The 139,640-nt window shown below is 39.8% G+C and overlaps 4 protein-coding genes across 6 annotated transcripts; 3 read left to right on the forward strand and 1 right to left on the reverse strand.

Annotated features, from left to right (window-relative positions):
• The first annotated feature begins 14,696 nt into the window (after positions 1-14,696).
• impg1b (interphotoreceptor matrix proteoglycan 1b) lies at positions 14,697-41,622 on the forward strand. Its single transcript, XM_084915650.1, has 18 exons — positions 14,697-15,662; positions 20,409-20,624; positions 22,849-23,015; positions 23,131-23,153; positions 23,439-23,473; positions 23,697-23,743; positions 23,840-23,992; positions 25,340-25,398; positions 25,914-26,104; positions 26,187-26,609; positions 28,916-29,562; positions 30,078-30,167; positions 36,024-36,243; positions 37,262-37,472; positions 39,106-39,291; positions 39,405-39,588; positions 40,249-40,332; positions 40,789-41,622. Exons 1-18 carry the CDS (start codon positions 15,596-15,598, stop codon positions 40,870-40,872), a joined length of 3,087 nt encoding a protein of 1,028 aa, XP_084771776.1. The 5' UTR covers positions 14,697-15,595; the 3' UTR covers positions 40,873-41,622.
• Positions 41,623-42,122: 500 nt separating this feature from the next.
• Positions 42,123-86,234, reverse strand: myo6b (myosin VIb). 2 transcript variants are annotated; one of them, XM_084914718.1, is made up of 33 exons: positions 86,046-86,234; positions 82,652-82,800; positions 80,366-80,435; positions 80,211-80,284; positions 79,665-79,794; positions 79,307-79,412; positions 78,865-78,920; positions 78,675-78,772; positions 78,402-78,566; positions 77,691-77,771; positions 75,789-75,969; positions 71,590-71,734; positions 70,201-70,358; positions 69,969-70,060; positions 69,376-69,448; positions 67,893-68,020; positions 66,486-66,581; positions 64,964-65,134; positions 63,774-63,812; positions 63,512-63,605; positions 62,548-62,678; positions 62,233-62,310; positions 61,990-62,119; positions 59,154-59,244; positions 58,321-58,471; positions 56,555-56,763; positions 55,911-55,989; positions 50,106-50,266; positions 49,929-49,979; positions 47,523-47,626; positions 46,320-46,454; positions 44,997-45,215; positions 42,123-43,881 (listed from the first exon to the last, which is right to left on the reverse strand). In XM_084914718.1, the coding sequence occupies exons 2-33, from the start codon at positions 82,766-82,768 to the stop codon at positions 43,682-43,684; spliced, it is 3,813 nt and encodes a 1,270-aa protein (XP_084770844.1). In that variant the 5' UTR covers positions 82,769-82,800; positions 86,046-86,234; the 3' UTR covers positions 42,123-43,681. The 2 variants fall into 2 exon arrangements, with proteins under 2 accessions (XP_084770844.1, XP_084770845.1); XM_084914719.1 differs by lacking the exon at positions 49,929-49,979.
• Positions 86,235-88,409: 2,175 nt separating this feature from the next.
• On the forward strand, positions 88,410-90,917 carry colec11 (collectin sub-family member 11). 2 transcript variants are annotated; one of them, XM_084915126.1, is made up of 7 exons: positions 88,410-88,525; positions 88,801-88,966; positions 89,071-89,142; positions 89,670-89,741; positions 89,849-89,902; positions 90,022-90,117; positions 90,267-90,917. In XM_084915126.1, exons 2-7 carry the CDS (start codon positions 88,831-88,833, stop codon positions 90,674-90,676), a joined length of 840 nt encoding a protein of 279 aa, XP_084771252.1. In that variant the 5' UTR covers positions 88,410-88,525; positions 88,801-88,830; the 3' UTR covers positions 90,677-90,917. The 2 variants fall into 2 exon arrangements, with proteins under 2 accessions (XP_084771252.1, XP_084771253.1); XM_084915127.1 differs by having other exon boundaries at positions 90,285-90,917.
• A 2,868-nt stretch (positions 90,918-93,785) lies between these two features.
• dcdc2c (doublecortin domain containing 2C) lies at positions 93,786-107,969 on the forward strand. The gene is made up of 12 exons (XM_084915471.1): positions 93,786-94,212; positions 94,571-94,619; positions 94,830-94,906; positions 95,044-95,175; positions 95,478-95,633; positions 95,758-95,806; positions 99,395-99,518; positions 101,071-101,171; positions 101,744-101,872; positions 104,696-104,765; positions 106,740-106,798; positions 107,859-107,969. Exons 1-11 carry the CDS (start codon positions 93,929-93,931, stop codon positions 106,763-106,765), a joined length of 1,197 nt encoding a protein of 398 aa, XP_084771597.1. The 5' UTR covers positions 93,786-93,928; the 3' UTR covers positions 106,766-106,798; positions 107,859-107,969.
• Positions 107,970-139,640: the final 31,671 nt, after the last annotated feature.

Genomic DNA, 139,640 nt, shown 5'->3' on the forward strand with positions numbered 1-139,640 from the left:
ACAGGTTTTCGCTTGGGCAGCGCTTGTCCTTCTCTCCTGGATCGGCTGGAGCTTTCTTTAGGTGTTTTTCCCGCTTTGACAAAAGTCCAGCTGGGATAACCACATTTACTCAGGGCCTTCTTGATGTGCTGTTCTTCTGCTTCTCTGGCCACTGTGTCAGTGGGGATGGTGTTTGCTCTGTGTTGTAGCGTCCTGATGACACTCAGTTTGTGCTCCAGTGGATGATGAGAGTCAAACCTTAGATACTGATCCGTATGTGTAGGTTTACGGTACACGTCAGCTTTTAGATGTCCCCCATTCCTGATGGAAATCTCACAGTCTAAGAAGGCTAACCTGCCACTTTTCATATCCTCCCTGGTGAATTTGATGTGTCGGTCCACCGAGTTAATGTGATCCGTGAAATGTGGTACGTCCTGAGATTTGATTTTCACCCAGGTGTCATCCACATATCTGAACCAATGGCTTGGTGGTGTTCCAGGGTAGGATGGCAAAGCCCTCTTTTCCACTTCTTCCATGTACAAATTGGCCACGATGGGTGAAACTGGGGAGCACATGGCACACCCATGTTTCTGCCTGCAGAACTGACCCTTGTATGTGAAGTAGGTGGAATGAAGACACAGTTCCAAAAGCAAACACACTTGGTCGATGCTGAGAGTGGTCCTGTTGCTGAGGTTGGTGTCATCCTGTATCTCTTACGGACTACCTCTAACGCTTCTGTGACTGGGATGCAAGTGAAGAGAGATGTAACGTCGTACGAGACCATGGTTTCATCTGCCTCCATAATGACATCTCTCACCTTCTCAACAAAATCCAGGGTGTTCTGGATGTGGTGTTCAGAGCTGCCCACCAGCGGGTTGAGGATCGAAGCCAGAAACTTGGAGATGTTATAGGAGACAGAGTTGATCATGCAGACAATCGGTCTTAAAGGTGCACCCTGTTTATGTATTTCTGGTAAACCATACAGACTTGGTGTAGATTCCCCTGGGTATAGCCTGTGGTATGAGGTCCGGTCAATAGCCTCGTCTTGTTCTAACTGCTTCAGACAGTCTATCACCCTCTTCCTGTAGCCACTTCCTGGGTCTCGTTTCAGGGGCTCATAAGTATTTTCATCACTGAGTAGTGACAAAATTTTCTCATGATAGTCTTTCTGGTTTAGCAATACTGTGCACCTACCCTTGTCTGCCGGAAGGATGATAATGTTGTTGTCATCACTAAGTGATGTGAGTGCCTTCCTCTCCTCCATGGTGATGTTGGATGCTGGGGGCTTTGCATTGCTGAGACAGGCCAAAACTTTCGTCCGTAGTTGCTCTGCTTCCACTTTTTTTCTAAACACCAGGTCTCGGTGGCTTTTAAACCCCAAAACACGCTGCGCCACGCTGCGCCACGCTGCGTTCATTTAAAATGGTTACTTTCCCGGCATAGGCCTGGCTTTGAATCATAATCCATAAATTTTCAATAAGGTTGAGGTTGGGGTGTTGGGAAGGCTGTTTTGGAAGTTCGATGTCAGCCTTCTTTAACAAAACCAGTTTTAATGTTCGCAAACCGGCCACAGAGCATGATGCTACTAACACCATGCATACAGTTGCTATAGCGTTCTTAGCTCTGAAAAGCTCATCTTTACAGCTCCAAACATACAGTCCATGGTGATGTCAAATTAGCTCCACTATGGCATTCCAGCAGTTTCCATTTTCTGGTAGGATTGAGTCTTGGTGGTTCCTGGGTTGATCTTGAACATCCTAAACAATTACCTCTCATCTGAGGGTCACAGGTTGGGTCTTCTTCTAGACCTCGGCTAAGTGTGACACATCTGAATAACTTACATACAATTTTTTGAACTGGTGATCTTGGAATCTTCAGTTGTTTAGAAAGGCTCCAAGATATTTTCTCAACTTAAAATCTACAATTTTTCTGCTTATATCTCCAGGTTCAAGGTTCGATCCCTCCAGTCTGCATGCCAAAAATATCCTTGGGCTAGATACCAACCTGAAATTGTTCTCTGATGTATCCATTGGAGCGTGAATGTGTGTTAATGCTAGATAGGAAGCAATTACATAGAAAGAGCATAGAAAAAGTCCTTGGGTGAATACAGCAAGTTGAGTGCTCGGATAGAAAAGTAAAAAAAACATGTCCACTTATCATTTACCAAAAAATAAATAAATAAATAAAAATCTGCAAACTACCAGTTATAGTCAGTCATAATCATAAAGTTAATATGAGTTGGTTAAACAACATTATAGAACCTTCAGCACCATAAAATATTTAAGTGATTGCATGCATATATTTTAGCCTCTCTATTATTTTGACCCTGTGTGTATTAGACAAAATCTGAAATAAATTTGAATTTGCACCACATTAGCTCAGTGGGTGAGCAAAGGACCACATACCAGATCTTCAGCATCAAACTATCCAATAAAGACGAAACATTATGGATGCTGCACAATCATTCCACTGTTGTGGGCAGTTCAAATAAATCCTTAAAATCTCAAAAATACCATGGCCTCGATGCCCATGATGAGTGTATGCAAACGTCTGACCACACTGACCTTTTGGTTTCTTTCTTCATTTCACTGACAGGGCAGAACGGGACAGCAGTTCTGTTGCGTAGCTGCGACACACATCCTTGTATATAAGAAGAACTAGGACTTTATTTTTCTTTTTAATACTCAGGAGATAAAAAGAAGCTGACCTTTTCAAACCAATCTTTTGCGATCATCCTAAGGATTAAAATATACTTACTGAGCCAAATCGGGTTTCTCAGCTATGCCCATAAAAAGCAAAAAACACACTTAATCTCAACTTGGCAGATCTCTTCTCTGAATCATCAGCTTGTGCACCTCTGGATGACTTCCAGCTGTGTTTCTTCCTTGAAACTCCATTCTGCTCACCGGCATGTTCACATTTATTAATCAACCTTATATGTACAACCGATGCTTCTGCCTGACCCAACTTTCCACCAGCTTCAGACCAAATAAGAGTATTCAGCCGAAGCATCCGCATGTCCAAGCTCACAGCAGCACGGGTCAACGTGGTGTTCTACTCCATCATCCCAAGGCCTCTGATGTAAAATGACCAGATCTATGGTGTGTCCTATCATAAGCATTAATTCATTTCCTCCTCGAAATGAGCCAGACAGCTCATTTCGAGGAGGAAGACACAAATCCCTTGAGGATTGTGTGAGAAAATCTGCCAAATCTCACATGCATACCAGTGTTGTGACTTTTTATGTATAAGGTGGCAGTCAAAAGTACTTTTTAATCATCGTTGGAGTGGTAGACTTAGAAATGTATCACTTCTCACTTATTTTACCGATTACTTCTAAATTGTTGTGGTTATCATATTATCTCAACAAATTAATCATGTCCTCCAATTTGAGATATTCGAAGCAAAAAGATAAAATAGAAGGAATGATCTTGTTTTTCATCAGGAGCTACATTTTTTTGTAGAGTTTTAGTAGGTTCCAGTTTTTTTATTTCTGCTAACTGATGAATTTTGTCTATCAGGTTTAAATGAAGTCAAACCTGTGGAGACTGACCCACACCCACTTGAAACATGTGTAACATAAAGTACTACACCTTGAAATGTTATAGCTGTAAATCATGCTCCAGTGTAGGATGTGGGTGCAGTGTGTTTTAGTTACAGAGTTTCCATTCGTAGCTGCTTTTTTCAGATTTGACGATGGCCTTCCACCGTGGAGGGAAAAAAAGATTTCACCCTAATTTCAAGTGGTTTGCGTCCAGAGGGGCAGGAAGTGGCGACATCGCCATTAGAAAATCTGATTGGAACCCCGCCGCTTCTCCTTAACACATCTCATGACTGTGATGGGTGAGTAGATAATTGATTTGAAATGTCTTAAAGAGGAGAAAGATGTGGGCCAACAGAAAAATCAAATCAAATGAAAGTAATGCTGTATTTCTTTGAAGAGCCTGAGGTTATATCTAGTACTCCCTCTTCGCTTCCTTACTGAATAATTCAGGTTATTATTCAAATCTCAGGTTGTTACATAGATTAACCAGTAAAGTCACAGCTTTGACAACCAAAAAGACACATGGCTGGGATCTAAAGATCAATGTCATCAAAGGGTTATTTTAAAAAGGTCTTTTTTTGTTACAGCACGTTGAAAAAAAAAAACCCTCACATGCTATGATAAACTGTTCATGCTCAGTTAGCAGTTAACATTTTGGTCAGCCCTATTTTAAGTGTGTATTCTTACTTACGTTAAAGAGTTTGTTTCGCTACTAAGATTTCAAAGGCACTGAGAAAGATGCAGAGGATCTCCAGACAAAGCAAGAGCTCTCTAGTAAAGCTCCCCTGACAAGATTAAAAATGTCTGATCCACTTAATCTCGGCGGAGACACGAAAACATACATAAATGAGCAGATGCGCACGGGAACAAGAGCGCGCATCACCTGTGCGGCAGTCTCGGATGAGCTGCGTACTTCTGCACGTCTGCTTCGATGGCCGTGAAATTCATCAGTCGCATCGGTCGCTGTATTTGATTCATGTTTTCGTCACTTTTTATGCTTAACTCTGCTGTAATCAATCCTGTCATAATAGCGCTACAGATATATGTTTTGGCCTGTGGCTGATGCAGCTTTATATTGCACGTTTATATTCTGAGGTTGATTTAGTCATGGTTTCCGTGCTGCCCGTGTCATCCTGCTGTGGGCTCTAAGTTGGTGTGGATAAATATGGTGGGACAGAGATTTACCCTGATGGGCTGTTACTTGACCTGACCTCCTTCTCCTTTTTTATTTTCTCTTTGGCCTTTATTGTTCTTTTGAACTTTTCCATGTAAATCTGTTTTTCCCCTTCTCTATATTTTCTGCTCACTGGGAACACAGTAAACCGGATACCAGGAGCCACAGTTCCATTCTGCTTCTCAGAACACGGGGGTGTAGGCTTTCCACTTCTCTCCAACTAAGAGAGCATGAGGAAAACCTTATGGGAATCTAAACTGGCACCTCTTATGAGAAAAAAGACATGAAGAATTAATCTCTAGACTTCCACCTGTCAACAAACTCCCCCAAGAAGCCACAAGCCTTTTTGAGCTCCAATTACACGGATATTGAAAGGGTCATTGATGATGTTCATTTTGTCACATATCACAGATAACTTAATGATTGCTAATTTGAGAGAGTGCTCCCTGGTGTATGAGCTGATTTTGTCATTGTCTCCAGTGATGGAAGTAATCAGTGTTTGAAATCATTGTCTTCTCGAATAAATTATCCTTCTGCATCATTATCATATTCTGATTGATTGGATTTGAGGTGCATTGTGATTGGATTAGCAGTAGGTGAGACAAACCCAACCCAATGTAAAATCTATTCAATAAAAACTGCATCTGACCCAGCTCGTACAATGAAACTCATTTGATTTATTCATTAGTTTTCCTCATCAAAACTTTTTATTCTCCATCATTTCGATTTTGTCCATCCATCCAACCATTTTCATCCGCTTTATCCGGGGCCGGGTTGCAGGGGCAGCAGCATAAGCAGAGAAGCCCAGACTTCCCTCTCCCCAGCCACCTCCTCCAGCTTATCCGGGGGAACACCAAGGCGTTCCCAGGCCAGCCGAGAGATATAATCTCCAGTCCTGGGTCCAGTCCAGTGGGACATGCCCGGAACACCTCACCCAGGAGGCGCCCAGGAGGCATCCTTGTCAGATGCCTGAACCACCTCAGCTGGCTCCATTCGATGTGGAGGAGCAGCGGCTCTACTCTGAGCCCCTCCCGGATGGCCGAACTTCTCACCCTATCTCTAAGGGAGAGGCCAGCCACCCTTCGGAGGAAGCTCATTTCCGCCGCTTGTATCCGCGATCTCGTTCTTTCGGTCACTACCCACAGCTCGTGGCCATAGGTGAGGGTAGGGACGTAGATCGACCGGTAAATTGAGAGCTTCGCTTTTACACTCAGCTCCCTCTTCACCACGACGGACTGGTGCAGCGTCCGCATCACTGCAGCCGCCGCACCAATCCGTCTGTCGATCTCTGGCTCCCTTCTCCCATCACTCGCGAACAAGACCCTGAGATACTTGAACTCCTCCACTTGGGGCAGGAACTCATCCCCAAGCCGGAGTGGGCACTCCACCCTTTTCCGGCTGAGAACCATGGCCTCAGATTTGGAGGTGCTGATCCTCATTCCTGCTGCTTCACACTTGGCTGCGAACCGTTCCAGTGCGAGCTGGAGGCCCTCACCTGATGAAGCCAACAGAACCACATCATCCGCGAAAAGCAGAGATGAGATTCTGAGGCCACCGAAGTGAAAGCCCTCCGCCACTTGGCTGCACCTAGAAATCTTGTCCATAAAAATTATGAACAGAATCAGTGACAAAGGGCAGCCCTGGCCGAGCCCATCACCCACCGGGAACGAGTACGACTTATTGCCGGCAATGTGAACCAAGCTCTTGCAACGGTTGTATAGGGATCGAATGGCCCCATTTCGATTTTGTTTTTAGTGTTATTGAGCAGTAAGCATACAGCGCAGCACGTCATGATGCTAAGAAGAACATAAACTAAATGTGTGTTTTCCATTTCATGGCATTAGCTGTTTTGATGTTTTAAATGTGAACCATAAATATCATTTAGGACCATGAATTCCTTCTTATTTCAGAGCAGCTGGCATAAGTGATGGATGGAGGGAATTTTACTATTCTGCTACTATCTTAAATCTTAAATAAAGCAGGAGGAAGGTTTCCCAGGATCACTCTCCAGTATCAAAAAACCCATATGTTTCTTTTTCCTCTTCAATCTAACCTTTTTAAAAATGTTACACTTCAGTGGTGGATCTAATTCACGAGACCTACATGAAAAAACAGGAGTACATGTTGGAGTAAAGAAAGATGCACGTTTTCTAGTCAATCTTCTATTGTAGTTATAAGGCAAAGAGCCTCCATCATATTGTTAAGGAGCCCGGGGTAAGTGCTGTCAGATCCTCTGCTCACCTTATCAAGTTCTTATTAATTCTTCACACATTTCCTTGAATTCATGAGGTTTTCCAGTGAGGTCAAGGAGAAGAAGAGATTTCCTCATGTATTCTTTGTTTTTCCAGTTATTCACTGTGTATTATTTTTTTCTTGTCCAATTCTTTTTTTTTTTTTTACCTGAATCGTGCTGGATTTCTTTTCCTTTCCCTTTTTGCCTCTCTGTGTGTGACCTGTGTCTGTCTGGATTAAGTATTTGGAGTTTTGACTGCCTAATGGTGCAATGCATTTTGGCCCTCCTAGGAACTGTTGCTAACATGATCAGACTGAATGAGTAAATTCCTTTGAGCCCATGAGGCCGTCAGAACAGAAGCATATTTGGTAGTCCTGGCAACCTTGCAGCTTTAACCCTGTAACACTAAGTGTGCCATATTTGATACATGAGGGGTTTTTTTTGAGTCTTTGAGACTTCTACATCATCATTGTGATACCTTTCCCTTCAAAAACCCAAATAAATTGCACAATACATTTATTAAAAAAAAATGTAGTAAATATTATACAAATTAAAAATCCTATATGCAAATTAATCTCTGATTTTATCTGTATTTTGTCAGGAGGTCAGAAGGTTGCTAGAAATGTTAATGTTTTAGCAATTATTTCATTAATAATTTAGGCTTTACAGGGTTAAGGGACTTTCCATGTCCCAGCCACATGTTTACAACCTCTCGCCTCATATTCTGTTATCTTGCAATTGCATATATTGCATGCATGCATGCATGCATACAAAGGGGTATACATACAGTAATCTTGCAAACTGTCTGTATACCTGTATACTGTAGAAAGAAATGCTTAAATGCATTGCTGCAGGTTCCTAATCATTTTAGTATCTTCTTTCAGCATGTTTGTCCAATCTTCAAATAAAACTTCTTTCTTTCTTTCTTTCTTTCTTTCTTTCTTTCTTTCTTTCTTTCTTTCTTTCTTTGGGAGTATATGTCTGTGATTTTTCCACATTGTTTTCTAAAATATTTCCTACTTTAAGTGCTTATAGAGTGGGTCATGCGTTTTTGGTAAAAGTAGCTTGGAAAATAAGAGGTTTATTTCTGAATGAATTATTTTTGCATCCGCAGAGCCTGAACACTTTTTCTTTTCATTGGCTTTAAATAGTTCAGGTTTTGAATCCTGACTGGATTGCTTAGCATAACGCCCTCTGTTGGCGGTTCAGCAATTTTGGCCACGATGGTGCACAATAACAGGAAGGGAAGAAAACTGTAGGGTACAGATTGCTTCTTTTAGTAGATATTACTGCAGACATGTATCAAAGCCCCAAAACCACAAAATATTTATTATATTAATAGATACAAGTTTATTTATATTCGTCTTTTTCTATTCTCATTTTTATACTTGACATGATTATCAATCAATCTATCTATCTATCTATCTATCTATCTATCTATCTATCTATCTATCTATCTATCTATCTATCTATCTATCTATCTATCTATCTATCTATCAACAATTAAATAAATAAAACATGCACTATATAGTAAATTTGACTGCTAGATCAGTTGTCTGAGTATTAATTTGTCTTACTTATTTAACTAATTAGTGTATAATTTAGTTTGTGTAATTAATCAGTTCCCTCAAGGCTGGCAAAGCCCCCACGATTCTCAGAGAAGGCGGGATTGCCTCCACATGAGGAATTAAGTACACAATTAATGTGTCAAAAAACACTTTCATATTAAAGTGTCCATTAAAGTTTCCTCTGCTTAATCTCGACCTTAGAGAGCAGAGTACAACTTTGTAGACAAACATTACTTTAATTCCCATAATTCTACTGTAAAATACAATATAGTAAAAAGTGTCTCAAATATGTAACAACCTGTGCTGCTACTGAATACTGTGGTGGTTATCCATGAACACAACCTGACCTTTACCATTCACAGCTCTTAATATGTGTCTACATGTGTTAACAGCCTCGAAAGAAATTCACAAGTTCAGTAGAAACTACACTTACAAACCTATCTTCATAAAAGATTATTAAAGAACGTCCTTGCTTATGAACTCCAGTAGCGATTCACAGAGCTGATGATGGCACTAGCTACGATGGCACGTTCACCGCTGCCGGTCTACTAGAATGGATCACACTGATAATCAGCCCAGAGTGGATTTTCTCAAAGAGGAGTGTTGGGTACGACAAACATGACTCTAATATTAGACTGCCAGCCCCGAGGCACTCATCTTCTCTGCTCTCCAAGGGAAGGTTAAAAGCTGGAACCTCAGTTGAAGTAGATCACACAAGTTTTTAGATGATGTGTTGTAATCTTTTGGTTACTCTTGTGCAGAGAATTGTAACTGCAAACAGTTAAATCGGATAAAAATCTCTTAGATGTTTTTTCGTTTTATGTCTGTTTAGGGTCATTACTGGCAGTGAATGCAAGACCTAAATGTATAAAAGTACTGCATTAGGGAATTGTACTTTACTGAGGGGGAAATTTTCATTTTCAAAAATGAAAAAGGACACAAATTAATTACAGTACAGAATAGGTTAGATATTTGTAGCTCCATACTGTTGAGGTTAACATCTTGTGTCAGGAGAGCAGCCGAAGGTACTTTTTTATTTAGTTTAGAGATTTAAAAACAGTAAAGTGTCTTTACTTTCATAGCCTTCCCCTGCCATCCAAGATTTTATGTAATACATGGAGCATCATGGAGTTGCAACAGATTTGTCAGCTGCACATCCATGATGTAAATCTTGGGAATGTTATTGGGATCTGTTGACCATGGAGGTCATATGACTTCAGTAATTTGCTTTTATGTTGAAGAAATCACTACCATCACCAGTCTGAACTGTTGTTACAAGCAGAACAGATCCCTGGTTTCATGTTGATTATGTCAAATTCCAACAGGGTTGACTGAATCTAACAAAAAAATTAGCCTTTATTATAGCCAATGAAACATATTTAAATAAATGATAACCTGCAACTCCTTGATGCTGTTCTGGACTACGAAAATCAATAACATCCACCAGCAACTCAGATCAAATGTTGTGTCTACGCCCTCTCCAGAACCTTTTCTCCTTTTTGAGCCGTTTTCCACTTTTCATCTTCCTGATTTATCTGATATTTCCGAGTTAATATGTAAATCAAAGCCTGCCACATGTCATCTTGACCCCATGCCCACGGGGCTTGTGAAATCCTGCCTCTCTTCTTTACTCCCACTCATTTCTGCTATCATTCACTCTTCTCTCACCACCGGTATCGTTCCCTCCTTATTGAAGACTGCTCTAGTCACTCCTATACTGAAAAAACCTTCTTTAGATCCTAACAACTTTAACAACCTCCGTCCAATTTCCAATCTACCCTTCATTTCTAAGATACTTGAAAAAGTGGTTGCAGCTCAACTTCATTTACACCTGGTTAATAATAACATCTACGAGAGATTTCAATCTGGTTTTCGCTCATGTCACAGTACAGAAACTGCTCTACTTAAAGTCACTAACGATCTTCTAATCGGAGCTGACTCTGGTCTTCTCACCATCCTCGTCCTTTTAGATCTGAGCTCAGCCTTTGACACCATTTCTCACTCTGTCCTTCTAAGCAGACTTTCCTCTCTCGGCATCTCTGACATACCCCTCGCCTGGTTTCAATCATATCTCCTCGACCGCTCCCAGTTTATTCAACTAAGATCATTCCGCTCTCGTCTATTCCCCGTCACCTCTGGTGTACCCCAAGGCTCAGTTTTAGGCCCTCTTCTCTTTATAATATACATCCTCCCTCTAGGTACCATCTTCCGCAAATTTGATCTTCAGTTTCACTGTTTTGCTGATGACACCCAGTTATATCTCTCTTGCAAACCTGATTCCTCCTTCCCACCTTCTTCCCTTACAGAATGTCTATCCGAGTTAAAATCCTGGTTTACCTCTAATTTTCTAAAGCTCAATGAGGATAAAACTGAGATCCTCCTTATTGGCACCAAATCCAACCTTTTGAAGGCAAACCATTTCTCACTCACCATCGATAACTCCACAGTTTTCCCTTCTCCTCAGGTTAAGAGCCTTGGTGTCATCCTAGACAGTTCACTTTCCTATAAATCTCACATCAATAATCTCACCCGTTCTGCCTACTTCCATCTACGTAACATTAACAGATTGCTTCCTTCTCTTTCCACCCAGTCTACGTCCATTCTTGTACATAGTCTTGTTACCTCCCGTATTGACTACTGCAATTCTCTTCTGCATGGTCTCCCCCAAAAATCCCTTCATAAGCTTCAACTGGTTCAGAACTCTGCTGCTCGCATTATCACCAGAACCCCCTCCTACCAGCACATCACCCCTGTTCTTCAGGAACTTCACTGGCTCCCTGTGAAATTCCGGATAATTTTCAAACTTCTTCTGCTCACCTTCAAGGCCATTCATAACCTCGCTCCTTCTTACCTTTCTGACCTGTTAACCACCACTTGTTCTGCCCGTTCACTTCGTTCTTCTTCTTCTATCCAGCTTACTGTACCTTCCTTCCGCCTCACCACCATGGGAAGCAGAGCTTTCAGCTGCTCTGCTCCCAGGCTGTGGAACTCTCTGCCCCCTGAAATAAGAAATATTGGTTCTCTCCCCCAGTTTAAATCCCAACTCAAAACTCATCTGTTCAAATCTGCATATTCACTGTGAATCCACTGTTTGTTCATTTTATCTTGTGCTTTTATTTTATTGTTCTTATTCTGCCATTGTTTTACTAAGTGTTTTATCCTATTGTAAAGTGTCCTTGGGTGACTTGAAAGGCGCTCATAAATAAAATTTATTATTATTATTATAAAGTGAACAAGAACTAACAAAACGAAAACTGGGAAAAACTAAAACATGAAACCTGAAAATCCTGACACCATGAACCATGGACACGTGAGGAGGTAAACAGAAAGCTCGACAATGGCTAATAATGGAAGTGAAAACACAGCTGACACGATACCAGAGGGGAAGCAAAACTAAACACACTAAACACGGAACACAAGACTGTCAAAATAAAACAGGAATCATACTGAGACGTAGACTGTGAAAACACACGCTTGACAATAGGACATGGAACACATGACAGATTAGGGAGCTGGAATGGAACACAAGGAGGGGAACACGGGGACAGGTAAGGGGACGAGGCACGGGCATACACAGAGGACAAGACAGACTTACACAGGAAACAGAAAAAGACACATAAACAAGGAAGCATGGATGATAGCATTAATTAGACTGAAACCTAGCTAAAATATACTAACAGTAAGCACTAGAACTAAAAATGTCCCCAATACATCAAAAGAAATCAGAAATACAAAATAAACTCAAAATGCTAGGTCACTGACCCAGCACCCTGACAGCTGTAGCCCATCTGCTTCAATGTTTGATGTGTTATCCATTTAGAGATAATTTGAGTTGCTCTTGTCTTCTTATGATCTTGAAACAGTTTGTCCATTGTCTTCACCTCTGAGATCAAGAAGGCACTCAGGCCTAGAAAAAGGATAAACCCTAGTAAACCCTGGAGATGATTGTGCAAGAAAATCCCAGCAAATCAGCAGTATCTATGTCTAATTTTATGTTGTAATGGCTAATTTATCATCAAGATTTATTTGTGAAATACCTCTTTGGCTGTTTATCCAATCAGTGTGTGGAGGATAACAACAGCAAAAGCAAAAGTAGTGTCGATGTAGTGCCAGTGTAGCAAAGCATGTGCACAGAGTCTAAGACACGTAGTTGCTTTAAGGTGTAAGGAGCACTTCTGCCATTTACAATAATCAAGGAACAGCTACAAACACATGCAAATAGCCCCTCCATTGCAGATTTTCTGGCATTTTGTCTCTCGACAGAGAACAAACTCTATATCTTAGCCAGCAAGTATAGACTAATCATTTTGTGTCTCCAACCCTGTGAGTTTTTCAGTGTGCACCCATAGCCTAAGCACACTTTCTTTTTTTTCTTTTTTTTTTTTTGTGTGTCCCGTTTGGATCTTTAGCCATCAGAATTGTTGTCTTAAGGCCAAGAAAGATGCCAAGCGGATTTATTTTACCAAGTGGATCATCATGGCCTTGCCATATTGGTCCATTTGATTGACCTTTATTATAATTATGTATTTATTTTATTTTCGGTTGCTACAAACGGGACAGACGTGACTGGGGGATAGGACAGGGAGAAAGAATGAAAGAAAGAGAGGGAGAGAAAGAAAACCAAAGGGGAGAAGAGACGGTGAGAAGGGGGGGAAGAAAGGAAAAAACAAACAAACAAACAAACAAAACGCCTGGATCACCTGTATGGAGAAAAAAAACAGAAGAGAAAGCAAACAACAAAGAGCAACATAATAAAAACAGCACCATCACAATAAACTAGCTAGCAGTAGATAACAGTAGATACTAAATAATAAACGATATTGTGCAGCACGCAAGTTAGACAGCGCACAATGTGCTTTGAGGCAGCAGCCAAGAAAGGTGCCTAAGCACACTTTCAAGCTCGGTACTCCGGCTGCTAGTCAGTCTGGGTATCTCTCCTCCCACATCAGTGCAGTTGTCTAGTACCCATTAACAAATAGTGACCAAGGATGGAGTCAAATTCTCATCCTGAAATCTTCTTTCAGTCTCCCTCTGGACAAATGATGAATTTAACGGCAGGTGTCTTTTCTGCTGTGCCAGACTGTGGCAGTCAGCAATACCCAGGCTCTGTCCCTAATGAAATAACCCCTTCTGACAGATGGCAAGTACCACTTTCCCTCTGCTGCATAATTTAAACTGACCTCTCTAATTGGACAATGATTCAAGTCATCAGCCAGTGGGAGAAGGTCAAGCCTGTCTGAATCAAATCTTAGTTGAGATCGACAAAGCTTTGTTTATCTTGGGAACAATATCAAAGTAACTCGTGAAAACAGAGCTGAAATACATTATTAATGTGCAAGTCTCAGCTCCAAGATTAGCTGTTTTTATGCATAAACAATGCTTCAGTTTGACAGTGTTTTGCTTTATTTTCAGTTTATTCTAATCTCATCTCAGATGTTAAAAACAATTCTTCTTAATCGTCACCTTGAACCTTGAATCTCTGACTTTACCTTTTGTGTTATCATGAAGGATTCAGGTCAGCGTCACAAACTGGAGAGACATCCTGGAACAGTCAGATTTAACAACACAATTTCTCTTTTATTTACCTTTTTGAAATAGAGTCTTACAGAAAAAGAAGATCAAGACATTTGATCTTCTACCTTCTATTGCATGCACATTGACGCCCTGCCTGTTAGTAGCTCTGCAAAGCCCGTGACTGCTCTCTCACCAAGCTGTTATTGGTGGTTGGTTGGACCGCAATCATTTCACAGATAGCCATGTGTAGTGACAGTAGCTGGGAAAAAATGATGGGGAAGAAGTCGGGCTACAAACTGGATTCTTGTTCGACAGGTTTTTGGAAACATCTCTATCACATCTGATGGATGTGAAATTGTTTTTAGACACAAGGGTCTAGGTTCTATTTTTGCCTAGAACAAGCAAAAATAAATGATTACTTTTGTTTTGAAAGGTTCAGAAAAAATCATTGTTCAGATTAGTATGTACAAAAAGTGCCTGGATGGATTATGAATATAATGAACAGGCTTATTTATTGCAAAAGAAAGAAGGAAAGAAAAAAAATTCTAACAGCCAACAACAGCAGTTAATCCTATTCACTAAAATATGTGGGTGGGGGTGGAGACTAACAACACAGAGCCTTTCCACCCTGGCACACCAAACCAGGAAAGCCTACTCACTTCAGTGCAGTCATCACATGTCAAGGATGCTGCTTATTTCATAGCTGTTAGTGTCACAGCATCATGGGATTGGACGCAAGAAGAACTAGTCACAGATAACAATCAAAGAACAAAAACACACCATAGGAAAATGCTCTCAAGTAAATTACCGAACTGGTAATGGGAAGGAAGGTCAGTAATGTTCTTCTTCAGGACCTAGAGGAAAGAGTCTTAGAGGCTCAACATGCCTGTGCAGCGAGAACAACAACAAAGCATGTTGTTTGTCTGGTAGCTTGGTGTGTAGGACAGAAACAAACTGCTGACCTCTCTTGACATCTATAGGACGAAGAAGAGTTGGGCAGCTTTACAGTTGCACATAGAGGCAGACAAAAACACAAAGAGGCTGGTCGTGAGTGATCAAGCCCTAGCAATTGCGGGCAGTAGTTATCTGGTCTCAGCTGGTTGGCAGATCCCCACTTTTGTTCAGCTGACAGACGAGGGTCCAGAAGGTGACTAACAGGATGAGGCCAGGGAGCCACGTGGCCCCCTCGAGGATTACAAGCAGCAAGAAGAAGGTAAAGAGATTACGCTCAAAGCAGAGCCTGCTTTTTTAACCTTGTAACTGTTGTTACACTGACAGCATGGAAGGAAACTCCTGAGCCAAAATATCATCTATTCCCAGATTCTCTTCCTTTGCCTCTCCTTCCTCCCTTGCTCCCACTGCTCGTCCATTCATGCAATCACCTCTGCAGTGTACTGGGATCCTACAGCATCCAGGAACTAACGATTGCAGAAGCTGAGTTTTGGTGCCTGCCAAGAACTCCTATGCACTGATGAGGAGACTTTTATACATTCTGCTAAAGGACTCGAGATAAGGAGATTCTGGATTTTATTGCTTTTTGCCACAGTCACTTTACAAATGATAACTTTACACTTTAGCCCATCATGCTTTTGAAGTCGGGACTATTCTTAACTTTGTGTCTGTTTACCCTCCAAGCAAGTCAAATCAAAGGTAAGAATCATATTGTAGAATGAAGAAACTTTCTTTAAGATGCATCTGATTGATAGCTTACTAAAATTTAGAAAATAAAAGTGACTGTTCGCATTCCTTTAAGTTTGGCCAGTGACAAATTATCCTTTAATGCAAAGATCTACCTGCAAGTTTGGTTTTTTTTTTAGCAAATTTAGTGGTGAAATTTAGAGGAGCAACAGGGTATTTCTGTTTTATGTGCATGAGACTCTGTTACCTAAATTACTCTCCCGGCAGGCTACAAAATGCCAGTTCACCCTCGGAAAGATCTTTGATTTTTAGATGTCAAGCAAATGTCAAGCAGATAGCGAACCACTCTTAAGGTCATGAATATTCAGTGTGAATTAAACTGGTCGTGACATCTAATAGGTGTTCACTGAGAAAGATAGCGAAATTTCAACAGGGATAACATTTTCATCGGCACTGGTTGTCTTGTTCAGTGTGATGTGCCCGGGTGAGCTCATTATCCTGAAGGAAACAAAAGCCATTCTGTTCCCAGTGTCGCAGGACGCTAATCTTTTCTGGCTTGTAATTCTGCTGTGGGGCCTTTTTGCGGATGCACTGGGCATTAAGGCCCGTGCCAACACTCCCTCCTTTTGCCTAGGCCCTCGTGTCTGTGCATGTGCAAATGAGGCTTCAAGCAAAACCAATTCAAATGTTATGCTATGAATCTTAGGAAAAAAACGATTTGGCAGCTTAACTTGCTGAAATGTTTGGAAACTATTTTGTTCAATCAGTCTGCCTGACAGTCTCTAAACTGGAGGCTACGTTCCTCATAAAGCTACAGGTTACAATGCTAAGCATTCATTGCATTTTCTTGGTCTTATGCTACATTTGGATTAAAGAGTACTGCTCATTTCAAAGGGTTTTATTTATGTAGTGGAGTTACACATGCAACATATTGACAAATGCAAAGTAATGAACATCTGTCTAAATAAGGCTTCTTTATAACTTCCAAGTTTTTACATAGAAATAACATCAAGCATAATGAGGTTTCTCATGTGATGTCATGTGCACAGTGCTCAAGCGCTGTTTAGCATATTGCACGTGATACAACCACTTCTTACTGGGGAAATGTGTTCTTGGAGGTTTCTGACACTCACCAGGAGAAATGGGTTCCAAAGAAGGTGCAGCATCAAAACACTCATAGTGGTTGCTTTAGTTGCTAGAAGACTGGTACGGTTTTGTGTAGTTGCTCTTTCATGCTCTGTAACAACTAGCCTTCAAAGTAAAAATGGCACCCTTTGAAACATGTTGGCTACAGCAGCGGTCCCCAACCCCTGGGCCTCAGACCGGTACCCGTCCGTGAGTCGTTTGGTACCGAGCCGCGAGAGTTGAGGCTCAGGTGTGAAATGTATGGTTTTCAGGGTTTTTATCGCTTTTCAGCATTAGTTTGTTATCGTTTTTATCGTTAACTCGGTTTTCCTGGGTCTTTTCACGTGTGTTATGAATAAATCTTCTTTTTTTCGGTACCGGTACTAGTTTTATTTTGTTGTATTTATCTGCGACACCTTAAAGGCCGGTCCGTGAAAATATTGTCGGGCATAAACCGGTCCGTGGAGCAAAAAAGGTTGGGGACCGCTGGGCTATAGCACTAAGCCACAACTTTTACTTTGAAGGCTAGTTGTTAGCAAGAATTTGCAGACGAAGATACAGTCATTTGTGGCAATATACAAGAAACCAAAGCATCACCTTTTCTGGTTTGTGTTGCACTTCTTACTGCAGCCCAAAGACCACCCAGACAGTGTTTGCAATGTCTGTCGCTTACACTCAAACTGCGGCCGCAGCAATAAGCTAGTGACCAGTCACAAGGAGGTTTATATCAGCTGGTTTTGGAAATTTTTCCCTAGTGACAGATTGTTGCCAGGCAGTCACCGATTGGTCTCTACATCTGTGTGACTGGAACAGTGACCGTCCAGCAACCAGTCAGTGATTAATCATTTTCCCCTCATGACTGATGGTTGTGGACTGGTCCCTAGGCCTGTGTGTGGTGCACCTTATTCACTCGATCCTACAGTGATTGTCACGTGTCCCAACCGGTGGTCAAGTTAATGTCACCCGATTAGCGGTCACATGTGTGCAAAACCTAAATAGGAGACCCTATGGAAACAATCGCCACCAACCTACTGTATGACTTCCAAAAAGGTTATGAGACTGAAACTAGGACTCAGTCTGGGACTATGTTATAAAAGATGGACACAGCCACAGTGATGTCACCTGGATTTCCACCTTCAACTGAAGCATTGGCCTGTCACTGTCTGAGTTATTTCAAAGAAGACATGACAAGTGAGGAATTGATGAGACAGTAGAAACGTATTTTTATAAGGTGGCAGAACTAAGATGCAGATAGTGACACTGCATCCATCTTTTTTGTACAGTCCAAGGTATTAATTAAATGAAGTTAACATAAATTAATACGGTGGACAAAGATAGAGTGTACACAAGCATTGCCAGCTGCTTGATTGCAACACATATTCTATCAATGTAACAGCTTTGCAATAAAAATCATTTATAATATTGCACAATAACAGTAATTCAAGTACACTGTCCACTCACTGCAAATGTTTAAAATCACTTCTTGAAACTGTCACGTATGACAATGTTTGTGATTCACAATGCACTGGTGCAACATGCAAAACAGCTCTGTTTGCTTTTATAGATATGCAAAATTTAAGTACTGAGATAGCCCACTCTCTGTATCTCCCCAGAAATGTACCAGCTTCAGCTAAAAGCTCTGAGTCGAATACAATTGCACCAGTAATTACACACTCCCTATTTCTATTTGTCCGTATTCTTCATTCTCTATCCTAATCCTGAAAAGGCACAGTTTTCTGTTTGGGTTCAATGACCTCCAGACTCTGTTTTGGGGCTCATAATTCCCAGCTTATTCTCTTAAGAAGTCCTCAAAGGTTTGCTACCTGGCACGACAATGATTGCTTTCTTCTAAAATAGCTTTATTCAATGGGGTAACTGTGTTGGAGAGACTGACTGGCACACTAGCTTTTGAAATGGCGCACAATTACCTTCCTGTAATTCACCAGTGTCACTGAAGCTCGTAAAGATTATTTAATTAAACTGATCAGAAAATTAGAGCAGCTCTCATCCTCTGTGCAGCATCTCAGCGGTATAATTCATGGAAACAGGGGAATCTGTGTCATTTCTTCAATGCCTTCATTTGCAGAATTGTTCTTTTCTAACCACTGTAGCTAAATTTAATCTCTTTAAGGTTTGCTATACATGCACACCCTTATTCGACAGTAATCCACACGCACGCATTTCTGCTCATTCATACTTGGATGTGGCCCAGCACGATCTCATTGCTTACTCTTTTAGCCACTCACCAGTCTCAGTGACGTAACGTGGGTTAAGCTGCACAAGGTCAATTCAACTTAGAAAGACTTTCTCCATATGTCTCTGCATTTTTCCAGTCACAAACAAGCACCTCTAAGATTTAGTCTCTGGATGTCTTCATATTGAAGTAAACTTACAAGCTTGAATCAGTCTTTGCGCCTTTAAAAAATAATTAAATCACACACAGAGGCTGTCTTTGGATTAGACAGTCCTAAAATACATGTACTCTATGTGTGATTTCCTTTTCACTACAAATGCTCTTTAAAAGCAGCGGTAAAGCAAGCAGCAGTTAACATACCAGATGGCACCTTGCTGGATAAAATACCTGTCAAATTAAATTCTCTCTGGTGATAGTGACAAGATTAATAAGGGTTATTTGAAAGGGCATGAGAGCATTTCAGGATTGCGTTTCCTTAAATCTGGATGGATTTTTTTGTGAGCCACCTTTTAAAATGTGGAATTCTTCATGTGAAATATATTTTGGCTGTCTCGGTCTTATTTTTAATTTTTTAAACCTGGATGAGACGATATTTGGAATGAGATTATATAAAGCTGGAGCATTATCAACATAGACGGTATAAAAAAATCCCATGAAGTCCCATCATGAAGCCTCAGCGTTTTTGCCATTGCTGCTGCGACTGTGAAGCTGCATACTCATTGGCTACTGACATGTGATGGACAAGCTGTTAGTCACTAAACATATCCTGAATAATCCACTTATCTGACTCTTGATCACATGATGATGATAATTGAATAAAACTGATAATTGATAAATGATCATAATTTACAAGATGAGCCCAATGTTCAATTCAATATGACCTCAGCACTGAGGTCATGACTTCTATGGAACCAGAAGTCTTTTGAAGGCATTTGTGCTTTGACTTCACTTTTTAGAAGCAGAAAATATTTAGATTTTATCCTGTAACACTAGTGAAGACTGACAAACCTGTTTAGCAAGGTCTGTAATTCATTGTGATATTAAACAGGAAATTGATGGCTAATTCAAAAAACAAATATACACTTATCCCAGATTAGTTGGATTCCCATCAGCAAGAAATAATGAACCTGTTAAAAATGCAAATAACAAAGAAACACGTTGCTGTTTAATGCAAACCATTCAGCCTAATTTACGCACAATATGTGACTCACTTTGGAGCATTTAGTACATGGAGTGCAATTTTACCTTTGTTTTGTCACCCATCAGTTGTTAATTATCCCAGCCATCCACACAAACACTTGTACTGCTGCGGGAGAAATCTCACACCAACCTGACAGTCAATAGAATTACATCCACTTATCATAAAGTGTTCGATTATTCATGTTGCGAGTAAAAACGTTCTGCCTGACTTAATAACTTCTTCGTTGTGACTCTTGCAGACCTTCACGACCACAGTTTTTCTGGACTCAGGGATGTAAAGTACCGACACTTTCTGGAAGCTTCCAGGCCAATCCCACATGCAACCAATGTCAGAGCAGAGCAGGGTGGACATCGGGGAAAGAGGTCAACGATCTTCACTACGGGTGTCAAAGTGTGTCCCCAGGAGAGTGTGAAAGCAGTCATCGGCAGCCACCGGGCCTATTACAAACTCAGAGGTGAGATGAAATGAGCAATGTTAGACTTTAGTGTAAGCTTATACTGTACATGGAGTCTTTAAACATTTACTTTGTGCCTAATCACAGCAGAGTGTATTAGTATAACAAGCCTGTCCTGAAATATTTAGTCTATTAGAATAAGGGGCAAACAGAGATGTCCTAGCAGTTGAATGAACAGCTACCAAATTGGATGTTTTATCCAATCAAAACATTTTGTAAAGACAAGGTTTAGTCAGCTAGGTCCATAGGATTTTAAACCAGTGGATTTTAGAGCAATCGATATGTGACTGACATGTAATTCAGGAGTTTTAACAAAAGCAAATTACCTCAATTTTTAAACATAGTCCCACACATTCACCTGATACTTCTAGGATTCACATCATCAATAAATGTTAGTGACCCGGTTCCACTGGAAGCTGTAGATGCCTGTGCCACCATCTCTGACAGATAGTCGATGAAGTATATTTATATTTAGTCTGTCTAAAGAGTTTTTTTTCCAGGACTATGAAAGGCTAATCTGGCTTTCCTGTTCTTGAGTGTAACCAGTGGTTTGCACCTTGTTATAAATCCTCTGTATTCATGAAGGAGTCTCTTGACTGTTGATATGACAGTCTTGTTGAGAGTTTCTTGACTTAGTTAGATGTTGTGAAATAGTTTTTCTTAACCAAGAGAAGACTTTGGGGATCATCTACTTTAGCTATCTTCTGTGTCCAGAGCAGGCCAGCGAATTCAGTCTTTTTAAGAATGTAGCAGAGTTTTTTAGCCATCAGAATTGTTGTCTGAAGGCCAAGAAAGATGCCAAGCAGATTGACTTTACCAAGTGGATCATCATGGCCTTGCCATATTGGTCCATTTGATTGACCTTTATTATAATTATGTATTTATTTGATTTGATTTTCGGTTGTTACAGATGGGACAGACATGACTGGGGGATAGGACAGGGAGAAAGAATGAAAGAAAGAGAGGAAGAGAAAGAAAAATAGATGGGAGAAGAGATGGTGAGACAGGGGGAAGACAAAAAAAGAAAAACAACAATGTAACAGATTGTTGATTGAACCACTGGTAAAGTTTTTGCAATCTCTCTGAAGAGTTTATTTTGTTTTCTCGTTGTAATGAGGGCCCCTTCACTTGCATCAACACTCTTTGGACCTCATATTTAGAGTTCCAGTGAACATCTAACAAATACAAGTTCAATACTTGAAATAAACTAATGATTTTTCAGTGTCTATTTGTTATAGAACAACAAGAAGACAGGCCGTATCAGGCCAATTTACCTTGGAGCCTCCCCCCTTATTTTAAAGCTGAAAGTCTGCACTTCAATCACATCAAATTGTTTTTTTTATTTGCAAAAGAGTTTGTTCTAAGTTCCGTCATTGCTTTGGTCGCAGACCACATTGCCACAATAGATTTAATGGTGCTATGTCTCTAAATCTTAATGAATCTCACTGAATACTCCCTCATCCATGGTATGATTTTGATATTTAAAAAAAAAATCTTTAGAGTCTAGCTACACTGCAAAAATCCCTTGTCTAAGAAAGATGGGTTATCAGTGATTTAATAAGCTAAAATTGCCACCTTTGTCGTTGCAATTGGTTATTTAAGTGTCCCAAAACAGCTGCAGTGGCGTATGATTTTAAAATGAGGCAGATTAATTTGGTGTATGGGAGATGCTCAAATCATTACAGAAATGATTTTATAAGAGAACAAATTTCCCATAGGCATCAAGTTATTGAACAATATGGTGCTTGTTTCAGCCGCAGATGCAGATAAAAAATAATGTCGCTTCGGGACAGCTTTCTGTTTATAATTTTAATTTTCGCAGAAATGTCACAGGCACAGAATGACTTTTGAATATACACTTTGACATTTATGAAACAACAGCTATAATACTGTTTGTTGCGGTCTCTATTATTTCACATTAAATCTGTTTTGTGATTGAATACATTTATAAGGTACTGTTGTATGTGTGCTCATATGTAAAGCTCCATTGAAATTCCTCCCCAAAGGTCATAATAAGCCAACTGTAACCTGTAAATCATGACTAGCTCTGTATACTAACCGATGGCAGGACTAATATCAACAAGCCTCTTTAGCCTGAATATTGTAATTGTTTTCTAGCAGGACTTCACCTCCTGTCTATTTATTTTTTCTGTCATTTTGATTTAAATCAGATTACATGGTGTCTTTTTTGGTAGTACTTTAAAAAATTGTGATTTATGTTCAGTTTGTCAGGAAGCAATTTGGGAAGCTTTTCGGATCTTCTTGGACAGAGTGCCAAACTCAGAAGAGTACAGGGCCTGGGTTTACACCTGCCAGCATGAAAACCTCTGCATGGACGACTTGGCTCACAATTTCAGCAGCTCTCAGGAGCACCTGGACATGGTCGCCAGAGTGAGTGTGGAAGTCCACTTTCCATAACAGTACATTTGTACTCTGTGCTTGCTTGGTGTAATAGTAATGTAATAGCTGATATCATTTCGTGTGTGTGTTTGTTTTTAATTTCCAGAGAGTAGCTGAGGAAAATGAAGGGTAGGTAAACTTCCCTCTGAAATGTGAAAGTGTTTTCTGTGCGTAGAGTCATTTTTAAAGAATCAGCTACACTCCAGAAAGGAAAGGCTTTTCTTTTCTGTAACTGTGTAAAGTGCCTAGTAATTGCCAAAAGACTGACAGTTTTTTAATATATGTTGTTTTTGCAACAGCAAATATTTTTACACTCAATTACAAACAGAAGAATGTTGCAGATTTTTTTTTAAAAAAATGGTGAAGGTGAAGATCCCTGAAGTTTTTTAAATAGTATTTTTCTTCCATTTTCAGAATTGAATCTGGGACTGCAGAGCCAGGAAGTGAATGTGAGTTTGACAGATAAACACCATTAAGGTTGAAGCAAAACAGACTTGACTTAAGCCACAACCACACGCCGAGAGATTGGTTGGCAATCCGTTGGCAACCAACAGTCGCTAGGGAATAATATGCATTTCCCGACTGGTTGGCGAGTAGTTGTGTCGTTTTGGGCGTCATAAAACATTCATAAAGATATCATGATTTAACTTATATGTTGCTTTATTGCGTCAGGCACCTGGACTCCGCCTGTGATTTTCCTTCCAACTGAGGCTGATGTGGTAGGTCAACTATAACAGTTAGAACATTAACTCATTGTCAAGTTTCAGTTTTTTAATTAGTAGTAAAAAAATGCCATGTGGATTTTGGTTTGCTAGGTTAAAGAGATAAACCCCAGCATGATGAAAGAAAACAATGAAGAGTATATTGTTAAGTTCAGGATCACCATCGTGGATCCGACATACAGCGAACTGCTCAGTAACCCCGAGACTGCACAGTACAATGACATCGCCCGAGACCTCAAACAAAGGGTGAGTTTAAGCATCAAGTCCCCCTCTGTATCTTACTCCTGTGATCGTCTTATTCTGTCATTAAAAACAAAAGCCCTTCTTAATGGTGGTGTTATGTAACAAGGTATTCGTGATTGCCAGCTTGTGTTAGGTCTAACACACACCCTGATTGATTTAACAGCTTTAAGGGTAACTGCAGGACTTAAGACTTCTAAATGAGCGTGAGCCTGGAATAGTAAGTTCTAATTATCTCTGACTAAGAAGGCCGGGACAGATTCTCACCACAGTTCAAACAGCCACTAACGCAGAATTTCGTTAAAGAAATAAGTGTAACAGTCAGCGAAAAAATAATGTTTTATTTGGGCAGGTCTGTGAAAAACGAAAGACACTCTTACGGCTTCTACAGGAATTACGAGTGTAAGTAGCAGCTAACAGATTGCACATCTGAAACATTCAGGTGTGTGTTAACAAAGCAAAAAACACCAAAAGCTTCATCTCCATGAGATATGTGGAGATATATTTATCACAATCTGCAGCATCACGTTCGATGAGAAACAAACATATTCTAATGTTAAATGTGAGGTTATCTCTCCAAAAGCTAAAGCTTGGCTAAAATTGGGTCATGCAACAGGAGAGTGATTCTAAGCACAGTAGCAAAACATCAACAGAATGACTGAAAAAGAAAAGAATCAAGGTGTTGTAATGGCCTCATCGAAGTCCAGATCTCAATACAATTTAAGAGAGCTGAGGATCTACGAATGCCCACAAACATCAATGAACTGAAGCAATACTGTAAAGAAGAGTGAGTCAAAATTCCTAAATAACGATATGAGAGACTGATAAAGTCATTTAAGAGAATGATTACTTCAAGTCATTACTGCTAAAGGTGGTTATTGCAGCTATTGAGTCATGAGGTGATCCTGTAGCAACAGTTTGAAGCTGTATGAGTGTATGAAAGTCCCATTCCATTAAATAAAAATGCTGCAGATGTGTTTTGCATCATTCTAAATATGCATTTTTCTGCATGGGGCTGCAAAGAGTGTGGACAGATTTTCCAGTAAGTGTAGTGTCAGGGAGCTGTTTACCTAGTTCGTGTAGCTTTCAGGGCCTAAGATCTTGGAATAATGTTAAATCTGGTGAATTGAGAAAATTGCATTAATGCTGACTTAAGTTCACTGTGGGCATTACAAAACTTCCATATATGCCTCATGATTGCAATAGTTATGCACTCCATAATGTCCAAGCTGGATTCAAAAACCCCAAGTTAAAAATTGCTCTAGTTTTTTTTTAACAGTAACAACAGAAAATTCTAGGATTTCTTTCACATTTGTTTTAATTATTTTAATGCTCTTTTCATTTTTTCTGCAGATGCTTCATGTGTTTGAAAAAGTTCCAGGATTCAAAGAGATACGTGTTCTGGGATTTCGGTGAGTTAAAAGAGGATTAATTCGGTTTATCGTAAAAAAAGAAAAAAAAAAGAACATAGAAATGGAAACATTGATTACGGTAAAAACACATCCTTCTTTAGTTTTCCCTTAAAATAGATTTTATTGAAACATTTCATTGCATATGTCTCGAGAGAAGCGATTCCTTCTCTGTTTCATCTTATCTTTTGGCTTATGACTCTGAAATTTCTGCCTTAGTGAACAACTATTACCACTGTCAAAGGAGCATGCAAAGAAAAGCATCTGGACTTCTTTAAGTTGCTTGAAGACGTTTCACCTCTCATCCGAGAAGCTTCTTCAGTTCAGTTTCAGAACTGAAGAAGCTTCTCGGATGAGAGGTGAAACGTCTTCAAGCAACTTAAAGAAGTCCAAACGCTTTTCTTTGCATGCTCCTTTGACTACGATGACCTGGATGACTGAGAACCTTCACAGACAACTATTACCACTGGAGTCTGTGTGTTGTGAGGCTTTCTGACATGATTTGTCTTGTTGCGCAGACTGGAGGATGTGTCTGTACGGTATGCTGTGGTCTTTAATGGAGAAACAGAGCTGAATGAGGAACCTGAGGGTTATGTCACAAACACAGGGGAAGACGTAAATGCTCCTAAACTAAAGCACATCATTGTAAAAGCGTTAAAGCAGGAGACATCACTACCACTGGACATACAGACACTAAGCTTTGAGGCTGGTAAGCAAAATATCACACGTTTACCTGAATTAGATATTAAGTTTGTGTTCAACATTGAAGTATTTTAACACTTCCTTCTCAGTAACCACAGTTTATCCAGTTGCTGAGCTCAACTTGAATCCTGTTGAGACTGTAATATCCGAGGATGACACCACAGAGGCACCAACAGAGGACAACGCTCTCACCCAAAGTTTCTTCCCCACCTTGGGAGTGACTGAAACCGTATTAGAAGCTTCTACTGTCAAACCAGAAACACACACGTTTGTGCCTTTCATCCCCAACATCCTCCCAGAAGTCACTTCTGCCTTCACAATGGAGAATCCTTTATCAGCAGCTGTAGAAGAGGAGTCCACAAACGATGCTGCAGAGGATGCCGTTACACAAGGAGCAAAAGTGGAGACTCTCACAGAGCAGGTGGAGGAAGCGGAGACAGAGGTGGAGGAAATACCATCAGCTGAACATGAAGAAGGAGGTGAGGGTGAATCAGAGGAGGAGGTAACAAAAGGTAAGGCTTCCTCAGGTTAAATGTTTATAAAGCGGGATGTTTCAAGAAGTGAAAGCTCTGTTGATTAACCCACCAGTCTGCGTAGTGGGGATTCCATTAAGAGGTATTGACAGATAACAGGAAGAACCTCAGAACAACTCAACAACATGGCCATCATTATTGGTTTTCTATATCTTGTTTCTCTTAATGGTGGTAAAGCTGTTGAAGGATGACCTGCTGTTAAGGGCTGGGCAGCTCAGATACATAAACAACATTAGTGAGGATCGAAAAACAAAAGACACCCAGGCAAGAAAAGTAGGGAAAAGGAGCTTACAGTAAATTTTCAAAATTAACAGAAAAAGGCAGGGAAACAAGAATACAGATAGTAATATATGACAAAGTTGTTCCCGGTTGTTTGTACAGAACATTCATACTTCAGAGGAAATAGGAATGTCAGTACAATTAGATGTGGTGGTTCAGTTGTGCACATGGAGATTTTTCATGCTGAGAGGATACATTATATTAGAACCCATTACTAAGTAACAACCTGCCGGTGGTCAAGTCATTACATTCTCATGCTGTGCAGGCCAACTTAAACCAGCAACAACTTGATTTTTAAATTCCAGACGAGTTTCCAAAGAGACTCAATATATCATGTCCTCGGGCATTGAGAGAAATGTGTATATAAAATGATGCACGACACATGTGCTGTATTATTATTTAGAGGAATGAGTAGGAAAACTTACAATGCCACTTAAGTTCACTGATGTTTAAAACCCTGCCACAGCAATGCAGTCAGGTTAAGTTGTGGACCTTGAGCCACTGTAAAATTTGTATTCTTTTCATTGAAGACATTGTGTTGTAGATTTGCTGCTGTGCTTCAGAACATTTTCCTGTTGCATGACACAGTTTCAGCCAAACTCTGGATGTCAGACAGATGGCCTCAGATTTGATTCCAGATTATTTTGGTAAATAAAATCATAGTTGATATTATTTCACAATAATGTGATTTGTTCACATGCATCTTTCCAAAGCTCTTCATAACCCTTCCTAAGGATCCGTATCTGTTCAGTCTTTTTCTAATTGCGCTTTCATGTATTTTAACATTTAACATGCTAATTGAGGCCTGTGGAGTCTGAAAGACAGTTTTTAGGGGTTGTTTTGTAATTTCACTGAGCATTGCATGCTCTGACTTTGGGATTAATTTGCCAGCAGCTCTTTTGAATATTTTTTACTCGGGAATAATCTTTTTCGCTTTAGAATAGTGAATTTCAAATTGTTTGAAGATTACCTTACGACACTTCCCATATTAATGGGCAGCAACTTTTGCTTCTCTAAGATCATTGTTAATGTCTTTCCTCCTTGGCATTATCTGAAAACACACCTGAATGCACCAGACCAGCAAACATCTGGTCTACAGAGGTTGTGAAAGTTGCTGATGAACAACTAACAAAGTGCATTTGATTATCAGCACCTGGCTGCTACTTACAGCCTAATTCCTATGGAAGATGTAAGAGTGTAAGAGTGATGTGCAAACTTTCTTTTTCACATGAGTGGAGAAATTTGGTGAGATTTTGGCATTATAGTTTGTCTTTTTAGTCTCTCTACTTACAGTTAGGCTAAGCAAGGATAACAGTTTCTTTACTCTTGTTCTAAAAGATGAAATAAATATAATAATTATACGAAGAAACAACAATAAAAGAAAAGAGAGAGTTGTAAGTAACTATGGTTTAATGAAATGGAACATGGAGTGATATTAAAATGACTGAAGTGACTTGGCTAACAGCAACAGCAGCAGATCAGGGTATTAAATAAATGTGACTGGCATGGCCTCAGACATACAGTCAAATGATCAAAGCAGGGAGATAACAAGATCTGGCTCAAACAGCATCCTATGATTCATAAGTCGCCTGCAAGTGGTGCAGCTAGACAGCTAGTTATTTTTGTCTTCCGTGCAACAAATTTATGTGGAAGTACACCACAAAAAATTATACATAATATGCTTTTTGGGGTAAACTTCAGATACTCAAAATAAAAAAAAAATATAAGCACTGTTGCTAAAGTGTTTTTTGTATAAGATATTTAAGATGATAAGATATCCACATGGGAATAACTGCTGTAGATGAATGGTTCCACATAAAAGCTCTCCTAGAAAATTATAGTTACTAATGTAACTCAAATTCTATGATTGCTCATGCTGATCACTCCTTGTATCATCCTGGCTCTGCCTGTATTGCAGTTATGGTCATACATAACAATAAGTGTACAAGTACATTTAAATGCAAAATATCTTCTTCCTCTTTTTCCTGCTGTGTTTTACGTTCAAGAACCCAGACAAGCTGATGGGGGGGATGAGCATCCAGATCAAAAGGATGAGGACCTTTCTGTAACAACTCCAAACCTCCAGCCTAAAGAAGTTATGACCGATGCTGAGGTTTTGACTGACCTATCACTGCCTACTTACCCTATCCCAATTTTGGAGATGTCTATCACAGAAACAGCAGCACCAGTTTCCACACCATCATCACTTGAGGGCAAAGTCCAAGGCATTGAACCAGAAACAGATGTGAAGTCTTTGCCATCCCCTGTGGACAGCAGCAAAGCCCCTGAGGATGCCAATGAGTCAAGTGGAGGGCACAGTGGAGTAGCCCCGGTCTCAGTGGACCTTATTGCTGAGAGTTCAAACAGTCAAAAGAAAGGAGGACAGAGTCAGAATGGTACAGAGTTGGTGTCCAAGCCCCATGAAGTGGAAAGTGGTAGTGGAGTCGCCTCAGAGTCTGAAGAACGCCCGTATGAGTCCACTGCTGCCCCAATCATTAGACAAGCCAGCACACCTCTGATGACAGCAGTGGATAAGAGCAAAGAGTTAGTGGTTTTCTTTAGCTTGAGGGTCACTAACATGATGTTTTCTGATGACCTGTTCAACAAGAGCTCTCCTGAGTATAAGACACTGGAGAATACGTTTCTTGAACTGGTAGGTACACAAGCATTTGTGCTTGATATCGTGCTTCTCCATGTTTCATTCTCATACTTGCTTTTGTAGCCCAGAGATGAAAACTCTTAGTTTCAGAAAGTGCAACCATGTTTCCAAAAACACTGAAAGTCACTTTGTGTTAATAAAAGCACAACTGAATAATTTGCCAAACGATTAAACCCTACACGAAGAGAAATATCCAATGTTTAAATCAGGATTTGTTTTTAAAAAATGTGTTTACTTTTTATATAAAACACCTTAAAAGGGTTATTGTTCCAACTTTTTGGGAATGGGGTTTGGGAATTTCTTACTCTCTGTTTTGTTGCTCTATATTAGTGAGGAAGCACAGTGCAATAAGCCTTATCCTCACACCAGCTTTTAATCCCAAAAAGTTATTGTAATGAATTATAAAAAGTTATATTTTTCATTATTAAATGTTGTTTTCATTATTTTTGTAAAGTGAGGTAAAGCTTTAAACAATCGCCAAGGTGGTAAAATGATTCTGTTTCACTCAGACACAACACTCTGGGTCCAGAAATTCGCCAAACCCTGGAGCTTCCAGTAAATCTGGGCCTAGGAGACAGACGACTTTAGCCTCCATACCGGTATTTTTTTCCATATTGGAACTGCAATATATTTCTAATGCCTCAGAGAAAGTTAACTAACCTTTTCCAAATGCAGTAACTAAAAAAATCACGACATCTCTTAACATTTCTAACAGTTCTCAATTATTCAGCTTTAAACTTAAGCTTTACTTTCAACCTTGTAGTAAATTATAGACTCTCCTGCTAGCCTGCTACAATGCATAGTTTTTATCTGTAAGTCTGATTCTGTTTAGGGGGTTTGACTTTGTGTGTTTCGCCTTAATGTTTGACTGCAGTTTTGCTTTTACAGCAAGATGTACTATGAAGAAAATTTGTTTTGCTAGTGCTTTGCTTAATGAATCATCAAATCCCAAATTTTAAATGTAGAATATGTAAAATTCAAAACCAGGCATGAGAAATTTTGTGCCGCCATGCAGACGGCTCAACAGGTTTTCTCTAAGTTGAGAATTGATACCAGTCATGGGGCATATCATGTTAAAAAGAAATAACCTTCTCATGTCTAGGTTATGTGTTCAGCATAGTTGACCATGGTGATGTTGCCAAGCTAAAAGAGAGTCACCATTGTGACACAAAAAACTCCTGTTGCATGGCCTCAGCTTACTTATCTTACCTATTAATCTTGCTTCCTGGTACAACTCTGAAGTCTAGACTCTCTTTGACTCAGTGTCAGCATACTCCTGGTTTCTGCAAACAGAGGGGTGGCCATGGGTTTCTCAAAAGTTTCTCTATAAAAAACAGTAATGATTTTCTTTATTGCTCAATCTGTGTCAGGCTATCTTAGCACAACATATCCCATTTGCCACTTGAGGTCACTGACCCCAACCAAGTAACAGAGCATCGCATCACCGCTCATAAAATCAGTCTAGCTAGCTGTTTCTCCACATTTCAGCTCTTAAAGGTTGCCTGCAAACCTTAAGGATCCTACATTTTTGTGCTAATTTAGCTAAATCAGATCATCATATAAATCTGTGCACCTACTTCTTTAAAGTACAACACTGAAAGCAAAACATCTATGTAGTTATCCGTGCTTACAAGCTTTGTGGGAAGTACAGCAAATGTGCTACTAGCTGACATTGCTTTGTTATTATTTGTGAGCCTGTGAGTTTAAATTTACGTGTAAAGTGTATACTTCTTCAGGTTTTATCTTTTAAACTGGGAAATGCAGTATGCAGTGAAAGTGTCCTGCAGTTAGCTATTCACCGCAATCTCTGACATTTATTTTTGCATTGTCATTTATTTATTGGTATGTGTGATTTTTGCTTGTTTGGGGCCTTAAAGATTAACCCAGAGAGTGGCTGAGTAAATAGTAAATAAGTGGGCCAAGAAAATATAGTAGAGATGTCACATAGCTTTGTGAATTTTGTATATGTTAGAAAGCAACCTAGCTCAGGGCAGTGTGAGTCATGGGACCTTGGTCTGCCTTAGTCATTGGTTGTGACCCGAGGTAAGAAGCTTTAGGTAATTCTAGTCAGTTCCAGAACCACACACATTATGCTATTAGTGGTTTCCATCTGCTTAGTGTGATGGCAGTAAAGTTTATATGGACATCTGCATGCATTTTGCATCAGTTATACTGAATGGGTACCTGTCAAAATAGGCACACTGTATGTATGTACTACTATTGGCCAAGAGGAAATGAAATAAAGCCAATCACAAACTGGACAATGTTATGTTATTTTATTTGGATATTTGAGTGTATGACCTGCATATATTTTATTTCCCCCCCAAAAAAGAAGTGTACATTAGCTGCTGGCATGTATGTACATGAGGACGATGTCTCTTTAAACCTGCATCTGCTACAAGCATCAAAGAAAAAAGCATCACTTGACATCTCTGTTTAGTTTTGATGCTTGCCCCTAGGTATTTTTAGGCTCACTCAGAAGAGCCCTGCGTTCTGTGTTATGTAAAGACCTTCAAATTGAGAAGCAGCAATACAAACTGGATTGTATGCATGCAGTCATGCCAGTGGGCATAGGGAATGTGAACATGTGTATTTAAAAAAATATATAAATATATATATTAAAAAAATATGTATAAAAATCCTAAAACAATAACACAAACAGCACTCCATCTCCAATCTTTAATGGTTGCCCAAACCCCAGTTTCTGCAATTGTCCTTGTTAATTAATGTATTTAGTCGTTTTCAGATGATTGCACTGGTAAGTATTTACTATACTTAATATATTATTTTGTCAGCACCCATTAGGATTTTTCAGTCTTCCTTTAAATGGGCTTTTTAAATAAAGACAGGCCCCAGTGTATCCAGGCGGGGTTATAAATCACTGAAACAATAACGAAGAAATGTCAAATAATGCATATGATGCAGCCCATTTAAATGGATGCAGTGTTTTCTTTGTTTTGTTCAAATATACATGAACAATTAGCCTACAGTGCCTTCATACCTTTTGCCACACTCCCCCATTACTCCTGTACCTACTGGTTTGTGAAGCAACCAATAAAACTGGATATGGAGGTTGGAGGGACTTAGTTTGATACAGCAAATCAAAAAAATTAAAAACTTATGGAAGCAAAATACTTCTTGGGACTTTTGACACAGATGCAGGGATATTTCATTTGGGTTTTCCAAAGCAAGAACCAGTAGATACATGTGTAACCTCAGAGAAGCAAATGTGATTGTGTCAGACTGATGAAATTATAGTTTGTGCCATGCATCCTGCAAAGGTTTAGTGTATATATATAACATGGCAATTTAAAGTATCTTTAGCGTCTCAGTACAGACTCTAGTGAGAATTCTTGTAAAGAAACAAGCTTTGACCTTGCATGAAAGTCAATATAGCTGGGTTGGTCATCTAAAGTGGGCGATTAGAACTCAACAATTTTCTGCATTGAGACAAATGGATGACCAAACAACAGTGTGAATGTGTATTTATATTGCAAGCTGTGGCCCATTTGTTCTGGATGGTGGACCCTCCAGTAGCTACACCTTCCTTAGCTAAGACTGTTAGCTATAGGGAGCTAGCTGAGAGTAAACTGCTTGTCAATGATAAGTGAAATAACCAGATCAGAGCAGAGCTCCTTAAGGCCTCTTATCTCCCTCTCAACAGCCAGGCCTGCTAAAGCATCGTAATCTCTCTCCCGCACACTGTGGTGGTTTGATGTTTGCCTCATCTGTAGTGAACATGGAGTGGCTTGAAGGAGAGTGGTTCAGATCGATGGACATTGATGTAGGCCCATTACTTGAGCTGGTTGACTTCCTTCCTGCCTAAACAGCTCTGCAATCATTGGTTCGAAGTCCCAAAAGATTGGCTTCTCACTTATCTGGACTGCAAAGTCTGACTATGCGGGGATATTTTAAACATGTCTGCATGGGAAGTTAACTTTAACTTAAAGCTAAGACATGGCTGTGTAAATATAGAGTTCCAGACAGGTGCTGTGTTGTGTACTGCCTTTTAAAAGAAGAAGGCAGCACAGACGCAGTGAAGCCAATGTGTTTGTGCTTGTTGAGTTTTGTTGGCTATTTGGACCAATGAGTTACCTTATTGCATTTATTTGTAAATTAACACTTTTACCATCAACTTAACAAGTTTAACTGATATAAATCCCCCTAGTGTCAGGTGGCAAAGGAATAGCAGTTATCTGTGCTCCCAGAATCCTTTGTTCTCAGGGTCTGTATGTTCAATATTCTGGTGTTTGGGTCAGCATTATCATTTTACATGTGCTATACACTATAAGCAACTATAGATTATGCTTTTATGGTTCTCATGCGTTGTCCAAATACTGACATATAGCAAGATCCTTGGAACACTGGACCCTTTCCCATTACATGCCATACAATATAAGCCCGGGGAGCACGGGACCCCGTGGAGCATATGCGGGTGGCTGTAGCTCAAGACTTCTAATTAAAGTGTAAAGCACTTTGAATTGTTGATAATACCAAAATTGAAGTAAATAAACTCATCACATTTATGTAGAACTCAAGAGATCGTGACCCTTTTTTATATTTCTCATACTTCTTTGTCATGTTTCCATTATGTATCAGAATCAGAATCAGAATCAGAATACTTTATTGATCCCTGGGGGAAATTATTTTTTTTGTTACAGTGCTCCATTATAAACCAACATAAACCAACATTAAGACAAGACAGACAATACGCTAACTAAGAATAGTACAATATATACATATATATATATATATATATATATATATACATAAGTCACTCATAAATAAATAGCTGGAAAAGAAACGTGTAGTTGTAGCAGTAACCAGTGTGTTAAGTGGATGCGTTGTACAGGGAGATGGCAACAGGCAGGAAAGATTTCCTGTGTCGTTCAGTGGTGCTTTTCGGTAATCTCAGTCTCACTGAACGTGCTCCTGTGACTGACCAGCATGTCATGGAGTGGGTGGGAGGTGTTATCCAACATTGTCTTTATCTTGGACAGCATCCGCCTCTCCGACACCACCTTGAGGGAGTCCGATATCATGAGGGAGATGGTCGATATCATGTAAATGTGGAGAACAACCTAACAACATAGCGTTGTTCTTGCATCACTATAATGTTTTTCTGAGACAATCAATCCAGCTGTTGAGATTTTAGAGCTTTTTAATTAGAGAAAATATTACTCAGTGTAGAAGTTTGTCATCGGGTTTTTTTTTTGGTTACCATTGTGAAATATTCTATTTGAACCCAAACCATTATTTTCCCCCTTAACCTTAAAGTAACCACTGCAATGAAACCATGAAGGAGAAAACCAAACAGAAATAAAATCAACAACTGCAGACCTACATGGACTTTATTTTTTTGATAGGATTTCTAATTGAGTTGCTGCTTGGGTTCCTCACCTCCTTTTCCTTAATTACCTTAATTAATGACAGCTCAACAACATGGTTGGTCAGTTAGGTAATGTAACATCTTAGGAAGAGAACCAGCATAGGAATGACCCTGCAGTTACTGCTAAATATGCTAAGCAGGCCTTCTGTATGTAGTTTTTTCTTTCCTTTTTGTGTCATTGTAATTCGTTTCTAATTATATTCTATGGCATTAAAAAAAAAAGCTAAAAGGAAAAAGTTGTAAAAAACAAGTAGGAATAGCAGCGAGGCCTCTTCCCAGCTAGCATGTAACAGATTATTAAAAAAATGGATATGATACGTCTCAAATCAGTCTTGACTATGCTTCTCCTGTGCTTTATGTTTGTGGGGCAGTGTTACCACAGTAAGGCTGTAGTGATGCACAGATACTGGATCCAATAAACATTTACTGTCTGCCTTTGTGTTACTTTAAGGCACTTTAGATAAAAGCTTTCACTAAACAGTACAGTATATATTATAGATAGACTTGAGTTAGCTTTGTTGTAAGTGTATCATTTTTTGTCCCTGTGTTTTCTGGCTGTTTTGCGACTAGAGTTAGCATGATTTGTGTTCTTATACTAATGCCTATAAACATAACCCTAATTTTATTCTGGATCTAATTACACAGCCTGAGCAGTGATGCCAGGATTTCATGCTTGCATCAAAATTTAATTATGAACTATTCATAGCATTAACACTGTAAAAAGTGACCTGAATAGCAAATTAAAAAAGAAGAAGAAGAAAAAGCTGTTGTATCATAGTGGCAGAATTAAATACTTCTCCTGCCCCGGGACTTAATCTCAGGAGGGAACAGCTCTTTGTTGACATAGGGTGGCACGTGTCTGGCATAATTTAATTACACCCAAAAATCAAAGTGAAGAAGTCCCCTTCTCTTCTTGGATCAAGAAATACATTTGTGGGATTTTTTTCCCACAGATTACTAACTTTACTAATGCCTTTTAAATAAACATCGAAAGAGAATTGCTAAATCAAATACTGAAATAGGAGCTTCTCAGAAATGAATATGCTTTTCCTCTCATTCTCCACAGCTTTTGCCATATTTGCAGTCCAACTTGACGGGATTTAAGCAGCTGGAAATCCTTAACTTCAGGAATGGAAGTGTTGTGGTAAACAGCAGGATGAAACTGGACAAGCCCGTACCTTATAATGTCACAGAAGCAGTGCACTGCGTGCTTGAAGACTTCTGTAATGCAGCTTCCAAAAGGCTTGATATTGAAATTGACAGTCGCTCCTTGGAAATAGAACCAGGTGAGATGTTCTTGCTTGTCCACTGCTCTGATTTGGTTCTTCTTTCTATTTAATAGAAAATAAATAATAAGTATACACTGATTAGTGTGTAATTATGTGTTCTGACAAACTGATGTATTCCCATGACCTTGACCATGACAGAGGTCAAATTATATATGACCATTTAACATCTCTACATGTGTATTTCCATCCTCTTTCTCATTATGTGTTACTCCTCCACCACTGTTGCTCAAACTCTTTTCTCATTTCCACACCGTCCCCTTCCCACCCTCAAGTCTCACCTCCTGAACTTAAGTCAGAACTAAAACACATGAAAAATGCATAAACTTGTTTATTTATCTCTGACATTCTTGCAATTACCTTTTGTAATACAACCTTCCTGTCTCCAGACATCTGACATAAAGCTAGCTAAACAACAAGAGCTGGTTATAAGCTAACGTTACGCTAGCTAATGTCAGGCTCAACTGTCCTAATAAAAATCACACTTTCCCAGTTTGATTACCTCTTATATCATATGAGAGTTTATTCACTAAATGTTTGAGTCCAACAATGTGACAACTGAGGTAAACAGCTAACTGACAGTCCAGAGTTGTTTGTCCTAGAGGGCCACAGAATTCAGCTGATTTCAATGTGAAATCTAATGATATCTAGTGGCAAGATGAACACAGTTCATTCCCATGTTGTGTGAATAAAATATGCAGGCAAGGCATAGGGAACAAAAATCCTTAATCTGCACATGCAGTGAATTATGCTTGTCAATATCATAAGGTTCGTGTTGACAGCTTATCTGCTGTCTGTTCACAGACTGTAACAGTCTGTATTGTGAGTTCATGATCGCATGGAGCCATATTAAAAGCACACGAAACAGAAAGCAGACACCTCTTGTCATATCAGTCAGCATGCCTTCTTATTTCCCCTCTGAATCTGCAAACATGGAACGACTGCATTAATGCTAGTGAACACTCACCCCTCTGTCTATATTTCTTTCACCTCTCTCTCCTGTTTCCGTTGGTTTTAGCTGACCAGGCAGACCCCTGCAAGTTCCTGGCCTGCAATGAGTTTTCACGCTGTGTGATAAACAGTTGGACCAACGAGGCAGAGTGTCTGTGTGATCCAGGCTACAGCACAGTGGACGGGTTGCCTTGTCAGAGCACTTGCACCCTGCAGCCAAACTACTGCCTGAACGGAGGCCTGTGTGAAATAATCCCAGGCCATGGAGCAACCTGCAGGTACACACAAGCTGATAAATGAAAGGAAGCACAAACAAAATGACCTTAAAGTTTATACTAGGTCCTTATTTTTTTATTTTTAGCTGTGTTTGGATTTGATCCCTGATTTTATTTTTCATTTGTTTTTCTTTTCTTTTTATCTTTATCCTGAATCGTAAGGCTGATGTAAACGTGTTGCTTTGTGGTGTACTCAAGGACATCCATCTCCTGAGAGCTGCTTGCTGAAAAATGTTGAATTCTACAACTGTGTTTAACACAATTTAAAGAGATGCAGTGCAGTAAGGATGAAAATGTGTATTTATTAATAACAATTATCATTATAGTTAGACATCCAACTCGTAAAGGCTTTTTTAATTGTTCACAAATTTATCTTCAAGGATCATTCAGTCATTTATCAAGAACGCTACATATCTTTTTAATAGAAAGCTTAGAATTTTTAATGTTTATGCAAATTTATACATATGCCATGAGGTATGTATTGAGACACAGGAACCTGAAAGCAATAGTGAGCTCTTTTGAACACGTCTCAGGAAAAAGAAAGCAAATTTTTCATTTTCTACTATGAAAAATGTCATTACCTTCAAAGGGTGCTTCTTTCTAACTTCCAGTTAGGTCTGCAAATCTGGACAGCGACACAATTTTCATAATATGAGCTCTGTATTTCACAGTAATAGATTTGAAATTAAACGGCACATTTAAGTACAGAATTTCTTTGACCCCAGGGTTTGAAAAAATATACAGTTTTAAAGTTTTTGCAACTTTATAGACTGTATTGCAGACAATTACTGTCAGAATTCACAGCGCAGGTCACTGTAATGTCAAGTACCATGCAATGAACTATGTTGCATTTGGCATAATCAGTAAAAAACAGCTTTTTTTTAGGTTCTCCTGTCGCTTCGTCACTAAACACTCAGTGACTAAGTCCCACTGGAACGCATGGCCATGCATGTTCCACAGGTGCTGAACCTCATTAACCATTCTGGTCTGCTTCCGTGCTTTTTTCTTTGCATCATTCTGTTACACGTTGATCTGAATTCCATCTGTCCTCTGGCTTTTTTCGAGGTTTTTGAAAGGCCATTCACTATGCAAAAATAGCCTTTCTATTCTTGAGGCTGATGAATGGTTTTCACTATGTGGTGAAGCTCTCATAAAGTCGTGCCTTTGTGGAAGATTGTTTAATGACATGCCCATCTGCTGGAGAGTGTTTTTGACTTGGGGTGAGGTTGTTAAGGGGTTTTCTTTACCAAGTGATCATCCAACACAGTTATCTTGCATGGCCTTCCAGGCCTTTTTAATTGGCCAAGCTCAACAGTGTGCCCTTTTTGTTCTCAGAACGTACCAAAGCATTGATTTGGACATTTTTATATTCCTGCCCACTCTCTTGTTTCTTGTACTTGTTTTGTTTTTTGCAACCTATGTAAGGCATGTATCACTTGAATCGAAAGCTCTTTTAATCCCAATTTTGGGTTCGCAGTAACAGCTTCCAAGTGAAACGTCACAGATTTTGTTTTTTGCTCAACTGATGATGAAATAAGAAAGGCCATATTTGGCCATAACTGTACCCAGTTATTATATATTAAGATTTTATTAAAATATTGTGCATAACTACATGCATTTTTCTCATCTCTTTTAGATGCCCCGTGGGTAAATATTGGCACTACCATGGGGAACGCTGCAATGAGCTGGTGTCAGTGCCGGTAGACCCGTCACTAATTGTAACCTGCCTTGTGGGAAGTCTCTGCCTTGTTTGCGCCGTCCTTGGCGTTTTAATATTCATCAACAAGAAATGCATAAAAACCAGAAAGGCTGTAACTTTGGTGTAAGTATGAGCCCCATTTTCTGTAGTTTGTTTTTGTATACGTGACTATTTAGTAATTTTGTCTGGTATAGCCTACTGTTTCAAAAGCATTCATAATCTCCTTTACATTGTAGGCAGACTCTTGCCCCTTATGCCTTTGAGAATACTCTGAGGGAGAACCCAGTATTTGAGAATGACGATGGTGTCTTAACTCATGTGTCCACATTACCATGCCCGTCAACTTCTGCTTCCTCCCAGTCCCAACACTCTGAGCAAGAGCATTTTGCCTCCATTGAAAATATACATCTGAGTATCGAGGTACACTGTGCTGCGTCGCACAGAAGACTAAACTACTAACCTCAGCTCTTCGGCTACTGATAACTAAAATACTCCAACCAATTCTGTTCTAACAAATACGTTAGTATTTTTTAACTTAGAGCAAACTTTGGGTTGATCTCCGTCCTTCCACGCATTTAATCTAGGCTGACTTTTCATTTGTATTTAAAATTGCTTCTTCAAAATATCTACATAGACTGACAATCTGCTCAGGGTGCAGCCACCATGTCAATCCATGACAGCTGGGATAGGCTCAGTGACCCTCAATTGGGTGAGCAAAAGAAAATGGAGTGATTGGTGGACGAATTACATTACAATGTCAAAAATATACTGCAGATTAAATCATTCACTGGGACTGAACATCCTCTGGTATGTTCAGTAGACACTCGAAGGCTTTTATCGACAAAATGAAAGCGTTAACCGCATGATCCATAACAAAAACCCAACCACTGTGTGTAGTTTTAACAGTGAACTGTGTGCTGATTGCTGTAGGTACAGTCACCTGGAGTAGACCCTTGAATAGTTAAGTGTTTGCTTTCATTTGCCTTTTATATGTTTATCCTGTTCAAATGCCTTTGTTTTAATAATACATTATTGAAGCGCACTGTAAATATGGAGCTTTTCTACTGCCTGCCTACACAGATCCCCAGACAACTCTACACAACAAGATCAGAAAGATTAGTCTCAGAAATGGTGGATTTTCATCACTGTATACCACACAATGAGGTAAGGAATATAAATGCACAATGTAAAATTGAGCTGTTATAAGATGTAGAATACATTTAAAGTTATATGCACTGATGTTACAATTTAGGTGTTCAATAAAATTTAAAAAATAAGAAAATGTAATAACTTTAAACTGTAAATATTTTACAGCTATATGATGTTTGCAAAAGGTAAACCATCCGAGCAAGCAACTGTTTGAATGATTTTTCTTTTTGCTCACAAACCAAATCACTGTTGACATTTGTGCAATTATCGCATTAATGCCTTCAAAATAAATTCTAGACCTCTGAGTAGTTTCTAAATAAAATTGTGCCAATCAGCACTTCAGCAGCGTGCCTTTTATCATGTACCTTATGATTTAAGCAGTGCAAGCAAGTTGTAGATGCAGTTTCATTTTCTCATGTATAATTCCACCTGAAATGAGTCCGTTTTTATTCTTGCTCTTGTCTGTTGCAGACGTGGCGACTGTCAAATGAATACAGAACGTGTCATGTTTTAAGGGCATCAGATAATGAATGTTTCGAAGTTTCAGTTCTCTGATGACTCCTTGTTCGTTTGAAGATCCGTCAACGCACTAACACGGTGCGAAACAGGAGGGAGGAAAAAAATAACTAATGTTGCTGTCTAACTGTATATGGGTGCAGATATCGTAAAGCAGTGATCAAGTTTAATTGTTCATAGTGATGAAAGTCTCTTGTTAGACAGAGAGCTATGGATACTGCTGTGCACTTAGGTTGTGTTCAAGTGGAACCTAATATTTATTTTATATAATGAATGGTAGGAACATTTCCTGTATACCCTTGATAAAGGTTTTTCTTTCCTCACAATGAGGTATTTATTATTTACATAAATACAAGGTGTTTACCACCACCTTGCTTACAAAAGGTGGTATCTTTTGTTTAGACTTTATGATATTGTTTACGGCAATGCCATCTTTAACATTACTGTGTTCCAAAAAGAGACTGAATGCATAAAGTATTTGGTCATACTGCATTATTCTTAAAAATACTGGCGTCTGTACCATTTACAATTTTTAACCACTAACCATGTGTCCATTAATACCAGGACATTTGTTTTTGCACATTCTATTTAAAACAAAAGAATAAAAAGTTTTTGAATTAACAAAAACATTTTTCTTTGTTTTGGCAGCTCAGAGTGTGTTAGGTCTGTGTAATTTGATCATATGTAAAGAACGAATAAAGAATGAGTTTAAAGCCTGACGTCAACGAACTTGGTTTTTGAAATAAAATCAAGACAATTGTGTTTATGAGTCCTAAATCACCATACAGTATACTCCTCTTACAGTCAGTTCACATGTACTACTGTGTAAAAGTCTTTACGCAGTCTTGTAATTTTTCTTTTTTAGTAGTTTTCAGCAATTGTTCTCCAGCCTCTTTGTGCGTTGGCTGAACCCTTGTTGTGTCTACACATAACAGAAAACGTTTTTAAAACATTAAAAAAAAAAAAAAAAAAGGACAGATTGCTAATAGCAACCTGTTGCAAAAACACATTTTTTTCCAGTTTCTTTAGTTGAATCTATGAAAACGCCAAAGATAACACAGTTTGACAAGCAAAAAATATAATTTTCCAAGCAGGACTATCACTCAAAAACTAGGCATACAAAATTCCAGGAAACTGGACATGGTCATGGTCATGTTCTTGAGAAGTTCTGGCTTGTGATAAAGGATAAAGGTAGTCATACCTAATATTCACTTTCAAGCTCATTAGAATTGTACAAATGTTGCTTTTGCCTTGTAAACTGTATTTCTATATATGTTTGCACATGCTTTAATAAATCAGTGCACCTATTTCATATTTTTATAGCAAAATACAAAGAAATAAGGGGTGAGCCAAGGCTTCTGCAAAGTCTGTACATTGAAACAGCCTAAGATCCTTGAGTTTTAATCCTGTTGATCACGTAATTGGACTCACGAGCATCAGCTCGGTGACATCTGCAGTGTGTTAGCGTTTGTTGTTAAATTAACCTACATGCTAATCCTATTATCAGGAATTATCATCAGAATGTCAGCTCCATTTACTGAGCACTGACCATTAACAGCTTGTTTGTGAATATTTGTGAATTAATTTGTGATTTTTCAGCTGTGTAAAATAACTTCAAAAGAAAAAACAAATCCAGGAATATATTTATTTTCTACAATCTTCCAGTTTCAAGGCCAACATACAAGAGAAAACCAAAGAAAAAACACATAAGAGTGATTCAATAGTTACATTACTCTTGACTACTACATTTTAAACAAAGATTGACCCTTGAATAAGATGACTGAAACATTCCTGGCATAACCACTGAGGAGTCAAGTAATCAACTTAAGAAAATACTACATAAACACAGCACACACACACGCACGCACACAAATGACTGTCTGTAAAACAACCCCAAACCCAGAAAACTGCAAACATGAAAACAATTCCCTCTCAGATAACAAATGAGCAACAGTACAAAATAAGTTTTTTCATGAAATTCCGTTGAGTTGTCAGAGCTCATTAATGAATAATTAAATCAACTTATTATTATTCTGCCAGAAAAATGTATCCTACTTCATTAGGCTGTGTTGTGAGCAGTTGTGAGTATGACTTATAACATTACAGTCTTCTATATTTGACCTGTGATATTTCACATTATTACATTAGATGCATATAATCTATACAAAGTGAATTTAATTTGACTCTTGGTTGTATGGCCTTGTATTCATGATTGTCACCTTTAAGTACTTTAATCTGACAAATAAATGTGGTGTTTTTCATTACTGTCATCTCATACGAGCCGCTAGTGCATGGGCAATTATTCATAGCCACATCGCAGCTATTTATAGACACTAAATGGCAATTATTGTTGTAATATTCAGAAAACTCATAAAGAATTAGAAGACAGTTATAACCCTTAAAAGCACGTCTGCTGAGGTTTTCATGATTTTGTCTAATATATTGTTGCTTTTGCAGACCATTAAGGTTTCGGGTTTATAGCTAAAAAGGTTTATTGCACCAATTAAGGCTTCTGTGATGTAATGTTATTGCAATATAAGGCCTCACGGTCGGATATTCTACAAACATCGATTGAGAAAACCCCCCACAAGTCGTTATGCTACTTCACTGAGATGTTCTACCGCAAGCTGTAAAGAAATGTTGAAAATCTAAAAATAATGAAAATAAAGTAAATCATAAATTGTCTACAGAAAGAGTGTGTTTAGGGCATCTTTGTCTGTGGTTACTGTGGGTGCAGTGTTCTGCAACCTGACTGTGCATCTTTTATATTTGTCTGTGTATAGCGTTGTGTTGTGTCTCAGGACGTAGACCAAGCTTTTGACTTTTCCCTTATCTTGTGTGTTGCGGTTCACTTGAGGAGGTTCTGAAGCATGGCGGTAGCGTATGTTGGGCGGGCCTGCTTGTTCTCAATGGCTTTCTTCAAGTACTGAATTCCATCACAGCGTTCCCAGATTTCTTCAAACTGCCTGGGCAGGATCTCCGCCCCTCTCTTCCGGGTCAAACCGGTCTCCTCCAGGCTCAGCTCACACATCTCCATGTCGTCTTTGCCTGAGCAGCCAAAGGGGAAGGTTAAAGATTTACTAGCAGTGCATTCACTTGGACACTTGACATCACACAGTTTTAGCCAGAGTCATCTATTTATTAAACTACCACATGCCCATGCCCATGCTTGGCGTGTTTGCGCTGCTGGCAGTGAACTGAAAATGATACAGTGCTTTTATAAGGTGTTAAAGGTGCATAAAGAAAAGGAATGGGCCGTTTTAGCTCATTGTTAGGTGGTTGCTTGGCAACGTGACGACGTTATATCATATCATGTATAATTTAACTTTTGTGGAGATAAATGAGATGCTACTGTCGTGAAATAAAAGAATAGGATGCTTTCATATGGGGTTATAGGTGCATAAAGGCAAAAACAAGTAAATATAGCCTGATGGTAGATGGTTGCCATGCGAGCTAGCTTACAGTGTTATAATATATTATGTGTAACTGCTGTTCTTTGGCTATAAATTTGATGACACTGTGGTGACATAAAACAGATATGATGCTTTCATAAGGCGCCGTAGGTTCATAAATGCAAAAAACAGCTGGCTGCAAATCATTTCGTAGGCAAGATGACAATGTCTGACAGATAATGTCATAATATGTGATTATCAGGGACCTAACGTATATACTTGCCATATTTGGTTGCTAAACTCCTAATCATACATTAGTTGGCAGCCAAAGAAACAAACAAATAAAAACACAAACAGAGAGTTCATGACTTCCAGGAAGATCATGTAGAGCTAAAATAGCGAATAAATGTGAACTGAAGATTTTACTTTGGAGAAACTGCATTTTTTCATTCCTTCATGGCAACTCGTAGACTAAACCAGTGCCAGAAGATCCAGAAGATCAGGAATCCTCACAAGATTATAAAAGGGATATAACAGAGAAATCTGCTGCACAAAATGCCCAAAACAAACACATTTCTTGAAAGTATTTTATTAATCATGTACATCACAATGATCAGTGGCACTGAACTTAAGAGTCTCTGAGTTAAATTACACATTTTTTTACTAAAATAAATCAATCAACAAAAAAAAAAAAAAAAATTTATATATATATATATATATATATATATATATATATATACACACACACAACAAATGTAACTGTTGACTCACCTGCGACCAGCACGATGGGTTGTTTGTCTGGATGAAGCTCCATTTGTCTGGCTATCCAGGGCCCATCAAAGTGGGCATACCACCAGCCCTTCTTTTTATTCTGGGGATCCTTGTACTGGTCAGCGGGTCGGATAAAAGGAATGCGGAAATAACGCTGCTGCCGGTTCATGGCTACCTCTTGATGCTGGGTCGTCATCGGAGGAGCTGGGTTCTGTTCAGCTGTAGTGACACAGTGCAATCATTAGAAAAATTAGTAGTAGTAGAGGAGATGGTTTTGTACTTTCACGGCAACAGCTTTAAGTATTCACAACAAAGAACCTGTTATTTTGGCTTATATTAATGTAGCTTTGTACTAGCTTTGGTAAAAGACGAGAACATGCTGAGTGGGACAGGAAACAAAGAATACAGCTTTTAAAACATACAAGATCAAAAAGGAACAGGGATGCCCCATGTAAACACTACAGGGAAAGGCTGGGAAAGCAGCTTTTAGCCTTTTATGAAGTGGTCTTAAATAAGACCCCTGCTACATCAGTACAGGCCAAAATCAGGATCCAAATATAAGGAAACAAAGTAAAGCTTTTAAGAGCCATCATATCAAAAGAGAAAGGCAAGAAAATATAGTAAAATTAGAAGCAACATCTAATGTTCCCATTGTCCACAATCGAATATGTGTTTTTGAAATGAACAGGAAGACAAATGTAGTACGACTGTGAGCTTTCAAGGAGCCGAGTAACACTTGTTTGTGTTTTGTGGCACAGAGTATGCTTGGTTGAATTGAGAAGGAAAGCAAGCTGTCATACTAGCAACATGGCTGGCAGTTATTTGCTAATTAGAACAACCATTTTTGACAGAGTCGGACAGAAGGTGGCTGAATGTTTAGGCCTTGGCATTTCATCTGTTAACTGAGTGTTGGAAAACATAGGCAGGTTATCTGTGTGCAGGTCACACAGGCGGGTCTCTGCCAATAAAAGTGAAGGGCTGAGGTGGAGAAAATAACCTGCAGTAAGATTTGCATTAGTGACTGTTTATTACAGTACTCATATACAGCGTATGGGAGGGTGCAAATTTATGCTCATGTTTAAAGCAACTTTCAGCTGCTCCCTTATTGTCGAGGGGTCGCCACAGCAGGTAGATCTGCATATTTGATTTGACAGATTTTTATGCTAGATGTCCTTCTTGATGCACTCCAAACAGATTTGTGTCTCCTCTTGGGAACAAAATGGGAACCTTGTTACTCAAATGTGTAAACCACTACACTATGGAGCCACGTACAGCACACTTAGTGGAATTATGAAGCAACAGAACACAATATCCTTTACTAACCATAGTCAGTGACACATTTAGGAGCCCTCAGATCGCTCCCGTCATCATTTTGTTTCTTGTTCTTGGATTTCCATGCATGATAGACCTTCAAACGACGGTGAAACTCCTCTCTGCAGGCTGCCAGCAGGTCAATGTCTGTCCCCACAACATAGCATCAGTAAGCATGCATGAAATCAAAACAATCACAAATTGGCAGAAGAATGAAAGAGAGAAGAATGAGCGCCTATTTTTATTTAACACAGGCTGGTTTAATCTACATCTATCTTCTGTTTTTCAACAGAAAATCCAAATCTGGAACAGATAAGTCACAAATTACCATTTTATATAGTTTAAGAACCAGTAAAGACATCCAGCAACTAGTTGGCTGCCAACAGTTTCATAATGCCAGGACTGAAAAATTGAACTGCTATTTCCAGAAAACATTGTGTGTGCATGTCTGTGTTTTAGGGTGCAGCATGCCATCTCAGTGAAGAAAACATTCAAAACCGACAGCGCCTTTAGTGAGCATCGGGCTATAATCAGTCAGTTTTAAAGCAGAGTTTTTTGTTGGTAACACCACCGATCCCATCAAAGCAAATGGGTTCCACAAATTAGCCAGATGTCCTTGGAATCCCATCGGGGATAACAGAGTGCCTAACACTGATCAGAGTACTGTATACAGTGGCAGTTATAAAGATGTTGGCATAAAGGCATCTGCTTTTCATGCTGACTGAGAAGAAGGTTGGCTGGGAATGACTAGAAAGAGTAAAAGTCAGCCATCCTCCATAATGATGATAATTTCCTCTCTCTCTAACAGTAAAAAACAAGTCGATGAGCCATAGCAGCTGTGGGAACATCCTCACATTGGTTTTTTTTATGTTGCAGGGAAGACATCTTGTGTTCTCACTCTCTACAGCTGCAGTTTTAGCTTTTTAACAGCCACTTTGGCAACTCGAGGAATGACTGAGAGTGCAGATGAAAAGCGTGTGCAGAGAGAGATGGTACCCCATGGTTTTGTGTACCAGAATGGCCAAAACATGAGCTGATGCAGAATTATTTAATGTGGGGGCTGAAAACTGTAAATAATTTTGTGATGAAACCTCCACTGAAAAAAGCGACCTTCAATCAGGGCTTTAATAACTAAATGTGCATTTGACGGTTGAGTCAATGTGCAGACACTGTTTTTTGAGTGAGGTGAAACTGGGTGGGTTGAGGATTTCTCACCACAGGATGTGTTGATGACATCTCGCAACTCAGCATACTTCCACTTGCTAAGGTCGTACTTTTTCACACCAGCAGCAGCTTTGGTTGCCTGCACCTGAGGACCCCTATGGCAAGGAACAGATGAGCGGGGGCGAGAGGGAGCAAAAAAGAAAAAGAAGGTGAGTGTGAAGACAGGTAAGTGTGACAAGGTGGGACTATCAAGGGATTGGGAGTTGTTACTTTCAAATATGATTCAGGTTTAACATTTTAGGGATGTGTCAAAACAGAAAAAGCTACTTTTAACAATAAATCAGAAAATAATGAAAAAAATTACATATGTACTTTAAAAAAAATATATAAAAAATTACTAAGATCTAATGTTTAAATTGCAGAAAGAATGGCTGAACATTTGCAACCAGCAGATTTATTAAGGATACCAACCTTAGTGAAAAAATGAAACAATCACTTCACTTCTTATAAACCTTCCTCATTGTCTCAGCTGTTAAAATTCACATTAGGAGCCAGACAGCAGGGGAGCTAAAGAGCAGAGTTCCACTCCGTTGTGGAAGAGCTTTTGTACCAAATATTTCTTGTGGAACTTTGAGTGTATTTAAATTTATGTAAAAAAAAAAGAGACATGAATGAAAAACAAAGTGTAACTGTGCACTGCTTTAATAAACAACTACTAAGTCAACTAATGGCAATTGATGGTGTTTTAGCTACTTAACAGACTATTGCAGAGCTCTTATCTCATGTCTCCAGCTTCCCTGCTGAGTATAGGCGGCTAATTCAATAATACAAAGGATTTGTCTCCTCTATTTACAGTTGGCACAACTGTTACTGTCTCTGGGTAGAGGATTGCTGATCTATGAATCATTTACTAAATTACCATTACCATTTAAGATTCACACAGACTGCAAAAATTAAACTGATTTGAGATGATGATCAGTGCTGGCTGAGACGCGTGCCAGTGTGTAATGGTGATAAACCAGAGGAAAAAAGGTTTTACTTCTGTTGCGGAGAGAAAAAAAAGCTGTGGAAAGGATGTGATGCCCGGGGCTTTGCTTCTGGCAGAATGTAAATGTGAAATGAATCCCATTCCCCATTCAGGAAAAGGAAGACAGAAGGAGGCTGTGATCTTTCCAATATTCTTTAGCTACTAAGGTGGCCATGCCAGCCAATGTGCTTACCTCTACTGCACAAAATCGGCCTAATCTCTGTGCTAGGCACATGCAAAACATGTGTCTCTCTTCCTCTAGTTGGTTGCCAGAGGTCACCTGACTTACAGGAATAGTTAGAGTCTACAACATGGGCTCTGGAGCCAGCGCTGACATAAGAAGCTTTTCGATCCAATGTAATTTGTGCTCACTGAAAACTACAGGTAAAAGCGCACATAGGCTATTGAATGCTTTCTCCTAACATTAAACACAATGTAGCTGCAGAAATACAGTGATGCATATTATATCTGAAACACCCGAGCTTTATTTAGGACAAGGTTTAGAGGTATAAGGAGAGCAGAGATAGAACTGTTAAACTTTCAGCAGTTTATGTAAATGGATCTGTTTTTCACTTCCCTTTTAGCTGCACAGTGCTGTATATTTACATGGGATGTGCAGTTGTTCCCGCAAATAACCTCAAAATGCAGTTTCCTGCTCTGTAGCTACACAAAGATACTAAGTGTCCTCATATAGAAAGAGTGAAAAGTGAATGAGAACGTGATTTTGAATACAGCTTGTTTGAGTACTAAACATTTTATATTAGTATTAAACATTTTGGGAAAGATAAATCATATTTAGGTTAAACTTCTCTAACTGAAAACACTCTCAAAACTAGAGAATTAATACAGTCCAATTTTTTTTACCATTGAAAACTTTGTTTGTTAAGAGCCGCTGACACCACCAGTTAGAATACAGAGCGACAGTGGAGTAAGTCATTCTGCCACAAAATTATAAACTACTGTACGCATGCAAATCAGAACCCATCGCTTAGGACAGTATGTTCAGTCTGTGTGGTACACCAGCACTATGAAGGCTGCAGTCATGGTTTAACCCCTGCAGAAACAAAAAGATCCGATACTGCGCTCATCTGACACTGATGATTTAGTGTGCCATATTAATTTATGGGTAATTATGATTACATATAATGAATTATCTTCTGATTCGTGTTAAAATTTGCTTTTGTAAAAGAAAAAGCAATCATGCAGATCATCAAAAAATTAGACTGGAGCGCTTTTTTCAGAATGAGGATTACAGATTTGTGTGTTGTTTTTGCATCATTGCTATAATCTTGCAGATATTTTAAGCGACTTAGCGATTCAGGACTACGACAGCGATTAAGCGAGTAAGGGAGTTAGTGAGTGAATCACTACTGCTGGTGTTAGGTACACTTGGACACTGGCAGTTACGGAAAGCTGCGCTGATATCTTACATGGCTCTGGCTGAGGATGAAGAGATAGGAAGATCTGAAAAAAACTCATCACTGGGAGAAAACACAGCAACAGGAGAAAAGGCAGTTACACAAGCAAACTGACGTCAATAGTGCTTATTTACTGTACCTAATACATCTGTATGCAAATGTGGGCACTGTGCTTTACATATACATTACCTGCGCAGGGCTGCATCCATCTGGCTTTCATCAGTTATGAGCTCGGCCTCATTCTGAGCAATTCTCATGGCTAACTCCCTGTCTCTTCTCTCCTGCTCGAGTACGGCAGCACGTTGGGCCTGCTCCTCACGTTCCTGAGCCAATTGGATTTCAAGCTCGGCCTGTAAACGGACACATAAACACAAAAGTATCGTAACACAGTACTTAATTCATCTGCCTAATGTGTCGGTAAACCTAGCTCCAGTCAAAATACTATAATACTAATTATATTATAATACTATTATATACCAGACAGCACAGAGATGTGTTTGCCCAATGTGCCCAAGCCTGATTAGACTTATTTATCCACTTTTTGGGCTGCTAATAAAGCTTTAGTGGTTATTTGTCTAGACAGAACAAAGCAAATAACTGAGAAACATTCAAAAGTTGGGAGATTTTTATAGACTTGACCCAAATTCAAAGTCCAGGTTTTTATGTGTTCATTTTTTCATTTTAACTAGCTAAGAGAAAGCTGTAACATAAATCAACAAATCAATAAATATTCATGTATATAGGCTGCATAGTGTGCATTCTTCTCCTGTGTCTTATTATAGAAAGCCTCTAATGAAGTCCTCATTGCATACTTTTCTCTGAGGAGCTTTAAATATGAATACCTCTCCAGGTGAGAATATACTGCATTATTCATATTGTAGGGTGGCAGCTGTGTTACATGACCAGAGTGAAGCACGAGGGCTGAAACTCGACTGGAGAACACCCGAAACAATAAATACTCTTTGGCACTGTCCTCGGGATTTTGACAATGTTTCCTGAATATACCAAATTGAATGTATTGTTTGTAAAATGAGGCATTGACTGACACCCTCATTCATTTCACAAGAAACACCAAGTTAAAAAAAAAAGAAAGACAGAAAAAGGAAAAGGAAATGGCTGCAGAAATTACCAAAGTTATTTGTGTTGAAAAATATTCATTATACAACAGCGAACTACAGGAACACCACATGGGAAGTTTTTGTCTGAGCGGTGTTCCTTCAAGAAAATAAGCTCTGCAGAATTGAAGTGAGGGATATCAGAATCAGAATCAGAATACTTTATTGATCCCTGGGGGAAATTATTTTTTGTTACAGTGCTCCATTATAAACCAACATAAACCAACATTAAGACAAGACAGACAATACGCTAACTATTGTGCTAGGGTAAGCTTTGTCATGGCTGAAAATAGCAGAGAACATAAAGCCAAATTCTATGAAAGTCACAGCAGACACCCATGGAAAGTTTACTGTTGAAGTCTGAGCTGTGGATCAAACCAGTTTTCCAAACAGTGTTCTTGGACATGTGGCTTATGACAGCCTGGTCTCACTTCTAGGGAAAAAAGTGCATACAGATGTCCAACTGGACTGGGGTGAATAAAAATGGGGGGATGGGTCAGGGCGGCTTTAGACATGAAAAGTAAGGAAAGGTGAGATACAAAAATAGAACTGAAAAAGAAAAAAATGGTGTAGCATCAAGGTCAGAGGAGAGAACAGATAAACAGTACTGAAACAAAAATCAGCAAACACATAGAGCTGGAAAAGATGGTAAAGTGGAGATGAGATTAAGGGGCATGATAATAAAACACTGGACAGCACAAGGTGGGATTAACTAGTTTAGTTAACAGAAACCAGGCAGAAGTGGAGTCATCAGTCAAGACCCTGTGGGTAATCCACTGGGAGTCCAACCAATGTCATGACCCAGCTGTTGCTGTAGGACACCAAACAGCAAATAAATGTTACAGCTGTAGACAGAGTTTGCCAGCAAGGGGAAACATTAGAGCCATTTCCATGGCTTTGGAGCTACATTATTTGGAGGTACATCGCTTTAGGTGTGTAATTTGTCAATTTTAACAAATTTGCTCGAAATCAAATATTAAAAATAGGCTTTTAAGGTGAAGCCGGTATATTGCTCTGTTTATTACACAGTTGTGTGAAAAAGAAGTTTTCACTCAGTGAAAAACTAAGTAACCATTACAGCTTCTATAGGAATTAAGAGCATAAGTAGCAGCCAGGTGATACTAATCAAATGCACCTCATTAACTGATCATTAGGAATTAGGAGCACTTCTATGAAAGCAGTGATTTTAGCATTTTGCTTTGTCTTTGTCTGGAGCATTCAGGTGTGTGTTAACACAACAGCACAAACCTTCCAGGAGTGGACCTCCCACCAAATTTTATTTTGGAATAATTAAGTTTGAGCCAAATAATCTTATGTTTGCACATAATGAACAGCTCCATATTTGGCACAAAAACCCAGACATAGCATATCAGCATAAATACCTCATACCAACTCTCAAGCACATTGGTGGAGAGGAGACAATTAGGCTACGTACACACTGCAGGTCTTAATGCTCAATTTCGATTTTTTGATCAAATCCGACTTTTTTGTCTGCTTGTTCACACTAAAAATAAAATGTGACAGCAAACACGCTCTAGTGTGAACCCTCAAAGCGGCCCGCATGTGCAAAAGAAGACGTCACACACAACGCGCTCTGTTCAGACCCAGACCAAACAGTACAGGGAGTGCAGAATTATTAGGCAAATGAGTATTTTGTCCACATCATCCTCTTCATGCATGTTGTCTTACTCCAAGCTGTATAGGCTCGAAAGCCTACTACCAATTAAGCATATTAGGTGATGTGCATCTCTGTAATGAGAAGGGGTGTGGTCTAATGACATCAACATCGTATATCAGGTGTGCATAATTATTAGGCAACTTCCTTTCCTTTGGCAAAATGGGTCAAAAGAAGGACTTGACAGGCTCAGAAAAGTCAAAAATAGTGAGATATCTTGCAGAGGGATGCAGCAGTCTCAAAATTGCAAAGCTTTGAAGCGTGATCATCGAACAATCAAGCGTTTCATTCAAAATAGTCAACAGGGTCGCAAGAAGCGTGTGGAAAAACCAAGGTGCAAAATAACTGCCCATGAACTGAGCAAAGTCAAGCGTGCAGCTGCCAAGATGCCACTTGTCATCAGTTTGGCCATATTTCAGAGCTGCAACATCACTGGAGTGCCCAAAAGCACAAGGTGTGCAATACTCAGAGACATGGCCAAGGTAAGAAAGGCTGAAAGACGACCACCACTGAACAAGACACACAAGCTGAAACTTCAAGACTGGGCCAAGAAATATCTCAAGACTGATTTTTCTAAGGTTTTATGGACTGATGAAATGAGAGTGAGTCTTGATGGGCCAGATGGATGGGCCCGTGGCTGGATTGGTAAAGGGCAGAGAGCTCCAGTCCGACTCAGACGCCAGCAAGGTGGAGGTGGAGCACTGGTTTGGGCTGGTATCATCAAAGATGAGCTTGTGGGGCCTTTTCGGGTTGAGGATGGAGTCAAGCTCAACTCCCAGTCCTACTGCCAGTTTCTGGAAGACACCTTCTTCAAGCAGTGGTACAGGAAGAAGTCTGCATCCTTCAAGAAAAACGTGATTTTCATGCAGGACAATGCTCCATCACACGCGTCCAAGTACTCCACAGCGTGGCTGGCAAGAAAGGGTATAAAAGAAGAAAAACTAATGACATGGCCTCCTTGTTCACCTGATCTGAACCCCATTGAGAACCTGTGGTCCATCATCAAATGTGAGATTTACAAGGAGGGAAAACAGTACACCTCTCTGAACAGTGTCTGGGAGGCTGTGGTTGCTGCTGCACGCAATGTTGATGGTGAACAGATCAAAACACTGACAGAATCCATGGATGGCAGGCTTTTGAGTGTCCTTGCAAAGAAAGGTGGCTATATTGGTCGCTGATTTATTTTTGCTTTGTTTTTGAATGTCAGAAATGTATATTTGTGAATGTGGAGATGTTATATTGGTGTCACTGGTAAAAATAAATAATTGAAATGGGTATATATTTGTTTTTTGTTAAGTTGCCTAATAATTATGCACAGTAATAGTCACCTGCACACACAGATATCCCCCTAAAATAGCTAAAACTAAAAACAAACTAAAAACTACTTCCAAAAACATTCAGCTTTGATATTAATGAGTTTTTTGGGTTCATTGAGAACATGGTTGTTGTTCAATAATAAAATTATTCCTCAAAAATACAACTTGCCTAATAATTCTGCACTCCCTGTATTGTTTGACTGATGGCCCTTAAAATGAAGACTTGTTTCGGACTTTACGTTTCCCAATTTTACTTAAAGTTATAAGGTTATTTTGTTATTTACATATGGCCTAATAATTATCCTTATTGCTGTTTTAGAGAGGAGCGGTGCTTCAAAGGATAGTTGCAGATTTCTGTCAGAATCTGCAGATTATACAGTACAAATAAAATGTTCATGTTTCTCCAACGTTGTCTTCCCAACAGTTTCACTGACATCTACACTAAATGGCCAGGAAGCGTTCATGATGTCTTCTCGGGCGCTGATAATCGGCATCTGTCTTGTTTCAGTGACGTAAAAGACGGATTTAATGCGACATGACCATTCAAACAGCAGTCGCTTTCTAAAACATCAGATATGTATTGGATTCAGTACCACATACGAAAGTGACCCAGATTGGATTTGAAAATATCGGATTTGTGCCGTTCACACTGTCATACCATGATCGGATATGGGTCGCATAGGGTCAAAGAATTCGGATTTGATGCGCTTTCACCTGCAGTGTGAACGTAGCCTTAGAGCTTCTTTCATATCCACACCTTGCAGTCATTGAGTTGATCATGAAGTCCTTTCTATTTCAAAGTCTTCTAGGGTGAAATCTGAAACCATCTACCTTACAGCTAAAGCATGGCCCAAACTAGATCATACACCAGGGATATAATTCTAAGCACAGCTGCAAATTTACAACAAAATGAAAAAGAAAAGAATCATGGTGTTGCAATGGCCCAGAGCTCAATCTGATTGAAATGCCATGGCGGGACATTAAGTGATTTGTGCAAAATGAATGCCTGTAAACTTCAATGAACTGAAGCAATGCTGTACAGATGAGTGGGCCAAAATTCCTCTACGGCGATGTGAGAGACTGACAAAAACATACTGAAAAGGGTTACTTTAAATTATTACACAGGCAACTGAATCACAGGCAGTACTTAATTTTTCACAGGACTTTGAAAACTTTCTTTTCACACGATTCTATGAGTGCAACCAGTAAAGCAATATGTCTGTGAAGGTTCTCAGTCATCCAGGTCATCGTAGTCAAAGGAGCTTGCAAAGAAAAGCGTCTGGACTTCTTTAAGTTACTTGAAGACGTTTCACCTCTCATCCGAGAAGCTTCTTCAGTTCTAAGGTCAAATGGTGGAGAGTCCCAGATATAAACCTAGTGGGAGTATCCCCCCACAGAGGGACAAAAGGACCCCCTGATGATCCTCTAATCGCCTGAGCCAAGGTGTGAAACTGGGTGTGGGTCCCAATCAGCCAGAGTTTCGGGTGTGTTCATTGTGAAACCTGGCCCCACCTTATCATGCGAATTCCTGAGGTCAGATGGCCCAGGATGTGAGTGGGCGTTAAGGCGTCTGGGAAGGGATCTCAAAACTGGATTATAGATGGAAGAGAGTTGGTGTCGTAAACCCCCGCCTCTGTTCAAAGATGGTCGCTCACCAGTAAAGCACTATTTTTTATTTTAATCCAAGGACTGAAATTGTCTGCCACTGCAGTGGAGTGCAGGTCATTTATAAGAAGCTTAAATAAAAACTGCAAGGCTTTCATTAAATTCATTCAGTGGAGTTAAAGGAGAATTTTGAAGAAGTTAGTAGTTGTTAGTTTTCCAATTTTTACGTTTTTACTTTTCAACAGAAGAGCATGGAAGTATTCAATGGGGAAATTTTCCAAACCTGCATAGCCTTGTCCTCTTCCTCTCTCTTTTTTCTGTCCTCCTCGTCTTGCTTTCTTTTCAGCTCCATCTCTGCTTTCCTAAAATGTTGAGACAAAAAGGAAAATCAGAATATTTACTAAAAACAACATTTCTGAAAGTGTCAAAAAATGTTTCCTCCTCAGGCTGATTGCTCTAGAGGCCAGTGTGCCACATCAGTGAAGCACAGACCCCACTTTTGTCTTTTATTGTCTTTTGAGTCACAGTTGTTTTACACTAAAACTGTGTTTAATAATCACATTTTGGTTGCTAAACGATTGAGTGGAGTTGAACATATTTATTTTACATCTAACCTTGCAGCGTTTTATCTGTGCTTCTCAGGAGAGCTGTTAGAGCTCTGTGCAGGACTAGCTTCCCTGCAGCTTTTATTGCACTTACGCTTTTTTTGGCCAATTCAAACATTGTCTGCACTTTACCCATCTGCTCTTCTTTGTACTCCACTCTGTATGAAATGAGTGGACATAAATTAGACTGTTAGTTTTTCTTCTTCTGGTTTCTTAGTGTGGAGTAGGGGATAAAAGTTTGTTTCTCCCAAGGCAATACTAGGAGAATCACTGTACATTATACACAAACACATATACTAGTAATTTTGCACTTAGCACTTACAGTCGTCTCTCTTCTTCCTCCTGTTTGCGTCGCTGCTCTTCCTGCTCCCTGCTCTTTCTCTCTTTCTCCATCTCCTCCTCGATGCATTTCAGCCTCTCACTCTCTTCTTCCTCCTGCTTCTTCTTTTGCATGGAAGCAAGCAGCTGCTCTGAACGTTTCACCAGTCCTTGATACTCCGTGTCAATCTCCTTCCTGGTCATCAGTGTGGTCTAGTCGTTCAACAAAACAGCAAAGGATGATTGCAAAGGATAAAGTAGAAATACATGTCTTTATTCAGCTGTTCAACCATCAGATTTTGGGCCTCAGGTCAGAGTGGAGTTCAAACATGGCTCTCACAATGTATTTATCAGTAATAAAAACTGATCAAATGCCGATAGGATGTTAGCAGGCTAGCATGAGTGTGCTAGAATGAAAATATGCCCTGTGCTGATTTATCGGGGCGATCGTGGCTCAAGAGTTGGGAGTCCGCCTTGTAATCGGAAGGTTGCCGGTTCTCGGTCGTTGTGTCCTTGGGCAAGACATTTCACCCATTGCCTACTGGTGGTGGTCAGAGGGCCCGGTGGCGCCAGTGTCCGGCAGCCTTGCCTCTGTCAGTGCGACCCAGGGTGGCTGTGGCTACAATGTAGCTTGCCATCACCAGTGTGTGAATGGGTGGATGACTGGATGTGTGAAGCGCTTTGGGGTCCATAGGGACTAGTAAAGCTCTATACAAATACAGGCCATTTACCATTTGAATCATAAAGAAGAGTCACAAATGCCCACACTTTTCTGATTCCATAGCACAACCATCCCATGTGGCTACAAGTTAGACACTGACTGACACTGTGTGTACATGTCACTTGAGTGCCACAGCCACAATGCCCACTTCTCCACGCACTTGTCAGACAATCAGCAGGGGGAGAAGAGGTCACCATATTGTGCACATTCATAAGAATGAGCCACTAACAGCATCACAGGGAGGGAAGATGACAAGGTCTTGTCCCTATTGTACAATGGTCTGATTGACAGGCACTGGCATCTCATGCATTATTCACAACGAGATGTCGTGCCATAAACAACTTCTACATACTTAGAACACCGTAAGTGTCAACAGCAAGGGTGTTAATAGGCTAACAAATCAACATTAGGAGGGCAGAGTGGCTTATTTGAATAGAGGGGGGGGGGGGGGGGGGGGGGGGGGGGGAAGAGCTAGCAGTCAATGGTTCTTTAGTGTGAGTCAGGATACTTCAAGGAACCTATGAGCTCTCTAACTTGTTAATTAGATACAGGCCACTACCAAAGAGAAAATCAAAACTACTGGAGAATACAGTGCCCAGATATCTGGATGATTTGCTGTACCTAGAGGGTCCAATAAGGTGGGTGTTTATTGCACGGGGAGGGCAACAAACAACCCCGCTAAATTAAATTATTGGAGAGAAGAAGAATCTTGCTCTACAAGCTCTTCTTTTTAATCCTCAGGTGAGTGAAAATATTGATTCTGGAGGATAGAATGAGAATGGCCACTGCAAGACAGACTATAGTGTATAACTCCAGGATGAGGTCTTCGTCTAAAAGAAGACTGTCAGTGCCACAGAGCTAAAAGTCTGCATGCAGGTAGCAATATACAATAAATATGAGGCAGTAAGGCTTCAAACAATCTATCTGATCTGAAAAATCTTCCCTTACTTAAAATACATAGTTCAAAAGAACAAAATATCCCACATACAGTACATACAGAGAAAACTCAGAGTGTATTATGCTTTGAACCAAAAATTAAAAGTCCTCACCTTTATCTTCGCTAACAGAGCATCTATGGCGGCAGCCAGCTCCTGAACTTGCTTGGCCATCTCCTGTTTTCCCTCCTTCAGCCCATTCACCACCTCATTGAACCTTTCCATGTGTTTCTTCAGGTTTCGAACCTTCACTATACCATCGATTCTGTGGGCCGTGATAAAAATGCAGACTTGAGTATATTAAAATAAGTAAATGAGTATATTACTAAGAAATGAAAGCATAAGAGTTTTATTCTAATGACCGCTAATAAAATAACCCTGTTAAAGACCTCATTTAGTCCAATTGAGGAAAATGCATTTTAGTTTTCTCTCTTTTATTACATCCCTCATTTATGTGAAAAGAAAGTGATGCCTTTGCATTTTAGCACTTGAAAGGAATTAAAAGATCAATGAATGTTTCCTCATCTTTGGATTCATTTTATTTGCATATTACACATGAACTCAATTCTCAGTTCTTTTGTGGAACTGATGATATAAATGTGTGAATGCCAGCATAAACGTTTCCTGTGCACGAACTGCCACTCACCCACTCTCAATCAAAATCTCATTGCAAGGAACTATCTGAAAACGCATGTACAGTGAGACACTTCCCATATAGTGATACTCCATTTCTCCACAGTCCACTGATGACTTTTTAGATTGATTTAAACTTGCTTGATATAGTAAAGCCATCAAAACCTACTAAGTGTGAACCAGTTTCAAGAAAAAGCAAACTGAGAGTGCAAAGTGAAAAAAAGACAGCAAATGGCACAGAAAAGCAGAAATGATGCTGCATGTGTTTGTGGGCTTGTATAAGTTCTGGGTCCCAGGAACAGGAGGAGACTCACCGTGGCTTATGCTTCTTCTTAGACAACCACATGCGGACAGTCTTTTGAATCTTGATGCAGGCCACAGCTCTGTAACTCATCTTGTTCTTAACTAAAAAGAAAGAAAATACTTTTTCACAAAGCATAGAATCAAACCTACTTTCAATGATTGCATACCTTAAATCCTATATAATTTATATACATCTTTGTACTTGGTGGCATAACAATCCTGCTCTAGTAATAGGTTATGCAAGGACAAGGTTTTGAAGAATCAAATAAAATATGAAATGCAGTAGTAAAAACAATACTTTAAAAGATAAACACCAGAAAACCTTGAGAGTGAGCACTCGTAAAAACACAAACACTAAATCCTCCTTCTCTTGTGCTGTTTTGTAGCAGTGTATACACCTGAGACTGTCACCTGTCTGTCTGTCCTGCACTCTCTCTCTTTTTCTTTCTCTCTGATTGTGGAATAAAAGTATGAACATGTATTTATAAGTTACACTTGTGTTTGAATCCTGCACACATTTGATTTCCATGCGTGACAACTGCAAGTGTCCAGAGTGAGGACAGACTGAGGGACCCACTGCTGCACATCATTTGTGAGGCTTTGGACCCCTGATGATCCACCAGGACAAACTCAGCAGAGTGTGAGGAAGAGGAGGAGGAAGAGCCAGCAGCTGCTGACAGATGCAGAGAATAGACAGACTGTTCCCTGTTTGTGAAGGACTGCTAGAAAAGTTTAAAATAACTAATTATCTGTCCTGAATCAGTCTTATTAGGTAATGTTCAAATAATGTTATCATTCCAGTGTTTTCAGTGTGGGAGAAAGTACTCAGGGCCTTCAAGTTACACACTATGAAAGGCAGAAACAAGTTTAATATTCAGAAACCTAAAGTATGTATCAGCAGCAGAATGGACCTAAAAATAAATGTTTGTTTCAGTTCTATGAAGCTTTGAGTATTTTGGATTAGCAGTACTGCTGTGTTTGTTGCATCATATTGCTGTAATTGTTTATATGCTTTATATATTCTGAGGTAAGTTGATCTATAGTGTTATATCATATTCTATAAGGATGTTATGTGTTTGTATACTTTCTGCCCAGTTTGACCCATTTAGCAGAAGTCAGCCTGTTTAAGGCTCTGATATCTATTCTGTATGACATGGTCTGATTTTCTCACCCAATAAAGGAATATTTCATATATCAGTCTACTCTTCATTCTATCAGAAACAGTTTTCACAGCTCGTACATTTTCTTTTTACACATATATGTAAGCATTGAGCCAAATTTAATAATGCCAACATATTAAAAGAACAATATTTGTCTCTTATATATGATACATCTTGTCATGGTTCTGGGTCGGTGACCCAGTGTTTTTGATTTTTGTACTCTTATTTTTGATATTATGAATTATGACAGTTTGTGTTTTGGTTTCCCAGTGTTTATTCTGTGCTCCCTCTGTTTTCCGTCGTCCCTGCCTGTGTATCCCCTCTGGTGTAGTCAGGTCTCTGTGTTAAGCCCGCGTCTCTGAGTCTGTGTCTTTGCGTGTGTGTTTCCTGTTTTATTTTGAAGTTCCGTGTCTGATCTCAGTGTGTTCAGTTTACGCTTCCTTGTCTCGTCAGTTCTGATTTCCCCCAGCTGTGCTCTCCTTCTGTGTCTCATTCCCCTCGTTACTTCCCAGTGTATTTAAACCCTGTGTTTCTCTGAGTCAGTGTCGTGTCGTCCCTCTTGCTTTAGTTTGTTGTTTCCCAGTGTAGTTTACGTTGTATGCCCGTTTTTCTGTGACCAGCAAATAAAGCTGTGGTTTTGAGTTCATCCCTTGAGTCTGAGTCCTGCACTTTGAGTCCTCATCTCCTGCCTGCCACACGGCGTTTATCATGGTTGCTAGGCAACCTGGGCAGCACGATGGAGGCTAGACCGTCCCATTTCACAAGCCTACAAGCCTCGCACTTCCGGCCTCAGCGGTCTTTGAGTACGCGGCCCTTGAGGACCGTTAAGGCTGCGTACTTTAAGGAATTGGGATACAGCCATACATACATGTTTTGGTTTGTGCAACTGGTCCGTCGGGTTATTGTCTCCCCAGAAACATTTCTGTTGTGTTTTGTGTGCTTTTGCAGCATATTTCTTTTTGCAGCATTTTTCTTTTTGCAAGTGTTTTCTGAAGTTGCAGTTCGTTTGGCCTCTCAGGGCCACCGTAGCACGAACTACTATAATAGCTATTATTAATCAGCAGCAGTACACTATAAAAGGCTTTCTTTCACCTGCTCACCCACACAAACAAAGCAGCGATAACAAAATGAAGCACTGAAATCACAGGAAGGAAATAATGTCCAGGACCAGGGGTATAAATTTACTCAGGCCACTTATCCACAGAGTATGTGGTCAAGCAGAGGCAGCATTCTGTTATAGCTGCCATGTAATTTCATTTTATGCTTTTGCACATACACACAGAAGCCAGCCTGCACTTTGTTAAATTGTGGAAATCAATAGCTTGGCACTGACTGTAATGGTACAAGGAACTGCTTTTAGAATACTATTCAATCTTGCTGGAGGCTGCTTCATTTGATGTTCTGAAAGGAAAATCAGTGTAAAAGCACAAACCCAGGTGACGAAGTGTACGGCAGCACAAAGGGACTCTCTATTTAAGCTACAAAGAGGCTGCTAATGTTCGACAGTAATTTCATGTTTGTTCAGTCTCCTTAAAAGATGGTAAATGATTTCAAATAAACTACAGCAAAAGCAGAGGAATGACATAACGCAAAGAAAACTGAAATTATTTGACTACATTACAAATATTATTGCTGGCATATCTAAAGCTGGTTGGCTTATTTTAAATTCGTCACGAAATGAACCTACGTTTGATGACAGACAAGCAGCACCACTGGACCTTCTTCCAGAGGCTGCACACCAGCCACTTGTTGACTTTCTTCAGCAGCTCTGCGAGGTGGTCTGGATCAGACTTCATGATCTGGTCGAACTCGGCAAACTGGCGCACACACACAGCCAAATGTCAAGTTATAATTCAGTCAAATTTAGTATTAATGAAGATATTATGGCTAACAGATTCGTATGTAATGATCTACAACATTAATATTTTACCTTTCCGGGGCGGAAGAACACCCTTGTCAGTCCAAACTTGAAGTCCTTATCATTCAATCCTAGAGCTTTGAACAAAGCCTAATAGAAGAACAACATTCAATGACTCAACAATATCGTATAAGTGGAGGGTTTCAGGCTACTAAACTGTTTATATTTATTAATCATTTCCCAAGTGGGTCAGTGTGGCTTTTTTTTTGCATTGCAAATTACACAACTAATTAGGGTTTACTTTAAACAGATTAGCTTGTTGTTTAAACTCGACTGTAGACGCTGGATTTCTTCAGTGAAACAGAAAACTATTCAACTTAAGCCCACCTTGCAGAAAAGCCGAGGATTCAGCCGTGTAAGCTTATCCGGCATATACTGCTTATACATGTTGTAAAGCTCATGGAAAGGAGCCCTGGAGGGGAAGCCCCCCTGCATCAGGTCCAACACCGACACCATTCCTAATCATGAGAAACACACAAAGAGAGAAAGCAATCAGAAAAACACATCATCCCTGACGGGTAACATGCATGTATGTGAGAAAACCTCCATGCTTATCCAAGAGGGGCACAATAGCACAATCTACTTTAATGTGTTCTCATTCATAAAGGCTGTTGCAGGATTATATTGACATTAATTATTGAAAACACCAGCACCCTTTACCCAAATATTTTTTCTATCCCCCCTCTGTACATGTCCAAACCATCTTGAGTCTGTAACTTGGGCACTTCCAGCTAGGTCTCCTGCCTTTTCTTTAGTACCACCATCTCCAAACACCATAGCACATCTCACTATCATCCAGAAAACCTTTCACTCTTGCTGCTGTCCTTCTGTCATCCAATCCGCCCTTCCTGCACTCTCTTCTTCCCCTCTCTTGAGTACTAACATCCCAGATATTTAAACTACAACTACAACACCACCTTTCTTACGTCTATCTTCACCATTCCACCTGTCTCCCTCTCATCTGTCTTTCTTCTAGTGACGTTCATTCTTCTCATCTCCAAGAAGAATTAAACATTTCACAATATCATCTGCAAATATCACAATACATGTAGACTCCCACTTGACTTCAACTGTTATTGTGCCCATTACCACCGCAAATAAAAAAAGGCTCAGAGCCAATCACTGACATAATCCCACTCCCACCTTGAAACCATCTGAAGTGCTTCAAAGAGCAAGTCAGACTAACCTGTTGAAACTCTTCCATTAACAGTGGAGCTAAACTGGAAGTATTTTAATTCTCTTAAAGATTATAAATTATAACTATTTAATCAAAACACTGTTTTGGTTTTACCTGAGCATTGCAGCTGGGAGAGAATAAGAGCTCCTTCAAACTGGTGGCTGACCATCTTCAGATTGGGTTTTACACAGCGGATGAAACTTGAACCCTGTTAAAACAAAGACTAATTAGGAAATATTGGTCAAACATACACAAAATGCATTTTATAACATCCATTTTGTGTGCACAGTAAACACAAAGGCTATAATAATGTTTTTAGACTCTGAGAAAAAGGATAGAAAATAGACGGCGAAACAGAGATGTAAATTTTACTTACAGTGCTACGAAGCTTCTCCAGCAGCAGATTCAGTTGGGTCTGTGTGTTAAAACAGACAAAAGGAAATGCTTATTTTTTATTTTGGGTATTTGTGGTGAAGGTCGCCAAGACACACATGCTGGAGAATACGTACAGGGTGGGGAGCAGTTATATATAGTCATGCAAGACCCAAAGCACAGTAAATATCGTGCATCTCTTTTATGCAAAGAGACTGATCATTACAACAAAGGATATTTATCTTTCTAATTTTCTCTCCCCATAACACAATCTAGCTGTTTATCTCTTTGTAAAATAGTGTGTAAGATGCACACAGTCCTTGTGCTTGAGTCCATATCTGGTGAATAAGTGATGATGACAAAGAAGCTACATTAGTAATACAGAAACTCAGAGACTTTGAAAAGATGGTGCGATGATGTAAAGGTTTGAAATGGTGCACAAATACTTTTTATTCATCGAAAAAGACAGCCCAACACATGGAGCTGGGAGATAAGTCATGAGCAGCCTTGTATTACTTTGGTCTCTGGGATACGTAAGAAATGCACTTGAAAGTTGTGTACTTTCGCTTTTGTGTGAAACCCCAAGTGTCTCATCTCTTCTCTCTTTTATTTCTTTCCACTAGCCCTGCTTTCTAACTCCTCTCTAGTATACCTCAAGCTGACTTTATCCAGCTTTATCCACCAAGGAAGGATTTCTCAGAGGAAAGAATTGGAAGACTGGAGGATATCTAAGAGGGGGACCTTGAATAAAGGAAGGGAAACAGGGATGAGAAGAAGAGTGGAAAGGAGAAAAGTCACAGGAAAGGTCTGGATGTTAGAGTTGGTTTACTTTTTTTAAATCACAAATCTGAAACCTAATAAGGATAGTGATAATTGTGTTTTTACTTTTAAAGTCCAAAACAACAAATTTCTTAAATCAAGAAAATAAAATTCAAAATGTAAACCTACATAATGAAACAGTGGAAAAATTCCAGGATGCACAAAAGTCAAAATTAAAGCATTTCATCTTTAATTTGGACGACATGTGATACAATAATATGAAATATTATAGCGTCTTAGTGTTTGGTATGAAAAAGTGCAATATTCAAATTTTTTGGTAAAGTTAAGGGGTTTTGTTCACGTGTAGTTATGGTATGTTTATGTTCAAGGACTTTTTCTAACAGTCAAGAAACTACCTTTAACCGTCACTCTGACCTTGAACTTATTCCCAACGCTGATGAAGCTGAGCTTCCCCGCCTTCTGTTTGGAGTCCTTGGAGGTGTTGGAGTTCTCAAACAGCTCTCGAACAAATTTGTCTTTTGATTCACAAACTAAGCTTTCCAAGGACATGTGGAGGGCATCATTATTCTTCTCCACAAACCGAATCTGAGAGTGCACACAGACAAATCCATACATGTACAATCACGAAAGACCTTTATACATATTAATAGAGGTCAAACCCAATGCAGGATGTGTCAGTCAGTAAAACGTATGGAGCATGTTGTACCAGGACAACACGTGTTTTTAATTCACTGTGATAATAATGTTTTTAAACTATCTATTGTACGCATTAAAAAAATTATAATTGTGAAAAAACTCAAAAACAAAAATAAATAAAAATAACAAGCCGCGTGCTTAATATGTCATGCTTATATGTTTCTAACAATTATGGACAATGACACAGTATTTGTAGTTTTGCCTCTCTACACCACCACAGTGGGCTTTAAATCAAACAGTAAGGGTGTGATGAAAGAGCAGACGTTCAGCTTTATTTAAGGGGTGTAACAAAAGCATTGAATAAATTGTTGAGGTCATTTTTATTCAAAGGCCCAAATAGTATATTAATATAATGAATGTTTTAAATCCTTTAGGTATAGAACCCATGAACATCACCAAATACTGTTTCCTCTCTTCAGTTGTTCAGACAGGACGTTGCTCTTTACTGCAGCCTCCTTCTGCTGCTTCTTGTTTGTGCATGTTGGTTTGGGGTCAAGCGACTGACTTGGTTACTGAAGAATATCCAATTTCTTTACCTTGAGAAACTATCAGGTTGCTTTTGCAATGATTTGGATCATTATCCATTTGGATTGTGAAGCTCTGTCTGATCTGTTTTATAGCATTTGGCTGAATCTGAGCAGAGAGATCCTTCTATCAACAGTCACATCATTGATAAACAGTAGTAAGCTGGTTCCACTGACAGGGTTTAATGCCCATGCCATAACATTGGCTCCAACAAGTATGAAAAATAATGTGCTATGCTTCATATCATTAACCCCTTCATTGCTTATCCATATGTTTCTTTTACCATTATTACAAGTTCATCTTGATCTCATCTGCCCAGAGGATTTTTACAAAACTGTGCAGCCTTTTTAGGTGTTTTCTGTAACTAGTGGTTTGCTTCTTGTTCTAAGCCCTTGTCTTTCCATTCATGACATTCATGAATAGATGTGTCTTGATTCTAGACCTTAGTTCCACCGAGCAGCTAACGGAACAAAAGTTCAATACTTGGAATTGTCTCCAGAACTTTTATCTTCACATTTTGCCATGGAATAACAAGGGAACAGGGCTCCTCTGGCCATAGAAGTGCTTTCCACTGTGGTGGTGTACTGGGGCAAAATACCAAAAAAATACTTATGAACTTTGTGTAAAAATAGAGGTGAAACATATTTTCATACTGGATCTTGTCAGTACAACTCAGCCCCAACAGCCATACGTGATAATGAGCGTTAAGAATTACTGTTTCATAGCAGACTGCTCCAGCAAAGTGTCTGATGATAAAGCCTTCATCATCCCGGAGAGTCCTGTGAATGGTCAGCTTTGACTTTCTGGGAACCTAAGACAGAGACGATCAAAGTAAATCATATCATGCTAAAACACATATATTGATTTCATATTAAACCCATCCATCATCGTGTCTACAGCAGACTTTTGTTTGTCCACATGACGACTGAGTGCTCAGGGTTTCTTTATCTTCATCATTAGCTATTTAACAGGTGTAACCTGGATCAGATGATTTCACTTTAAATGTGAAACTTTGCAAGTCAAGTTTTTTACAGGGTTTACAGGGCATTAGGTTAGTAAATGAACATCATTAAGAGCCTATGTACACTGCATAGCAGAGTTTAGCTCTTGGATTAAATTCTTCTCTCTATTAATATCTATATCTATATATCTGAGTAGCAACTCTCCCTACTGTAGTGTGGCTGCAAGCAGCCTCCTCTTATCTTAAGCCCGAACTAGTGTCAAGGCAACATATTTAAAAAGATTTCATGCATGCAGAAATACAGGCGAAGTGACAAACAATAGCAGCAAAGACAGTGACAGAGGGAGGGAGTAAGATTGTGCGTCATTCACAAAAGTGTTGTAACAAACAGGAAGAGTAAAAATGATTACGATGACAGTCCTGTCTTTATTCTAACAAAGAATGAATAAAAGGAGAATGTCAATAGAATATTGTATTTCTTTAGTCAGTATAAGCTTTTAATGATATAAGATTACTTGTGATAGAATGCTGCATGATGATCATTTCCTAGCTTAGAACTGATTGTACTTTTCATTGTTCTGGACTGATTGTTCTTTATAAAACGTGTTCTGATATTTGTATCTGAATCTTCCCACAGCGATAGTAAGAAGTCAAACAAGCAGTTCTGACCTCACTCACACACACACACACACACACACACACACACACACACACACACACACACACACAAACACACACACACACACACACACACACACACACACACGCACACGTCAAATGTATTCATTTTTCTTGTGTATAGATAAGATAAGATAAGATAAAACTTTATTAATCCCTTGGGTGGGTTCCTCTGGGAAATTCGGTTCCAAATAAGCACAGCACCGACAGAAGTTATAGATAATATAAATAATTTATTATAAATAAAGACAAGTGCAAGAACAGAGCGCGCATTTCACAGGGCCCCCACTCTGATGTGAGCGCTCTGCGAAACGCCCTTGCAAGTTAAAACTGCAGCGTCTGTTTGTGTGTTTTCTCCTCTTAGACTCTTAGCTGAAGAAGTGTCTTTGAAATAAATCTCTTGACAGAGAACAAAGGAGAAAAAGCAAAAAAAGAAGGGAAAAGTGAATAACAAAGAGAGAAAGGATAAGGATGAAGTCTGACCGTGAGTCTGAAGTGGTCTTTATGCTTGCTGTGAACAGCCTGTGCAAAGTGTTGGTCACTGGCTTGTGGGAGACGGTTCTCTTCATCCAAAATGTCCAGGATTCCCGTCAGCTTTGCTTCCACTAGATCTGGAAACGTCAAATATTTGTCCATCAGCCACAGCATTGTGACATTAAGTCCAGACAGAATGTTTGTGAATAGCAATCCTTTCATTCCTATTGTCCTAAATATTAGCTGACTAAATCTGAAAAATTATTTATGTTAATATTTCAAAGCAAGTGATATCCATTCATCCTTAAAGTTTAAAATATTTAAAAACGTCTTTAGAAACAACAAAGAGCATTCACGTAGAATAATGTGGAAATCACAAAAGCAATAATGAAACAAGTTGGAAAGAAATCACAAAACATTCTGTTCCTCGATATAGATTTATTGGAAATTTCCACTGCTTATCATATCTGGAATATGAATATTCAGAGCACAAAATGTTCGTCAGGATGCTCATTTAGCCAAATAACTGAATTATTCATCTGACATCCTGCGCTTGGAAAATAATCTAATGGCCAAGGACCTCCGAAAAAAAAAAATTTGCATGAACAAGCACCTGTGCATAAATCCTGAAGATTGATGAGTGAATTAATGGCCAACCCAAACGGTCATTTGCAAGTCATAAATGTTATTCATGGCTGTCAGTTAACCTCACACCTGAATAATCACAGCCTTTGAAATACAAATCAAACTGCTTCACCTTGATACACTGACTACTTCATCCCATTAATTCGAGGATTCATTCGAGGACATAGGCAACGACAACAGGGGGGGGGGGGGGGGGGGGGGGGGGGTATCATTTCGCCGTATTCTCATAGCACAATAGGGCCGTGAAACCCACAAATACTCATCGCGCTTGCTCCCTTCAGACACAGGGATGTGCCAGCTCCGCGGATAATGAGAAGTTGGTATTTTTGTCCCCCTGACAGGTGTATTTTCGCTGCTCTGACGCGAAGCCTAGAGGAATGGCCCAAATTAATGTCATGGGGTGAGCTGATGTTACACTTGAACTAACCTTGGTACATTTGTGGTGTGTGAGCTCTACAGAGAGTCACAACAACCTCTGTACATTTGCTATTTTGCAGTGCAAGCTCTCAAAGGCGACACTTCATGGTTATGATGCCCCAGAGTGTCAGTCTATCGACCCGTTTTCACTTACGAGAACCATCCAAGGTACGGACAGATACCAGGTAACAAATTAAAGAAAAAAAAAAGCAAAGCAACATAAAGTCTCTGAAGGGATTAAACACCATTCTTCTGGAGGGATTAAACACCATTCTTCCAAAAGATATTAGCACATTTTGGGTGGTGCTTTTACAAATGCTTCATCACAGGACAAAGTTCCCGTTTGGTCATTTGGAAAAAGCTGAAATCAGCCATTTTATCAGCTTCAGGAGGAGATGTGGTCAAAGCAAAGAAGCTGGCACAGACTCACCTATGCAGTCCTGGTTGTCAACATAATGCACCTCATTCACACCCAGCCCTTCCTTTTGATAGAGCTCTTGCTCCTGTAAAAACATGATCAAATATCATAAATCAACACTGAAAACAAGACTTACTCTAAAAGTTTGTAAAAGTTAATTCAGATTATTCTGAGTGGCCTTACAATATCCAATATCCATAACAATATCCATCTCCAAAAAAGAAACAAAAACCGAAAAACAAATAGAAACATCAAACCAACAATATGTGATTCAGATAACGAGAAAGAGGCTAAAGCCAGAATTGTGGCACACTAATTGGAGACCTTGGAAGAGAATAAGTGTTAAGAGATCACAGGAGAGAAACATGCGTTATCGTGTCCCTTGAGAAATTAGTATTCTAATGAATATGAGAGAGATGGGGGTGAAGATAAAAGTGAGAAAACAGAGAAAGAAACAAAAGAAAAGCTTAGCATGCCAACAACTTCCACCTGCCTCATGAAAGAGTCAGTAAGTTTGGCTTATCAGTGACATGATGTGGCAGGTTTCCCAGGATAAAGAAGTAAACTGCCCCAAAATCAACTCAATTCACCCAGGGCTCACCCACCTCCTTGAGAATACGTTCGTTGAAGAACTGTTGCAGTTTCTCATTGCAGTAATTGATACAGAACTGCTCAAAGCTGTTATGCTCAAAATACTCTAAGAAGAAATAAACAGAAAACACACATTTCAATTATTTAAGAAAATGAAATGTTTTTATGTTAGTGGATGAAATGTTAAAGCCAGTAGAAAAAAAGAAATCATACAGTAAATTTAGATCTTTTTCTGTATATTATTACCAAACCCAGCAATGTCCAACACTCCAATAAAGTTGGAGGAGGTCTCGAAGGGGAAGCACTGGTTCACTCGTTTGACCACATGATCGAAGAGGCGGCTGTACACAGCCTTGGCCAGGGCATCGCGGGCATTGTTTGCTTGCTCCACCTTTAGAGGCACCCTGGAGAGAGACACAAAGTGGGGCATTGAGACAGTCCGAAACTGGGACATGCCTGTGTCTTATTAAACCTCCCTCTTTTACTTTTTATAATTAAACCAAAAGTTTTGTTGCGTCGATGTGACACTTTTTGCTGCCCAGTATCTTTCCACCTTTTGTTCCAGGTTATTCTTAAAAATGTGGAATTCTGTGCCAAAGACAAGATATTCAAATTAAAATCTGAACCTTGAACTTAAACTTTATTTTTAAATATTTAAAGAGGGGACTGATGACAAAGTGCAGCTCCACAGTGGCTAAGAGTTCAACTCGGCAATCCCAGCTGGAAAGCAGATGACTTTCAAATAAAAAGGTTTCACTCTTGCCATATCTTTACCTCTATTTTCTTTTGATATTCAACACACCCAACCCAATCCAAAAAGCCCTTATCTGTTACAAACAGTAACAGCAGTAATAGACTGCAGGGAAAACACATGAGATCTTTACAGTTTATCTCAGTGACAGGCGTTTTTATCTGTTGCAGTGTTTCATGCACACCCCAATGCATTCAACGCCCCCTCTGTTATCCTCAGCCTTACAGGGCCAGGGTGGATTTGTCTGAGGCTTAATGACAAAACCAACCCCCCCTCTTATCTCCACCTGCTCCCTTGACACCCGGGCTTGTACTGTACTGCAGCCATGCTCCCCTCCCTGCCTCCTCAGATACAGGCTGCATTATTTATGTGGAGAAAATACTTCCAGGCCAGGCCAGCATCTGGCCCTCCTGAAATATTAATTTACCAAACCTGGCCCCATCACTCCAACACCACATCATCACAAAAATGACACAAGAGCACTGCCAATGCCATATTCTAGTCTGAACATGCTCTATTTAACCCGACAAAAAAAAAAAAATCACAATAACAAAGCTTGACTAGTTAAAATACTACTATACAAAAAGTATTAATGTATATTTGTGCGACTGGAGTACTCAAATAGACAAGGCTGCAACTGACTTAGTTATATTAATTCGATTTTGTTCACTGTCAGGATAAGTAGAGCAAAACCCATCTTACCACTGCCCGGGTCTTATTTGAATTTTTCCCTGACTACAGATATTTTATCTGCAGTATATTTCTTCAGTCAGTTCAGTGACTTCAGACTGTTTGAAACGACTGCGGCTTCCTAATAAAATGAACTTTGTCTCTAAACAAAACCACTCAAAAAAGGACGATCAAAACTGTGCCGTTCCTCTTACTTGATAACTGTTCCTTTGGCGCCCCCTGCTGTAGTGAGCATCACCCTTGTTGTGAGGCTGACGCGTAGGTCATCCTGATCCAGGCCCAACAAATCAGCACAGTACTGAAGAGAGTCGTTGGACTGATTCTTCAGGACACAGCCACCTAAGACAAATAGCAACACACGTAAGCATTAAAAAGGACTTTTTATAGCAAATTCTCGTTCTGTATGTGCAAGACTCTTCTTCTCTACGTCGTTATAATCTGCTAACTGGAACAGTAAGACTCATTTTTCTGAGTTTTCTTTTGGCAAACAAACTCAATCAAGTCATACTATAAGAAAGGTGTAAGTAAAATCTAATTTTAAAAAAATTGTGATGCTGTTCAAAGTGTAAGTAAAAACAAAATGCATCTTACAAGCAAATCTCATAAGACCTTATTTTACTGACAATGGAACATAACAAATGTTTGAATTGAGAAAATCTAGCATTTCAAGAAAAATATTTGCTCATTTTGATATCGATGCCAGCAAAACATCTCAAAAAAGTTGGGACAAGATAACAAAAGGGTATAAAAAGACAGCTTTCTAAAAGGGAAAAAAAGTTAGAGGTTCATCAATACATAAAAAACTGTCTACAAATTATGGCACATTTTTGGAATACTTTTCCCACACATAAAATTTCAAAGACTTTAAATATCTCATTATCTGTATCATGAAAAGATTCAGAGAATCTGGAGAAAGTCAACATTGGATGCCTATGATCTTTGAGCCTTCTTGCAGCACTGTATTAAAAAAATTCTGTTGTGGAAATCACAGGCTCGGGAACACCATAATTAACTGTCTGTAAATACAGTTCACTGAAACTGCAGGTTAAAGCTCTATCATGCAAAGAAGAAGCCATATTTGAACACGATCCAGAGATGCTGCCATTTTCTCTGCGTCAAAACTCATGTACAATGAACTGAAGCGAAGTGGAAAACTGTTCTGTGCTCAGACGAATTGAAATGTGAAATTCTTTTTGGAAAATACAGACTCCGCATCTTCAAGAGGACGAGGATTATCCAGCTTGTTATCAAGTTTTAAAGCCTGCATCTTTGATGGAATTAGCAGTCTGCAAACCTGGAAAGGTACCATCAATGCTGATAGGTATATAAAGTTTTAGAGCAACATACAGGGAGTGCAGAATTATTAGGCAAATGAGTATTTTGTCCACATCATCCTCTTCATGCATGTTGTCTTACTCCAAGCTGTATAGGCTCGAAAGCCTACTACCAGTTAAGCATATTAGGTGATGTGCAACTCTGTAATGAGAAGGGGTGTGGTCTAATGACATCAACACCCTATATCAGGTGTGCATAATTATTAGGCAACGTCCTTTCCTTTGGCAAAATGGGTCAAAAGAAGGACTTGACAGGCACAGAAAAGTCAAAAATAGTGAGATATCTTGCAGAGGGATGCAGCAGTCTCAAAATTGCAAAGCTTCTGAAGCGTGATCATCGAACAATCAAGCGTTTCATTCAAAATAGTCAACAGGGTCGCAAGAAGCGTGTGGAAAAACCAAGGCACAAAATAACTGCCCATGAACTGAGAAAAGTCAAGCGTGCAGCTGCCAAGATGCCACTTGCCACCAGTTTGACCATATTTCAGAGCTGCAACATCACTGGAGTGCCCAAAAGCACAAGGTGTGCAATACTCAGAGACATGGCCAAGGTGAGAAAGGCTGAAAGACGACCACCACTGAACAAGACACACAAGCTGAAACGTCAAGACTGGGCCAAGAAATATCTCAAGACTGATTTTTCTAAGGTTTTATGGACTGATGAAATGAGAGTGAGTCTTGATGGGCCAGATGGATGGGCCCGTGGCTGGATTGGTAAAGGGCAGAGAGCTCCAGTCCGACTCAGACGCCAGCAAGGTGGAGTACTGGTTTGGGCTGGTATCATCAAAGATGAGCTTGTGGGGCCTTTTCGGGTTGAGGATGGAGTCAAGCTCAACTCCCAGTCCTACTGCCAGTTTCTGGAAGACACCTTCTTCAAGCAGTGGTACAGGAAGAAGTCTGCATCCTTCAAGAAAAACATGATTTTCATGCAGGACAATGCTCCATCACACGCGTCCAAGTACTCCACAGCGTGGCTGGCAAGAAAGGGTATAAAAGAAGAAAAACTAATGACATGGCCTCCTTGTTCACCTGATCTGAACCCCATTGAGAACCTGTGGTCCATCATCAAATGTGAGATTTACAAGGAGGGAAAACAGTACACCTCTCTGAACAGTGTCTGGGAGGCTGTGGTTGCTGCTGCACGCAATGTTGATGGTGAACAGATCAAAACACTGACAGAATCCATGGATGGCAGGCTTTTGAGTGTCCTTGCAAAGAAAGGTGGCTATATTGGTCGCTGATTTGTTTTTGAATGTCAGAAATGCATATTTGTGAATGTGGAGATGTTATATTGGTTTCACTGGTAAAAATAAATAATTGAAATGGGTATGTCTGTGAAGGTTCTCAGTCATCCAGGTCATCGTAGTCAAAGGAGCTTGCAAAGAAATCAGCCAGAGTTTCGGGTGTGTTCATTGTGAAACCCGGCCCCACCTTATCATGCGAATTCCTGAGGACATCCTGGGCCATCTGACCTCAGGAATTCGCATGATAAGGTGGGGCCGGGTTTCACAATGAACACACCCGAAACTCTGGCTGATTGGGACCCACACCCAGTTTCACACCTTGGCTCAGGCGATTAGAGGATCATCAGGGGGTCCTTTTGTCCCTCTGTGGGGGGATACTCCCACTAGGTTTATATCTGGGACTCTCCACCATTTGACCTTAGAACTGAAGAAGCTTCTCGGATGAGAGGTGAAACGTCTTCAAGTAACTTAAAGAAGTCCAGACGCTTTTCTTTGCAAGCTCCTTTGACAATTGAAATGGGTATATTTGTTTTTTGTTAAGTTGCCTAATAATTATGCACAGTAATAGTCACCTGCACACACAGATATCCCCCTAAAATAGCTCAAACTAAAAACAAACTAAAAACTACTTCCAAAAACATTCAGCTTTGATATTAATGAGTTTTGTGGGTTCATTGAGAACATGGTTGTTGTTCAATAATAAAATTATTCCTCAAAAATACAACTTGCCTAATAATTCTGCACTCCCTGTATGCTCCCATCAAGACGTGTTTTTCAGAAAAGGCCTTGCATATTTCAGCAAGACAATGCAAAACCACATAGCAATTCTATTACATCAGCAAGGCTTCATAGTAGAAGAGTCTGGATGCTGAACTGACCCACCTGTAGTCCAGACCTTTCACCAACTAAAAACATTTGATGCATCATTAAATGGAAGAAATGACAGTGAAAACTTGGGACTGTTAAACAGCTAGTGCCCAATATCAGACAACCAACATCATTCCTATCTCAGCAATATTGCTCCTCCGTTTTCAGACATTTACAGACTGTTGCTAAAAGAAGAGGGGATGCTACACAGTGGTAAACATGGAGCTATACCAGCTTTTCTGATATTTATTGCTTCTATCAAATTCATGTTTTCATGATACAGTAAATAGCAATAAATTAGCGAATCACTGCCTTCTGTTCTCATTTATATTTTACAGTGTCCCAACTTTTTGGGGAATTTGATTTATAGCAGCACCGAGCACGAATAAGTGTTCTAACAAGGTGTTTGTGTGAGCAAGAACTGTACTGAAGTGAGAGAGAAACTGGGCACCCAGAGGAGTTTGAAAGTACACTCACAGAGATTTTGATTATAGACACAGAATGAGAAAGAACGAGGAAGAAAAATAAATGGAACAAGACCTCATGTTTACTCAGGTAACAGATGCTCTTTTTCATCACCACTTCAGATTTATCTGTGGTGACACTTTTCTTAAAACTCCATATTGGATTCCATGTGCTAAGATTCCATAAAAAATTAAATAGATATTGATTTGTTTTGCTCATTACCATTGGCAGCTTATTAAGTTTAATGGCATATTTTGAAATGTAAAAAAATCCTGTGAAGTAGAGAAAACAGAAAAGCAAGGTAAAAATGGACGATGCTGGTCTCAGAAATGACTAACTGCTTCTGAGAAGACAAGCATTAAAAAAAATCAAGCTACAGCAAAAAAAAATCCCTACCCCACACAAAAAGTCAAAGTTCTTGAAAATGGCCTCATACTATTCTAAATGTGTTGCAAGGTATTGCACAGATAATGTTTATCTAACCAGAAGAGCTGCCTGTTTCCTCAAAATCAATGTTGCCCAGATGCAGGACACCGGCGACAACCCTGAACAGGTCCAGCTTCTCTGTGTCGTTCAGACCAATCTTTTTCATGGCCTCACACATCCTGTTAAAGTCACCGTGGTCATCCAGAAGAGGGTCCTTTAGTGCGCCCGTCTTTACGTGCTGCAAAGGACACGAAAGTTAGAAACCACAAAGTGACAGGAAGTGTTTAAAAAGTCAGCTCAAATCAAGATTTACTCAAGCATCATGATATAATCATTTGTAAATGGTATCTATGTTCTAGAAGATTCATTAACTTGATGTTGTATGAGTAAATCTGATTTAGAACTGAACTGGACCCAACAGCTCCCACTAAATAGAAAAGCCACACGTATGAGGTAAAACTGAACAAACCAAAACATTTTACAACAGCAGGTTAAAAGAACCTTCACTAGCAGCACACAGCAAGCAGGAAATCCTTAAAACTAGGGCTGCTCAGCTGTCGTAACACCTGAATAAAGCAGAAAGGCCAGGAATACAGTGAAATAATCTAATCAGTGAAATAGAACCTATTAGAAATCATCAGGAAACTAAATTGGAGATTAATTATATAGTAATAGTTACTATAACAAGGCGTGTAGAGTTATGCCTAAATATTGAGTCCTGATTATAATTTAATATAAGAAGCACAGGTTGAGTGATGGGAACTGAATCCTTTAATTTTTCATGTTTTATTAAGGTTAATTGACAAAAAATGAGAACATTCAAAATTAAATCTTAATTGTACTTCTTTGGAAAATAAATACTTTAATTATGCTCCACTGCACTGTAAAACTGGCAGAAGTTGATTCTTTTTATATTTCTATTTAAACACCATCTGCACCAAAGCAAATCCAAACCAGGCATGCACACGCAGAGAAGAGGAAGCAAGCGCTCATGTTTCCTGTTTGAACTACAAACAGCAGCATGTAAAACCAGAGCGTGTCAGTCTTCAGTTTAGGAAACTCATAGGAAAAAGAGCAGGAAGCACACAAAGTAACACACAGAAAGAAACATCACCTTATTGTCCTATATATAACAAAAACGTGGTGGGAAGAAACAAATACACAATTATTTAATTAGCAGCACACATTTAATAGTGATGCACACTTTTCCTTACATCCACAGAGCTCACTTGCCTTTCATCATTAAATAAGTAAAATTTATTAAAAAAAAAAAACATCTGCAAGCATATAAACAAACACACCTATGACATTTAGTGCTAGTTTGACTTATGAATCATTCAAGCATTAAAAAGGCATCTAAACCCAAGGGATGAACTAATGTTGCGACTACATACAACGTGCAAAGAACCTATTTTAAATCATAAATTTAAATACTTTGTCACATCAAGTAACTATCATTTAAAACCAAAGTATACATGTTCTAATTAAGCTTTTCTTCATTACTCTTTCATTTTGAATGAAACTTTCATAGAAGATATTTATAAAAAAAAAAAAAACAAGAAGTAAAATGAACATAATAATTAGTCCCTAAGGGACCAACTTCTAATCGTTCCATATTAGACGTCTACTGAACAATGCATTATTTTTTTGTGTTATTTATAATTTACTAAATTCACATATCTTGGCATAAAATATTGGTATCAACCAGTTCCTGCATATCAACTCAGTTTGGCAACATACTTTCTTAGCTACAATCTGGGATTTGTTTTGAACTTTCCTCACTGTTGGGAACATAAAAATATCTATTTTTCATTCTACATAAGAAAGAACTCTAAAGTGTTCTTTGTTTCTTCTTACAAAGGTAATTTAAGTGTTAAAACAGAATTCAGATTAATACCCAAAGTTTAATTATTATTTCATATTTTGGGCCAGAAGGATTAAGTCAGGACACGACATTACCTCAGGACTCTTACGATTCTGCATGATTTGTTTGTCGGAGTCCTTACTGGCAAAATATCTGGTGCATCCTCGGTTCAGGTACTGCAACAGAGAAAAAAAAAACACTTAGAAACATTTTAATATGTTTAGTATTTTAATAAATTCAATTTATTCATGGTGGCAAATCTACTGAGGATGTTTATATTGATTTTCATCACTGAAAAAAATCTACTCTGCTGTCTCCAAATATTGCTCCACAGCTGACTAGTAGTGGATTGCATGAAGTAATTGCCTCTGTTGATGTGGGTGTCGCCTCAGGGACTTGATACGATGATAAACATCTGAGGGAACAGCTTGAAATGCTTGTTGTTCTGTTAACCATTGTTTTGTACAGTATTTAGAGGAAAATAAAAGCCATGGTAAACACTTTAATACTCTCTAACTCTCTCCCCTACTGAGCTGATAATTGCATCCTAAAGAGCCAAAATTCAATTGTGAACTATTATGTTACTGAAGGGCTTTTGATCACACTTGGGAGGATGTCTTGGATTTAAGACAATTACATCGCTAAAAATAACCTCATGTGACATCTAGTGGGCCTCCACAGAAATGCTAACCAATAGAAAAATACCAAAAAGATGTTTGTAGTGTCAATATAGCTAATTAATAATAATAAAAAACTTCTTTCAGTTGGCAGTTGGCAAATTAATAAAAACCTCTGCACCCACTGACCCTGAAAATGTCTGGAGAGTCAAGGTGTAATTTCTTCTTTAGGTCTTCAGATGCTCCTGCACATAGTCTGTAGAAGATGTGGTAGTTCCTCTCTTCATTACTTTGCATGCAAATCCTTGACTTCTCCAACAAGTAATGTGAGACGAATCCACCCACAACTGCATTCTGGTAGCACAAGGGAAAAAATCAAGTCTTCAGTGCAAATTTTAATTAAAACTGATGAAACACAAACAAACAGAACAAACTAGAGCTTAATCCGTTTACATTGCTTACCTTGCTGTTGAAGTGGATTTCTACAAACTTCCCAAAGCGACTGCTGTTATTGTTTCGGACTGTTTTTGCATTTCCAAAGGCCTCAAGAAGGGGATTTGCTGACATTTGCAAAAAAATACACTCAAGATCACCTTCTCTATTAAAACTTTAATACATTACGAATAAGTGTTGAATTCTTTTAATATAGTACCTTCAACAATTCTCTCATCAATGTCTTGACCGCTTCCATATGATGTGGTCAGATATCTGAAAAGTTTAAAATTCATTAAAAATAAAAGTCAGATTAAGATTTAAAGCAGCAGCTCTCCCTTTAAAGCTGCTGGTAAAATGTTCTAGAATCCATCAACATTAAATGGGAACTTGATAGTTAATTAAACTTTAGATAGTTCTTTGTTAAATAGTGAAATTATCATTAATTAATACAATAGGCTTTTTAACATTGTCTGCATGGTTTTTGATTTGGAAGATATCAATGGCTCTCTTTGAATTCAATACAGGAGCAATTGGGAGTGTGAACAGGTTTGAACCAAAGTCATTCTTAAATGTTATATTCGCGTGAATGAGAAAGGAAAAGATCAAATGTGAAGGAAAAACTGGGGCTAGAATGTAAAATAATTCATACAGATTCTTACCTGAGAACAAATTTGGTGTTTTCAGTCTTTCCTGCACCAGATTCACCTGAAACTATGATGGACTGGCTCATCTTCAAAACCTTCATGTCCCTGTAGGCTTTGTCCGCTAAAATAAAACATAACACCAAACGCACAAAAATAAAATAAGTAGTAATGTAATGGGAAAATCAGGGCATGATGACAGACAATCTTTTAAAGTGTAGCTTTTAAGCTTAAAAGAATCATGTAACAAAAGTGTTACTTCCAAAAGACGGCAAGTTTGAATACACTTCATGATTATAATACATTATACATGTGCATTTCAGTTACTTATATATTGAACCCCCTTTTTTAACACTGAGCAGGTGTGAGCTCTCACCTATAGCATAGACATGAGGTGGCAGGGTGCCCAGTGACTTCCCTTGGTATGACTTGATGGCATCTGGGCTGTACAGTTTTGGAATGTCAAAGTATGGATTAACAGCTATCAAGATATTTGCCACATACGTCTGTGGAAGAAATAAATAAAAGCATGATTAGGGTCTCTGCATTTGAGTGAATTGCTAGATATTACAAAATAAATATGTCTTAATAATCAATTAAAGGAAGAAGAAGTGAAAAACACCCCACTGAAGGCTGCTGAGATAATCCATTCTAATTTTCTCATCTACCAGCTGTCCCTTATTATTTAAGTGAATGACTGAAGTCAGAACTGGGCTTGCCAGTCTGACCATGACTACTAGCTTCCCTTCACTCTCTACAAGCTGGTACTTTTCCCCTCTGGGAAATAAGAAAATTGATCCTTTGTCTTTTACACTCAACCCTGTTACTCTATCTCCTCATGATGAAGCATATGCCGCATAAAGGACAGGCATATTATTACTTGTGCTAAGGCAGCTTAGTGTGGATGGTAATAACAACATACATAGATGTGGTCTTTACTGTACCGCACTCTAACATTGTTGAGGAGAGTGGCTTCATTCAAGTACATTAAGGAACCTGCAAACAGACGGGTTACACATAATTAACATTTTATTGTTAACAATATGTTGAACAAATATTGTTCGTGTGAAGACTCACAGTTGTCATCTACATGCTTGTTGACATCATCCTCAGCAGGGAAGACTTGGTTCATTGGAGCGAGAAAAGTCTAAAACGTGAACAGTTTCACTTTTACATTTACATAATATCATTTCCAGGATAGACAGGTGTGCTACATGTGGCGCTGTCTTTGCTTTTTCCGACCAACATTATACACTAGATTAATTGTTGCTTACTCCTTGCAGTTTACAGAGCTTATGACACAAAACAAATGTTTATTAGAGTTCTCAAGCATCATAAACAGTTAAGCAAGAGTGAATAAACATGAAAAGTTTACCATGCTTAAAGATCACACTAACAATGTTCAGTGTGACATGTTCCCAGGCTAAATTAGTTACTGATATTCTCACTCTATTGTTTATGAGTCTGAGTTCATGGAAATAAACTCAATGGAACAAGTCGGCTGTGAGAGAAACAAGGGGAGACATGGCAGGATAATGAATAATTTGGTGGGAGAGAACAGGATCTGAACACCTGACTGAGTAAGTGGGTGGGTTACAGCTGGTAGGGATGGTGGTAAGGTTATTTGCTGATCTTGCAGTAACCAGACAACTTGGCACCATCATTCAGTGATGCAAGAACGACACTGACATCAACAGTGAGTTGCTATATACAGTATATATTAAAAGTATCTGTTTCTTTTATATATATTTAATGTTTGCTACACACTGACTATAAACAACTGCTTATCTGTGTGAGACTGATCCATCTTGTGCTTTGACGCATGGTTTCTTGCCAAAAACTGACTGGAAGCGTAACGAGAATATGCTTTGTGTGCCCACTAACAGGTCTTGGCACAAACTGGTCGTCCACAATAACAATCATGCGAGAAATGTCCAACCAGTAAACTGACAGAGGAAAGCAGGCAGCCAGACCGAGGGTCTTGCAGAAAGCTGAGGCACTAATGAGTTCAACAGAGCACTGAAAAAAAACGCACTCAACTGCCCTTTCATTTGTTCAGTGAATGGGAGTTTAAGCTTTGTAAGAAGGCATAAACTGATTATTATCATACAAAGTTTTGACCTTCTAGTCAACAATATTTTTTAGCTAATGTTATTGCCTCCAATGGCAATATAATCAGTGCAGGACATGGACATAATCTGCTGCAACTGCAATATCCAGAGCCTCAGGACACTTCTAATGTAATCGGGGCCTTATAATCGGAAGGTTGCCGGTTCGAGCCCCGGCTTGGACAGTCTCGGTCGTTGTGTCCTTGGGCAAGACACTTCACCCGTTGCCTACTGGTGGTGGTCAGAGGGCCCGGTGGCGCCAGTGTCCAGCAGCCTTGCCTCTGTCAGTGCGCCCCAGGGTGGCTGTGGCTACAATGTAGCTTGCCATCACCAGTGTGTGAATGGGTGGATGCCATTTACCATTTTAAACATTTTTTGTATCTTTAGCATGTGAAATTAACATGTTTTATCTCAAGAAAATCAAAATACAAATAAATTCTCAGTGTAGATTCTTATATGCCATAGATGCACACCAATGCATATAATGTTTTCCCTGTACAACCACCATGCATAATAGCTGATATTACATGAACTCTAACATTGATGATCACTACATTTCACAGTAAAGTTATAAAGGAATGACGGTTGAATTTAGCTAATTTTGGGTCTTGGGGTTATGTATGATGACAGTCATACTGTCACAGCGTGAGCATAGGACACAGAACAGAGCTAACATTATAGTTCATAATAACGCTTTTATTTTTGAAAACATGCAAATTATCTTGAGGGCGCTTGTTGACTAACTTGTTACCTTGCCATGATATCTGCGGTTTGACAAACATTTGCCTGCCACAACAAACTATGTTTTATAGCATGACTTCGCTATCCAGTACCTGAAAACAAAGGCAAAAGCAGCTGCTACTGTACAGGTCTGTTGTAAGCAGTAGAGGCCTGCTTGCTGGGGATACATGATGGCTCAGGTGTAACAGGTGGCCTTTACCTCCTAATGAGCAGCTCTCCCTCCTGGCAACACTATCAGCACACCTGCTGCTGCCCTTTATTTATTCATGTCTCTGTACATGTGGTCTCTCATGTTTCTCACATTGTACACATTGTTGTGCTAACGCCTTTCTACCTGAAATCACGCTTAATAAAATTATTGAACGTTTTATTCAACACACTACTTTCAAATTCCTAATAAAAAAAGTCATTTGGAATAATTTTTTATATTAAAAGTAATGTTGTGTGTGTGTGTGTGTGTGTGCGTGTGCGTGTGTGTACACGTGTGTTTTACTTTACTTGTGTGATAACCCACCTTGCCCTTTTGGTTCAGCGGTTCTATGGTGAGTGTGTCGGCTCCTATGTCAGTGATCGTGCCCAGCTGGAACCCGTCAGTGGGGTGGGGCGCCCACACTGGCTTCCCATCCTCCATGATTTACCTCCAGTCAGCACAGGCACACAACTCTGCAAAAGGGAGAGACAAAAAGAGGAACACAGACGTAAATTAAAATAAATATGTAAAGCACTGTTTTGCATTTTACTTTAAGCAAACAGAGTCTGCTTCTAGGTTTATGGCCACTTACTATGTATTACACCTAGTCTCCACAACTGCAAAACGGAAGTTGATATCGCTATCGTAAATTTGACGTCAGAACTTCAATCGCCTGTGAGGGCAGCTTCTCAGAACCGCCACCACATTTTTGTTTACCATCTATTCTGTATTTGCATGGTATTTGCCAAAGTCTTCATTACACCCTGCAGCTTGTAAAAAGCCTTGGGAACTATAACATTTTGCTATTACTTCACACTTGAAGACAATATTAAAGTAGCCAGCAGCTAGGCCTACCAACTATGGTGAAATCTCACCTAAATAGAAATAAATAAATACATGATCAAACTGATCCGCTGGCATTCTCTACCTATTTGCATTGCATGACTGGGATCTGACCATTTGATGGTGCTTGCTACAGTCTTCATTACTCGGTTATTCCACCAACTGGTCCTTTGAGAGAGGATTTCTAAGGAGTTTTCTGCTGCAATCTTAGTGAAGACAACACTCCCCCAAATGACCCCACAAATCTGACAAGAGAAACAATCCACTTTGCAAGTGTGCTGCTAGGGTTCAGTGGTACGCCAAGTTAAGAAGCTAAATATGGTACGCTACAACCACTGGTTAATGGTTTGTGAGGTATAAAGTACAGTACTTAATTTTTCTATTTAATGGTTATTTTAAACACTGTTAGTTTTACCAAATGCACAGCTTTATGAGTGAGGCTGAGTAAGGTAATTTTGTAATTCTTTAAAGATTCATATGATCACTGAGTGGATAACATGTCTGAATCTGTCAAGTAAAGTTTCTTTTTAGTTGTAGGATTAACTCACCTGAGTTAATCCTACAACTGAAGAGCTCCTCAAAGCAAAAGTGCTGATGTTATGCTTGAGTATCCAATAAGCTTCAGGGATTGAGGTCAAATGTCAAAGAGGACATCTTACGGAAACTGCTGATACAGCTTCAACGACAACTAAAAGTTCAGCAGGTGAATGCACTCAGCATTAGGACTGATCCAACTTAGGTATCTCTTTTTCTTTTTCTGTTTAGACTTACAATAAGAAAAATAAGCACACTTCATATATTATTAAATCCTTTTCATGAGATAATGTTAACATTTCAGACACTTTCATTGCTTCTACGTCCCAGATAACAAGTACTGAAACAAGTGATTTCTTTATGTCAGTTTAGTTACCACTTCTTACATGACAATAGCAATGAAGGACCAAAGATCACAGTTTTACTCCTTTATTACCAAACGCATTTTCCATCAGGTCAGTACATCTATGTCTGGGAAGTGCATGAGGTTGATTTCTAAACACAACTACACTGGCTGAGGAAACACACATGGCTAAACTTTAAGGCCATTAAAATACACATACATCCACTGTTTGGCTATGTATAATAAAGTGCATATTCTACATTTTTAAACAATCTGCTGCCACAGATAATGAAAGGCATTGAAGAAAAACACATGCTGTTATCTCAGTTTATTGTTATGTGGCCTATCTATTTATATTTATAGAGGAATACTCAACTTTCTACAGTAGATGTCTTTGCCCAAAGTAGGTCCTCAGACAAGCAAAGGAAAGAGTTCATATATCAAAGGATAAATGTTCCATCAAACTCCTAAATGTAACCATCGGAATTCATAACAGCAAAGACTCTGCACCATTAAAGTCAGGTAGCAGGTCAGGTACTAGGATGGGTAGATAGATAGATATTTAAGATAGATCTATCTTAGTGTCCTAGTTGTATCTTAAATGTATGTCGGTCGGTCGGTCGGTCGGTCGATCGATAGATCGATAGATAGATAGAAAGAAAATAAGCAGGAGAAAAACGCACAATGACATTCCCGCTCTATTATCTCTAACCTTCAAGTGTGAGATCAAGGCTAGGGGGAATCCTAAAGATTGTTTTTGTTAGATAACTGATAACCACATAACTATCCCACAGTTCCCTTCAAGTTAATTTACAGTTTGTTCACACATGAAATTCAGTCACTTGAATGGTTCATGAACGCTATAGCGGAAAGACTTTGCATACTGGAAAACCACAATAAAATTAACTGTACTTTCCCAGAGCATTCTATAAGACAAGTTCCAGTCATTATACAGGGCGTTATATTGGGCTCTTTTAGAAGAGCCCTCCAAACTGTCTGCATCCTTGGCTGCGTACAACAAAACTGAGACCAGCCCCTCATGAGTAACTTTGACTCTGCAGCCTCAAATCCTCTTAGTATCTGACCCTAATCCAGACAGAGAGGTGAGACGCCTGAAGTGAGATGTAAACCTCACAAATAAAAGTCAGTGAGCAGGTTTGAGACAATGCAAATCAGAAGGGTGTCACATATCCAGTGAAACAGAGAGCCAGAAAGTACGGAGAGGAGGAAATATGAAAACACACACACAAATATATATACACTCCCACACAAATGAACACTGCTTGAGAGTCAAAGCAGTACGCGGTGAAACACCCCTCGTGTTTCCTGCCTCCTGTTTCCGGTTCTCTCTCAGGGAAGGGAGGCATGGAAAAAGCATTGGACGATGGCTACAGAGCAACAGGATGAAAGATGCACACACAACACAGGGTACACTTTCAGAAGTGCATGCCAAGAAAGCATTTAGTTTAAGTGGTGTGCCTAAATTTGAATGAAAAGTGACATGTCAGAGGAAGAAATTGCAAAATAAAATAAATAAATACATAAGAATAAAGAATCCTGGTTTACGTTTGTTAATCCCGTGAGGACACTTTAAACGCATCACGGCTAAATTATGCAGAGGAGAAATATCTAGGACAGAATTTCCTGATAGCAATCAAGCAGAAACGAGATGTGGGCTAAACTGTCGGCTGTTGTGATTACTCGAGACAACCTTAAAATGAGGTTTTCATAATTACGATTAACCCCAAATAACTTTTTCAAAGAAACTTATGGAACTAAGCACCTTATAATAAGTCACGACTACCGCACCAAGACACCAAACAGTACACCAATGGAAGTAAGTCAAAAGTACAGGTTTAAACAGAAGCCCACAGAAAACTCCGTTCCCAAATTGCTCTTAAATCAGACAAAGTACTTCAAAATACTTGTAACGTTAGCTATTTGGAATAAACTTTTAAAAAGCGTAACAGGTAGACAAAAAAACAACAACACACTTACAAGTGAAATCCTTCAAGCAGTTGAATTTACGTTCACGGTGACAGTAAGACGTTTTATGCTCCTCATTCGGTTGTATGTGTGTAGCACTGGTCCAGCTTTCCAGCTTTGTCGGTGTTTCTTCCTGCAGCAGACAGGACGGATGAGGTAGCAGCGGGCTGTCTGGGTGACAGGCTAAGCTCGAGCTCCGGTGAACACCGGTGACGTCACCCTCACCGCGAAAGGTGCGTTAAAGTGTCCCTCGTAAGATCCTGTGACGTTTTTATTTTTGGCTTATGGTTTATACTGATAACTAAACATTAAAAAGCCACTCATATTGTAAAAATCTAAACAAAAACAGCTCAGGTCGGCGATCGTGAGTGTGAATAATTTCAGTTATATCACTTAATACTTTTTATATTCGAATTGTTTTCCATCAATGTATTAATGCATGTGAATCTCATTAAAATAGTTCAGTATAAACAATCACAAGTTTCAACATGTTACATCACCACATGGGTTTGGAGAATTTTAAATATGCAATGTTTGAGTGTCTGGATGTAGGTATTTTATTTCACTAATTGATGGGCTATTTGTTTGGTCTGTCATCCATATAAAAATAACAGAGGATTAGCAGAGAGCACGTGGCTGCGAAGAAAAGACTGCAAATGTTGCCTCGAGCTTCATAAATATTTGAGTGGCAGGTAATCTGAAACTTTTGGGGGGATTTTTGAAGGAGACATCCAATCCACAACTGAAACACAGGCTGCCACTCGGTTTGTAAATCTAATTAGGACATCTGATACGCCAGTACTGGATCATATCTGATTACGGACAGTAGTTGACAGCAAGCACTAAAATGTAGCTTTTATTTTTTAATCCCCCAGACCAATACCAATCTACAAAACTCTTACCTTTTTTGTATCCAACCACTTTGGAGTTAAGACAGTTAATGAATTTGATCATGTGTGATTTAACGCAATGTTATATTGACTGATGAATAGCAGACTAAAAAAATAAATGGTCTGGTTAGCTTTTATTTTAAAGATCCAGAACACGGTGCTTTATTGCTTTGCCTGATGGACAATGTCTCCCCCATGTGCTCATATGGCATATAAGCAACCATATCCCATGTAATTACAGTTCACATGGAAGGGATGCACTAGAAGGTTCATGATGGGGAGAATCCCAGTGCACACTGGAGGAAATGAGAGCAATAGTGACACCAAGGAGCACAGAGTTAAGCAAAACACAAACACACAATAATTTCAAACCCACATGCTTGTAGGGAATGTGTAGTGAATGGAACTTGGTATACTTATAGAAAGAATGCATGGCATAAAGTGAAATCCTCCACTGAAGCTAAAGGAAGGTTTTTTGTAGAAGGTGAGGACTCAACGTTTTCTGTGTTAAAAAATAGTGTTTTTATTTTGATACTTTCTCGTTGTTATTTTTTTAAATGATTTGTTAAGTTATTTAAACAATTTAATTTAGGGAGGTCAAACTCATTTTGCATCATGGGCCACATACATTAAACAGTTAACGGCTGTCTCAATTTTGCTACAGGATAAAGAGATATTGCTGTAGTAAATGAAAGAAATCTGTCCACACAAATAAAGACATGTATAATGTTACAGAAAAAATTATGGTAGTAATTACAATAATAGAAGAGTAATTCACAGAAATTCACAAAATAGTTTTTCCTCTGTGGACTCACTGCAAAACATAGAAATTTACAGCAGCTAGTGAAAAATCAGGCACTCTTCTGTGTTTTAACTGTTATTTTTTTTTAATCAATTATTTAATTACTCTGGTATAGTATGGATAGCGATGGGAGAGCTCTTTATCAGTAGGAAAAACTGAAAAAGCAATGACAAAACAGTAAAAACGTAGAAATCGATGCCCTCTCTCACATTTTCCAAAGCTCTCTAGCAGGCCAGATTGGAGTCTTTCCTGGGCCGAATGTGCCCCCCGAGCCTTATGTTTTACACCATTGATTTAAATCCTTAATGTTAAATAAATAACATCATATGATAGACATAACATAAAACAACTCTCCTTGTAACCATTTCATATGGACCACAGCATATGTAATGATAATCACCACTACTGGTTTGTCATACAAACCAAAATACTACAGCGACTTGCTAAAATAATAGATGCTACCTTGTTACTAAATCAATGTGCATGCTAGCTCTCTAAAATGCATTATATATTTAACTCTCCCAATTATCTGATAGCATTAAAAGTCAAGAGTCAGTATATTTATCGGGCCTCTTTGCTGTCAATCTCTTGACCGCTTTCCCAGCTAATTATCTGTGGGGAGCCCAAATGCTTTGGAGTTTATCTGTGAACTGTTTACAAAAGTCCTATCACACACATTCTGTGGTGCCTGTGTAGAGGAACATGAAATGCTCTTGTAGGACCACCAGCACTCAAAGCTCCTGCAAATCTTTGGACATCGGCATTACTTTTTTACTTCTGTCTGGAAAATACTTCTAAAGGTAGGCATTTCCGATTTTGAAATACTGTATAGTTTTCAAGTAAAAACGCTTTCTTAGAGTTACTAAAAAGCTGTGTGTGTGTACTTGGTTTATACAAATATAGTTCTAAATGCGGCTTTGGAGTCTCTTTTTTATTTATTTTCAGTGGAAGGAAATTCTCACTTCTAATTCCACTATTTTAATTCTGAAATATACAGATACATATAAACCAAGCCTTGCTTTTTATGAATGATTTTTTTATATTAGCATTTCCTTAAATTGTTTTGTTTCTCCAGCATAGCCCCCTAATCATCCCATGTAGAAGAATGACCGGTGAGAAACTGTTACTGCCAATGATACTAATGTCTGTAGTGATGAGTTTATTACCAATGCAGACATCATATGGACAACACTTGCCAGAGGAGTCTTGCACTGTTCAGATCCTTGTCCCTGGACTCAAAGGCATGTAGCTCTTTGTTCTTTCTTACAAAATGCATACCAGATACCTTAAAAACCAAGAATAGACTCTATCTGATATAATAATTGTTTTTCTTCTGCTCTAAAAGGAGAACCCGGAGAAAAAGGACAAAAGGGAGCACCTGGGAGACCAGGAAGAGTTGGTCCGCCAGGGGAGACTGGTATATTTTATGCACTTGCACCAAAAAAATTAATTATAGAATGTGTTTGTTTGTTTGTTTTGTGAGCAAAAGTGCATTCCCCTAAAATGCAAATCTTTAAAGAGAGAATATTTTCCACATGCCCACATTTATAGATCTCATCATTTTCTCATTACTACCACTAATACAAGAAAAACTGGGGTAAAGATCACATATCTCGGGCTGATAATGTGCCGTTACATCACTACCAGGCCATCCAGAAATGGTCAAGTGTTTATATTAGGGTAAGAGGTCAAATGAGAAATGTTTTGTGGAATCCAGAGCTGTGGACAAGTGTTTATGGAAGACCTTAATGAGGAGTGAAGGGTGTTCTCTGAAGCATATTCATCATTTTAATTAATTAACCTTTAGTGAAAGTAAAGATTTATTGTTTAATATATATAATTTTGCTTTCATTTGTGCTGTTTTAAGTTTGTCTTGACTATAAGATATACAGTATGTCTCTATCTTCATATGAACAATTCATATTCATGTTGCATTCTTTTTAGGTCCACCTGGGGTCAAAGGACACAAAGGCATTATGGGACGTTATGGAAAAGTTGGCCCAAGTGGAATGAAAGGTGCTATAAGAAGCAGAGATGTACTGTCTGCACACTTTTTCAGGAATGCATCAATTATTTGTTTAGTGTGTTTTTATGATTGATAAATATTTCCATCTCTGATGCAGGATCCAAGGGAGATCCAGGTGACCCTGGTCCAAGGGGCCCAGACGGAGAGCCAGGTGGGTTCTAAAACCATCTTACTTTGTTTGTCAAACAGATGGCAGCAGGATTAGACAGACACATCTATAAATGAATAAAGTCAACTTTGTGATAGTCCCACACATTTTTGCCTTATCAGGGGTTCCCTGTGAGTGTGCGCCAATTAGAAGGATGATTGGAGAAATGGACATTCTTGTGGCTCAGCTTTCCTCAGAACTAAAATTCATTAAAAATGGTAAAAGATTTGCAGTCTTTAAAAATGCTTTTGTATTTTAAAAAAAATCTTTATCAGTTTTGGTATTTTGCTGATTTCCTGTCCTATAGAATTGAAAATGCGGGCATGTCAATGTGAAATTTATAGAAATACAAGTGCTCATTTTTCAGCACTGCCCTCCCCTGCAGCTGTTGCTGGCATTAAGGAAACAGACAGTAAAGTCTATCTGTTGGTGAAGGAAGCGAAGCGCTACACCGAGGCTGAGGGCTACTGCCAGACGAGGGGAGGGCACCTGGTCATGCCGAAGGATGAGGGAGCAAACGCAGCCATCGCAGGGTACATAACCGACGCTGGCCTGAGCAGAGTTTACATTGGCATTCATGACCTCGAGCGCGAAGGTGTTTTCACCTACGTAGATCACTCTCCCATGACCACTTTCAGCAAATGGAGAAAAGGAGAACCCAACAATGCCTATGATGATGAGGACTGTGCTGAGATGGTGACCTCTGGGGAGTGGACTGATGTGGCGTGCCATCCGACAATGTATTTTGTTTGTGAATTTGACAAGGACAACATCTGAGGCCAGTATATGTTAAACAGACTGCAGACTGGACAAATGTAATGGAGCAAAAACTGTAATCTTATTATTTTGCTGTATCCTCTATCTGTAAATATGAATACGAAATGATACGCAAGTTGTGCAAAGTAGTATACTTTCAACTTCCTTTTTGCTTATGAGCTAATAAGCTATTTATTTTCTGAACATACAAAATATCCAAATGTTTGTAATATTTTTTTTTTACGTCCTTGATACATACTGAAATAAATTAGTGTTTCCAAAAGCATGCCAGGAACTGAGTTTTTATTTAATTCAGAATATCCACTGAGCAATATTTGTAGCAGTACCATAGACAAACAGTGTAAATAAGCAAATATAGAGAGCTGTGGATTGTGTAGAAAAAAAAAAATACAATTAAAAGACATTCCAGTTGAGTGCATTTAATCAGAGGAACAGAATACAGCATGCATTCCACATTCATGTGCTGTGCAATAAACATTTATACATAGTTTAAAAATAATTTCTTTGCACATTAGTTTTTGCTTTTGAACTAGTTGCGCTTATTTACTGCAGCAGTTAAAGCAAACTTATGGAAGAAATATACGATAAATGATGCAACACAAAGCTGCAGGAGTTAACACTACTACCTCACAGAAACAAGGTTCTCGGTTTGAATCCACTGGCTGGCTTCTGTGTGCAGAAATTGGGCTCTTGGTGTTCAGGCTTCCTCCCACAGTCCAACGACGTGCATGCTAGTTTAACTGCTGGTTCTAAATTGGTCAGATGTGAGTGTGAACAGCTGTTTGTCTCTGTGAGTTAGCCCTGCAATAGACTGGTGACTATGAACATGTATACATGCATGTCGCAAAATACTTATATGGCTTACATTATGTTTTAATCATTAAAGTGACCCATTTTATATTATTGTAAAATAACAAAATAATTACTTTTCTGTTGTAATTTCCACATGGACCATCGCCACCCAGTGGGTGAAAGCTCATCTTACAGCAAAAATCCCTCACAGGGGACTGAAGTCAGTGGCTGCTCCACATTTTATCTATTATGTTAAGGAAAGCACAGGTGTTACAAAAAACAATAACTGTCATGCTAAAAGTGCAGAAGCCAGGAAATTCATTAATTTTAATGTTTACAGTTGTTCTTCTAATAGGTTGATTTTAGGCTGTTCTGTAGCACTGCATAAATACCAAGCAGTAATTGGTATATGTGCTAAATATGTTAAACATGAATCATATCAAAGTCAAATCATTGCGACAATGTCCTTCTGAAGTATGCAAACATCCTAACGAGTGAACACGGTAAGGTTCTCATGTATTATCCAGCGAGCAATGCAATTACACCAGAGTCACCTTACATCTTTATAACATTCACTCTGCACCTTAGTGTGCTGTAATAAATGGGAGTTTTAAAATGGATGGCACTGACCTTTAAGAGCGCCAAAGGAAACTCACCCACTGCTTCCCCTTGATTCCTGACATGACATATCACACTTTGGCTAAGCACAATTTGAATCACAGTTACACTACGACATGTATCCTGGCTAAGAACTGATAAGAACTAATTGCTGGAGACTTTGATGACTTTGCATAAAATTCTGAAAACCATTTGATGCAATGACTAAAACCTGATCACATACTAAGCACACTGACATATTCTCGATTTGTAGTGTTAAATTAATGCTGTCAGTTTATTTTTTTTTATATAAAAATAATTTACCACCTAAAGTTTAAAATAAAAATAACAGATTACACATGACAATAATATGACAGCCTATTGTTTGCTGAATGACAGAAACAAGATATTACATACCTTAGATTAGTTTGACATTTTCATCTTTGAAAATCCTCCAATGGTTTGGTTGTGTGACTAATAGGAGATGTCTTGCGGCCCTGGCAGCTATTGTTTTAGGATGGGTGTCCCAGCTGAGATGATATCCTATTGCTTCCCTCTAAGAAGAGGAATTTGAATATGCATGATGCATTTCTCCTAATAAAGCAGAACACCAGTCCCTTAAGAAATGAATAATTAATGCTGAGATGAATTATGTATTTAATTGACCAGGAGTTGTCCGCCATAAACCAATTAAGTGCCATTGTTGCAGCAATCTCTGGTTACCTTTGTAGTAAACAGTTTGGACAGCTCTGTCTAAAAGTGAAGGGGCTGCAGTCACTCTGCTACAGTTGTAATATACAATAGGAGTCTGTCAATAAATTTGAATTGTATACATGTTTTCTTCAAAAAAGAATACACTTCTTTGGCTTTCTATTATATCTATTATCACCGTTATACACTTACAATAGATTTTGGAGGAGGGCATAAATGGTAAACCATATGGCATGGATCATGAGGAAAGATGTATAGCCTTGTGTTAAACTTCAGTTGGCTTTGTCAGACAGAATATGTGTAGATTTCATTATTTTCAACATTTACATATGTTATGAGTGTATATAAATAAACACTGAGAGAAGTTTGAAGTCAAACAGTAAATGTGTTTTTATATTAGCGGATTAAACCTGGGAAAAAACTGCATTCCAAAAGGATGTACAGTGCTTAAAAAAGTTATTATGCATGCCAAAGTATCCTTGGGCAAGATTCTGAACCCGCAGTTACTCCCATTTACAATATACCATAAACGTAAGAAAAAAAAAGGGAAAAATAGAAATGTGTTGAAAACACGTTTAAAGCTAAAAAAGTACTGAACTGAATTCACCATAACATTTCTGTCTGTTCAGGAATGGAAGTAAATAACAGCAATTTGGGATCTAAAAAAATGAAGATAATAACAATAATAAAAAATAAACGACATATGCTTTGTTACAGCTTACTTTACATTGGGTAGTGGCCTAATAAATTTATTAAGCAATGAAATTCACTGCTGTGTTCTGTCAATTAGTTTCTCGTTAAATGCCATGAGATTGAATCAGCCAGCTGGTAATGAAAATTAAAAATGAGTTTGTTTGTTTTTTAATACAGAGCGGTTTAGCTAAATATGTAAAACCCACTGGGGTCACCCCACTGGTTGCCTTGGTAGCACCAGAGGTTTGGTATCGAACACTAAATTAACCTTAGCTACACAATAGAAGACACGACAGAGACGTGGATACGTATCTTAATACTACACCTCTCATGTGGAAGAACTGAGAAGCTGTCTCCAGTTACGTCTCCGGAGGCTCAACAGAGCTGACACATTAACTTCTGACACCAAGGGCCACCGCTGTTTGTTGTTTGAAATCGTTCCCATTAGCTAACACAAGTATGCCCAGCATATCAGGGAGAAGTGACTTGCCACCTACAAAAATAATCGTCGTCTACAGGAACGGAGATGCCTATTTTCCCGGCAGGAAAGTAGTTGTGAATCCGCGGTACGTGCCGTACTTTGACAACTTTTTGACATCTCTGACCAAAGGGATTGAAGCACCTTTTGGCGCTGTGAGGAGGCTCTACACCGCCACACAAGGCCACCAAGTTCACCATCTGGATGACCTTCAGCACGGGAGTGAGTATGTCGCGGCCGGAAATGAGGCGTTCAAGAAACTGAAGTAAGTGTCATGTTTTAGGGGTGTCCTGTCTGAGTTTAGTTGTATATACTGGAATCTACAGGTTTTTTCTTTAGCTTCATTTGTTGGCAAGGGGATTTGACTAGGCTGGTACTTAATATTCATTAAAACGCTCTGAATATGTCAGCTTATCTTAAATAAAGTCTAATCTGTCTTTAAATGTAATCTTTTGGACCCAGTATTTTAGTCTAGTCAGCAGAGCACTGATCTTGAGCATACTTTTACATATATAACTATTTGATTTCAATTAGTTTTATCAGATCTAAAGATGCCTTACACCCACATCCTTGCATAAGTTTCCTTGTACCTAAAGCTAATTTGATTTTTTACTGCCTTCAAGTTATTGTGAAATCGCAGCCAAGAAGCCACAGAATAAGAAAAAAGAACAGGTAGGAGCAATGTTTTGTGTGTGTGGTCAGTTATAGTGAAACGTTTTTCATGTGTCCTTGTTTTAAGTTTAACCATTCTGCCTGAATGCTGATGCCGTCCTTAAAATCTAAGTTGCTCATGAAGGTCCTGTCGAGACACATAAGATTAGATTTTGAGTGACGTGCTGAAAAAAAAACCCCCACTCAGTTCCTCCTTTATGAAATTTTCAGATCCAACCTGTTGTTCACAGCAGGATAGTAGTTTCTGCCCGCTGGAAGAGAACTGCTGATGAGTCTTGCACAATAAAGTGAGTATTGATTTTAAACTGCATACATATTTTTCCACGGTGTTAAAAGAATAATGTTCTCTGCCGTGCTGTGCAATGCAAGAAACAATTCCATTTATTTATTCATGGATCTTTGTGTGTCGTGTTTTGTTTCATAGTGTCTTCACCAACGGAGAAGTGCTGGTTCCTCCAGCTCGAATACGGATCCCAAAGTATACCCTTAGAAGCTGGGAAAACGTTTTAGCTATGGTGACAGAGAAAGTGCGTCTTCGCACGGGTGCTGTTTTCAGGTAATGTCAGGACATTTAGTCATACATCATTTTTAAACTAGTTAACTGGAGTATCAGTGAAGGTTGTTTTCCTCTTGCCTTCTAATTTAGAAGGTAATGTGATTAGTGGACACTTTACAGTCAATTTAAATGCAGAAAAATGATACTTGGGAAGCAGAGTACAGGGACTTTTGCAATTAATTAGAGATCGAGACCATGTGTGGTTGTGATGTATTCAATAGATTTTATTCAGGCAAAGACGTAGCTGAAACTATCACTAAACATTACTACAGTGAGTTGTTTTTCTTTATTTGAGCTTTCAGGCTTTGCACATTAAACGGACACCCTGTCTCCGGTCCCACTGAACTGGAGAACAACCACTACTATGTTGCAGTCGGTTCAGAAAAGTTTAAGGCTCTCCCATATTACCAGTGTGTCCACAGGAGGGATTTGCTTAGGGAAAATAACATGACTGAAGGGTACGAGATGTGATCTTTCATGGCTTTTTCTATATGTCCAGAATAAACACTGGATTTGATTTTATTTCGATAAAGAAAGCAAAAATGTGTTTGTCAGTATTGTTTTTCCTTTTCTTCCCTGCAGCCAAGGCATCCTGCCCAGTACCAAAATCAAAAGATGTGCAAAGAATGTGGTGAGTGTTGATGCACTTTGCCATCTGGTCCTTCACGTTCTCCTAACGTGCTAAATTGGTACCCTTTTTCCCCTGAACTCCCTCCGGGTCATTGTTGTAGCACTTTGTTAGACTCACAGTTGAAAAGCGTATCTTTGCACACACAGCATTTCAATTAACATTTCCCACGTGTGAGACTTGTTGTGGGGGCGCAATTCGTTATGAAACACCACTATCATCAATCACTGTCTGCAGGAGGCATTGAGTTACCATTGCTTTCCAGTTTGATGGGTAATTCCCACAGAGACAGGCTGGCCCACTTGATCAAGTGCAGTGAGCCTCATAGACAGATCATATGCACAAGGGGGACTTCGTTTACAGCAAACTAAAAGAAAAAAAATCTCTTATTCAAACAAGAGCTGGGACTATTTGTATTATGATTAAGTTGACAGTGAAATGCTGCGAACCCATATGGGGATTGCGCTGCTGTGGGCCCGAGATGAACACCAAATCACGTGATGAAGATGAGAATATGCCCACTCAGCAGGTCTAGGTAGAGATGGGCCCCACTGTGACAAATGTGCCTGACATGTGATTTTTATAACCATGAAAGATGACAGTGCTCTGGCAGATGTCAATTTTTGTTAGATATAGAAAAATGTCCCTTGCTTTATCTCCAGCTTTATCTGCATTGGATTGCCTTTGAATTTAGAAATAATTTGAATATTTATTAGTTAGATATAAAAGATCTCTTCATTATATTAACAGCTATGCAGCCATAAAGCAGTAGATGAAAATTACATTGTTACGCAACTTTGCTTATCTGATACATTAGCTAATAAGACACAACAACCACAACTTTTGCCATTTCACTTAGTACCATGAGGTGGAGACAGAGACAGAGCTATGCCTGTGTTTTGCATCCTTCGTTTCAGTGTAGTGTTAGTCATTCACTAGACATGAGGCTGCCGCATTTTACTTTCCTTGCTTCTGTGTCTCATCCCTCATGAATTTGTAAACATGATCTGACCAGTTAATAAGGGCCTTTCAGAGGGGGAGATATGCAAGTGACAAAAAATTACCCAATCTGTCTTGATCTGTCAGCTGTTTAGCTTACTGATTACACATACATTTATAGGGTCGTGTCCATCATTAATTTCAGTTTGACCTCACAAAACAACAGCAGTCTGATTTGAAACGCCCATAAAAAAAGACCCTTTAAACATGCCCACTGAGGTTGTGTAAAATGTAACCTTGCTCTGCACGGGAGCTGTGTCTGTCCTGTCCGCACCGGCGGCGGACCCGTTTCTGCACTGCTGAACGGGACATCTGGTGTGGAGCAACCACCGACTAAACTGACAGCTCTGCAGAGTGTAATAATGAAACTCTCCAGCACACCGTGTTCCCATTGGAAGCAAGCATGCTGTATATGCTGAGTTAAGTGTTTTACAGACATGATGAGGTAGAAAATTTTGAGGTAGACATAGCATAAAGAGAAGATTAATAGGGGAGAGAGGAATACAAAGAGACAAAGCGAAAAAGAGAACAACGGCGTGCATCGTGCAGTACACTTAGTTATTATGGCAATCGTTATTATGGCAGTTAAGCAGTGCTTTATATGTGCTTCACATAAAGAGCCCCGTGTAAAAAAAAAAAAAAAAAAAAAAAGCCCAGAAAGGCTGACTAAACCTTTAATATCTGTGCTTTCTGACATCATTGATGATTTGCTGCTTCTCCTCGTTTCCTCTGTTTCCCATGTATGAGCTCATTGGTTAGGGGAAATAGCAATGCCCCGAGGAAGACTTTACCCCCTCGCTGCTGCCAGTGTGTCTACTCACTGAGGACTCGGCCCTGGGAGTGGCTCAGACTGATATCACAGTCAGTATGGCTGGAGGCTGGTCAGTCCAATTGTTTAGGACCCCCTTTTTTCCCCTGGCTATCATATCACCGTGTCCTCTTGTTGACTCCAGTTTTTGGCCACACGAGAGAGCCACAGATTACTTGCTGTCCAGCCCTCCTGAGCCCCCTTCACACTAACTCTAGCACTCTCTTTGTCTTTCTCTCTCTCTCTCTGTCTCTGGAGCCTGATGACACACACAGTTGTCTGCTCCCGCAGGACCTGGTAGTGTAGATATGTAATGCAGACCGAGAGGCTATACTGTATGACCTCAGCTTTTCCACTGCCGTGTTTCTACTTCTGCTGCTGCTGGTTTTTGCAATCTTCCGGCTCCTTCAGCACCCCTCGTCCTCTGCTTTCTCCTCCCCTGTGCCCTGCTTGCCACTCTCCCTGAGCGAGACAGCTTTGGATTGAGCTCGGTTTATTTAAATACCATCTATTTACATCTCACCACAAGCAAGAAAACAAGCTGCTCAATTTTTGATGGGCCAGATAGAGTTTGATTTAAAACTTTATCGCAAAGTTGTTTCACATCACTCGCAGATGAACCGAGGTTACAGGAGCTGAATTAGCAGCTTATCACCGCGATGGTGCCACTGCTCCTTTGTCTTTGATCTCATGTGGCCGCGGACACCGCCGCGCTAGAACATGAACTCTCTTTCAACTCTCCTCCTCTGAATATAGCAGGCAAACTTCACACTTCTTTTGTTCTTTTACTTTTTTTTTCTCCCTCAGCCCACTAACGGCTGTATAAATTCAAAAGAATATCAACAGACTTTGCCTCTGCATTAAAGTAAGCAAACAAGTGCAGAAACAACGCCGCTATTCCCCGGACTCCATGTTAGTGAGCTTGCAAACACCACAGCCAGAAGTGTATTCTGGTGGAAGCCCGAGATCACTACACTATCCCCCGAGCCAGCCCAGGGATCCTGCAGTAAAGAGCACTGTAGCTGAAAAGACACATTAAGTCAGCTCTCTCTCTCGATCTCTATGTCTGTGTCTCTCATTCTCTGTAAGGGAGACATACCTCACCTTGCTACCTGCGGAGGGGATGAGGAGCCTGCGAGGAGAAAATTGCCTTTTGTGGAAGCATTAATTCAGATGTGTACCCTGCTGTCTGAACATCACTGAACTCTCCCCACTGCTCTCTCTCTCTCTTCCCTTCCTCTCTCACTCCTTTGCTCTCCCACCATGCAACTGAGTCCCAAACCTTTTTTTTCCCTCCCCTCCCCATCAATAACCTTCTGCTGTCTGCTGCTGAAGAATAAGTTATTCCCTACGACTCCCTCCCTTTCCCTTTAAGCTTGTTTGGATTTTCATTGTTTGATCTGGCTTGATAAATAAGACAAATGCAGTTAGAAATTCATGGCTGCCCTATTTCATCAATAAATGATTAGTTTGCCACGCTCCCTAGTGATTGATAGGTTGTGCACGGGATGTATTGGAACCAGATGAATTCAATACAGTAGGAGTCAGCGGGGAGTTACAAAACATATCAGCTCATGAAAAATTGAGGTCAATGGAAAATGTAAAAAAGCTGCTGAAAAGAGAGGAGAAACAAGCTTTCCTGTCTTGTTTTCTTGTTTTACTTCTTCCTCTTTACAAAACGAGCAATAAGTCAATGATGAATCACAGATCGAATGTGAGGACATATACCTTAATCCGGGCCTCTCTGCTCTCCTCTCTTTTGTACCTCCATGTGGTTTGCTCAGACAAGCTCTGGAGAAGACCTTGAGCACACAGCCAGGGGCCAGACAAAGAAACTCACAGCCAAGGCAGAGAGAACCAAACAACAAGGGCAGGTGTCCAAGAACCCAGTTCTCTTCCCCCCAGTGGGTAAGCAGAGCACTATAGAAATATTGTCTTTACTGTCTCGCTCTCTAGCCCCTCTGTCCGCAGAGTTTTTGTTTTCTTTCTTTTTTGTTGTTGTTGTTGTTCTTCAACACTTTCTTCTTCGCTATGATGACAGAAAGAAACCTGTTGGATTTTGAAGACCATCTATGCGCTTTGGGTAAAGCATGTTTGTGTTTGCAACTGTACATTTGTAAGTCTTCTGTGTGTGTAAGTAAAGAGATGTAACTCCTAGTCTGTGCTGATAATACAGAAAATCTGCCATTTGGCAGGTGAAGGAGATTTCTTTGGAATCTCAGCCTGTTCTTTTTAAGTCCAAACAGAACAGAGCTGTGCGCCGTTTCAAAGGAACACTGCTCTTTTCTGTGAATATTAATAAAGAAAAAGACTTCAAACACTATCAAGGGGGCTTAAATCATAGATGAATTCAATCAGGCCATTTTGTTGAATACGTATCCTGAAAGCCTGGTTAACTATCTAGGGGGAGACAAAAATGCTCTTATTTTCTCTTGATGTGGGAATCAAGATGGTAATGAGTTATTAAGCTTAAGCAACACTGACAGAAGTAAAGACAAATATTCTTTGTGTGCTTTAAATGTGATACTCAGTATATCAATAATAATAACACTATCTGTATCTACTTATGCAGTTGTTGTTGTGCCATCTGTGCGCAGTAGTACGATTGCTTCACTTGAAAAACACATACTGGTATGGTAGCATTCGCAGGCTAATTGCTACTGTTTGAATCCTGCCATGATTTCATATGTTGTGACTGAGATACTCAGTTCTCAGGACACATTTCTGCTTACTACTGTATCTGTAACCACATTAGCAAAGTCCCTAAAGTTAAAAAGCAAAGTTTTGTGTCTTCTTTAGAATTAAATCAGCTCTTAAAACCCTTCATACACACAATAGCTCTGTGCAGTGTTCACAAGATTAATCTGGAATGAGATCAGAGAGCTAAGACTTTTTATAGATTTCTAGACAAAAAAGTAATTCTAGGCTTTTTTGTGGTTGTGTAAATGTCTCTTTTCACTTAACACATGACGCAGATGCATTTTTTGTTTACATTGTCTTTTAGTGTTTTCGATGATAAATCTTGCATGTGTGGTTATTTATTATTTAAATTAAATTACTTAGGGCAATTGAAGTAGATTTAAGTTCAAGAGCATGTTTCATTATTCACATTCCATGCCGTATCAGATCTAGCAGCCGCAGACGAAAAGGAATTTGTTTACAAGGGTGACGTTGCTGTATGAGGCACGTCCCCACATGCATCAAGAGCAGCCTGTCACTGTCAGGATGTAACCCTGGACCAAAAGTTCACGCCGGCTGGCCATATTTGTGGCAGGGCAGCTGTGGCTTTCTGTGGCCCTTAAGTCTGGGGGACCACTATAAATAAATAAATGGCTTGACAGCAACATTGATCTCTTGTGAAGTTGAACAGGAGTAGAGAGGAGAGAGAAAGCGAGTGTGTAGAAGAATGAGACGGCGACTGCCAGCAGATGAGGTAATTGTGATTAATCACTTTTCTCAGAGGGCAGCGTGTTCAATGCACAAAACAAAAGGAGTGAGATGGCAGGAGCAGCAGAGGTGCAGGAAGACCGCCAGTTGAAGGTGGATCTGCCAATTGATCAGGTAAAACATAATCCCATACTGTAGCGCTACAGTCTGATGAGGTCCTTAAAGCGCGCAGTTATTTAACAGCTTGGCCTGATATCAGACAGGAAATAAGACGTGATTTGAGTGTGAAAACACAGCACTGCCAGAGAAAAACATAACCCACGTGAACATGGAGAAACATGTAAAGCTCCTTGGCTCCATGCGGATTTTATTACGCTTTATATGTCAGTTATTATAATTTTTACAGCTCGTCGTTGGAGACACACTAAAGTATACAAGTTGATCATCACAACAAGCTGTTTGCATTTAATGTTAGATGAAAGACGTGCCTGCAGCTTTAGTAACCTCTCTCCCCCCCATCGGTGTTCTTCCTATTAAGCTTTACCTTTCTGTATGTTTCCCAACATCAAACGGAATTGCGAATATACTTCTAGTACAGTATAATACCATTTTCTGCTCAGAATAAGGGCTCATGAATGCTCAGCAGAACAAGCTACATAAATATATAAATATTGTAAAATCAATACAGCACTACAGTACAGTGTAAGCCAAAGGGGATCTTGTGTGTTTTTTTCCCCTCCCTGCAGGTTGAGGCCAAGATAGTTGAAGAGGAGTATGAAGATGGGAATCGTTGTGCGAGTTCCTGCAAGGCCTCCCTCCGTGATTCAGATGACTCGAGTATGCAAAGGTCTTCCACCACAGATTCCGGGAAAAATGTAAGTACACTTATTATTAGTTTAATGCAGTTAGTATTTCACATTCAGTTCATTTTTACTTTATTATTATGTCCAATTTTCTCATTTCCTTTTGGATTAGGTCACATAAAAAATGGTCTAACCAGCAATTATGGTAATGATCATTTCCATAATTGTAATAGGGTCACATAGACCTGCTTTCAGCAACTATACTTTCACTTAATGTACGTGTAACATTTTTTTCTGTCTCCATGGTTATTTTGGTGTATTTGCTATTTACTAACACAATCTTTCTAAGGGGCAGAAGGGAACATTAAAAGGTACAGAACACATTACTAGTACTACAAAGGATTTAAATTACCTGTGTCTCAGTTACAAGTTTTTGTAGGATGTGTTTAGAGCCAAGCTGTCGCCCCAGATACTGCAAATCATGGAGTTTTCATGGTTGAAAAAGAGGCCCATAATAATATGCAGTTGTATTTGATGTCTGTCCTTTACTCTGGTTATTGTGCACATTAACATTGATGAAGTGGGGAGTGAGCTGTGTATACAGATGTTGTTGCACGGATCTGTGGTCCCCCCGAAATTACGCTCATTTAAATAAACTTATTTTGCTCTAATAATCCTCGAGGGACAGCGATATGAAGCCGTGTAACTGTGATAAATGCACACAATAGTTGGGTGATATTACTATTCCATGCAATTTCATTCGGCTTTGAAATGAGAAGATATTGAGTCTTATTTAAGCAATCAATAACCTAGAACATTTCGTTTTAATGAAAACTATAATTTTAAGCAGTGGCAATTACACCGTAGGGGAATGTTTTGGTGTGGTGATGATTTTGCTGCCGTATGCACTTTTGCAATAAAGATATTCTTCGTGGGATAATTATTGACTTCTGGGGGTCGGTTATGACCCTGGCTAAAGACCTCATCAATAGCTTAATTCATTACTTATCACTTTTAGTCATACATGAATTTTGCTGATTCAGATTTACTATGGATTGGGTGGAGTGACCATTAGATAATGGGAAATAATAATAATAATGATAATCCTTGTATGGACTCAGCTATGTTTGCAATAATCATCTTGCCAAGTAGCTTTTGATCTGTCAGCGAATGGAGAGTGGCATAAGATGGAATTTTAGCTGAAAGAACAAATCCTAAGTAAAAATAACTCTAGTTTGCAGTAAAAGTGTGTCAGCACTTTTAATCAGACCGGCTGCCTTACCAAACTTTGATTTGTTTATGTTCATTAATGTTTTATCAGCACTGTACTTAACATTATAGTTAAATGCCTTTGTCAAGCCAGAAATAATAGCTCTGCAGGTAAGACTTACCTTACCTAACGTCTAATCATCCTTCATGCATACTCATACTTGTTTTTTCCCACTGAGGCCAAACAAGCTGTCACTGTCTCGTTGTCAGAAACCTCATCATTTAGAGGGCTGTGAATAATAATGAGGGATAACTGCACTGCTATGACTCATACTTTCAGCTGAGTCCAGACAGATTTCCTCCCACTCCGGTGCTCATATATGCTCGTGAAATGCCCCGTGTACTCTGTATACGTGCATGTATATGCTAGATATTGATGACCAAATTCAATTACATGATTACATTTTCAGTTGAAGCTTTAAATGATTTATTGCAGTGCATTTAAATAGTGAATACATTTGCAGACAGTACAGCGGTGAGGCGGTGGTGTGCATGTGGTATTGACCTGTGTGGTCCAGGCCAAGGAAAGAATAACGAGATTCAGCGTCTCTGCCAAGTGGAGATGTCTGCTGAGAGTGAACACAGGCTATCTTGGTGTTAGGAAGCAAAGGATGGCGGGCTGGAGCTTGATGCACATTTATCAAAGCTGCTCTTACACTCACTCCACTGACTTTTGTTGGGCTCTCTGCAGGTTGGCTTTTCCTTTAGAGTGCACTCTGTTAAGGATCTGATTGATTTCATGACGGCCTACTCTGTCTGTATTGTAGATGTCATACACTTTGAGGAAATGTGGACAAGGGTAGATTTGTACTCACCAGTGTAATATTGTGTTCACAATTATCATTTGTTTTGATTTAACAGTATCGGCTGATTTATCAGCCAGTCGGCTAAGCATTTTTTCTTAATTAATATTGTTGGAAATGCCAATGAAACTAGGTATGCTTGATCAATTGCCTTCCTCTCCTTAAGAATTTTGTGATAAAAAAATCAAATCAATATCCACCACACCATTGATCCATTCCTCTTCTTTCTCCGTTGCATTTGTCTTTCATCTGTTTTCATGCTGCTCTTCCATGAAGCTTAGGTTAGCCATTTCATAGACCTTAGTCTCCACATGCAAGGTCAACTATAATCAACTCTAGACAATGTCACCGCCTTGCTTTTCCAGAGAGCTAAGCGGAGGAAGACGACTCCTCTGGGCTTTTAAGGACCTGCAGTATTATACCATTCAATTACTGTTCATTAGACAGTGTACAGCCATTAATCAGACTGAGATGTTCTGCTAGTCCTCAGCGGGGACAATGAACTGGGGAAATTTATTCTGGCTTCCTGTCTAGGCCACTGTTTAGTGGTAGGAAGAGAGATGACACATGGGAGCGCGCTGAAGCTTTCAGTGCTCCACTCTCCCTGGTATCTGTTTTCAAGTGAACTTCTTCACTTCACGCAGCCCCGTCGCTGAATTTCAAAAACACGGGCTGTGTCAGAGATTTACTGCATATGTGGGAGAGTATTACAAATCTGATATATCACCGAAAGGGGAGAAAGCTGACAGATTAACTGATTAGAGCTTCATATGCATTGAATATGACTAGATGATGATATGAGAAGCTGATTTATGTTTTCCAGGAGGCTAAAGAGAGGGAGGCGTCTTCCAAGCTCGGCAGAATACGGTCGCAGATGTCCCTGTTTTTCAAGGGTATGTTCATCAAAGCATAAAGCCTGGTAGGAGATCAGTGGCAGCCCCCATGTTCCTCTCCACAGCACCTAATGCACCCATAAAGAGACCGCTAATACACTCGGCATTACCAGTTCCTCCCTGACATTGCATGTCGCTGGAACCGCAACCACCTCTCAACATCTGGGAGAGCTTTATTGCGTGCTTTATGGAGAGCATGTGGTTGAGTTTTTTTTCTTTTTGACTCCCTAATCTAAGATGACTTATTCTAGTATTAAAGGCACCTGCACATCAAGGTGTGCCATGCTGAGGGCTGGCATTGTTCACCACTCTTTATATTTCCCATGTTGTTTGCAATCTTGAACCATTCAGACAGAATAAGAATCATACATACTTATGTTACCATTAGGAAAAAATTTTTTTAATTGGCTTTACATGAGCTGGCCTTTATATAATTATTAAAAAAGAACATATCTGAAAGAATTATGAAAAAAATGTACCATGAACTTTTTTTTTCCTTTTTATGGAGGTGAGAGTAACCTAGCTGAACCTCAACCAAAACAATGACATTCTCCTTTCTTGGGGAATGTGCCTTGCAGTTGGTTCAAGCAATTTCGTTATAATTGCCTACAGAACATTGACTTTGATTTTTAGGACCATTCACTGGTTTCACAATATCGTCTTCTGTCCCTGGAGGAAATTCCGAAGGTGACTAAATAAAGCAGGATGCGAATCCCTGCAGGTGGTTATCTCTGTCTGCCCTTCAGTTTGAGGTTCGCTCTGTCGGTGTCCAGGAAATCACTGCATCCAGCGCTAACAGCGGGCCTCCTACCTCCCTCATCTGCCATCCATATACACTCACATATGCACAGAGTTATCTAACAGACAGGAGGTTAGATTAAATGTTTCTCTTATACAGCTGCACATGATTTTTGTGTACATACATGTATTCTCTTTCAATTATCTTCATATTGATAGTAGCAGAGGATGCAAGGCAGCCCCGTACACTCCAGTGAGTGATTTCCCTGCAGAATATCAGTGGGCACTACAGGGGGCATTCGAAATAAATCACAGCACGTTATTGCTTGCCGACTTGAGACCCACATCCACATTTTTCTGTCCCTATCACATTGGGTTGTTGTTGCTGTTTATGAATTGTTCTGCATCATTCATACCTCATATTCTCCAGCTGTCACAGTGGATCTGCAGATGATACGGATGCACAGCATAACTGGAGAGTCAGCGGAGGGAATAGGGATGTGATAGGAAATGCAAGTTATCTCTAACAGAATCATACCTACCTGCCACCTGCTTTGCATCAAAATGTCAATATGTGAACGAGTTTTTATCCTAGAAGGTTTTTTTGGCACAGTTTTCTAAGAGCAAATCTACCATCAAAGCATTTGGCCTGCTTTTTTCCACATTTTTTTTTTTAAATCTCAGGAGAATTGCGTCTTGATGTCCACATATAATAGGAAGAGAAACTGGCTTCAGTTTGGTGGAGATTCTCCTTCAAAAGTTATTGGCACCATGTACAATGGCTTTATAATTTATGAGAACTGTTAGGCCCTCTGACAGAAGTTGTAAAGCATCTTGACTGATTGGGTAGATATAAGATGTGTGCAGTCATGGCATATTGTTGCCTGCATGTGCGCGCGGCATGCACAGTTCCACGGCTTGCTCTGTCACAGATAAATTACTCCACACAGTCAAATTAAGTTGTTGTAAATCACCTCGTGGACCCGAGACTAGTCCTGAGTGACGACCTTTACGCCTATTTGACTTTAACTCTTATTTATGTTAATCACATCTGTATTATGCCCACAGTAAAACTGTGTCATATTTGAAAAGGTCATTGTTTTCTGGAAAAGAATAGAACTGTGGCACACACACACACACACACACAAGCTTTGTTTATTAGCACGTGAAGTAAGACTTCAAAATCTTGCATGGTTACCAGTTTTTGTGTTTTTCTTTTTCAAACTCTTTTTACAGGAAGAAAATTGAAACTTCAACATTAGTTTGTTTAGATCTGCATGAGATTCACTCCAGAGGTATGCTCTATACAAACACTATAAATGATTTCATCGATTGAACTTTTAGCTCAAATGCACAAAACATATTGTTGTGTAGTCGAGCTGCATATAAAGCACCGCAGTGTTCATTAATCATACAGCATGTACAAATTATAACAATTTGTGCACGTTACGATTACCTGGTGGGAAATGATTATGAAATCCCTGTACAAAGAGTCTGATTATAGCTTTGGCAGTAAATAATCTCATGTTCAATGGCTGTTAATCCCGTTTACTACAGAATATATAGCATATTCTTCATTTGCTTGTTATTATCTTTCAGTTTTTATTAAATCAAATATCAGACTGTCTCCACTTCCAATGACAAAAAGCAGCCTTTCTTCAAAGTTGGAAGAAAACATATGCTTTTCTTCTTATTCAGCATATACATGTCGTGAGTGGCCTTCAAGAAACTGCGTGTCTCAATAGCAGTATGTTTTTTTTCTCTATAATTTACCATGGTGAAGAATAAGAAGGACCAAAGGCTGTGTGTTAGAAATCAGCCATTGTGATGTGAAAGAGGCATCTGTGTGTGATCTTCGCAACACTTGAGACGACAGGCTCTGTGAAGTGCACCACTGCCCAGTTACACATGAGCTTTGATTGCTAGTTTGTTCTGTGCGTAGCCCCATAGCTTTGAACTGTGTCTCAAGATGAAAGCCAACCTTGTCCACAGTATGTCCACTGCAGACCGCTGCTGTTGCTTATTTGCTTCAGGCATGATCAAGAGCTTTGGGACTATTCTTTTTTTACAGTTTTTTACCATACTGCATTATGTATAATTTATCATACAGTGGATCCTGAGACAGCACCCTGTCTCCACTCCATTTTAATTTAAAGCCTCTTCTCTCTTTCCGTATCTTGCATTGACTGTGGTCAGTGTATGATACCACTCAGGTATGTCTTTGTTGTGTCCAGTTAACAGACTTTGATATTTGTGGCATTGGAGCATGCCCACAAAAAAAAGAAGAAAAACTCAGTTCCTTTTCTCTCTCTTGTCCTCTCTTTGCAACCCTCTCTCTGTTTCTCAAAATCATAGAATACAGTGTCACACTGCTAAGGACCAGACGTCCTCATTCTCTTCTGTCTCAAGAAGCCAGCTGCTCATGTATAAGATGAAACAGTGTTATAAACCAAATAAAAATGTCTTTTCTCCTGACAGCCCCGGCGTGAATATATGGCCTCTTATTCCAGTGAATATATTGCATAATTATGTATGGTTATGAATATTACATGGAGCCTCACACTGGGTGCATGGTAAGACGCCTAATTGCAGAGTTTAATTATTAAGAAGCAAAGGTCCTGAGCGGGCTTTGCGAGAAGCACTTTTGATAAATTATTTTTTGCAGTTTTCTGATGAATTATTTTGGGGGCTTGTGTCTAATCAGCGGGCATAGTGGACGGCGTAACTGCTCTTGAGAGGGACTTATCTTCCCAGGGAGAGGAATTACTATGCTGATTAAATCCACTGAAATCAACTAATAACTTAATGATATTGGAGTGGCCCAAAAAAAAAAAAGAATCATTGCCTCTCACAGTGCTGGCCATGAATAACACAAGGGCACAGTGATGGGTAGAATGAGGGCTATTGCTGTTGACCTTGGGGCACAGCTTTAATATTTCTCTGTAACACGAGGGAGGGAAAGTGTGTGATGGTATGTACTAAAGTAAACCTCATTTTAAATAGTGTCATAGTGCTTTACTTTATACTTCATATAAAGCACTTCAAGGAAAAAGTCCAGAGAGGCTGACTAAACAAGGAATAATAAACTAGATCACCCTCAAGTACTGCCAAATCCACAAAGCACAGTTGCTTGTGTAACTACAGCACTTTGCTACAGCCACATCTTCCTCTCCAGCATGTACTATAGCTTAGACACCCACACAGTATTGCTCAAGTGTTATATATTCACTTCAAATGCTCACTGCATTGAGAAAAGTTTAAGGGTTGACCTCAGTTTTATGTCAAAAGACATTTCAAAAATGGATAAAGCAGACTTCTCCGCATGTTACCTCAAATACAGAACTATTGCACTTGATGTATTCTTCCATAAAAGCTAATGGCTGTAATGCTGACAGTAAGAGTCACTGACCCACTTAATCACAGTTCTATATCACGCTGTGATGTTGCGAAATTTAGTTCACTATAAATGTGGGATAAAATGCGAGGAAATAGCGGTGCTCCTTCCTTTCACCTCCTACAAAATGAATACTGGTCTAGTACATATGAAAGGGAGTGCAGCTGCTTTTCTTCAGATAGCACAAATATGTGAATAATTGATCGATATTGATGTGAAAATCACCTAAGTGTAACCAGGAGCTGTTTGTTTGGAAGCCTCCCATGGAGGGCAGGAGTCTAGCCATCTGCCAATAACACGTCAGTCATCGTGCGCGGCGGGCACTCTGACTGACTCACAGAGCTGAACAATTGTTCTCAGTGTGATGTTTCTGTAAATCACACATTCTGCTTTTAACCGATGCTTGACGCTTGCTTTGAATGTTTCAGGTTGGTTTCAGTCAGGGGTCCGCAATGCTGTCTGGACGTAATGGGTATATATCGATTCAGTTTTCTAGTTGTTATATAATTGCAGTGATTATAAATTATAGATTTGTGTTTGCATTTAATCTATAGAACTCAGCGAAACAGATGATGCATCTACATACACAATGTAATACTCTGCAAAATTATTGAGCCATGCCTCATTTGTTTATGTTTTGCTTGGAAATGGGAACTATTTGCAGTGATTTATTGAAATGTGCAAACATACATGGAAAGTCAGTATATATGGAAAGAAAGAGTTTGTACAATCTAATGAGCTTGAAAGTCAGTATTGGGTATTCGTTATCTCAACTCCCTTAGGCAGCTTTCTTGTAATTTCTTTGAGTAGTCTTCAGGAATAGTTTTCCAGGCCTTTTGTTCTGTTCTCTGTCAAGATAATCCCAAACTGCTTCAATAATGTTGAAGTCTGAGTTCTGGGGAGGCCAGTCCATGACTGATTGAGTTTCATTGTGTGTTTTTCAAACCTAATATACTTACTGTACTGACAGTGTGTTTGAAATCAGTGTCATGCTTAAATCAGACACGTTCCAGATGATGTTGCAGGGTGGATAAAAATCTGATGGTACTTTTCTGTCTTCATAATTGCAATCCAGTCTTGACAACCCTCCCCCCAACACTGAAAAAAAGGCCATGTTGGATTTACTTGATTCAATAGTGGACACTGGTTGCACACAAATGTTTTGCTTTGGCAGAAACTTAAACAACTGAGTTAAATCAACACAACTTTTTCATATTCAGTAAACCTGTGCATTTTGTGTTCATAAAACGCGATTGAAACATGTTCAGATGAAGTAAGTTGAGCTCTTGGAATATTTTATTCCTTCACAATTTTGTCATTTTATTTCAACACTATTCAAGAACTTTTACCCCAATACTACTTGGTCACTTAAATACTACATTCTGTCTTCATATTACATAATGTTCAACAAAGTCTAGATCCTGGTTACCATAAAAATTGAATGGGTCTTCAACAACTACCATCCTTCTATCTTTATCCTGGTTGCAGGAGGGCTGGGAAATAACCCTGAAGTGATAGGTTACAAGGCAGGGTACACCCTGGACAGCTCACCAGTCTATCACATAGAAACAAACAACCATTTACATTCACAGGTAATTTAGAATCACCAGTTAACCCTAACTCTAATAACTGCATGACTTTTAACTGCGGGAGGAAACCAGAATACCAAGAGAGAAACCTGCAAACTAGCCAGAATGTGGATTTGAACACAGGACCTTCTTACTGTGAAGCAACAGCACCAACCACCATGCCAACAATCTAGGAAATGTAGGAAAGCTATGATTTCCTGTATTTGATGCAGATTTTTTTTGTTTTTGTAATAATCCACAATAAATAGCGATAGCATGCACGTGGTGTGTGTGTAGTTGTCTGCCTCTTATAACTCCAGTGATTTTCCTGCAGTTTGAAATCTTGTGCGATCTTGTGAATTCCATGAGTTCAGCAACTAACCACTCTTACTAGATTGTATCATGTAATGTCAACAAGAACAAATTAAGTTGTTGAATTTCGTACAGATTCTTCATGATTTAATTACGTTCATAGAAACATGAAATTATTGTGTTCAAATTACAAGTTAGACTTTTTTAATGTAACAACCACCCAATTTACTTTTTTTGGTATACTAAAAAAAGTAGAGGTGGCTGCTCGACTTGACTGAGATGGATGCCTTCCTGAAACCACGATCTAAAGAGCGTGAGTCTGAAACCCGTGCAGTGTCGCGGGATTTAACATTGCTATATTATTGACTTACTTCACTTGAACATGATATGAACAATTTAATCTAGCCTCTCTGCATATCATGTAGTTTCTACACTATGTAGTTACACTTAACTTTAAAGCATGAGGCAAGTGTGTTAAATACACGCAAGATGCTTACATAAATCCAAGAGCTGGCCAATCCCTTTTTTTTCAGTGAACACTGGCCTCCTTAATGACCAAAAATTTCTAATTTGGATTCATCACTACATGATACCTTTGCCACTGATTTTTCACTCCAGTTTTTCTGTAATTTGGTTTACCTTAGCCTTTTTCTTGCTGTTTTTCTACCTTCAGAATGGCTTCTATGTAGGCTTTTGCAAACAGTAGATGCAAAAACTTTCATTTGTCCTCCACTCGTCCAATTTCCTCAAACTTTTTTAAGAACACACTGCACACCATGCTGAGATATGCCACGTTATTGGCTAATTATTATATGCTTTTGCTTTAGGTTCATCTCTTGAGTTAGATGTCTTTTTATGCTTGACTGATATAGGTCAGTGCTAAAGTATGTGGCATAAAAAACACAAAAACATTCCTTTGAAAATGGTCAGGTACAAGGACTGAACTGAAAATGAGTGAAAAAGCAGCCATAGCATGTCCACAGAAAGGCTTTTAAAGACTTTGAAAAAGCTTTAATATTCATCATTACTTTTTACAAGAATTACAAGAAAGTCTGGCTCCTTGGATATAAAATATAAAGAAGTGAGGGATGGTTCAAGACGTTTAGACAATACTGCACATGTTGCTTTTTAATTTTTACCCAGCTAAATTAACTTATTTGGAAACAGTGTAAATGTAGCATATGGTAGTTGTGCTACTTGTACAACAGCCTTGTATGATAAGGTGTGGGGCAGCTTTGTGCAGGTAAAAAGTTACTTTAGTGCCTTTTTCCTAGTAACACAAAACCTATTAGCATTTGTATCAGAAACGTATTTGAAAATTGCTGAAGGTCATTTTATACAGAGGCACCATGTGCCTTGAAACCTGCACGGATAGTTGGTGTTACAAAAAGGCCTTTTTACAACTGACATCACCCAGAGCCACCAGGAGGCCACTTTTCCCTCACTCTGTTCTGTAGCTACCCACTGTCTAAAGCTAATGGCTGGTAACACAACTGAAAGCTCTCAGTCTGATAAGATAATATAGTCAGAGAGAAAGCGAGCGAGTTTAAGAGCGCTATATAAGTGGGATATATATTCAGACTATACAGGGATGAGGAAATGCTCTAAAAATAAAAAATAAAAAAACAAATGGAAAATGCTGCAATGATATCACTGAGCCCGGAATGCTGACGGCAGTGTTTTGAGTCACATCCAGATGGCTGTGAAGCAGGGATGACAGTGGGAGCTGGGACTTACTGCTGTCCTCTCACCTGATGTCATGCTTAATAAAATAAATGAGGATGACATTATGCTTTGCAAACAGATTCATGAATTATAGAGCTTCGTTAAAAAAAATTACCTGTATTTTTATGATCATGACGTTCAGTGTTTACAGCTATTGTGAGTCACTGTCAAAGCAAGTTAGGTTGGCAAGATGCATTCATAGACTGTATGGGTGCATCTTACAGATGCAGATACCTGCTAACAAATAAATAAAAGAAAATTCACTGGAGAGTCTCCAACGCAAGTCCTGTTATTTGTTATGTAACTGAATTAAAAAAGAGACAGCAACATCATAGAAAAACAATCCTGTTCAGTGACTTGAATTGCTATTCCTGGCGCACTTAAACAGTCCACCTAGCAGCCTGTTCCACTTTACATAAAAGAGGCCACATCCCTGATAAAGATTATTGTTTTTTGTGTGTGCCAGGATATAAATATGCTTATTTCTGGTCTAAAATTGGCTTAATTTTTCTCATCCTTTCACTTACTAACTTGGTCCCTCCATCAGCTCTGGCATGCCCCACTTCCAGACATATTCTCATACCATATGCTCTCATCTGTTACTCTGTTGCAGGCATATACATTCAGCGCAAGGTTTAGTTTATAGCCAATCATATGCCACTGGCTTTTACCGTCTATAGTGAACGAGGGAAGCGGCTTTCAGCAGCTGTGCAATCAGGCAAGCTGAAAAACGAAAAGATCTAATCTGTGCAGAAAGGCGAAAACAAGTGTATAGTTCCCGGGACTCTTTCACACCAGTAGTCTGCTCATTCACCTTTTTGCAGCTCCCTGTCACCACCAGCAGCGTGCCCATACATATGTTTACAAATTTGTTTTTACATTTCTATTTTTTTCTAGTTTCCCTACTGCTTCTTTTTCATTGCTTCTCTCTCTCCTTTCTCTTCCCCCCTTTGTCTTTTCCTTCACTGGCTGTCTTTAGTAAGATGGATGTGTGCATTCCCAGGGCAGATGGCTTTGTTGTTACTCCGTGTACCCGGCTAGCACTTTAACACTCGGCCTCCTTGTCTGGCCTGACGGGCCATTGCCTGGGGAAAGAACTCTACCAATACACTGTGCAGAAAACGTGTGTCGTGCAGCTAACTGCATGGGTGCTCACACCTTTTTTGTTACTGGTAGACCCTCACAGTCTGTGCACCAGATACACACATAGATTTGTTTTAGCACGGTTGTTGGTATATAAAAACTTCAGTATATAGTATACATGCACTATGCAGTAGCTTGTAAAATCACTTTTAATAGAAATAACTTGAAGTAAACATTTTCTGTATGACTATCAGTCTCCCACGTGCTTGTGGGGGAATTTTTAGCTTACTATTCTTTATAACGTAGCCTTAGTTCATTGATGTTTGTGGACATCTGTTTATGCCAAGATCAGTTGAGGTCAGTTTGAGGTCTGAACTTTGACTGGGCCATTGCAACACCTTTATTATTTACTTTTTTGGCCATTCTCCACCACCTTGCTTGATGTGTTAGACTCAGTGACTACCTCTCCACCATCTTGCTTGACAGTTGGTATAAGGTGTTTATGCCGATTTGATGCATCTGTTTTTCTCCAAATGTGGTGCTATACATTATGGCACAGTATCTCCACGTTGGTGTCATCTGTCCAAAGGACATTTCGTGGGTTTATTCAGATGCAACATTACAAACCTAACATGAGCCATGCTTGTTTCAGAAAGAAAAGGCTTTCTCATGGCGAAGCTTCCAGACAAGTTTCTCTTGTTCAGTCTTTTTCTAATTGTGCTGTCATGAACTTTAACATTTAACATGCCATCTGAGGCCATTAGTGACTGAGAGACATCTCTTGGCTTTTCCTTTTCTTTGCACACTCTGACCTTGGAGTGAATTTGCTGGGACATTGACTCCTGGGAAGAGTGTGGCTTTGTGTTAACACTTATCTGAATGCTCCAGAGCAGTAAAAATGCCAGAACATCTGCCTTTATGGAGGTGGCCACACTTGCCGATGATCATTTAATCAACTGGATGTGATTAGCAACACCTGTCTGCTGTTACCCTATTAATTCCCATGGAAGCAGTAAGGGTGTACTTAGTTTTTCACAGGCCTGAATAGAGTCCTGTGAAAAACTAAGTGCACTCTTACCTACACACACACACACACACACACACACACACACACACACACACACACACACACACACACTCACTTGTGTATGGGAATCCATATGATCTGTCTTTAAGCTTATATATAATGTCATACCCACTTGCCTTGTACTGGTCAGTGGTTTGCATATTGACAAACTGTGTCTAGGTGATTTTTTTTTTTCAATTTCCATGATAAACTTTAAGAACAGCTATCCTTTAAAAGGCAACATGTGTGGATCTCTTTATGTCATCTGCTTGATTTCCATGCTGTGATCTAAGGATGATAAATCGCTGGGTACACATAAATTATATCAGTGAAATCACATTCAGTGCAGGCCTTTTGTGTGCACATATGTAAATCCAAGCCAACGATGTTCAGCTGAGTGAAATTGCAGTCTTTGTCTACCCTCTAACCATACAATTTCTTTCATTTCAATCTAAGCACACATTCGGAATATTGTCCCTTAGCTGCTCCTATCATATGTAATGAATGTGCTGCCCCAAAGGTGAGAGCCATAATTGATTAAAACCATGTTTTTTTCATGGCTCAGTGTAGTCAGCGATAAGAATATCTGTGATGTGAGTGCGTGCATGTAGGTGTCATTTATGCGCGTGTGTCAGCATGTCTACTGGTCTGTGTGAGGAGGACGGGACATCAAAGTCGTCTATGAACTGGCTCTGTTTCATCCCAGCTAATGAAGAAGCTGTGAGTATGCTTCTGGGTCACAGTGGGAACATACACAGTGAGGTCACTTCAAAGGCGGGATAATGACGGATTAAGTCTAAATCACCGCCGCGCTTTAGTCGCTGTCTCACATCTAGCCTGTCGCTTTGCATTTTATTAACAAATCATGGCAATATGATCTGGTAAAATGTGCCTGCCTTAATTTCCCTTGTCCATCTTACTCTGTGCAAATCCTCTACATCCAGATTATTGGATCGTGGTGGGCAGAGTGGTGGGCCTTTTTATAAACCCCTGATGGTGATGAAATATTCTTTCATCAGTGTCCATATATGTCCCCATGTATTCACGTTTTAATGAACTGCTCTCTCTGCAGTTTCTTATTGCCTTGTGTTGTGTCCATGACAGTGATACAGCTTTTCATTTATATGAGCCCTACAGCTTGCAAGCAAGATATTTCATCCTTGGCTGGTTTGGGTTGGCATTCAAAATTAACCAACACACCCACAGACCTCTCAGTTGATGAGCACAGGTAAAGCTGGGATTTCTGTATCATAAGCCAAAGTGTTATAATGTTCCAGCCTTTCACATCATATGGGAAATGGAATTGGTTTGAAAGGGGGCTATATGCCAAGATTATTGAGCTCTAGGTACTCTTATGTACTGGAGGATGCCACGAGGATTTACTGTTTTACCGCAATTCATCTTGTTCAGTGTGTAGCCCTTACATTCTCTGACCCTAAGCCTGCTGCGCTTGTAGAAATACAGGTATGTTGGAAGCACTCAGGGAAGCGTAAGTGCTGCTGGAGTGATTTATCCTCTTCTAGACCCTCCAAGGGCTCTCGAATACTCAGATGCTTTGGTCAACAACGCACCCCAGCAATTATAATTAAGGGGTACTATGGTCTATGTCTCCAAAATGCTTTCATGTGATAAAGAGGTGTAATGTCAGGAGATATTTAATAAATTCTAGCATTAATTGGGGGTGAATGAGGTTTGGTGTTGTTCAAAGTTCGAGTAACAGACTGCCTGAAACTCCTTCTGAACTTTGGGATGCTTTTAGATTTGTGTGGAAACAACTAAATCATTTAAACTTAGCCTAGATCACTTTTTGAGAAGTATTTGGTTTATCTTGAAAACTCTTTTAAACCAAGGTTTCGAATCTTATGTTGTCCTCAGTCAATTATGTATGTGTAACCTTAGCATGAATCTAAGTGTTTAGGTTTTTTATTTTTTATCAGACTGTGTAACACATACTGTACTAACGCAGACAGGAATTATCAAAACAGCATGATATATGTATGTATATATATATGTATGGGGGGTGCACATAAGTGGTCTGCAGGTGCGCATTCGCTGTCAAAATAAAAGACGCCACCAGATAAGAATGTGCAACGCTCTTTGCGTACATAAGATTTTCTGGACGAGGACAGACATTTGTTTAGAACTCTTAAAGATGTTGAAGAAGCGAGCTCCTTTAAGCAATTACTTTGGTGTTCCTCCACTTCCAAAGAAATGACAGAAGGAGTCTGAACTGCATAAGAAGCGCGTATTCTCGGAAAAGTGGTTGCAGGAGGCGAGCTGGCTTCAAACAAATGTCGAACGCACAGAGAGTTGGTGCAGAATATGCTGTGAAAATCCCACTCTAGCGGACAAAAACATGTACGCAAACGCGCGTTGCAACTTCTTATCTGGTGCGCATCTTTTATTTTGACTGCGAATGCACGCCTGCGGACCAATTATGTGCACCCCTGTATACATATATATATATATATATATATATATATATATATATATATATATATATATATATATATATATATATGTGTTTTCTTATAGGCTATTATAAATTTATAGAGTTTTGAATGAAAAGCAATGAAAATATGTACCCATCAAAAAAAAAAGATATCAATATGAACAAAGTAAAGAGATGACAACGTTTTTCTTTTTCCTGGTCTGTAAGATGTATATGCCTGTGCATCAATAGGATAAAGTCTATAAATCAAAGGAGCTTGCAAAGAAAAGCGTCTGGACTTCTTTAAGTTACTTGAAGACGTTTCACCTCTCATCCGAGAAGCTTCTTCAGTTCTAAGGTCAAATGGTGGAGAGTCCCAGATATAAACCTAGTGGGAGTATCCCCCCACAGAGGGACAAAAGGACCCCCTGATGATCCTCTAATCGCCTGAGCCAAGGTGTGAAACTGGGTGTGGGTCCCAATCAGCCAGAGTTTCGGGTGTGTTCATTGTGAAACCTGGCCCCACCTTATCATGCGAATTCCTGAGGTCAGATGGCCCAGGATGTGAGTGGGCGTTAAGGCGTCTGGGAAGGGATCTCAAAACTGGATTATAGATGGCAGAGAGTTGGTGTCGTAAACCCCCGCCTCTGTTCAAAGATGGTCGCTCACAGTGGACATAGATGGCTTCTTTCACTCCTCTTTCAAACCATCTGTCCTCTCTGTCCAAAATGTGAACATTGGCATCCTCGAAAGAGTGTCCTCTATCCTTAAGATGCAGATGGACTGCTGAGTCTTGTCCTGTGGAGGTGGCTCTTCTGTGTTGTGCCATGCGCTTGTGAAGTGGCTGTTTGGTCTCTCCAATGTAGAGGTCTGGGCATTCCTCGCTGCACTGTACAGCATACACCACATTGTTAAGTCTGTGTTTTGGCGTTTTGTCTTTCGGGTGAACCTGTTTTTGTCTGAGCGTGTTGCTGGGTCTGAAATGCACCGGGATGTCATGCTTGGAGAAAACTCTCCTAAGTTTTTCTGATACACCGGCTACATAGGGGATGACAATGTTGTTGCGTCTGTCCTTCTTATCCTCCCTCGCTGGTATCTGGTCTTCTTTTCTGTGCCTCTTTGCTGACTTTAAGAACGCCCATTTAGGATAGCCGCACGTTTTGAGTGCTTCCTTTACATGTGTGTGTTCCTTCTTTTTTCCTTCAGGCTTAGAGGGAACATGTTCTGCCCGGTGGTGTAGGGTCCTAATTACTCCAAGTTTGTGTTCCAGAGGGTGATGGGAGTCAAAGAGGAGGTACTGGTCCGTGTGTGTGGGCTTCCGGTAAACTTCGATGTTGAGTTTGCCGTTCTCTTCAATGTGCACAGCGCAGTCCAGGAAAGGCAAACAGTTGTCCTTTGTGTCTTCCCTGGTGAACTTGATGTTTTTATCCACAGCGTTAATGTGCGCAGTGAAGGAGTCCACTTCTTGTGTCTTGATTTTGACCCAGGTGTCGTCCACATATCTGTACCAGTGGCTGGGTACTCTTCCTTTGAAAGAGCCAAGAGCCTTCCTTTCCACTTCCTCCATGTAAAGGTTGGCTACAATAGGTGACACGGGGGAGCCCATGGCACAGCCATGTTTTTGTCTGTAAAAGCCTTCGTTGTATTTGAAATATGTAGTGGTGAGGCAGAGGTCTAACAGTGTGCAAATCTGATCGGGTGTGAAGTTGGTCCTGTCCTCCAAGGAGCTGTCTTCTTGTAGTCGTTTTCTGACAGTCTCCACGGCCTCCGTGGTGGGTATGCAAGTGAAGAGAGAGACTACATCAAAGGACACCATGGTTTCATCTGGATCCAGGGTAAGTTTCTGGACCTTGTCAGTGAAGTCGGTGGAGTTCTTGATGTGGTGTGGGGTGTTCCCCACAAGAGGAGCAAGGATGGTAGCAAGGTGTTTAGCAATGTTATAAGTGGCTGAGTTTATGCTACTGACTATGGGTCTGAGTGGGACAGCTTCCTTGTGGATTTTAGGAAGTCCGTAGATGCAGGGTATGGCATCCCCTGGGTAAAGGCGGTGATATGTAAGGCGGTCAATAATTTTGTCCTTTTCAAAGTCTTGAAGGCAAGCTATAACTTTCTTTTTGTAGCTGCTTGTGGGGTCTCGCTTTAAGGCTTCGTAGGTATTGTTGTCACTGAGGAGAGTGGTGATCTTTGTATGGTAATCTGTAGTGTTTAGGACCACGGTGCATCTTCCCTTATCAGCTGGTAAAACAGTGATGTTGTGGTCTTTGCTCAGGGAAGCGACGGCCTTCTTTTCCTGTATTGTGAGGTTGGATGGAGGGACTTTGGCACTGGAGAGCGTGGCTGAGACTTTCATCCTGATTTGCTCTGCTTCTGTCTGTGATAATTTATTAATCCGTATGGCAGATTCTGTGGCTGTGATGAGGTCCACTATGGGCAACTGTTGTGGAGAAATGACAAAATTGAGTCCTTTGGCTAATACTCTCTTTTCAGGTTCAGTGAGAATCCTGTCTGAAAAGTTCTTAACCCATTTCTGCTAATGAACACACCCGAAACTCTGGCTGATTGGGACCCACACCCGGTTTCACACCTTGGCTCAGGCGATTAGAGGATCATCAGGGGGTCCTTTTGTCCCTCTGTGGGGGGATAGTCCCACTAGGTTTATATCTGGGACTCTCCACCATTTGACCTTAGAACTGAAGAAGCTTCTCGGATGAGAGGTGAAACGTCTTCAAGCAACTTAAAGAAGTCCAGACGCTTTTCTTTGCAAGCTCCTTTGACTACGATGACCTGGATGACTGAGAACCTTCACAGACACAAAGCCTATAAATGTTGCTGAATTTTATAGAAGATTATTGGAGCTGAAAATGGGTTGTCCAGCATCGGTCCAGAGAGGGAATTGGCTGAGCCACAGAGCCTCATTTAGTGGAGGCTCAGTGGCAGCTCCCATTTCACCTGGGTTCTCCGATGTTTAATTGGCCTCATTATGTGATTAACTTAGCAAATTTACCCCTTACCCTCAAGGCAAAGCTTTGAACACTGGAAGACCGCAAACCCTCTCAAAGTCACTCCATCACTGAAACCACAATGTCAGCATTTAGGCTGGCCATCACATTCCACTGGGAAGTTTTCATTTTCCTGCAGAGATGCCCGTTTGCCTATATTAACCTCCCCACCTTTGACTCAACATGCTGCTTAAGAATGCAGTAATTCATTCTAGGATTACTAGCAATATATCATTGTTTCCTTAGAAATGCTCAGTATGCATATTACGTTGCTTATCACACTTTATATGCTGAGCATGATTTTTTCAAGCTCTGTAAATTATAGGTTATTGTGCAGACATGTGTTGAATCATTTGATGTTTGCATTCAGAGCCTAGCCCTACACTTTCAAAATGTATGTAATTTTATATGCAAAATCTATTTTATTTCAGGGTATACAGGAGTGCATGTTGCCATGTAGGCCGAGCTGTTCATTTCCTGTTTATTAGGTGGATTAGGGTGTTTCTTTTCTCTCTCAAGTCAACACCAACAAAATCTAATATTTGGAAAGCTCTGGTTATTTGTTTGTGGTTTCATAGATATTGGTTTCCTTTTGCTGATCTCCTCAGAGAATAGTATAGGAAATGAAAGGAAGATGAAAAAACAAAGTCTGTGATGTTAATCTATCCTGTCATCACTGAAATCTCACAGGTCCTTTTTGGGCTCCCTGACAGTCGGATGAAATGGTCGCTAAAGTGCCAATTTTACCCGCTTGCTATTTGCCAGCAAAGTCACAGGTTGGCTTCCTTGTTCAATAACCAGTGTTGGAGAATAGGGTTGACGGTGGAGCGAGGAATCGTATGTGTTGCGCATGTGTCCGTGTTCGAGGGTAGAGGGGGAGAGGACGCGCAGGAGGGAAGAGAAGAGAGAAGTTTACAAATGGGATCCATCATTTTTCATGCACAAGGGTGACATCCCTCCGTCAGCCAATTTTGCTCCGATAGCACAGTCCCTTGGTTCATTGATATCTGCATTAGGGACCTTTGTCAAAGGTCTCATCTAAATGCATTGAAAAACGCTTTGCTCCCTCTGTGTACGTCCCGCTTTTAGAAGTGTGTGCGTGCATGCTGTGCAAAGATTTGCCGACTTGGCTTTGTCTACATTAAGGTTGGTCTTTGTGGCAAAGCAATGCGGTGTCACTGAACCTGGAAAGGGGAAAAAACAACTTGTGAGAAACGCACCAACAAAGCCGCCGCCAGCTGCTCAGTGCTGTGAGAGCTGCGGCTACGAGTGTTTTCTCACTCTGTTGTTACTGAGTAACTCTTTTAGTCTGCAGTGTAATGAATTTAATAAATATACTCAAATTAATGGCAACGACTGAAATGACCTATGAACGTGTTTCAAGAAAGAGGCCATGAAACATTGTGAAGGAGCTAATTTCAAATTGATATAAAGATGGCAGGGTCTTCTGTATGAAGTTGGTTGGAGTAGGCTTATTAACCAAAACACTTCAGAGCCACTTCATTTTATCCCACTAAAAACACCACCCCTCATCTCCACACTTGTACAGTCCTACAGTTCAGTTTAACCTGACTGTACATCCTTTGCTACTATTAAGAAGATTTAATTTGCTATTCCTGTCCATCTATTTTACGTGACTATAGCACGCTACGGCAGGGGTGCCGCGGGGCTAATGTCGCTGTCAATCCAGCGTCCCCTTAGCTACAATCTCACGGCTTAATTTCCACACAGATCCAAGCACCCTTGAGCTCTAAGAGGTCTCATTCGCACACTTGAATCAAAATTGCCCCAAACTCTCTTGTCCTACAATTTTGCAACACTTGGGTTATAAGCAATGTTACGTTTTGAGCAATTTTACCAGGTCCCTGAACTGTCAGGTAAAAGGCGAGCTAAACACCAAGCCAATCTAGCGTTTCATTAATATGTTTAATATAAATTTATGTCGACCATTTCAGTTAAAGCCTTTAGGTGGTTAGGCTATATCTCCTGGCACTCTCATAAGATATATTAAGAATAGTAATTAATAAATCTGATAATCTGAAATTGACTAATAATTTGGTGCTTGAGGACATCCCTTCCGTGTGTTCCCATAGGGATTCCATTAAAAGTCCTACTGACTATAATCTATAGTTGTGCAATTGTTCTATAGAATTCAACAATGCTGCCCTTTCAACATTGTTCAAATCCACTTTCAGATGACTTTGAAATGAATAATTTATGTTAAGTTTAATAGACCTTGAGGTGCGTCACAGTAACTGAATGATATATTGTGTCCCAGAATGTTTACAGAGAATTGCAATGGGAGCATCTGTCACTGCCTGTCACTAGTTTAAATAGAAAATCTAAGTGTTTGACACATGCTATTACTGTTTGTTATTGTCCCCGTTTTCAGGTATGGGCAGATGAAGAGAGTTCTGTGTGAATATTCTTCAGTCAGAGCTGTTTAGCTTTCTGAAGACGACTTTAAGTCCGATTAACAGCACTGAGGCCTTGAATACTTGAAGAATGCTCAGTGAATCAGAGGGAGTGGTACACGTAATGCTCCTGTGGCGATGTGCTGTCTTTTAAGGGGAAAGAATCAACTATTGCTGCCCTGCTTCCCTCTTTTATCTTGTGAGTCGGAAATGTCAGTGCCAGCTCAAACAGGACCAGCCAAACCTCCCGAACATGGCGAGATTGGATGTGAAATCAGTGCAAGGGTCACTGACAAAAGAAATTGGGTTTTATGCAGAGCGTGCCTCAATACGCAACACTCCCAAACCAAAAGGTAGAAGCAAAGCCCTTACCAGCTATTTTCAACCCATCATTATTTCTCATAAATCCCAAACTAGCCAAGACCAGTGCCTTTGACAGCATGACTGATGAGTTTGCCATCGTGAATGTCAAAAGAAATGGTCTCCTGCACCTTATCTGCCCTATTTCTCATTGTGAGTGAGACTTGGGGTTTTTTATGGAGAAAAGCCACGGCCGTTGTGATGAGCATTACCCAGTGATAATGAAGGGCACGCTGCTGTACCGTCAGCCACTACAGACAGACAGGCAGGGGAAGCGGGCAGGCTGGGAGGTGCTGTGTGCTGAGAGTTGCCCATTCATGCGTTTATGTGACCTTATGTCTTTATCTAGAGACCAGACAAATGAGCATATTTTTATATTTACACTGTGTAGGTGCCATGATTGCCTTATCTACTGCCGCCTTCATTCACAGAGGAAAATGTCAAGAGGTAATCAAGTCAAATGTGTCATTTGTCAATGGATTTAAAACTGTATATAAGGAAATACTGTATGTAGGTAACATTTCTGTGAATTCTATATGATATACTTAATTTAACTGGAGATGTTGATTTAAGCACACCTCGCATGTCATGGGTAGATTTTTTCCCCCCTCTAAATTATGGAAAAACATCCTTTGATTTGATGACTTTGTTTTCAAGTCTCATAAGTAAACCACATATTCCGCTGAGGCTTAAGTGAAAGGGGTTTTAGTTATCCTGCCTGTAAGTTGGCATGCAAACCAGCCGGCACAGACGAAGGATAATGAGGTTGGACGCAGGTCTGAGTAGTGACTGTTAAGCAGGAAGCTGCATTTATGATGGCTTTAAGAGGCATTTATTGCCTCGTTTCCATCAGAGCATTGTCTGCAGAGACCCAACAGCTTTCCATAGAGATTAATCTCAGATACCCCCCTCTTAGGTGGTGGCAGTCTTGGTGAAGTTGCTCACCATGGCGGCTCTCTCTCACTTTCTCTATTTTAGTTAGGCTTTAGTGTCTGTTTTGCTTCTTTTGCTTCGCTCTTCCCAGTACTCACTTCCCTGCCTTTCTCCTTCTATTTTCTACTCCCTCTACTCTCAGAGGGTTTCCACACTTGGTGTCACTGCATGTCCTCCGGTTACACTTACACAAATCAGGGTTAAACCATTTGTTTACAGTGAAGAAGGGAAGAGCGAGAGAAACAGCGCTGTGCTAAATGTCAAGGATGATGAGGTGGGTCAGGCTGGCAGTGCTGTTGTGATTACGGCTGTCTTCGCGGTACATCATCAAAAAACTCTGAAAAGGGCTAAGTCCTCCAGTTCGACTGTTTCGCCAAGAAATTAGATTCACATGTAATCTTTGAGAATATCCTTCCTGCTTTCCCTCCAATAACAGTGCCAAAGTAAAGGAATGTGTGGTGTCGAGCTGCACTTTTCAAGCCAAGGAGTAGTGGATTCTGACATAAGGATTAAAAAAATGTTTTTGTGGGCAAAACCACATCCACAACAGTGCCCCAATCTACCTGCTGTGTCTTTGTTGAATAGTTAACGAGATATATAGGTACTAGTAGGATTTCAACTACACGAGAAAAGTTTGATATCAATTTTTAATGACTTTTTAATCAGAGAAAACCAGGCAGGTTCTCTACAATTTAGCCTGAATGTGCACACACCTACATGCCACGCCTGTATGTTTGCCGAGCACCTTGTGTATGATTCTTTCATGAGCTGTGTGGTGGCTGGCCTTTCATAGGCGTGCTCTCATTGAGCACTTAATCAATACCTGTCATCTTGATCTCATCCTCTAAAGTGGGCCCTTGTTCTTTGTCTTCCCCTTAATCCATCTCCATACCGCTATTTGAATTTGTATTAGAGACCTAAGGACCTTCTTCACTATCAGAAGATTTAACAGATTGTTTAAGGACCCTCAGTACTATTTTCATAAGCACAAGACCAGGTTTATAAAAATCTATACAAGGGCCTGGAGACTTGGGGCAGTGTGGCAGGAAGGGTAAGCCGTGAACGTGTGGAGAATTTCAGATTTGGAGGAAGGCAATTTCAGCATCTTGCCTTTTTCTGATTGTTTTGTTAAAGCTGGTTTTATTGCTGTTGCTCGGCTCTTCTGTCGCTCTATTTGCTTTGGGTTTTAAGGAGTCGCCAAAGGTAATTTATAGTATTTCCCCCCTTAGGAGAGTATTTGATGGGGCACTCCTAAAGCTGCCCGACTACAGGCTCGAGAAAGGGAAACTCACTTTTGATTCTGCATGAGTACAGTTTCTAAATCACTACCAGCTTCTTGTGATTGTACTTTTGTGAATCTATCTGCAGTAAAAACTGATAGCGGGCGCAATGGTAGAGTGATTGCAGTTTGTGAGTGCAAACATTGATAGCATTGGAAGCACAAAGAGACTATACATTCAAGTGTCTCTTTTTTACCCCCCCCCCCCCCTCCAACTTTTCTGTATTTCAGTCCTGCTGCTCAGTCTTCTCAGAAACAAATGTGCAGTGATCCATGCTCTTAACACAGTTAAGAAAATAGTTTTCGAAAATTGGACCTTGAAGAATTCAGAGTGGGTGAGTAATTGGAGGTCAATAGAAAGCAATGCTCCACGACAGAGCTGAACCCGCAGAGAGAGCAAGAGAGAGCGCGACTGAGAGACGGCGAGAGAGAGGAACCAGCAGAGTGTCAATCAGCCAGCGTTTTGCCCGCATTGCCCCTTAATTTAATCACTGTTTAATTACTGCTGTCCCCAGAGGGGCGCTCTGCTAGGTTCAGTTACTGAGCTTTTTCCCTTCCTCTGACTCCGTCTCTTGGTGCGTATTTAGCCCACGGACAGCCTCTCTAAAGCAGGCCACTCTCCTCAGAAGCCTCAGCAGTATTTCAACCTTACCTCAGGGCCCTTTGCACAAATCTGCTGATGATAATGTCAAGGGCAGGCACATATGCATATGCGTGATGAAAGGTGCCTGCGGGAAGAGACACCACAAATATACAAGTTTATCCAGCAAAGCAAATGCAGGGAAAATGGTGAATATGTTTAAGTACCCACTACTTGTCCACTCCCCTCCCGTTCCCTTTGGGCCCACCGCCACCCCGCTGAGAGTCAGTGTATTCAGATTTGGATGTAGTTGATATGGATGTGGATAAAATCCAAGAGCTGTGCAGTCATCAATAAAAATCACTGCTGCAAGACATGGCCAGCTTCCCATAAATGTTCCCTGCCATAGTATAATGTGTGCTGCCATATCTGTGGCCAAACATGGTGCATGTGTCATGGTTTCTCTGGATTACCAACAGCCCCTCACCGCAGACTCCACACAGGGACTGCATCAGGGGAATAAGTCACAGTTTAGCTCTCAAGCTACAGCAATCAATATAAATTTGGCATGGTAATGATCAGGTGCAGTGGGTGTAGGTCTCTTGTATCTATCTTCTTCCCTTTTCCCAGCATATGCTGCGGTGCTCTATCTCCCAGAGGCCTGCGAGTAACACAGCTAAGGCTGTGCGCTGCACGTCAGACCTCTGAGGAGCTGAGGATTACAGTAAGGGGAAACAAACAAGCAGGGCTGTCTCAGAACCTCAGCAGCAGGCACAGGCAGTAGCCCATGCTTGCAATGAAGCCCCTGATGCCACACACATAAGCACAGGCACACACAGACTTTACCGGCCCTTGCCTCTCAACCATTCCCTTATTGGAGAAGCAGAGGTATTTTACACTGTGTTAAGGATATAATGGGACAAATAGAGATGGTGTGATGAGGAGCTGTGTGTTTGTGTGTGTGTGTGTGTGTGTGAGACTGACTGATAGATGAGATGCTGTCTCTCAAGAGGGTCCGTGATCATGATGATTGCCAGCGGAGGAGAGTTGAGATAGTTGTGACTCCTGGGTATTCAAATTGGAGTGTTGACAGGTTTATTATTGAAGTTTGTCCTCCCCCTCTCTCTCGTTTTTCCCCTGAACCAGATAAGTGAGGGTGCGATAGTCACCATTTTCTGCAGCTTCATTCTTCACATACAACAAAACCAGCGAAGACATCAAGAGGGGACTCGTAACAAGAACGCAGTTTGATTAAAATGGCACTAAATTATTTATTTATTTATTTTTCACACAAACTTAATTTCGCTCGGAGAGATGCAGTGTTAATACCAAAACTAAATTAAAACTGACTCAAGTGGATGGTGCCAAATGTAATCCCTCTGCCTCATTTATGTCAAGCTGGAGCCAGAGCGCCGCGGCCTGCGCTGCAATTGAAGACCTGCAGCCTGTGACATTAATAAAGACGGAACATGTACAGGAAATTAAACTTTCACATTCCTGTTGTAATGAGATCTTATCCATCATGTTACTGTTTGCCTCACAATCAAATCAAATGCTAAAATGGAAGCTCAATCAGGTCCTCCCGCAACGGCATCGCTGTAACCTCCTGGCATCATTCTTCTAAATGGATGGCAAAGTGAATGGGATTTGAATAAAAACTCTATATGTTAATGGGCAGGTTTCACCCCTGAGATCCACTTTGTATAGAGATACAAGAGGAGAGGAGGGGGGGGAGGGAGGAGAGGGGCATGCTACCAGCACTAAAGAGGAATATCTGTAGGGTGTTGTTGCATTGTATGCATTTCTGATCTTCATGTTGCTTTAAAAACATGCAAGTAGGAGGAAAATGAGCACCTTGACCTTAGTAAGTGCATCTCGGTGTCCTGGTTGGCCACAAGAGGGTAGCAGCTAGTTGCAGAGATGGGAGCCAGGCCACAGGTTCATATTCACACTGGAGAGATTTGAAATATATTAACTAAAAGATATTATCTTCAGCCTTACATTTATAGATCACACTAGGATTTTTTTTTTCCTTTACACGAGCCTATGATCTTTGGAAGAAGAGAGGAAAGCTCTACGGACAAGGAGATGAGGCAGTGCTAAATTTAATGGTATTGGCTTTTATAGGTAATAAGGGGGCACTGATCAAAGGTGCACAATACTCAAAAGCAGCGAGGTTGCACTCAGGAGGGGAACCAAGTGCTCTCCAGCCAGGCTGAGCAAATTGCCAGATCAGCTAATCAGGATTCAACTGGAAGATGTAAGTTAGTGGAGAGTAATTGAACACAGATTTAAGGGGCATCCATCTGGATATTGCAGCACTCCTCTCTTGCTCTCCTTAGTAAATTCTGGTGAATATTAATAATGTTTTTTATATAATAGTGTGCAGGCGTGGAGTAGGGATGGGGGTGGGTTTGGGGTTCTTTTAACAGGGCCTCTGAAAAGCTTCAAACATACAGGGAGAAATTACTCAAAGAAAATGTAAAGCAGAATATCCATTTACTTACCCTCTCCACTCTTCCCTTCCATGTGCCCTCTTCTCTCGGGCACACATGGAAGGCAAAGATGGAGGAGCCACCCACTTGTGGAAAATAGTGCATGTGGGATGTTATCAGCACCTGCTCAACATCAGTATATAGGCCAATTAAATGTGTATGGGTGCATGTTGTCCTCTTGGACATGATTAGAATCACAATTCGTGGTTTTGTAGTCCTGCCTGACCTGAACCACATTACGACTGAATATTCTCTGGAAAAAGGTTCGGTTAATGAACAGTCGAATATACAAGGATGGATGCAACTGCAGATTAATGAAGCCTCAGATGTAGGAGCGGACTGAATTTGCTTAAGACATTCGAAAAGAGTCAATAATATATACAGTATGAAATATTGGCAGTATAAATAAATCTGAATAAATTACCCAGAACTGTATACAGTCCACAGTCTGCACAGCTACCTCAGTGTGCATTAAATGATTGAGTTAGGATGCACTTATTGTTTTCAGAGCACTCATATATTTTTAAAACCACAAAGCTATTTTTCCTTCACAGGTTTTGTGATCTTTTTTTTTTTTTTTTTTTTTTTTTTAAATTCTGTGACCTTCTAACACGATTCTCTCCTTGTGCTTTCCAGCAGATCCTGATCTGACAGTGAAAACACCTGGGCGAGGAACATTGTCAATATGTGGTTCGCAACTGCTGTTATTTCCCCCAGGACCTGAAATCACACATTTGAAGCATTCCTCTGGGGTATATTTAGAAAATGGGCCGATCAAAACTGCTTGTAACTCAAATCTCACGTCACACAGCTGCTTTTAACAGACTGTAAAATAGGGGGAAAAAGGGAAGGATAATGAGAGGAGAATGGGTAGATAAATGCAGACACCCTAACTGCCACAGTATGTGACTTTTTATGTGCACAGAAAACATGAAAAAGAAAAAGAAGTTTCTCTCTTTTCTCTCTTGAAGAATGTTTCATTTGAGAGTTTGCTTTTCCTGCCACTGAAGAATGCTTACTTCTTTTACTATTTCGCCGAATGATCCCCAGCACCTGATAGAAAATGAAAGTAGTATAACAGTGTTTAGTGAAAATGATAAATCCAAAAAGCTGACACCATTGCAGTGATTTCATTTAAGGTATGATTACTGTTCCAGATGTCAGTGATGATGGAGGCATCGAGGAGGACTGTTACATTAGTCCCTGAAGCCTGACAACCATAATACATTTCCTTTTTTTTCTTCTTCTTTTTTTTTTTTTACAATGTAAATTCCTCTTACTCCACAAGGAGACTTTTTCGCTCTTCTTCTTTGATATGCCTGGCTGCTTGGTAGCTGTCGAAGGGGGGAAAAATGGCAACAAAAACCCACCCTCGTGTCCCACTGTCAGGTGTCTGATACCTATTCCCATGGCAAACACGCACCACAGCTAGATGCAAATTGCCTGTGGAGATTCACCGTTTGTGGAAGAATAATAGGGTGCCTGGAAATGCTGGCCCTGGGACGGTCTGCGGGCCCTCAGATGTGATGTGTGTTTGAGAAAAAATAATACAACAGTGAGAGTGATTGCTGTAATGATAGATCCCTAACCAGACATTTTCCAGAAATGGAAACTGGAATGCGGGCCTGAAAAGAGTTGACTATGGGTATGGCGATGTGTGGAACAATTTAGAGAAGATGTTTTGGACTAAATTGCTGCATCATGGATGCTTTAAGGTAATAAAGCTGAAATAGAATCACACGCTGAAGTTTAGAAAAGACTGTTGACAGTCAAGGAAAAAGTTTGAGCAAGTTCGTATCAGTCTTGTCTTACTTTGCCTTTTCTTTTATTGATGGCTTTACATTCAGGCACAATGCTCCGCTATGGCACGGAAAAAAAATGGAGCACCTTTTCCACATATCAAGGCTCTCCTTCAATGCCATTTTCTTCTAGTATGCAAAATGGAAGTTCTAACCTGAGGGTATGATAATATGATTAGAATGGGAAGTCATTCCCCCTCCACCTTCATGGCCACAGTGATAAAAAATAAGAAAGTGATTAGGGGGGTAGAAAAAGCTTTAGTTCATTTATATTTCATACCATATGAAAAAGTAATCTGACCTATAGACACAGTGGCTCGTGCTGGATGTGGAAGTAGGAGAACCTTCTTCTGCTTACTTTCAACAGAATTACTACATTATTTACGTCATTAAAAACCAGACTGACTATTTAAAAAAACATATTCAGAGGACAAATGCACCAATACAAGGTTGGAGAGGAAAATAAGGTGACAGTGGAGGCACTTTCCAGAGAGTCATCTTAAATCAACCTGATCATTCTAGCATAATGTGATTACACAAGGCTGTACATATAAATATCTCAGGGAATATGCAATGCAGTTAGTGTGGATTAAATACAGCATTACAGTAAATGCAGCCTGAGAGTTTGACATCAGGGAAACATTGGTTGGACTCTGTGCGTTTGCTAGTGATGAAATGTGTTTTTATGAGTTTGTGCTATAATACTCAATAAATGAAAATTAACCATATCATATATTATATTTTGCCTCTCAACAATAACTCAATGAGCCTTAATCCTGCGTTACTTTTTTCCCATGAAAAAACAATACCAAAGATGCACTTGAAACAGCAAACTAAATCTGGTGACTGACAGAGAGCATATTGGGAAAACAGTACAACTTTGTTATGTTGTACTGTACTGGATAAAGGGTGGGTCGATGCTATAAATAGACACTCAAGGTAGTCAGAGATATTGGAAACACCAGGGTAACAAAACTCAGCTTAATCTAATCTAAAAAGATGAGACGAGGGAAACGAAACTGGAAACATAGCACACAAAACAGGAAGTAACAAAACAAGAGTACACGTAACACAGAAATGGAGACTTTACAGAGGGAACACAGGAGGGCAGGAAAACTGAAACTCAGGGATTAACTCTAAATAATTAGCTCTAAAAATCAATTACGAAAGGCGATAGAGCTAAAACTGAGAATAAACTTACGATACGATAAAAAGCAAAAAACAAATTGGGTAGAAAAACAATAATAAACAGAAATGAAACATTAAACTCAGCGTAGAAGCCCCAAGACATTGACAATTAAATTAATATTAAAGTTTATTTTAATATGAGAATTTTTTTTAGCAAATTGTTTGCACATCTAACAGCTGTAGAGCAATATTAGCATTCATCTGGAGCTCTGTTTCTGACCACCTGGTGAGCGCAAGTCTGACACTGTCTGCGTAGAAGGTGTAGTGTTTGCAGAGCACCAGCAGCTGCCCTGGTGCTTTGTTTGTGTCCTCACAGGCAGATGCATTCAGGCACAATATTGAGTTGTTAGTCTTAATATTCTCCTTTTAGTTCTGTTTTTGGCTTCAGCCAACTCCCAATTATTCGATAAATACATTATGTATCAGCGAGACATAGCCAAAAGTAATGGTGAGGTAATCAGTGAGAGTAACTAAAATGGTTCAGTTATACACTGTTGCTCTGAAAAGCAAAATGGTGCCTATGAAGCCATAAAGTCTTATAACACATCTAAAATAATTCAGTTTGTAGTTGTTTTTTTTTTGCAAATGAGTCTAAAATGTCTTTCTAATCATGGAAACCTGTTTAAGGTACAGCACAGTGTTTTTTATGCAGCGTGGCTTGTTCACATTCTGTTCTGCATCACCAAACCAAGGTGGAGACATGCATTAACTTTGACCCTGCCCAAACATTTACATACACAGACCAACTCAACTGATGCTCCCCACCATACACATGACACATGCGTGATGTGCCTGTCATACATGAGCCATGTCACTGTGACCGTGTGACACCGTGACAGAGCTTGTATGCCTATGTGCAGTCTTGTGTACGGGTGAGATGGGAGTCTGGGGGCGTGGGGGGAAGGGCTGTTCGCCTTTGTGCTATTTAGAAGAGTGTGATTGTGCGGGTGCATTTATGCTGCCTCACTTTGACTGCGCTGGTCTCGCCCTATCCCGCAGGTCAGCTGGGGTTTAATTGTCAGCCTTTAATATTCATGGGCGCATTGAGTAGATAAATGAAGGTATAAGCACACTGTAAAATTTTCAATAGGTCAGATGTCACTGAATCCACCGGATACAATTTACTGTATGATCTGACATTCACTGTAACGCCGATTAATATGTTAAGAGCATGAAAAGTAACCCAAATGGCATTTTTCCATTTATGCTTTATGAAGTAGTCCACACTAAGATAGATGCTGTTAAGTCGAAAGGTGCACTGCAGTAAAAAGGTGTGCTTTATGAGGGTGTTTTATATAGATATGAATCGATATAATTCTAACATAGTCCCTCACCTTCCTGTCACTTTTTACCTGAATACATGTTCCCCCTTGATCACCTGAGCATGATGGTCAAAATAGTTCACAGTATGTCACGGCACTGGACAAAGGCATCTGTGCTGTACCTGAAATTGGTTGCAGCAGGAGGTTCAGTCACAGTTACAAGGTAATTGTTACGAATTAGATACATGCACAAGATTAAAGTAAAACTGCACCACACTAGTTTTTACAAAAACATTAGTTGTAGTTACAGTTACACCGTAAATTTTACATTTATCTATTTAATGTCACTGTAATTTATTCTAGTAAATGGCCAAACTGATGCTTTCTGGTAGACTATATAGTAGTAAACTTTTTTATGGTATGTTCTAAACAGTGAAGCCCAATTTAGAAACTCACTGGCCTGAAATTGGCTTGTCGCCTCTAAGAACTTGGCACTGCTACAAAAGTAGTCTTTCCAGAAATTAGTTACCTTAGCAACACAATCAAAAGCCAACTTAACCTAACTCCGCAACCCAGCTGTCCCCCTCTTGCCAAGGTTAGCATCCCCTCATACTTTGTGCTTCCATCCTTCTCTTTAATGGCTTATTTGATGATAATTAACCCTGAATCCTACAGAGACAGGCGTGCTAGAGATTGATGGCCTCATCGGCCTGCAACACCTGTTCTGCTACAAGGCTCACAGTTACCAAACCATGGCCAAATATGACTGCCCTGGAGCCGTGCATGTTAATGTCAAAGACAAACACAGGTCCTCCCCAGTGGCCTGGGTGTGCTGTATGGGGCAACACTGTGACCACAACCTCTGATTAGACTCATTATTCCACTCAAGCCTGGCTGCTCTAGGGGCCATCCTGTGGTCCCTTTTGTCCCAATTAGCTACAGTGTCCCTTAAAATGTCCATTCATCTCCAGATACAAGTCTTCTTGCATACAGATGCTCTGGCTTACTGGAAAGCATATTTCATCGGGCCAGCCCTATTATCTGAGTATCCATTTAGGGAAAGAAACGAGTGCACATTTGGGATTTTTTTCAGTGTACGAGTATTTAATTGACAGTTGGAGGGGAACTTTTTGTTTTAACATTGGTTTGCTGTTGTGCAGAACACTCTGTGTATTTGCATGGAGTTAACATTATAATTTTCCTGCCATTTTACTCTATTAGTTTCAGTATACTAATATGAATAGCACGTTGTACAGCACATGCAATTTTGGTGTCAGTGTTTATCAAACTGCTATTTTGATATAGGACATTGCTGCTGTGAATGCAGATAATCATACCAGTGATGAGTGGCATTTCCAGACTCCACACGCGCTTACCATTACCATGAACAGATGTTAATTTTTTCCACTTTACTTGAGATGTTCGTCCCTCCTGTAGGTGGAAGCCCTGGTCGTCTTCTTAACATGTTGGGGTGAAGCATGGGCCTCTGTCATGCAGCAGTGGGGCTCTTGGGAGTGGGGAAATAATCGAATGCAGAAAAAGTGTTTAATTTTTCATAAACAGAGGAACCACCGAATGCACACAACTAACAATGTACCCCAAAGCAGATGTAGGGCGTTTTTAATTTATGGAGAACTGAGCGAAATGGGCAGATGGAGCAAGAGGAGGTGGAGGCATGCTGAGGGACTCCACTTTTCTCTCTTCTCACCTCACAAACAAGAGAAGGCTGTGAGCGTGTGCCACAACACACACACACAAACACACTCCCACACACACACACCGCTCAAAGACGCAAGCACACGCACAAATGCAGACATGTTCAACCCCCACCGTTCACATGCACGCTTCACACCGCTGCCATCATTTCCACGACAGATGCGTGAAAACACGCACACGCTTATATACCCCCCTGTTTTTTTTTGTTTTTTTTTTCAAACACATTCCCACTCTCCCCTGCAACCCACAGCAAAACTCACATGGATCCATCCTCCACCCACACAAGCTCAAATTCAACTAACTAAAAATTATTCCACCACCAACAGTCCCTTCACACACTTCTCCACACACACACACATACAGAAAAGGAAATCATCAGGGTTTAACTGGACCCAATTGAGAACTCCCAGTAATGAAGTTCCTAATGTGCTTTATAGTCTGCAGCAAGCAGACAGACTTCATTCCGATGGGCCATATGTAGGTATGAATATGCATGGGAATCTGTCATACAGGCAACAAGGACCACATATATATGATGCCAAAGGCCACCCGTGTGAGGAGTGAAATTGACTCTCTGTTGGACATTTGGAGATGTAAGACTATGTTTGGAAGGCGTGGGTAGACTGTGAATCATGCTAATGTGCGAGTTTAGTCCTTGGCTCAATTTTAGAGGACAACATTGATTGAGAATTTTGGCTACTTAACATTATCTGTATTCATTGAGAGGTAGAGGATAGTGAAGTCAGCGATACAACAGAGGGATTTCATTTTGGAAAGTCAGGAAAGCCGTGTTTAATTTGAGGTTTATGATTCCTTACAAATAAGAATGATTCCCATCCTCTTCCTCACAGTGGGGAATACAAATAATTCATTTATTTATTCATTCTGGCAGTGGATCGGTACTGCATCATATTGGAAATGGAAAAAGATAGATTGTGTGCCTCTTGAAAACCCAAGAAGATACTTAGGTAAACTCAGGTTTGCTTTAAAGACAAGGATATATAAAAGTATGCCTATTTTTGCCCCAGAATTCAATACACAGTGTTTGGTCAGGAATCAAAGTCCTATGTTTGTCATTAACCACATTGTAATAAGACTTTCTATGTCTACTAACATTACAGTATAGTATAGCATAGCATAAAATTGTTTAGCATAGTAGTGTCAGTGTAATATGTAGTGTAGTGTTGTAATGTTTTTTGCTGCAAACTCATTCAAATTTCAATGCAATACTAGACATTTAAGTGAATCTATATTATTGTGGTTTACTATAGATTATTTGCCCATCCAGTGAAAGACCCCTGGTTCAGTTCTGGGAGGACACCCAGATCCCTCGGGGACTGCATCAGGAAGGGCATTTGGCAAAAGAATCTGCTAAATCAAACCTGTAAAGCTTCTTTCTGTAGCAACCCCTTGTGAATAAGGAAGCAGCTGAAAGTAGCATTGATTGATGTTCATTGTTAACTACTTGACTATTCTCAGAAGACTCCCTCCATCCCACCCACTCTCAAATGACTGTGTAAAGTTGTGTTAGAAATGTGATATGCTAGCTTTATGTAGCACTAGTAGTTTGCACTGGAGTTCATTGCCATTTATTTATTTTTTTTGGCAGACCACACACTATACAACACTATATGGGCAAAAATATTCACTCGTCTAGCTTCACATGCATATGAACTTGAGTGACATCCCACTCTTAATCCTTAGGGTGTAATATGATATCAGCCCACCCCTTGCAGCTAGAACAGATTCAAGTCTTCTGGATGAGAAGGCCTGGCTCGCAGTGTCCAGTGTCCAAAGGTGTTGGGATGAATTAGCAATATCTTTATGGACCTTGCTTTGTGCACTGGTGTTCAGTCATGGTGGAAGAGGCCATCCCCAAACTGCTCCCAAAGTCGGGAGCAAATTGTGCAAAATGCCTTGGTGTGCTGAAGCATTAGGAGTTCCTTTCTCTGGAACTGAGCTGAGCCCAACTCCTGAAAAACAACCTCCGCAACATAATCCGCCATCTACCAAATCTTACATTTTGCACTATGCAGTCAGACAAGTACTGTTCTCCTGGCAAAGGCCAAACCCAGACTCGGATTGCAAAGTGGAGAATCACGATTCATCACTCCAGACTTTGCAAGAAGTTTGCGACCTTTTGCACCATGGACCTCAGCATCTGCTGAACCTACTCTGTGGACGAGTTGCTGTCCTTCCCACTTGTTACCTGGTCACTGCGGTAATTATCAAAGTGTTATAATATTGTTTCGGTGTAGATGCTGTCAATTTAAGGTAGTAGTGGCATATTACATACTACTAGGTGCTGGTAATAAAGAGAGAAAATATATAAAACATATAGTTTGCTTTCACAAACTTTAAAAAAATAATAATTTGAAAATTCTGGCCATGCCTATGAAATGCTTTAAAAATATTCATTTTCTCTTACAATTTTGATGCTACAGAGAAAAACTGCTATCAATCTTTAAGATATAAAAATAGCTTTCATTTGTATAAGGCCATTGCATGAAAACAAACACAGAAAACAAATATTGAAACTATTTCACATATTTTTTTGGACCAGCAAGCCTGGTTATAATAAAAGGTGGGCAAAAGCTGTGGAAATTAAATGAAATGTGTTAACACTACATTATGAGACTGAGTTTTCATTAGCCTCCCTGCTTGGTTTAAACTACATGAGTAAATATAGACCACCCACTGTGTGCTTTTCACACCGAGCGAAAATACCAAAAATCCCCTGTTGTTTTTGTCCCGTGACAAAAAGTCAGTAAAGTTTTATTTTTTCACACAAGATAAGGAGGCTAAATAGTGATGCTGAAGATGGTCACGGTCGCTCTTTCTCTGCTCGGCAGGAATCAGGCACGAATGATGGGACTAGTGAATTGATCACGTTAGATAAAAAATGAATAAAAACTGCAAGAAAATGATAGCCTATTAACTTTATCTGTTATAAGTATCTGGTGATACTTATACTTTTAAGTTTTAAAGTTTTATATTCTTTTCAATGTTTTTCCTTCTGAAGCTGTTATATTAAACACTGAATACAAAATCTGCACAATATTGGGATGTTGGCAGTTGCACTGCAGTAGCCTCAGCACTTTTGCTTTATGTCAGCATCTTTTTAAGCTTGATATTATTGGAATTTGATTGCACGCAGTCCATCCTATATGCTTTGAACTAGGCACGGCTTTGTAAGAGTAACATTCAGCCCTGCAGTAGATGTTTTTCATTTCTCCCAACTGACTTGTCATTTTATTTCCAAACCCAAATTCTTCTGGTGAAAAATAAGGAAGGAAGATGTGTTTGCGAGCCAGGCTGCAGTTCAAACACACGCAAGTATCTCTGGCTTGTTAACTATTTATTTGCGGTGACATTAGACCAGCATAATGCTTCACCAAAACACATGTGTCCCCAGGCATGGCCCAGACGGCCTCACTGTCCCGCAGCCTTTCTGCTGTAAATTCCCCACTTAAAATTTCATGATCTCCGCTCTGCAGGATACCACTTCCATCATGAAAGAGTTCTCAAACCTAATAACCGTTACTACTCTGGCGGAGCCATCAAAAACCTATTTGTTTCAACAAAAGCCCTCTCCCCCATGCACTGCTGCTGGGTAATAATGCTAGATAGGTTTTAAGGGCAATGAATTGTGGAATTGACATTTTCTCTTTTCTCTCTCTTTCTTTCTGTTTTACTCTCGCGCTTTCTCTCTCTCAAGATCATTATATTAAACACTTAATTATTCATTGGTAATGCCTGTCATAGTGAAATATTGTCCTCTGCCAATCTGAATGCATCATACTGCCTAGGACTGCCTCTTTTCCTGAGGTTAATGGCACAGCCTTCACTTGCATTAGCTTGGCTAAATGCAGTGCACCTCATAAGTCAAAGTTCCTTAAGTGAGTGGAGAAGTCATCACCTCGAGCGCTCTCTTCTTCTTTCTCCTTCAGCTTGTGGGTCAGTGAGATCATCCTCACACACACACACACACACACATATTCACATCATATCTTTATTGTTGTCACTGAAGAATGGCGTGTGCTTGATAGAGGGGTTGCATGTGGATGGTGCTTGCCATCAGGGCTCTTAAAGGTGAGGGGTGAATGGATCACTATTCATGCAGTTTGCTCATGAAGTGAGCATCCAGTGAAGGCCCTTATAGTGTACAGGCTGTTATGACTAAATTATGACCCGAGCATTAGTCATTCCACACCACACCTTCAATTCCAATGGACATAAACAGTATTATTAAAACAGATTACAGGAGATAGTGGTGACAAGGATCTCTCAGGTTGGACTCAAAGACAAGGCAGCCTCCTTGTGTTAATACACTCTGGCTCAGCAAATATGCAGTGCTAACAAAAATTATAGTTTTGTGCACTTAAGCAGATTGCATGTTGATTATATCTGCCTGGTATTGCTAAAATTAATTTTACCATTGACTAACAGGGTATTACATATAATAAGAAATCCTTCCGGGGTAGGAAAAAAAGCTAACATTTAGTAGGGAGTCAATAACAGGAAATGCTGACAAACGGGTAAGAAATTCTACTAGCAATGCATCTTTTACCTGCGGCAAATAAAACGAATGGAAAAAAACAATTAATTTTATTTGAAGGGAGGTCAATCTGTTTTAACCCTTGCTTAACAAAGTCACAGAGAAAAAGGGCAAAAGTAGACTGGAGATTAATACTTGTCTTAACAGCAAATATGGATCATTATTTTGCAGCCTTCTGTTACCTGGTTAAAGATGTATGACTTTATGTCAGCACATTATTAAAGGTGCCAGCAAAAAGGCTCGTTTTCTGCTTTGATGCTTACCTCACCACTGAGGCATCTGGTAAAGATCACACAGAGAAAAGTTATTGGACAAGGTTGAGGTCTTTCTCAGCAGATTATGTACCCTCTCAAAGGACTATAATGAATACAATGTGCTTATGTGTGTGATTTGATCTCAATCTGCAGAAAACATAAATTACTGTGCAACTGCGCAAACTGCGTTTTTTTTTTTTCTTTACACGTGTGGTTTCCTATAGAAAATAATTTGGGAAGAAAAATCAAGCTGACTTTGTTTCCCAGATCGTTTCCATTCACAAAGTGGAGAGAGAAATTCTTGAGGGACCGATGGAAACACCGTAGCCAGTTCTTTTAAATCATTTGTTTGTTATTAGTTAATGACTCCTGAAGTCCAACAGCACATTTGAGTGATGACATTTCTGACCTTCACTTCACAGTTGACTCTCCTCACTGTAGAGCTCATTAGTGAGCCATCTAATCTCATTAGACGATGCTGGGCTAAGATGGCACAGCGACAAAGTAACCAGCCCCTCTTTCTTTCCCTCTCCCTCTCTTCGCTTTTGGACCGGGAGCAGAAACAGGTGCGGGAGCAGGCGTGAGTCTGGGACAGGCGGAGTCCTCACTAACCCTTCTCTTCTAATTGCTGTGGATGCCAGTATGCTCGCTATCCTCTGCCTTTCATAACAGTTGGTGTTTGGCAGGAAGCTTTTATGTTGATTTTAGCTGATGCTTTGCT

This window comes from Perissodus microlepis, chromosome 19 (genome assembly GCF_051167445.1).
Source record: "Perissodus microlepis isolate ML-2025 ecotype Zambia chromosome 19, ASM5116744v1, whole genome shotgun sequence".
In the NCBI taxonomy this organism is placed as follows: domain Eukaryota; kingdom Metazoa; phylum Chordata; class Actinopteri; order Cichliformes; family Cichlidae; genus Perissodus; species Perissodus microlepis.

What these genes read in the sequence shown, in the direction of transcription:
- dcdc2c (XM_084915471.1), top strand. Translation starts at nt 93,929, where the DNA reads ATGCCCAGCATATCAGGGAGAAGTGACTTGCCACCTACAAAAATAATC. An exon ending in CGCACGGGTGCTGTTTTCAG is followed by an intron (nt 95,176 to 95,477) that starts GTAATGTCAGGA and finishes TTGAGCTTTCAG; the next exon opens with GCTTTGCACATTAAACGGAC. An exon ending in AAAGATGTGCAAAGAATGTG is followed by an intron (nt 95,807 to 99,394) that starts GTGAGTGTTGAT and finishes TGGTTTGCTCAG; the next exon opens with ACAAGCTCTGGAGAAGACCT.
- impg1b (XM_084915650.1), top strand. Translation starts at nt 15,596, where the DNA reads ATGCTTTTGAAGTCGGGACTATTCTTAACTTTGTGTCTGTTTACCCTC. An exon ending in ACCTGGACATGGTCGCCAGA is followed by an intron (nt 23,016 to 23,130) that starts GTGAGTGTGGAA and finishes TTTAATTTCCAG; the next exon opens with AGAGTAGCTGAGGAAAATGA. An exon ending in ATATACATCTGAGTATCGAG is followed by an intron (nt 39,589 to 40,248) that starts GTACACTGTGCT and finishes CTGCCTACACAG; the next exon opens with ATCCCCAGACAACTCTACAC.
- myo6b (XM_084914718.1), bottom strand. Translation starts at nt 82,768, where the DNA reads ATGGAGGATGGGAAGCCAGTGTGGGCGCCCCACCCCACTGACGGGTTC. An exon ending in ACGAACGTATTCTCAAGGAG is followed by an intron (nt 69,449 to 69,968) that starts GTGGGTGAGCCC and finishes ATGTTTTTACAG; the next exon opens with GAGCAAGAGCTCTATCAAAA. An exon ending in AAGAGGACAAGGCTATGCAG is followed by an intron (nt 50,267 to 55,910) that starts GTTTGGAAAATT and finishes GTCCGTTTACAG; the next exon opens with GCCGAGCTTGAAATCCAATT.
- colec11 (XM_084915126.1), top strand. Translation starts at nt 88,831, where the DNA reads ATGACCGGTGAGAAACTGTTACTGCCAATGATACTAATGTCTGTAGTG. An exon ending in CCTTGTCCCTGGACTCAAAG is followed by an intron (nt 88,967 to 89,070) that starts GCATGTAGCTCT and finishes CTGCTCTAAAAG; the next exon opens with GAGAACCCGGAGAAAAAGGA. An exon ending in TGGTCCGCCAGGGGAGACTG is followed by an intron (nt 89,143 to 89,669) that starts GTATATTTTATG and finishes CATTCTTTTTAG; the next exon opens with GTCCACCTGGGGTCAAAGGA.